Here is a 144,179-nt window from a genome sequence, read left to right on the forward strand (position 1 = left end):
TTTCTCAAGAAGCAGGCTCACGTTCCTGTCTACCATTACGTCGCGGTCGCATGGTGAGTCGCTTTCTACCGACGCCATAATGCTGAACCGTGGCGGGACCGTAACGTCAGCAGCTGTAAGGCGTAGGGCGGGTATTGATGAACCGTCGACGCTAGAGTCATGTGAGCAGAGTCATGTGTGAGTATTTTGCAGAGTGATGTGTGACGCTAGAAAGCGTTACACATGACTCTGCAAAATAAGTATGACACCATTAGCCTGTAAGAAGTCGAAGTCGAGTATGACGTCTCGCGAACAGGGGGAAAGAACAACAAAGTCGCGAACATAAACAAATCGGTCAGTTGAAATTCTCGCAACGCATATTCCAGCCGGGACAATAAGGTGCCCCCCAGTTTTGCGAATATGAGGCCCAGTCCACTCGGGTAAAACTTTCTTCGGTTTCTTGGATAGCCCAGTGCTCATAACTGAATCGTCCGCTCCCGTTTAAACTAATGCTGTGATGAGAAAATCGCCGATAGAAACCGGTATGTCTGAAGCTGCGCATCCAGGTTCATTGTTACATGACCCCGTCTGATAGCCGTTATCTTTTAAGAACCGTGATGAATGATGTTCGGCAGTTCGCTCGTCAACGGCCTGACCTCCGCAGGCCGCCGTTCCTAGATTTCCCGACGGCTCGGAGAACGGAGGCTCGGCGAGCGGCCAGTGCGGTATGTAGTGGAATGTGGAGTCGGGGAACAATAATGGGAAGAGGTAATGACGCGAGACCCGTAGTGTGGGACATGTGGGGGATCCGTATGCCCCGACAAGTATTCCTCGGTTTCGCGTCACCATTCACCACTCCGAGGACACCGTGCACGCAAATTAAAGCCACGCAGTCCGACGTGGCGGTACGGACAGAAATTCAGCATGTGACCAGCCTCACCACATTTGATAAGACGGAGTTCAAAGACAGACTTCTCCTGTACCATTACTGTATCACAGTGCTAACAAAGGGGCCGATGGTCAGGGGTGCGCCAGACGTATTTCGAAACCGTGCCTCGGCTAGAAGAGGACGGCGCGGGCTTGGATCAAGCGTAGGAGTGTCCACTCTAGCTCTGGAAGTTGTACTCTCTGTGGTGCTGGTTTGGATGAGACACAGTGGTGTTCGCTCTTGTAGAATCGCACAGGGTATCATGTCGTGAACGTTGTTCGCGAAAGGGCGGTCGTCCGCGCGGGGAACACTCGACCTACCACCCACGCTTTCGGACACTCGGGCTGTCTAATTTATGACCTCCTGGCCCCTTCGAAAAGTTCGCCGCTCGACCCCCTGGGTCGCGCCAGGCGCTCGGCATGCCTGGAAGGCGCCCCTCACTGATTTATTTATAGGAAGGGAAAGGTGCGGTAACTGTCTCACTTGTTTTTCTGTGGACACCGCAATCGCGCCTTAAGTGAAGGGGGTAAGGTGGGAGTGAAAGTGGAAAGGGAGTAAAGAGGGGCTTCGGGGCGAGGACGGGGAGAGCGGGGACAATGAAGAAGACGGGAGTGGGACACAGTGGTGAGTAGTCGCTAAACGAACTTGGTGCGAAACGAAGGCATTTGAATGTGCTCCCTTTTCTATTACCAGTAAATTCAGTTGTTGTTTGTTCCCGCCCGAAATGGCACAGGCATTTCACAGACACGCACTCACTGCACAAGCTCCACTGGGTACAGCACTTGTAGTGGACGACGCAGGGTGGTTCCTCCAGGAAGCCTTACGGTGCAGGATCGGATTCGCCCGTCGCGTCCGGGGAAGGTCGTACCGACTATCGCCATCTTCCAGAGCTGTCTGGGCTGTAGAGTCTCCTTGAGCAGCACAATGTCGCCTGCCTGTAGACTCCGGGTTGGGTTCCTTTGGTGCAGCTGCGTGGTTTGCAATTCTTTCAAGTACTCGTTCATCCATTGCCGCCAGAATCCGCGCAGGAGTCGTGCTCTGTTCGTGAACATTTGCCGTAGGGTCGCTCTAGTAATGGCATTCATTTCGACAAGCGGAACATCTGGCAGTGCGGTGAGCCTCCTGCCGATAAGAAACGAGGCCGGGCAAAGAGGATGAGGCTCGTTCGCTTCGGTGTGCACGTGCGTTAGTGGATGCGAATTGAGGATAGCTTCCACTTCCGCTAGCGTCGTGGTGAGCTGTTCAAAAGTGAGACAGCTTCTTCCGAGCACCTTTTTCAAGGTTTGCTTGGTAAAGCCGACAAGTCGTTCGTAACAGCCACCCCACCACGGTGCGCGTTCCACTATGAATTTCCACTCCACTCAGGTGTTTAAGAAGTAATTTTTGACTTCATCGCTTCTGATAATGTTCCAAAGGGTAGCCAGGTCCTTGCTGGTCTTTTTGAGAGTGAGTGCATTATCGCTGTATACGGTATGAGGTATACCTCGACGGGCGATAAATTGCCGGAAAGCCAAAAGAAAAAACGGTGTTGACATGTCACTCACCAATTCAAGGTGGAGTGCTCGGGTGACGCCACAAGTGAACAGAGCGATGTAACACTTGCAACCCCTTGACGCACCATTCTCTTTGATAAACAAAGGACCGGCGAAGTCAACCCCGGTAACTTGGAACGGATGGGCCTTGGTTATTCTTTCTCGTGGAAGTGGCCGCACACCTCGTTAGCTGGTTGCGCGTGGTAGCGCTGACATATAACGCACTCCTTGACTACCCTCTTCACCAGCTGTCTTGCACCAATCACCCAGAATTTCTCTCTGAGTTGAGTCAGAGTATCGCGGATGCCTCCATGCAGCACTTGTCGGTGGCACTGTTTGGCAATGAGCTTGGACAAATCGCTGTGCTTGGGCAGAATGATCAACATGTCCGTACTTGGCTCCCAAGTGAGTCCCAACACCTTAAACACACCTGACAGGTAGCCAAGAGGCTTTGCCCCATTTGAGTCCTGCTCAAAAATTCGGCAAAGCTGCGCGCTGTTAGATGCCCATTTGTGCAACTTCATCGAGGCGGCTCAGAAAATTGCGTTTGATTCGTTGTACAAATTCAGTGCGGCCTGTTCGTTTTCGGCTCCCATCAGTATGCCGTCGACATAACGACTGCGTTGTAGTCGGCTTGCAGTGATTGGGAACTGCTCCTCTGCGCTTTTTAGGTGATATTGAAGAGTGGCTGAGAGCAAGAACGGACTGGCAGTCTTTCCGAATGGGACTCTCTTCATACGCCATGTCAAGATTGGTGGAAGAGGGCCACCTGGCTCAGGCTTCTTTTCGAACCACAAGAAACGCAAAGCGTCTCTGTCGTCTGGTCTCACTGCAATTTGCAAAAAGGCCTGTTCGATGTCCGCCACTAGAGCTACTATGTGTCTGCGGAAGTTTAGCAGCATTGCCACGAGGTCAGCAGTTAAATTTGGTCACTTTCGAGATTGTCGTTTAGAGATTTTGCTGACCTATCGTGGGATGAGGCGTCGAAAACCACGCGCAGCTTGTGACCTCGCGGATGACAGCCTGATGCGGCATGTGGTATGCGGGGCTTGTGCCACTGTCATTTGTTTCAACCAACTCCGCCATATCAAGTGCGCTGTACTGCCTTATAGCCACGTCATACTCATCTAGTAGCTCTGGGGATCTTTGAAGACGTCTTGTGAGCTGATGTAGGTGCTTTAGGGCAACCTCCCTGTTATCTGCCAAAGCTGTCACAGGTTTCCATAGAAGGGCCACCTCATAATTACCCTCCTTCATTAGTACGGTGTCCTCAAAAAACTCCACGACAGCAGTGGTTACAGTTTTTGATTCATTTTCATTTATCCCAATTGATTCTAAGGTCCAGAATTTCGTTAGTATGTCCGTTGCGCTTCTTTCCATGACCGATGTTCGCAGGGCAACCGTTTGCATGCAATAGGGTCCTTCGTCCATGCCATGAACTGGTCCCTGAATGGCCCAACCTACAGCTGTCTCAACTGCTCTCAGTCTATTGCCGATCTTGGTGGATCGGCCGGTCGTTAGATCCCAAAAATGGCCGGATCCTATGAGAAGCCCAATATCTCCAGGCCCTCTGTCGTTGCAGAAATCGGCGGGCTCATAACCGAGCGTTCTCAGCCTGTCCATCAATGCCACGGGTGGTTTTGGGATCTGCTGATCGCAAATGGCGTCTGTCTCCAGAGCCTCTAGTTTGCATGTTTTTCTTTTTTTTTAGTTTTAATTTCGACCAATACTCTCCTGAACACTCGTTCTTCTTGGTGACCGCCAAGGACACCAACGGTTAGCATTTCTTCACCAAGAAATTTGCATCCCAGTCTCTTTGATGCTTCAGATGTCAGGTACGAGCGTTGGCTTCCGCCGTCAAAAAGGACTCGCAGTTGCGCCCAGGCCTTTAGGCCACCGCAATTAGCTGACGCCGTTTGAAGCAGGACAGTTTTCGCGGGAGCGGATTCTGTTCCTGTTGCAACTTCAAGGCTAACTTGCGCGTTGGTGACTCCGCTAGTGGCTTTCCTCTGGCGCGCTACCGCATAGGACGGATCACAAATTGCAGTCGCGTGCTTCTTCCCGCACTTCATGCATTTTAGGTGCACATTACAATTCCTTGATCGATGCCCTTTTTCGTGTGCATTTGAAGCATCTCCCTGCCGCTTGCAGACGCCGTTTCCTTTCCTCCACGCTTTGTTTGGCATCGCATTCCTGTGTCAGATGCTCCTAGGCGTTACAAAAGAAGCAACTTTCCTTGGTTGTGTTTTGATGCAAGGTTGCTGCGGTTGGTAAGGGCTTATGCGATTTCCAAGGTGGCTTCGCCTGATCTTTTCTGATTTCTTTAGAATTTTTGACCAAATCCATGCTTTTTAAGGCAGCCAAATTTTCTCGACTCTCGACCTTCATTTTGAGGAAAGAAATGAGTCGTGAAAAGGACGTCACCGTACCTTAGACACTTGCGTTTGAGCTTTCCGAAGCGCCGTCGGTTGATTCGGCGTTCCCGCCCATGGAACTAGTTGTCTCGATGATACATTTGCGGCTGTAGTCGAGTAAGATGTCCGTTGGCAGTGCTCGTTGCACAATCGGCATGAGAAGCGTGGTTTAGGAGTCCTGCTTTTGGCCCAGTGTCTCCAAACCCTTGATGTGTGCAGCCAGGGTGTCGTAGAGGCGGCGAAGTCCGCGTACATCGTCTGCGAAACGAACTGGCTGGACATCAGTAAGCTTCTTCATGTGCTCTTGAATTAGGAGCTCTTCGTTTCCAAAGCGTTTCTTGAGGAGCTCTACGGCGTCGCTGTAGCACCGTGCCCTCGATGGAAGTCCGGCGAGTGCAGCGGCGGCGTCCCCGGTGACAGATGCCTTGAGGTAGTGGAACTTGTCGACAGATGAAAGTTCTTCGTTTTTGTCGACAACTAGTTCGAATACCTTCCAGAAGGCCTGCCAGTCATTGCGCCGTCCGGTGAATTTTGTGAGCTCGGGCTTTGGCAGCTTGTGGTGGTCGTTGTCTGGGCGGCGTTATTCTCCCGCTGAATCGATGATCTTTCAGTCGGGTTTGAGATGCACTGTTGCAGCTTGGCCAAGACGGTTACGATTCGATCGTTGTACTCAAAAACTTGTTCGTACTCCGTCTCAGCCTGCTCATCATCCAGTGACTCCTCAAGCTGACTGTTCACAGCGTTTAGTTCAGCATGAAGAGACGCTAGTCGAGCGTGCATGACATTAGCATCGCTCTGCATTAGCTCATCGAGTCGCTCAAGGCATTCCTTTGTAACTTTGGTGACTTGAGTGCGCAATACCTTTCGTTTTTTGAAGAGGCGCTCCATCGTTGAACCAGCGTTGCTGAGGATCACGGAAATTCAGACAACCAGGGGATGAGAAGACTTCATGCGGCAGCGTTCGGTAGACTTCTTGTCCGTTGCGATGAAAGGCCACAATGAGGCGAATATCCACGGTTCGTTGATCTAAATTTCTTCTCCTCGCTTTCTTCCCGGGTTTCGGCACCAACTTTTGTCTGATATGTCTAATCATTCGTTAATACTTTGTCGTTAGGAAGAAAAGCAAACGATTGAACATATCAGACATATGGTGCTGAAGCACGGACACGTATGTTGGCACACTTGTTGGCGGTGGCTGCACACTAGGTATAAGGTAAGGTAAGTTGGAGTCCAAAGTCAGACTCCACCCACACCACTAATGTATCGCGAGAGAGAAAGTTCCACAATTCTAAAAATAAATGAATAGGTCAATAAGACAAACGTTTTTGGTTGGAAGTTATTAAATAAGAGGGGGAGGTTCTACTAAAGCGACCCACAGCCGAGGAAGCGGGCCCGGGGAGACCCCACGTATCTCCCCTGGGAAGTAGCAGAAGGGACGGGTTGTAGGGTAATAGGAAATAGGAATTAGGATAGGGTTATTGGAAGTTGGAGGGGAATGTGGGCAGCGTAGGATTTGAGTGTCAGACAATTCGAGTCGAGCTCCCATATGGGCCTCCTTAGAGGGCGAGCACTCGCTCCTAGCCGAATATGCGGCGCTTGGCCCTTGGATCATTCCACCACTGCGTGTCTCCGGCGTCTGAGACAGGTTCCCTACATGAAGCCGCTTTTGAGGTTCCCCGTCCCCCCAGCTCGGTTCCCCCACCCGACTCTAGTTCAAGTACTGAGAGACAGATTTTGCAACGTTCATGCCTACTTCAAGGTACTTAACAAGTGGCCAGCCGTTAATCTGGCGCACACTGATGGATACTCTTTCACGGTTTTCGCTCGGCAGTGCATGTTGGAAGGTACATTTCATCGGCGTCCTGGCAAGGGAAACGCTTTAATCCCGTCCATTGCATTTCATGCTTAAGTCCGCCTGGTGCTGGAGGTCCTTGTATTCTACAGAGGATACTTCCCACGTGAGCACTTGGCGATTTGTTCACCATCTACTAACCGTTTCCGAGGTCGGCTTTCACACCGTTCCTGCACCCTTCGGTTGTGTACTCAGCCTTTAGGCCTTTCCGTACTAGGCGCTTCCACCTGTGCTCCACCAGTCGTTTCCCAAGTTTCGGCATTACTAGCTTATAGCTACTCTCCATCTCCTTTCCACTCTTTCAAGCCAAAGGTGAATTCCCCATCCGCCAGGCGTCCGTCGAGGCCCCGTTCTCTTCGGCAACGGAAACCAACGCGTTTACGGCTGGGTAATACCTTTAGGCACGAGGGGAATGTTTGGTCCAACATACAGAGTCAGCTAGCTGTGTTTCCTAACCGTACCCCACAGCTACGCCACCGTTCCCTAGGCAGCGGGCAGGGCTTTACCTCGGCCTGCCAACCGCTCCGCATGTTGGTCTTTGTTCAGCATCCAAACTTAGCTAACTGCGTTTCCTAACCGTACTCCGCAGGTACGCCACCTTTCCCTCAGCAGCGGGCAGGGCTCTCCCTTGGCCTGCCGACTAACCTGGATGCTGAATGAGAGCCCAGCATGAACTCAGCTAGCCGCGTTTCTTAGCACTCCGCAGCTACGCCGCCGTTCCCTTGGCAGCGGGCAGGGCGTTCCCTCGACCTGCCAACCGACTCCAAACTGGACTCTTTCCGAATTACACGCGCCCCGCCCAGACCCACTCTGGACCTGTCACCGCTCCGGCAACGGGCTTACATGTGCATGGCATGCCAAGGCAATACGCTGCAAACTCCCCGGGGTTTTGCCACCCCTCAATATGGTCCCCGGCTGAACCCATACCGACCGCTGGCTGTCAGTAATTGAGCAAAGCCAGGCAGCCGAAACCACCTTGGCCCACTCAACGTGCAGGCGGACCACGAGCAGGTCGCCAGATCGGATTTACCCCCCCCCCCCCCCCCCGCATACTACGTACAGATGGTTCCAGGATGATTTGCATACCTTCCTAACGAATAACCTCCGCGAGTGACGGAAGCCTCGAGAACGACGTTAGACCCTCTCGCTGAATGTGTCTCAGCTCTCCTCTGACCACAGATCGAACAAGCTTTTTAAGGTATCAGTAGAGCCGTCGAAGCCGGAAGCATACGGCCGGTGACATGGCGGGCATGTCAAGGTTATAGTAGTACTGAGTCCTGCGTTGAAGGGTTGGTTTCATTGTGGTGGCCTCCACTAGAAAATCTGATGTCATGCCAGGTGGATTGCGCACAAGCCCAGCAAATAGTTCTTGTTTCACCCCGCGCATTAGGTGGCGCACTTTCTTTCCTCAGACATATTTTGATCAGCACGCCTGAAAAGGCGGATCATGTCCTCGTACTATATCCCAATACTTTCGTTCGGGGCTTGGCAGCGAGATTGCAGTGCCGACTTCGCACACCTCCTTTCGGTCTTTGGCGGTGTAAGTCGGCAACAGCTGGCCACGAAAGAGGTCCCAGGATGGTGGCATTGTTTCGTGGTTCACGAACCACGTTAACGCCGAATCGTCAAGAGCAAAGTACACATTATGCAGCTTCCTTTGCTCATCCCAGCCGTTGTAGATGGCGACTGTTCTAATTGGTCCTGCCAGTCTTCAGCGTCCTCATAAAGCTCGCCATGGAAGGAAGAAGGCGTTCGAGAGTGGAATATGACGAACTCAGGTGAACGTTCTGCGTTAGCCACAATGTTCTTGTTCGATCTATGCATCGTGGTGACAGGCGTCCAGGACAAAGGCCCGAATTCTGGCTACTGACCTCGGGGGCGACTGCTGGAACTGCGGCTGACCGGTGTCAAATCCGTGGTGACTCTCAGTTGTCCTTGAGGGGTGGAACTCAGCACAAGGGGAATCGTACCCGGCTGCTCCACCTGAAAATGTAACGAGTACAAGGCAGCGAAAACTAAACGGATCAGTTCCACACACTACACTCAGATCTTCCTCTTTTTTCCTCGGTTCAGAGAGGTACGCGGTAGTATGGTTGCGCAAATGTGAGGCATAATGCTCTGCATGTTGTCAGAACAGAGATGCTCTTGCTTTGCAAATACACGCTTTACATTTCGCAATGATAAAGTTCATTTGTTTTCCCTTTTGCATTCTCAAAGGCGCTTCGCAGCTGCCGAAGGCTGATGTCGTTTTTTGCTGCCGAAGAGTTTTCGTCAGACATCAGTCATACCACACGGAGCTCGGAAGGAGTCGGTATGTGCATTTTGTTTTCCATCTTTTATTTTACGAACAACGTTCTTGAAACATTTCATCCAACTCTCGTTCCCTGATGATTCCAGGGAGTGAAAAGTACTTAATGTTTGCTATATTAGTGACTCCCCGCCAGTATGCAAGGTGAAGAAGTAACCGCGAAGTGCTGTGCAGTGACCACAGGATGGTGAGATCCCGAATTAGCCGAAATCGGAAGGAACGCAACAGATTAGTAAGAAAGAAACTCATCAACGAATTAGCGGTGAGCGAGAGGGCAGGAGAGTTCAGTATCTCGCCACAGAATAGATATTCAGCTCTAACCGAGGATGGCGACATTACCCTAGAAGCAATGAACAATAATTTCAGAGATATCATTACTGAGTGTGCTGTAGACGTAGGCGGTAGGATAGTTAGAGAGGATACCGGTAAGCTGTCTAAGGAGACTAAAGATTTGATTAAAAACGCCAGAGTATGAAAGCTTCCAACCCAACAGACCAGATAAAATTGGCCGAGATATTAAAGCTAATCAATAAGCGCAAGGTGGCCGATATAAGGAAGTATGACGTGGAGAAAATTGAGCATGCTGTAAAGAATGGGGGAAGCCTTAAAGCAGTAAAGAAGAAATTGGGCATAGGCAAAAACCAGGTGTATGCGATAAGGGACAAGCCTGGAAACGTCATCACGAATATGGACAAGATAGTCAAAGTAGCCGAGGAGTTTTATACAGACCTCTACAGTAGCTAAAGTTTTCAGGACCGTAATGAGATTGACGGTAGGAAAAACAATCAGACGTTCCACCAGTGACAAAGGACGAGGTCAAAAAAGCATGAGAAACTATTAAAAATGGGAAATCATCTGGAGAGGATTAGATAACTACAGATTTGTGGAAGGACGGGGGGGGGGGGGGGTATCGTGCTAGAAAAACTAGCCACACTGTATACGCAGTGCCTGGTGTCATTGACGGTACCGGAACCATGGAAGAATGCAAACATTAACCTCATTCATAAGAAAGGCGACACTAAGGACTCTAAAAATTACAGAACAATCAGCTTACTGTTTGTTACGTATAAGGTATTTACTAAGGTAATCGCGAATAGAATAAATACAACCTTAGAGTGCAATCAAGCAAAGGATCAAGCAGGTTTTCGGAAACGGTACTCCACTATCGACCATATTGATACCATCAACCAGATGATATAAAAATGCTCGGTTGTTATTCCTTTTTCCTTCTTTTTCCTTTCTTGTTTAATCTTCTTGAGAAGAGCTTCAGCTCTTCTCAAGAAGATTAAACAAGAAAGGAATAAGAACCAGACAACGATTGCAGTTGCACAGAAGAAAGTGAAACCGGTAGTCATTCCATATCAGCATAAAGTGGCTCATAACCTCAAACGCGTGGCTAACAAGTTTAAGATACCCGTGGTTTTTTCGGCCCCAAGGAAACTCTCTTCTTTGTGTCGTCTGGTTCCACAAGATGGTAGCCGTAACTCAGACTGCAAAATCAAACATGTTAATAAGTTTGTGAAGTGTGAAAAAGGGGTGGTGTATAGGATTCCGTTGAAGTGTGGGAAGGTGTACATTGGGCAGTCGGGCCGATGTGTTAATGACCGGTTAAGGGAGCACAATTTGTCTTTGAGGAACGGTACCGGTTTGCACCTGCCGGCGCACATCAGTGAGTGTGGAAAAAATAATGACCGAAAAAAAAAGCAGAAAAACTGTGTGATGCAACGCTACAAGGCACCGGCATTTTGTGCAGGAGCACTGACACGCTTGCGCGAGAATTGGCTGAGGCCTACCATATTAGAAAAAGCGGAAGTTCATGTATTAGCGCACCATCTGTGACAATGTATGATAAAGAATTTGTCTTTTTAGATAAATTAGATAAGAGGTGAGTGACCTGTGCCCTTCCTTTGTGCTTTTCCTGGGTATTTGGCTCGCACGTGGCACTGATGATTATGCAATGATAATTTTTTGGTATAAATGTCGTATACATTTCCGAAATAAGAAAAGTTGAAAGTTGCGCTCCGTCCTGTCTCCCTTGTCTTTTTGTGTCGTCTTTTTGTGTGCATAAAACCTATCTGAGTATGAACCAACTAGCCCCACAACGCATATTACTGGAACGCCTTTATATTGTTCTGTGCCCTTTAATATAGACCATTTTTTAGTCAGCCTCGTATCCTGTTCTCTTCCTTGCATGCATGTTTTTCTGTTAGGCTGTAGTATCATCTTCGATAGACAAAGGCACGCACACACACATACACTCACACATGCACAAGCACTCACGTATGCTCACACATTAAATATCGCACAGAGGCACGCATACACGCACGTACATACTCAGGGAAAGCACCCAAATCAAACGTACGTAAACACACACACGCAGAGACATACTGTCACGACTCAAGCCACAGGCAACCCTGAAGATACACGGTACCGTGAAGGTAAGACCCTAGAGTCCGGTTTGCTTTTAGCTCCAATGACAGTGTCCAGCACCAGCGCGCCTCTGGAGCCAACAACCGCTTCGTCGTTGTCGGCACCAAGCACGGCGGCCGCGCGGCGTTATGCACGTGGCATTATTTCCCCCCGCGAAAGGGAAACATCGTCCCGATGGCATGGTGAGACGAGTCAAGGTCTTACTTGCAGCGTCAAAGTTAGAAAACGCGACGTTGACACAGCGCTCAGTCACGTGAAATGTACAACTTTAAGTGTACCACGTGCACAACTACAGGTCGCGTACGCCGAACACTGACGGTCACACTTTGATCTGGAACAACTTCGTAGTTAACATTGTTTAAGCGGCGCAGGACTTCACAGGGTCCGAAATACCGGTGTAGCAGTTTTTCGCACAAGCCTTTGTGGCGCACGGTGGTCCACACCAACACTTGGTCCCCTGGTTGAAAGTGGACTTCCCTGTTGTGAGGGTTATAGTATCGAGCGTCGGTGGCAGGCTGCTCCTTGATGTGTAAGCGGGCCAGCTGGCGGGCTTGCTCGGCCTGTTCCGCGAAATGGGCGGCATGAGAGGGACACATTAAGCTCAACAACCCAGAGGCCGTGATGTGGCTCGTCGCAGGTAACTCTGGCAGATGCTGGCGCGTGGTGGCACTGTGAGGATATCATCAGCGACTCGCAGCGTGGAGTGGGACCCACGGTACTCATGCTTTTCGATGGCTAGTTAAGCGAAAAACGTCACCAAGCGATTCGGGAGATCTATAGTGGCACCGTGCTCACGAAGGAAGTCGACGCCAAGAATAACACACGCGCGCGCATGCACACACTGCACGCACGCATACACCTGCAGACAAGCACGAATACAGACAGATTGGTAAGAGCCATTGGAGGTTATACTGCGGTATGGTGGCATAAAAGAGATCTTGCTGATTGTCGTCGTTTGCACATAGGTGGGATTTTGCCAGGTCACTTTGAGACATACGAATTTACCTCTTTTTGGATATGCTGAAATAGCATACCTGATAGCTGTATCAAGTCTTTCAGCTGTGCAGCCGTTGGGAAATGACCATGAAAGTGTTCTCAAAACTTGGCTGACGATTACAATAATTCGTAATGCGAATTTCGAGCGCAGTATTCCAGACATTTTTTTCAATACGCTGAGGCAAAGAATTTGAGCGGCATATTTTTAAGCATGACCAGTTGAGCATGACCAATGTGCTCACCACTAATGGCACATAAATTCAGGTCTGTAAACACTGCTGTGTGACACTAAACTTGAGTCTCTGTCAATAGTCTCAATGGAATTTTAATGTGCTCCCGTCCTCACGTATATCACCGCTGCAACCCTAGCTCACCATGCTGGCCTTGTAGACGTCATCTCACCGTCCTCTGGATTCGACACTTCACCTCTCGGTACGATGTCTTGAAGCGTGCGCAACTCATGATGCGGCTCCATCCTATGCTGCAGTTGCCGATCCTCCGTTCCACCCTTTACTCCTCGAATACCCGATGCTCACAGCGCCATCCGTATAAACTCTCTCTTTTCGCCATTACGTGCGCCAGCATCTATTCCCTACTGGACCGCCTGTCTTTTCCCGTGCACGCAGAATCTCCCCGGATATGCTCAAGGTCGCTCGTGCTGAAGTTGAGAATGCGCTCGAGCTGGGAATCATTCGATGACCTTCTAGCAATGGGGCCTCTTTATCATCCAAGGTACCCCCCCCCCCTCCCCCCGAAGAAAAAGAAGAAGGGTTTAACTCTGCTGAACCGAATATGAAGCGAAAGCATTAGCTGTGGGTTATAGAGCGTTCTTCGTTTTCTTCGCGGCTGTTCAAGGCCATTCGTGACTGCGGCCACGGACTATAAGACGGGCCGAAACCTGGCGTAGTATTGCTTTCGAAATAAAACCGCGGACTAGCGGCCATGTGAAAAATACCGTTCGCTGAACGCCCACGTCATAGCTGATTGCTACCCACTGTCCCAAAGGCAGGAATTCAACATAGTTGTGAAGGATATGACCCTCTCTTTAAAGATCGGTCTACTCAGCGCCTACCACTAAATTCCTATTAGTGAGGAAGATATCCCGAAGGCAGCTATCACAATTCATTACGGTCTTTTCGACTCCCTGCGGATGCCATTCGGACTGCGAAGCGCTGCGCAGGCATTTAAACATGCTACAGATACCATCCTTATGGGTCTGCCTTTCGGTTTCGTCTACGTGTACGACCTTCTTGTGGCCAGCCATTCGATAGACGAGCATCTGCATAACCTGCGCCTGAGGTTCACTCATCTCTGTAAACATGGCATTGTCAACAGTGGTGCTAAGAATTCATTCGGTGCAAATTTTCTCGATTTCCTTGGTCACCACGTTGACACAGGTGGCATTCGATGTCTTCCGTCCAAGGTGCAAGCGATCACTAAATTTCCTCCACCTACTTCTGCTGTTTCGCTTCGCCGATTCCTCGACATTGGGAACTACAACCCCTGTTTTTTGGCTACTGCGTCACTTCGGTGCAGTTTTAGATCGTCTGCTCACTGCGAAGCACTAGACACATTGCCTAAACTAGGCTGAACATCATCACAGCGTATTTCGCCGTCAAGTACCCCTTGCCCGAAAGAGCACTGCTAGCACTCCCTACACCCGGAAGTGTTCTCGTACTCGTAAAGAATGGGCGCTGTCCTTCAACACCACACTCATGGCGACTGGCAGCCTTTCACTAATCTCGCCAAGCGGATGACTCCTACTCAGATCCGTTATAGTGCGTTTGGTCAGGAGTTACTCGCCATGTACCTGGCTCTGAGAGAATTAAGTCTACATCTACGTAGTTCTAACGTCACGAATGATGTTAGCAATACTTCTTATTGCTGGTTTCTGTATTACCTGCATATGCACCCTGTTTAGAGTAGAGTCTGTAGTATTTCCACAGAGAGTAAAACAGAAGTTTTACTCTTAAATGGATGTATTTTAAAGTACGGTATTTGTAAAGACAGCAAGACAGCAGCTTTAAAGCAAAATAGTTAACTGCTTTAAAAAAATAAAACAAAACCACCTTTTAAAGAAAGGACAAAACATCTTTATATGGCTGTCACTTTATTATCAGCATCGTTATTTTCATTCAGTGGTATACGCCGGGTGTGATGTATTACACGAACGAAAGACAGGTGTGCGCCCTTTCGCAAATTCTCTGCCATCCAATGCGACTTCTCCATTATCAGTAATGTAGACAGCAGTGCTCTTGGTGCAAAACACGAGAAATAAACTACAGGGTATGTATCAGTGCCTCAGCCGTGCCAATAATGGCGTCCTTTACGGAAAACATTTCCTCAAAACCAATAATACCAGCTTCTGCGGCAATAGCTAACTTCAATACCTCACTACAAACGGGCGCGCGAGCTTAGGAAGCTTATGCAAAAAGACACATGCTCAATGGTAGTAAAACGACCCAGCAAAAACAGCGTTGTTAAACACTGCAAAACACGCAGCAAAAACAATGAAGGATAAGAGATGCCCTGTACGTGCGCCACTCTATCCGCCATTGGAAAGATAATTTTCTCACCAATGACTTGTTGCAAAATCTTGAAGCTTTTGGTGCGTTTTGAACGTGCAGTGTATCTGTCGTAGACATGCCTTCTTTATTCAGTTAGAGCATGAATTGGAGCCTCCATGACACGTGTTCTTGCCCGCGGTCTCACTTTCGTCTACAGTCTGCGTTTTCTCTGTTCGTGGGAGAGCGTTTTAGTGTGGTATTAGCCCGCCACGTGCAAAAATGTCTCCCAGTGCTATCATAGCTGTTTCTTTTATCAGTTGGTCCGATTTTACTAGAGCATGTGGTTAATTTGACAGTAAGTCTAGCTAAAAACAAGTGCTTGCGCCGAGACCTCGACAACTGGCACAGATTCTCAATGCCTATGGGACATACCCTATGTCATTTACATGGTGCCCCATCCGGTTTGTATAGAGTTATTCCGCCTGCCCTAACTATGAGATTTCTACAGCGCTTTTTGACACAGACAAAAGGAGGATACACAGTCCGGGCCGCTGACATGCAACTAAAGATTTATTATCTTGAACGTGGAAACAGATGAATCTCGAAAAAATCACAAAAAAACATAGATGAATCCTATCCATTCTTGCACACAGACACAGAGAAATGAACAAGTAAAACACCATCATCAGTTCTCTGCGGATAGAAGGCTTTTATTTTGGTTGAGAATGTTTTAATCAGAAAGTCTCTGTCGGCTCACAGGTATGGAAAGGATGTGGGATCACGAGATGCATTCGTGAGTAACGACGATAAGAACCAGGTAATTAGCAGAGAATCATTAACCATAATAAGTCAATGCAATGTTGTTTACAAACGGCAGTCATGATAATTATAGCTAGCTAGATGACATTAGTAACCCCAGTGAAAATTGCCGTACCACTCTAAATCGTTTTTACCGGTCCTATAGTAAACCGCATATAAATCTAATAACCGTGTGACCAGTGCTGTATAAATTAAACAGGATCATACTGGACAGGCCATATCTGGTTTGCAGGTCCGACAGGACAGATCATGTCCGAAATGAATGTCAGTAAGGACTCACCGGTCCGGATGGAGCCAAAACCGGAAGATAATTTGTGGTATGCAACTCAAACTGGACATCCCGTCCTGCTATAGACATGAAACCTCTCGGCCGACCCGGCATTGAGCTCATATACCACACATTGGAGTGGATTGCAGTCCAGAGTCAGACTCTTCAAGCACCACTAGTGTATCGCTGGTAGAGAAAGATTTGCCTACTAGCGACCTAAATGAAGAGGTCCATCCGAATAAATTTTTTTGGAACGGACGTTATTAAATAAATAAAGTTTCCCAGAGCGGGCACTGGGAAACTCTCCTAATTTCCCTTTCGAGGTGGTACAATGGGATGGAACAAAGGGAATGGGAAAAGGCAGTAAGAAATGGGTTAGGCTAATGAGGTGTGGATTGGGGACAGCGTAAGATTTGCCAAATGAGTTCTCTGTCGGGCCTCTTTATAGGGCGAACACTCGCATTTGCCAAATGTGCAGCCCTCGGCATTCTACCACAACATGGCGCTTGCCGGGTTTCTGATGTCAGATATAGGTTCCCTAACGTGAGGCCACTTTTGACGTTCCCCACCCCCAAGCCAGGTTCCCCCACACCGACTCTACTCAAGATAATAAAGAGGTGAATTTCGCTGTAATATGGAATTTTCATTCTTATTTCATGGTACTAGGCAAGTGGCCAGATTTTGGTCTCTCGCGCATACTGGGGAAGGATCTTTCCTGATTTTCACCCAACTTAATATGTGGGATGTTATACCATGCAGGGTGGACAATCCTGTAGTTCCATCCTTGTACACACTCATGTCCGCTGATATTCCTATAGGGGCATCCCACAGAGCATGCTTCACCCTTTAGGGTGTGCAGCAATTCACGAATTGTTCATCGGGCTACTAACCGCTTCTGAGGTCGGTGCTACCATGCTTTTTCCGCACTGCTACTCGTGCCCGTCGCGTTTAAAGTTGTATTAGGTGCTTTAACACTGTTCCTTGCTCCTACTAGCTCCCTGCACCCTTTCGGAGTTGTACTCATTCATCATATATTTCCGTACCAGGCGCTGGCGTTCCGAAAGTCTGTTCCCAAGTTTCGGTTTTACTAACTTCTCATTTGACTACTTTTCACCGACGTTATCTCTCTTTCGAAAATAAAGGCGAATTCCCGAGAACCCAGGCTACATTCACCTCAGCCGCCTGACCTAGGCGAGGAGTCATTCTCCTCGGCAACGGAAAGCAACGCGTTTGCGGCTGGGTAATGCCTTTTGTCGTGAGGGGCATTTTCTGTCAAGCATGTAGAGTGTAGCTAGGTGTGACTCCTTTAGTACTCCACAACTACGCCACCGTTCCATAGGCAGCTGGCAGGGCTTTCCCTTGGCCTGCACAACCACTCCATATACCGGTTTGAGTCCAGCATCCAAGGTAAGGAAGCTGATTTTATTTTAGTACTCCGCTGCTATGCCGTCGTTTCCTTGGCAGCGGGTAGGTCGTTTATTTGGTCAGCAAAACCGACCCGGATACTGGTTTCTCTATTTTGTCGAATTCCACGCACCCCATTCAGACCCACTCTAGACCAGTTACCGAAACCGGCAACGGGTAACGTGGGCATGGCACGCTCACAATGCCGCGGGAGCACTCTGACACTCCCCGGAGGTTTGCCACCCCTCAGTATGGGACCCGGCTGAATTTATACTGACCGCCGGCTTTTAGCGATTGAGCAAAGCCTGGCAGACGTAACCGCCCTCGCCAACTCACCCGGCAGAGGGGACGACGTGCACTTTACCGGAGCAGATTTAGCCCCCCCCCCCTCCTCCCGCCCCGTGCCCCCATTCCCATTACCGGACTGACCGTGTCCGGTTTAACCCAGACCGGGTGAATTCACCATTCATGAAACTTTTACCAGACTAAGTATTTCCGTTCCTCAACTCAAGCCTTGCCGATCAGTGTAGCTTGACAAGAGTGACCCTCCATAAGCATGGCTGCGCGCACTCAGCATACATCCATATATATTACACGTGACAACTTTTGTGCCTATGTGGAATACGTGTTGTTTCACAAATACCTCGACGGTATGAAGCCATCGAAACGTAAGCTAGCAAATACATACACGCATCGCATCGCTGTTATGCGTACAAGATTCGCTGAAGTTTGTACGATCTTGAAGTTAATCTTCATACCTGCCACTGAAGATCTGCTGCCTTCAAATCGAAAGTGTGGGGAAGAAGGCAGCGTTTTGTAAGCGACGGCAATAATGCTCTCTAAACTATATGAAACTTATTGCTGGTCATCAAAATATGCACAGATAGCTGCATATTGGGCGACGATTCCTCGTGTGTCTACATGTGCAAAAGACTTTGTCGGAGGTGTATTCATGGATGTCTCAGCTCCACTGGTACGGTCGGCATGCTAACACATGCAGTATTGCAAGTATCCCTGCACCGCATATACCTGTTTGTAGCAAAAATTACATGCGTTTGAAGACAACAACAAAACACATTGGCACTAGTAAAGTACAATATCTTGAGGTTTTCATGGATGAACCCCATGTGTTGTAAAGGTTCCAGACATTGGTGACCGCTCGTTATAGCCAAACAAATGATTCAGCATGTTTAAAGGCGATCGGTGAATTATGCCACTACTTATACATCGGAGAAAAATATGCAAAAAACGAATGAGCAAAGTGTGGTACAAAACGAGAGACAGAACCATCAGTTCTAGTAGTAGTGGTGCCTGTTTGTGGAGTGGTAAGACGAATCATGCTAATTGAGCGCGAAAAACAAACATGGAAGAGAAGACAGCCCAACACAAGCGCTCACTCGCAACTGAATGGTTTATTCGAAAAAAAGAGCTTATGAACACAAGAGAGGGGGAAAAACTGACAAAACCGAAACCCGCATCAGGGATCTAATCAGGGAATGAAAACATACGCATGATAAAACGTAAAGTAAAGCAGAAAATACTGGCACAGAACAATCACGCGAAAACCTATATTTGTCATCAAGAAATGCTTTTTCGGGTGTTGTTAGAATGACCAAAGGGGTGCTGACACATGTATCGATTGATTTTGCGATGTGGTAGGCTTCTTTAAGCTCTCGTGTGAATTTGTTAGGTAGTGCAAAAAAAAAGTAGTATTCTCAAATTTTGGAATGCATCGCGTACACTTTCCTCATCTTTTACAATCCCGGAAATGGTCAGTCAGGTTAGAGCGGTCTTGTCTGAATGAATTCTTGTGGTCCATGAGACGTATGTTAAGGCGTCGTCCAGGGTGGCTGTAAGCATGGCCACAGGACGTCAGAATTTTATATAAAACATTTTTGAAGCATTCCGCATATTTCTCACACGCTTGAAACCAGATGTTTTTCTTACAAGACGGGGTGCAACATCCGCCCGTTTTTGAACAGCCCCGCACAAGCAGGAGAGCTGAGTGGGCGCGGTAAAAACGACGTCCACGTATTACCAACCACCTACTTTTTGAGCCAGTAGGAAGTTTGATGAGAGTACGAAATTACCGCAACCTTTGTTGGCCCTCTGCGACGCTTGTTTCAGGGCATGTGGAATACGATAGAACTAATGAGCATGCTTGTTCTGTGCGGGTGTTCTCTGCTTCACACTTTATCATGCGCGTGTTTTCAGTCCCTGATTAAATCCCTGATGCGGGTTTCGGTTTAGTCAGTTTTTTCCCTCTCGTGTTCTTTAGCTGTTTTCCCCGAAATCACCATTCAGTTGCGAGTGAGCGTTTGTGTTGTGCTGTCTTCTCTTACATGTTTGTTCTTTCGCGCTCGTTTAGCAGGAATACCTACCAAGTCGCCCAACTCTCTCACATTAACATCAACGGTAAAGTTCGAATCCCGATTTATAGGCTCGAGTTTCTCCTTTTGTGTTTTGTAGCCAAAGCTACACTGTGCTAGGTGTTCATGCCATAGGCATAGCACCGTGCACCTGCCATGTGACCGTCGTCTAGCAATTGTCACGTTGCATAGACCGAGAGCTGGACCAGGAGTTAGAGGAGGGAAGACAAAGAAAAGGAGAACAAAAAAGAACAAGAAGAAAATCAAGATGTAAAAAAAGATAACAAAGAAAAAGGAAAAAAGAAGTATAGCAGACGAAGAAGAAAGATAACTTGGTAATTCGTAGATAAGAACGATAACAGCTAGTTGCTAGAAGAGAAGATTCGCTGGCCTGTTGTGACGGCGGCAAATTAAATCCAGGTGTCCGCAGAACAATTTGCTGTAAATCATAGCTTCCCCTCTATCACTAGGTTCAAGCCATGCTTCAATGCCCGCAATATTTTTTTTTTAATTTTCCCATACGGTTGTGTTATTTCCAAGCTCTGCATGTTTTTTCAAGAATACCGTCGTGCTTTTCTCCAGAAATCAGGACTACCGACCAACAGTGAATACCAGAAGGAGAGCTTCGCGCTGTTTTATGCGAGTTCAGCCTGTATAATTAACTATTATACTTAATCTGATATGAAATATATAGAGTAGTTTTCAGTATACAACGCGCTTGTATTACAATTAAGGCCACCACAAAAGGTAAACTTATGACATCATTAGACTGAATAATAATTGATGTGATGGTGATCATTATAGCAATAGCTCATGATATGTTTAATGCGATAAGATAGATAAGGCTCATATCGTAACTGAACGAAAATTTAGGCCATCAACAGTCAGCATTTTACGTCATCATATTAGATACATATTTACAGATAAAATAGTTATATTTAATAATACATATTGTTCGCATTTCGTGATGTCAACTTGTTCGCACACGAAGGTTTCAACCAACCACGATCTGATAACGTCATACCTACAGGCGACAAACATGTATAAAAAAGTTTATAGACGTCGGAATAGCATCGGCGTCGGAAAATACAGAACGAACCATAACGAAACTGAGTACGAAACTTCCAAAGTCTTTGGATTTGCGCCGGAAAGGAAGCTTATGCTTTTATCTGTGAAGCCTACATGACGAGCACAAGAGGAGACACAGATAATGCGCTGGACTTTCAGCTGGCATTTATTGAAGCTCTACCTCTGTTAAACTGCAACGGAGGACAGTCTCCAAAAAAGGGAAGAAAACACACACACACACGAAATAATATAAGAGGCATGACCAGAACTCTGCACGTGGCAGCGGTGGCACACTGTACGCTGTGAGCATTCCCTTATCAGTGGCTTAAAAACCGCCTTTATTTTGCGCAGATAGCAATATATGCGGTTTTTACGCATTGCTTTCGATGTTTTTTAATTTAATTGGCTTCAATGATTTCTCTAGTACTCTCTAGTACTCTTAGTACTCTAGTACCCAGGCTCCGCACTGGGTAAAGATGGAGAAATTTTGTTCTATCGTTTTCTTTAATTCTGTGCGGTCCCTGCAATGAATGCCAAAATAACCATAAATATTGTTTTCTACTTTCTTCTTGGGTTCTCGTATCCGGTAATTGATAAATCGGCCGGTTTGGCCCATGTAGTGCTTCCCACAGGAAAGCGGAAGCGTGTACATAACAACAAAATACATTGTCTACCCAACATGCGCGGTAATATCTAACCAACATGCCCAAGCGTCCACCTTGTCTGAAACTTATGAGTTCATCTATAAGTTTTGTTTTGGCCTTTTAGAGCCTGACATTTCATTTGCAAGCAATAAAACTTCATTTGCAACTCAGTGATCGTAAGTGTGAGTCATTCGTTTGTCTTTGTCAAAGTGGCGCTATTCTTTTTGAAGTGACCAACATCAATTCAAACTATAAGAACCGAAGTTTAAGATAAGGTTATTGGCAGTGCTCTGAAGTGTAATCTCAGGACATGCAGTTCTCACGTTTTCAGGGAATATTTCTTGGTTTCTGTGTTCAGGGTGGATGATATATTGTAAGAAGGCTCCTTGCGTGCGTAATGGAGTGGCCCACGAGACGTCAAAAGTAGCGCACGTCACCAAAGAGTCTGGTAGGCAGATATAAGCAAGATGTTTGGGGTTTAGGGTAGCCTCATTTGGCACAGCGCCGGAGTGGTTAAACGTGAACTCGAGTGGACCTTGTCCTACACAGCACGCAGTTGAATGGAAGTGTTAGCAAGCCTAAATGGTATTCTATAATGCAGGTGGAGAACTTACGATGAAAGACTGTTCATTTTCTTGGGCAAAGAGAGACAGTGAGCTTAGCAGCCCAATTCTCACTGGCATCAACTTACACATCGAGGTTGGTTCCGTGATCGGTGTTGTGGGTGCTGTAGGAAGCGGCAAGTCTTCACTACTGTCTGCAGTCGCCGGCGAAATGAGGTGTTTGGAGGGTGATGTCAGGTTAAACGTGAGTACCAAAATTAGGGATCATTATTCACAAGGCGAATACAGGGCCTGTCTTTAAGCCAAACTCTCACATTTCGATCTTTTATAGGGCTCCACCGCTGTTCTGCCGCAGACGCCCCGAGTGTTGAATATGACCTTAAGAGATAACATAACATTCGGAAGAAAATTCGACGAAGCCTGGTACAACAACGTTTTGGAAGCGTGCCAACTTGTCCCGGACATTAGAGGCTTTCCGGGTGGCGATCTGACTCAAGCCGGGGATCAGGTAACTATCGTGTGTTAAAAATAATACGAGCAAATTGGATTTTGCAGCCCGCACGATATCTCGTAGCGGGGCATTTTGTAAGATACCTTCAGCCACAAGATATAAACGGTACTGCTGAAGCCTCTTCTTTCGTAATGGTGTCAAACCTAAAGGCGATCGTAGTGCTGACAAAGTGTAAACTACCATTTCTCAACAAATTAGTGTGAAAATTATCGCGAAAAGTTAATCTAGTAATAACGGCAAAAATCTGCAAATGAAAAGAATCATGCTAGTAATGGCATGCTTTAAACTCAAACGTGAAATTCGGAGGTCAGGTACCCCACCAGCTGCATGTTGTATTTCTTCAGCTTAAAATTTGTTAATTACATAACTCTTCATGTCAACACCAGAAATTCAATAAAAAGGAGTCCCCTATGCTTTGCTTCCTTCTTTAGGTTGTGTATCCTAAAGAGCGCCTGATTTTCCTACGTATGCCTGCCTAAATATATACACCTGTTACATGAAAAAAAAAATGAAAGCTTTCTTTTCAAGAGGATCAGCAAACAAATAACAAAATGGACAAGATAGTAAATTTTGTGAACAAGGGATTTAGGGGAAATGTCGACGGATTTTTTTTATTTCTGTATAGAAACAAAAAAGTTCAGTAGAGACATTTGGGACCACCTCCTACAAGTGTGATGGCGAGAGCTCGTTCGTGTTATGCGCAACCACGCAACCGGGTACTCGACGCAGTCTAGTTTCTGCTTCCCTGGCGGCTCTCTCCTTACTGCTCGCGCCAATGTTGCCATGGAAACATGACGGGATTTCGCACCGCTTGCTGCTAACACTCCTTTTTCAAGCTACGAGTGAAGCAAGTACTTAGGTATTTCGCCTGAATAATGGGAGAGTTCTGTGGACACGCGGATAGTTCTCGAAGCGCTATCTTCAGGTTTTCAGACGTGGCCTGTATGGCGACTATTGCTCCTTTCTAGTCTGCCACTCCAGAAGCGTGATGCCAGAGTCGCTGGGCGCCTTTGCTAGCAGCGCGTTTTCCATGAGCCGCCGCAGACGGACTAAGTAGCATTCAATATTTGGTTTCTTCATAGGCTCCATCACAATTCTACTGTAATCCCCGCTCTCATGATTCTCCTGTCAGCCAACCTCCTGCTGTTAATTTGATTAATTCGCCAACCATGCTGCTTCCATGGCAAACACCCCCTCGATCATGCGGTAACCACCTCTGGGCAATTCTCATAGCAACCATATTCAAGTTGACTTTGTTACTTAGCTGTCCTGCTAAGTCAGAATCGTTTCCTTATGCCGATGATACTATTATATTAGCTACTGATAAATGAATCCATTCATTGACATCTATGCTCACTGCTGATCTCAATAATATTTTACACTGGTGTCATCGTAACTGCTTGCAGATCCACCCTTCTAAAACAACAGTCATGGTATTCAGCTCCAATCGCAAGGTTCCCGTATACGTCCTACCACTTGCTTTAAATTCCCATTGCATCGAACTTTCAGAACATTGCACATTTCTTGGCGTTACTCTGGACGCTAACCTTAAATACAATAAGCACATTTCTAACTTGAAACAAAAGTGTGGTTTTGGCATTAGAGCACTACTAAAACCGTGTCCTGTTTTCAATCCTGACCCGTTAATCTTTTTGCTACGCATTCATTCATAGCCGTATTAATTACTGCATCACCTCTTGGTGAAACACTTACCAAAACATTTCTATCCACTGCAGCATCTTCAAAATCAGGCCATACGTATAATAACCAACAGTTTATACCGCAGCGCTATCACTTCTTCGCGATCACAACATTTTACCGATCGCTTCACTGATTACCTCTAGTGTCGCAATTGTAGTTTATAAAGCTGTGCACAACATCATACCCTGAAATGTAATCATCAGGGAGGCCCTCACCAATAATAATCAAACAAGATTTGCAAAGGACAACAATTTTCTGTTACCAACCGTTCGAACAAACTACGGCAAGCACAAGACTCGTTTTGCTTCTTTACAAATTTGGAACAACATTCCTTCTCATGTCAAGCAATCCCCATCTCGGTCCGGTTTTAAACAACAAATGTTATCCGTATTATCGCAATAGTTTAACACAACTTTCATACACGTTTGGTACTTTGTATACAGGTTTGTTCAGATTTAATTCATGAGTGTTTTCATATGTCCGTTGGGAAGATTTACCACAATGTATAAAATTTTTAAGTACTTTAGTTTATCAATACCGGCCGCGCATGAACTTTTTGAACCTGTATTGCGTTCGTACTTGTTTTTCCTTTTACCATAATGTGTTCGCCGGTTTTGCTTCTTTCGACTAAATGCGTTTGCTGTACCAATAATATTTTTCATAAGTTTATAAATTCATCTATATAAGGTCCCGATACAGCCTTGAGCTCTGGGACCTGCTGCTTCACGATGTATGTAATACTACCTTTCTTTTTTTTTACGAATAGACATACTTTCTTTCAATGTCCGTGAAGAATATGAGCCCAATGCTTGCGATAATAATGCGAACTTCACCACTGTAGACCCACCTCAGTGGCTAAATACCTCGGGAACCCGGCTCGTGCTCAGTCCCCGCCTCGGTAGCTGTGTTTCGATGAAGGCGAAATGCCATGCGTGCGCGTGCTGTGCAATTTCAGTGCATTTAAAAGAACCACAGGAGATCAAAATTAACGACAGTCCTCTACGCCGGCACCTCTCACCGCCGGAGCCTAGGTTTTCTTAAAGGGTAATCATTCATTTCTTTCGGCACCCATAGCAATAGGTGTACAAATAAGTTACAAAAAGTGATGTGCCAGAACATTATTTTTTCCGAGATTTTGTTTTTGTGTTACTGTGCCGTAGCAATAGTGAATGTAGCATTGGTAGATAGTGTCGCAGAAATTTCGGAAGCCGCTTCAAAATCGCGTATGATTCAGAAACAACAAAGCGTAAAAAAAAACATCGATTACCACAGCACGTGCTCAAGAAATTTCTAACAATGTCTGGTGCATAGTGCTTGGCTGACAGTATCATCCCCTGTGGGTATTAGGTTTTGGATAACAAATTCAGTGTAGAGGTTCAGACTCTATTTCACCCACAGTCCTCCAGTGCTTACAGGATTCTGTCTGAAATTGCCCTACCATATTTATTTGATATTTTATTTTGTCGTTACGCGAGATGTATTCATGCCGGATACAACTCAAGTTTGCAGCGCAACGTCGCGGCAACTAATATGGGGTATTCATGTTTGATAATGACCTCCATTTTTTTCAACCGCATAGCTTCAATTGTGCAAATTCAATTAAATTTATTTTATTTTGCGCCACTGTTTGAACAGTTATTAAGCGTCATTTTCCACCCTGTTCTTGAGTTGTACCCGGTTTTAGCAATTTTCCGACATTTGCTGTCAACGGTTGATCGACCTAAAAGTGTGGAACTGGAATTACTCTAGGGTGAAATGCTAAGCGGTGGCCAGAAGCAGCGCGTCGCCCTCGCTCGAGCATTGTACTCCCGAAGTGACATCTACCTCTTGGACGACCCAACCAGTTCCCAAGACGCCGGAGTCAGGCAAAGGATTCTGCGGAACGTCCTTGGGCCAGGAGGAATTTTATCTGGGAAGGTGAGATAGTTCGCCACTATAGCGTAGAAGCACAAAGTAGTACGAAGATGTTTTAGGAACCATTAGTGTGTACAATGTAAATTGGCCGATTCCTAATAAAGTTTAGCTCCTAAGAAAGCGGCTAAAAGAAATAAAAACACGCAGAAACGGTAACGTGCGAGATATGCCGACAGGCCAATCGTTTGCAGGAATTCACGAACACATTAGAAGTGGAAGCGTTTGATGGAGTAGGAGTCGTCTCTTTTGGAACATCAAAATACATTACAAATAGTGCCATTCCACCTGCAAAGGGTATTTGCGGGTGGAATGGTACTATACGCAAACATATGGTTATATATTTGTAATAGCGGACAGACCTTATGTAATCTGTATCAATACCTTGACCTAAATGCATCGTAACTTAAGTTTTCTTGCAAGAATCCCGCACCTTGCGGGGACTTGACGCTCAGTAATTCCGATTCTGATGGCGTGATCCTAATACTCGAAGCAAAATGTGACTTACGGAATTAGGTAAAAAGCAGTAACCTCTGCTATTAATCCAAGATGGAATACCGTTTGAAGTGTTTTGGAAGCCAACAGAGGGAAGGGCGGGGGGTTGGGGTTGTTGTCAAATATGCTACATATGTTGGCATTAGGGCGGCGTACAGCTTCGAAAGACACAAGAGGAGGCCGGCAATAAAGCAAGGTGGTTGTGGGTGTACCTGCGTCCATAGGCGCAAATAATCATGGCATCTAATTTTCCGGCTTTGCAAGTATCATACGCGGTAAAACCGGACCGGCAGCTTTTACGTCGCAACACGCGAGGTATTGCTCATAGGATCCCAAACCTGTATTCCTTGACAAGTGCTTCTATAAGCTGGGAAGCCATTCAATGTCTCCTTGCACTTGCATTGGTTTATGTTAAGAGCGTTTTTTACATGAGTCGCCACGGACTGCTTTTCCAGCCTCAGTTTCAGCGAGTAGTTAAAGCTGTTTAGGAAAAGGTTATGACTTGCGTCTGCTCCCAGTTTGGCTCCTGCGTTTGTTCTGCATGTTATGAGCTGCTGTGGGCAAGTCACACCTGGCCTCTTTTGACGTTCATGCCGGGAAGTTGCCACGTCCGAAACCCCTGAAACGTTCATGCCCAACTTTGTTAGTAAAAAAAAAAAAAAAAAAGCTCACAATCTAAATTATGTGACCACAATTGATAAAGGATTTGCGACTGGTGTCTGTGATATCAATATGCGGCAGCATAAAAGTTATCCCCAATATTTTCAGACGTGCTTCCTAGTGACCAACAGCGCGCGACTACCATTCCATTTGAAGCGATGGATACTGATGCACAAGACTGCTCTACAATTTAATGACTTCAAAAAGCTGAGCGGTTACGCCGAGCTGACACAGGCATTGATGAAGCAAACTAAGCCTCAGCCAAACTTTCCGGAACCAGTTGCAAGGTACAGTATGACTTTCTTCCCAGATATACTTATGTTTCTACAACAGACGGGTAAACGTGGGCGCGTTCAGGCGAACAAATATGCACGCAATAGATATGTTGCGCTCAGCAATTCATGGGCCTCTTTAGAGTGTACAACCTAATAAACACATTTTTATCGTGATGTCTTCATACAGTGTAATGTTTAAAATGCTGAAGGCTTGCTTAAGTGTTACAGGATTAGTTTTTGCTTCTCCACGGTAGCTGAAAATTCTTTTTGAGGCATCAATTTAAAAATGTAATGCGGTTATAAACTGAAATTTCATAACTATCGAACTACATTTCACCGTATTGCATCTGTAGAAACCCCTTATCGACAGGCGCTAAAAGGCTCTACTCTCGCTGCATGTTTGAATGTCGTGTGCTGCTGATATAAAATAATAAAGAAATAAACCAATAAATCTTTGACTTTCGGTATACCGGAAAATTCTCTATACACCGTAAGGCAAGGGACAATATAAGAAACCTTGAGGGACACTTGAGCTACCCCGTTGAGAGCAGATCGCGATAGCGGTTGCGGGTTCCGTTTGCATTGCGTATACTAAACAGCCAACGACTCATTTCTCAACGTACCCACCTTACGGCACACAATAAATTGCGCCTCTTTCACATGTTCGTTTCGCACAATAACTCTCTCTTTTTCTCTTCTTTTGTTTTTCGCTCTGCACTGCCTCCTGCCGGTATCAACAAACATTTTAAACATTATGTTCCTCCCTAAAAGATGGGCTCGCACAGCGTTTGAGGAGTCCTTGTTGTAGTCAGATGTGAGAATGCTTGTGCCTGTGCTGTTTGTATCCTAAGGAAGTTTTCATTTCATTTCCTACGTCTATGGGTGGCATGAGGCGGCTCTTCTGGTCTTCAGGATGATGACATAAATAATAAATTTGTCCATCACCCTGTGATGCATTTGGGCTTTTTTGCTTTATAATTTTTTATTTCTTTGTATACTCAGAATCTAAGAAAATTTTTCTGTTTAGGAACCACAGCAAATTCTCTAGGTTCACACTCATTCAGCTCGAATCATCAAGCGGTTGTGTCCTTGAGACATCGTACGAGTCTTTCAAACCGGATGCCCTAGGTTCATAACCCACCCGAACCAAATGTTTTCAGTTCAATCACTTTAGACAGATTACATAAACGGCATGTAATTTGTGGCGGTAATCAGAAAACTCAATGGAACTTCCTGAATTGTATTTTTTCTTTTGACACCTTCGGGACGCTTTGCTCAAAGGCATGAAAGCCGAACCCAGTGGTGAGAAGGCTAGCTTTTCTGAGAGAAGAGGATTTAAAGGGATAGTCTGATGACGGAGACGAGTATAGAAATATTGACATATTCTGGTAGATCTTAGCACTTGATTTCAATACCGACGGAAATAGTTGTTGGTCAAGAAAGACAAGTTGTAGCAGATGGCGACGGGATACTGTGGCCTTTATTTGCTACTAAATGACATCGGTTCGAAGTGTCTGAAGTAAATATACTACGTTTTATGACTATGTCAGAGCTTCATATAGGAAGTTATAATTTACTCAAGGAAGACCACGTTTTTCTTTGCAATATATAAGTGCTACATTTTTTATTTATTGCTCCTTCATTTCCTTTCAAAATGCGTTAAAATAAAATGAGACGTTCTGCATGCGACTGAAGAGGTGCGGCTGTCGTGCTCATATCAGATGGAAACAATCATAACTTAATATCATGTTTACGACGTCCGTGTTTTCAGACACGGTAAATCCCTACAAAAACAAGGCTACGTACGGAAAAATTAATCATAAAACGGTTCTGCCGTGTTTCACTGCTCCAAAACCGGGTATTCATGATTTGGGGACGGAGATATAAAATGAAGCAAGAAACAAAAGGTTTGCAAAAGTCAGTGGGCTGTCCCTTTAGCGCGATCACGTTAATAAAATATCCATAGAAGAACGAATGTAAAAAATTGTAGTAATGTGCCGGACGCAGGACAGAACATTTGTTCAGATTGATATCTTTCGGTCGATTCGGCGGCTTCAAGGGAACAAAGTTCACTTTGTCGCTGTTCTATCTCTTGCATCGATGGTCTTGAAACGTTATTGATGCGCGCAGGTTTTAACACTTTCAGTAGCTAAAACTATTGTGGTTTGCAGGGAAGAAAATACTTTTATATTAAGTGTCCCAATTGATTGAAATAGAAAAAGGGGACAAGACTTATTGACTATATGCCAGAAGAAAATGGGAAAGACATTATTTTTGAGACGTCCATATTACAGCCGAATTTAAGGAAATGTCACATTAGATACTAGCGGCCAAACCTTCCTGCATAAGAATGGCAGACTTGTTTACTTTATTATATACTAATATTGTTTACTTCCTCCTTTTATGGCATACTGGATCGAATAATTTGCGATGTAAAAAAACAACAACATAAAATTCACCTCAGAAAACCAACGCACTGACTGTTCATCATCGGCTCAGAAAACGTTTGCGAGCTCACTTTGCGCACAAATTTGTGCATAGCAGGCCAAAGAGCTCGGTACCACGGTAGAGTGAATGAGAAAGTTCTTAGTATATCGCATACTTTTTCTGCTCGCCGCTGCCTTTGCAACGTACTGGCGGATGCAGGCCACGTGACTTCGCGTTGCCATATTCCTTCCAAGCGCACCCGCGGACTGCGCGCTTTGAACAAGAATTTCCCTTCTTTCCATTGGTGTGAAATGGTGATAACTAGAAATTCCAAGGCAGCATGCTTTTGTAGGCTTTTTTGTAAAGCGCCAGGACCGAAACAGGAAGCGCGTTTTTCTGCTTTTCTAAAGGAAAGCAAATGATTTGCAATGACGGTCAATGTGGGTTCACAGAATCTGACGGGAAAACTTCATACCATCAAAGAACACCACCCGCTTGAGCGGGTTTGATATTTTGTTCATTTATATAAAACAAGCGCCGGAAACACCCAATGTGCGGACACTGGAATGATAGGAACAGGTGTTCAAATTTCAATGCAATGTGCCGCACGCACACAGGAACACACGATGTCTATTTTGCACGCGGAAAATTACAAAAGAAAATATGCCCTCATTTAAGGGAAACAACTGGCCAGCTGGTAAAGTATACGTCTATAGGTTGAGGAAAAATGCTTATGTCTCAGTTCGTGCATGCGTGCCGGCGTTAAACCGCGTGTCTTCCTTGTTGAATTTTTATTCTGAATATGGATGTGGTACTTCACACTTACAGCGCAGATCATTATTTATTTTCAGTGAACTGCTGTATTTGATTCAATAGAACAATAATGCAGGTTAATATATTTCCTTACATCGACTAGGATAACGGGCCCAATAAATAGGTCCATATTCGCCACTTGCAACTTCTGGCTAGGGGTTCTTTGCAACCGTACATGAAAACAATATACTATGTCAATTTCGCATTATGTATGGCTTTATTTACATATTTATTTATTTATGCGGTCTTCGTTTAGGACCCTATCAGGGTCGGCAGATATGCACAACTGTACACAGTGAAAGGCAGAATAATATCGACGATTTATTTCAGGTGCTCTTCAAGTGATCTTAATTATTTCTGCGTGACTGCATCGTTAGTGAAGTTATTTAAGGCGATGAGAGATAACTACAGCGGTTCTAGAGGGTACACGGAGACAGTGAGGTCTAACAAATCAAAAGTGCGATATTCACAGTCGCTCTATGAAAGTTATGATGTAGCAAACCTCGTACTTTTTTTTTTCCTGATAAAAACGAGCGGCACCAGAACCTTCATTCCTTCGCACAACGAAAGCTGTGCAAACCAAATAAGTTCATCTTAGCAAATGCGCTTCAGGATGACAGACCTTTTAGCGATCTTGATGCAGGGATGGCGATGTAAATGATACTTTGAACGAATTTACTGCGCAGTATTTGGATTTCTCAGTTTACGCTGTCACGGCGAAACTAATGCTTCACTTTGTGCCGCTTATGTAAATCAAGTCCTCGTTTCGGAACGCAATCTCGATTCGCACATTTTCCGCTTCTGACGTAACGGCGCCGACGGTAGGCATTGTGAACGACTTTACAAAATATGCGCACGTTTGCTCTCACACCACTGTAGTGCGAATAAAACACGAGGTGATCGAAACGGCCGTGGATCTGCGAGTGTAGGCTCCCTGCAGCTTCTCCCGTACTGTTCACGCACTTTCTCATTTTCCGACTGATTACAGCGTAAAGTAACAAAAGTAGCGACAACACAATAACTGTTTGAACAGTTTTATATAAGCGTGCACAAATCGTCCAGTTTTCCTGAACTTAAAAATTTAGGACGAGGCTCAGCTTCGCCTCAAGCGTACGCTCGAAATGGAGCATATTTATCGGTGCAATTCTAATGCTCGTAGCCCTGAACCCCAAATTCGCTTCAACCATCTGGCTGCGTCATACCGAGCGTTCGCCTCCACCTGAATTCTTGGCACCCGTCTTATAAATTTTGCTGGTAGACGCGCACCACCATCACCAAACCCTGTAATCGAACCTCCGCACTATTGCACGCATGTGTTGAAGTTGCAGAAAACAATGCCGCACTAGTACAAGTAACAGATTCCATCACAAGTGTTCGAACTCAGCGACGCATCCAAAAGACTATTCGTCATTACCACGACGGCTGCAATCACTGATCGCAAGTCACTATTCCTTAACTCATCAGTCGACCAATGGCGCTATCAACCACCGCCCTATCAATGAACCAACAGTACTTATATCGTATGCGCTCAACCCAAGACGTCCATCTTTCGCGGTACATTTCCCAGCCCTAGAGGCGCAGTTTGTATAGCGTATTGCACATTTAGAGGCGCGATGTAGAATGCTTCTCCCAGCTAAACCGTAGAATCCTCGCAGTTCAAATTTTGCACAGAAATCTTATTTGGAAGCTAGTATTTTTTAATACCAAATTTGTTTGGGGTACTTGCCTGATTCGATCAGAAGAAGTGAGATGTTCCCCTCTATGCGGCGGCGACGACGCCAGACAAGCCGCTGCCCCAGCATTGGTACTGGTGGCGTCACCTCATGCTGCTTACAACTGTGTAGCAGAAGAAGAGAGGGCGAATGTTTTGGCAGAAGGTTTGAGTTGTTGTAAGCAGCATGAGGTGACACCACCAGTACCAATGCTGGGGCAGCGGCTCGTCTGGCGTCGTCGCCGCCGCATAGATGGGAACATCTGACTTCTTTTGATCGAATCAGGCAAGTGCCCAAACAAATTTAGTATTAAAACATACTAGCGACAAAATATCATTTCTGTGCAAAATTTGAACTGTATCCATATCCGCCATCCATATCCATGAGACCTGACACGCATTTCTATGCGTGTCAGGTCTCACGGTGGCCGCCGCCCTTGAATAGTCGGCGCCGCCCAGATGTTTTGCACTGCTCGATTTGGACCCGATTTTGAAAGCTCTCTCTCAAACTTTGTTATTGTAGCGGCTTTTCGGTATGGCGAAAGCAGTGCGCTCATGAGTAAAACATGTCCCAAGCAGACAACGCCAGTTGCTGACCGTTCAAACAGCGGTCGTGTCCGGGGGCGGAATTACAGAACTACGTTCAGTTTGCGTTCAGTATGGAACGCTTGTGATTGGTTGGAAGCACTTTCGCTCAAAGCCTGTACTGAACCAAAAACTGAACGCTTTTACGTCACGGCGCACCCTCTACTTTTCTGCAAAACTCCACACCGAAAGCGTGTATCAGGCGACGTAAAAGCGTTCAGTTTGCTTTCACTTTCTGTAATGCCGCCCCGGCAGTCTCGAAGGGGAATGGGACTGTGCGCTTCTTTGCAGTGCTTTGAAAATTTCCTGTAAATGCACAGCCCCTAAATTGAGCGCCGCATGTATGAAAATACAAATGTGAGCGTGCGAAAAGCATTCAGCAGGTTGTTTTCTGTAGAGAGGAACAGAGTTCGCTTAGTGCGCAAGCACTAATCTGAAGGGTGCTGCTCACTTGAGCAACTCTTGCCTTGCTTTCTTGCTTCCAAAGCAGCTGCATTGCAACAATTGTATAGCAACGTTGCTGTGCAACTATTGCACAAGCCAAGTAGGAGCAAAGCTAGTACCTATGTATAATGGGCCATGCGCTGATCAATGGTCACTGTCAAGGGTGACCCGGGCCGGCCTAGAACTTTGGCCTCGGTCACCTAAACATTGACGCGGGACTGATGTTCCAATATGGCCGGGCCCAGTTCATTAGTAGCGCCCATGTTTAGAATGGATCGCAAGAAAATTGACCAAGGTAATTGGTCCTACTGTCAGTGGTAATTGGTCAGTGGACCATGCTATCGCACGATTTACCGATGCAACCATTTTGGACCTCTCAGGTTTTTATTGAACTTTATCATTCATTTGCATCTTATCAGGAAATGCGAGCCACTTTCTCTGAAGAAAGAAGCAACATACGACATTGTGAAGGAGGAAGGAATGTTTTTACAGAAGGTAACCATTTTCTTGTCTCTTAACTCGATTTGATATGCTTTCTTTGTCAGTTCAAATTATAGGCAGCGTCATTTCACGCGTCTTCAAATAAAAGCGCTTGTTGCAAACACGCAAAGAAAGCTTGCGTTCACTTCTTGGCAGGCCATGTCAAACCATGCAGCCAAATGCAACACAGCCGGACGTTAACATAGCAGGGCTACCTATGTGAGATGTTTTGTTTTTATTTCTCTTTTGTCGTAACTTTCATTACGCAGGGAGAGTTCGAATGATTTAAATAAACAACTGCGCTACTTCTGCTGGCTACCTCTTCTTTCTTCTCTCCCCTGCCGGCTTCTTACTGCACTTCGACATGACGAATGTGCCGCCGGCCTATGTATAAAGCATTATGTATCGAATTGCTTATCACGGCTGCCTTACAGGTCGTGCTTCAGTTACTGTGATAGCTTCCGAACGTTAATCTATCTTGTCCGTCTTACTATTCTGCAGTAAACGTACCTGTTCTATCCAGGGTCTCATCGAAGTCACCCGGGCCTATTTTAGGTACTCCGGCGTCTCTATGGTTCTTTCCGTTTTGTGCTTTGCGGCAAGTGCGGCGTTTCTTGCCAGCCAGCTGATCTGCATCAAAACATGGGCTGCACTCATGATGAACCAAGCGGAGGACGCGCACGATGCGAGTCGAGTCATGACCTACTGGCTGGCGGCTTTCTGCTTAGGAGATGGTAAGTCTGGAAACATATTATTCCGATGTCAGTAACAAAACATCTGTGGGTCACAGATGTCCATGGCTTGTTTCTAGCACCTCTGCTTGCACTACTAGTGTCTTTACGGTAACTCATTTTATAGTGAGGTCATTCATGACAAAAGCCATCCTCTACTGCCTCGCTCATGAAGCACAGGAAAGTGGCGTCATGCGACGATCGCTCACCATCGGTGGCCAGAAGAGACAATAGCGGAATAAATGAAAAAATATTTCCGGTTACGTGACGTCACATCCTTGATATCATATTAATTCACTTCTTGGTTATCCATTTTAGTGTTCAGTACTTTCAAATTGCACGCCAATACCTTCCTATGCCCTTTTCTGGCTCGACTTCAGGTTGCGTGACATCACATCTTTGACGTCACCCTAATTGACTGATTCACTAACTATTTTAGTATTTGATAAATTCAAATGTGGCGCCAAGCCATTCGCTAATGAGACCATTTTCACCTTTACTTTTCATGTTTGGCCTTTAAATAATTACCTAATTAACCTATTAGACTAATTATTTTCTCGCACACAACATTACATAACCCTCTATCAATTGACACCACTCGTTAACCTCTACGACTTCTCAGTTAAACCTTACTGCAGACACAATTATCCAAATTGCGCGCCAGTCCCTTCCTATGCCCTTTTCCGGCTCTACTTCCGGTTGCGTGACGTCACATCTGTGACGTCACCCCAATTGACTGCCTTAACTACTTTACTCTTTGATAGTTTCAAATTGCGCACGATGCCTTTCCTATGCCCTTTTTTGGCTCGACTTCAAGTTGCATGACGTCCCATCTTTGCCGTCACCCTAATTGCCGCCACATTCAAATGTGGTGCCAAGCCATTCGCTAATGAGACTGTTTCCGCCTTTCTGTTTCTTTTTTTCCTGTAATTATTTACCTAATAACCTATTGGCCTATCAATTTTTCCGCACATTACGTCACCATTTATCGATTGACACCACTCATTAACCTCTACGACTGTTTAATTACTCACAACTGTTGCGGACACAGTTTTTCGTGCTTTGCCTCTAATTAATTACGTAATTAGGTTTTTGGCCTAATTATGTTTTCGCACACATTACGTAAACCTCTATCGATTGACACCACTCAATAACCTCTACGACTTCTCAATTGCCCACAACAGCTGCGGACACGATTTTGCGTGTTTTGCCTGTAATTAACTAATTACCTTATTGGCCAGATTATTATTTCGGTCACAACATTACGTCGCCCTATATCGATTGACACCACTCATTAACCTCTACCACTTCTCTACTCACAACTGCTGCGGACAACTTTTACACTTTTTGCCTGTAATTATTTACCTAAATAACTTATTGTTCTAATTAATTTTTCGACAGCAACGTTGTGTCAGCCTCCATCGATCATACTCATTAACCTCTACCGCTTCTTAATTACTCGCAACTGCTGCGGACAAGATTCTACGGACGCGTTCTGCGGACACAGTCTGTGCACAGAAATTTGTCAACATAGTGAAGTAACGTTTTCGCGTTATTAAAGTTGTTTGGGAGCGCTCAAGTCTAGCTTTAAGAGTAGACACAATATAGCGCCTTTACACCGCCTTTCAATTCCGCGAACGTTTTTTTTTGTTTCTTTTTGTAAATTATAGTTTAGTCTATAGAAAATGAAATGCGCAGTAGCTGGCACACTACTGAACCCGAACCGCAGAGTGAAGGAGGCGAGAGAGGAAGGAGTCAAAGAAAGATAAAATGAGGTGCCTTACTGGAAGGCTACAGAACAATTTCGACCACCTGGGGATCTTTAACGTGGGCCTACATTGCAGAGCAAACAACCGTATTTTCTTAATTGGTAGCCATACATCTCTTTCTACCGAAAAGTGGCCTTCGCCATAGACGGCGGCTGCACAAAATACTGTGGTGAGCGAATAGTTGCGGCTAAACGTTTTACACTGGTGCAAAAGAAAGTACCGGTGTCAAAGTGCAGGTCGTTGCCCCGTATCCGGAAATGTCAGCAGTGCAATCGAGATGGACCGCTATCACCGTGCATATCCTGGCAATTTTGTAGCGACAGCTACAAAGTTTGTGATCATAGTTTGTGTACAAAGTTTGTGAATTTTCTCCATTCACTATGCACCAATCTATATAAATTTTAATGATGTTGTGCGGAAATACTACAGCGCACAAAATGGTTCGCGGAAATTTGGAGAAATACGGGAAGTTGGCTCATAGAGCTGACCGTCCATCAGAGCAACTCACTGCTCTTCAAACAATCGACACCTAAGCTAAAAATATCTGGATTAACAAAACTCTGACAGTGTATGCAACAAAAAAAAAAAAAAACTGAATCTCAGTATCTGTTGAATGAGGTGAAGTGGCCTGGTGATAAAAGTAATGTGAAATGCAGAATTCTAACAGCCTGTGTCATCTTTCAGTCCCTTCTTTGAGTTCATGTTGCCGTCATTCACCTCTTTCCCTTCACCTAGCGGTTCCATAGATCCTTGTTCTGATGGGAACGTACGCATCATATAAAAACAAAAACAAAACGCGTAGCAGGGAATATATCCCATTGTTAAAAACGACAGAAAGTTAGAAAATAAATTAAAATATAACGAGTCTTATTTTTGTTGTCTCCAGTGGCCTCGAGGCTAGCGGCTGGTGTTCTGCTGGCCCAGGGAACAAAGCGGAGCTCCCTCCGCCTCCACGAAGACATGCTGGCGAGACTTTGCGGTAGTCCGCTTGCCTTCTTCGACGCGACGCCACGTGGGAGGATCCTGAATCGCTTCTCGGTCGACCTGGAAATGAACGATACCCGCATTTTTGTCGCGCAAAAGCAGCTTTTTCAGAACATCTTTGCTGTACTTGCGAGGATGGCTGTGATTGGATCTCAAGCGCTCGTCGTGTTTGTCCTGACATGCGTTGCAGGGGCTATCCTCATTGTGAGCTTGGTAAGCTGTATTTGTGTTGTATGCTCTAAGCTGTATTGTATGCTTGGTAAGCTGTATTGGTAACGTAGTTTCCGATCACAAATGCATCACCTGCAGTGGCTAGCCGCAGCAGCTATGACCCTCGAAAATAGATAGGTTGAGTAAAGGTGACAGTGCAGATATTTCGGAGCCCATGTACACTGGTTCCGTGTTTAAAAGACAGCCTTTCGGTACCCGGAACGTCAGTTTTATGTTCCATAACTTGGTAAACCAAGTCGCTTCTTTGCGTTCATCGCAATAATCGACCGTACGAAATTTCAACACACTTCATGGGATCGAATGCTTTTCGATGCCTTAGCATGCTAATCCCATTTCGTAGCGCCTATGGGGCTAATGATTATAATATGACGCAGTCTAATTACAAATAACCACTTCCCACTTTCGTCAGGGGATTAAAATGCATGTATCTAACAATTTTTTAGCATCCAGGCAACCTCGTTCCAGCATAAACGCAACTTCAGTTGCCTAAATTGGCTTTCTGGGATGTTGGACTGATCAGGCTGATTGACTTTGAAAGGTTATCGTCTTTAAGGCGCGAAAGAAAATTGACCGCATTGAAGTGCGCAGAAGAAAACGTACATCTCGACTTTTCTCACACTGTGAACATTTTGAGGTTGTGTGGTAGATTAAGCGAACATAAAAAGGTTTTGATGTAAAGTTTTTTAACTGACACAAAAAAGTCTGGTGATTTCAACTGTTCTATCATATTATCACGCGCCTTCGCAGAACGTCGGCGGAAGATTAACGGTCGGGTAGATCGGTGGAGAAGAAAGAAGAACAAGGGCAGAGGGACATTTGTACACTTCGCCGCAGTCCTGTTAGGACCGATTCCTGTAAATAAACCCTCGGTGTGTACAAAGCACGTAACGTCTTGGTGAGAGGTACTTGGGTAGCGACCAGGGATCGTTCTATCTACCGAAGAAGCCGAAGAGTCGCTGGCAAGTTACCACCAATGCCATCGAACATGACTGAAGACGGCACTACCGAGAAGCCAGGACCATCCATGACGAACAACATGCTCCATTATCGAGTGCCGCGTACATTCTTCGGAAAACCTGAGGTAGACGTTGATGAGTGGCTGAAACACTATAAAAGTGTGAGTAAGTACAATCGCTGGAACGCCGCTACTAAGCTGGCTAACAAGGTGCTCTTTCTTGTCGCCACTGTCTTCGACTGGTTGGATAATCACGAGGATATATTAAGCACATGGACTATCTTTACAAGCGAGATCAAGAAAAATTTTGGGAATGAACCTGCAAAGAAGAAGCGCGCTGAACAAACTTTGCTTCACCGGGCACAAGTACCAGGAGAAACTTGCACTGCATACATTGAAGCCATCTTAAAGCTATGCAAGCTGGACAATCCCACTATGCTCGAAGAAGACAAAGTCTGCCACCTCCTGAAAGAATAGCGGAAGACGTTTATAATTTTCTTATTAGCAAAAAGAGCCTGAGCACCACCGCTGATGTATAAAGTATTGTAGAACCTTTGAGGCTCTCAAGCTGCGACGAATTGCACCTAAATTCGGAAGAGTGGCCAATATCACCTCTGTAGCAGTGTTGAAGCCTGTCTTTCAGTTTCAATGGCTTATATCATACGAGAAATTGTACGCGAGGAATTGTCAAGATCCAGGGACACCATCTGTGGTGAAAAATATGTGCAGCAGAGTTGTGCACCGCAGGAAAATATTGCCGCCCTGTCCACCCCATGGGTTCAACCTAGCGGCGCTTCAGATATGAACGATTGGCGCAGCTCTACTCAACGTTATAACCACCAGCCGACGGAATGGAGGCCCGCCTACTCTGCAAAACGTGTTTCGTCAGCAGCGAGAGCCTGGGTACAACCAATGTCGCGACTTTATTAGCGAGGACTCTTATGCTGGTTGCTGGCGCCCTCGACCTGTGTGCTACAGGGGTGGCATTGCGGGGTATATCGCTAGATACTGCCGCCGCCATTTTCCAACTGCGCAAGACTACCGACCTCTCGTGAACATATACGGACGGCTGCACACCGAACAACAATGATCTCCGACTATGTCCACTTGGGACTCATACCATTCGACATATTTGCGGATTTCATCTTCTGCATCTATGCGTAGTGTGACGCCGCCGCCCCAGCGCCCGCGCTGGTCACCTGGCTCTCGACGTTGTTCTTCTCTTCCTCCTGAGGGAAACTAGGGGGCGCGGCCGATGGAGGTGAGGCCGCCGGCAAGTCAATGACGTCCATACATCTAGCCATGTTTATGTTAAACAAATTAGAAATGTTTGTTGATGGTGTGAAAACAATGGCTCTTCTGGACACTGGTGCTACAGTATCTGTTATGAGTTTGAGTTTTAAGAACTGTAGGTAGGAAAGTAATGTTCAGTGGTGACCGTGCAGCGTTATTCCGTGCTGTCGGTGGTGAACCTTTAGTTCCTCTTGGTGTGTATGCTTCGGATGTTGTTATTGGCGGCCTCACGTTTTGAGCAGAATTTACAGTGCTGCCTCGGTCAACGCATGATGTGATTCTTGGGATTGATTTTCTGTAAAAGTGTGGTGCAACTTTCAACTGTGGTACGGGAGACATTGCTTTGAATACTTCACTACTTTCGGTTCTTGTGGATGACTCGACACCTGATTTTGGAGCATTCGTTGTGGAAGAAGACAAAATTGTGCCAGCGTTATCTACAGCATTCGTGCGGGTTTTATCTATTCGCTACGACTGCGAATCTTTTGAAGCTATAGTAGAACCTAAGAGACTGCCCTGCTCTAAGAAGAGTATCTTTTGCCTCGTTGCGTTGTTATCATGACCAGAGGCCGCACTGAGCTGTAGACAGTAAACCACTCTCAAGAGCCAACGGTGTTGCCCCGGGGCCTAAAAGCTGCCCGTTTCGAGGAAGGCGTATCCGGTTCCGTCGCGGCGTTAAACAGCTTCTCACTGAGCAGCAGGTGCAACCAGGCATGGATACCAAAGTTACGGCTATAATTAATAAGTCTATTTCTACAACTGAGCACCGTATTCAAGCGGTTCTACAACTGAAATACGTTACAGTGTTCGACTTTGCCAAGGATGACTCATCGCCACTGCCCACCAGTCGTATTCATCACACGGTGAACACCGGGTCCGCACCTCCAATATGCCAGAAGCCCTATCGAGTCTTAGCAACTGAACGTAAGGTAACAGATGAGCAAGATCGAGACATGCTAAAGAGCGGCATTAATCAAGAATCCTGTAGTCCTTGGGCAACTCCAGTTATCCTTGTTAGAAAGAAAAATGGCACATGGAGGTTTTGTGTTGACTACAGCCGCTTAAACGCAGTAACCAAGAAAGATGTCCACCCGCTTCCACGTATAGATGACGCAATTGACTGTCTGCACTCAGCTTCATACTTTCCTTCTATTGACTTCAGATCTGGTTACTGGCAAATCCCCATGCTTCATTGCAGATGAAGAAAAAACGGCATTCGTAACACCAAACGGACTTTATGAATTTAACGTTATGCCTTTTGTATTATGTAATGCGCCTGCCACATTCCACCGGTTCATGAATACAATTCTCCGTGGATTTAAGTGGCATATTTGTTTATGTTATTTGGACGGCGTTGTAATTTTTGGCAAGACATTTAGTGAGCACAACAGCCGTCTGGATATCGTACGTGATTGCATGGAACGAGCTGGTCTTGTATATTGAATGCAGAGAAATGTCATTTTGGTGATCCTGAAACAACTGTCCTCGGTCACTTAGTTGATAAAGAGGTGTTCGGCCAGATCCAAAAAAAAATTAAAGCTGCCAACAGTTTTGCCGTGCCCAAATCAGTAAAGAGCTGCTCAGTTTTTGGAGCTATGCTCGTACTTTCGAGGCTTTCTACCGTGGTTTGCAGACATCGCTTACCCACTCTCGTGTCTAGTGCATAAAAATGCATCATTCAATTGGACCAGCGATTATGACTCAACTTTCCGTCATCTGATGTTTCTTTTGACCTCGGGCTCCATCCTGCGCCACTTCTGCCCATCAGCTCCAATTGAAGTACACACTGGCGCAAGCGGTATTGGTATCGGCGCTGTACTTATACAAAGCCATGAACGCTATCAGTACGTGATAATGTATGCCAGCCGCTCGCTGAGTAAACGCGTAAGAAATTACACGGTTACGGAGCAAGAATGTGTCGCCATTGTTTTCGCTGTACAGCGCTTTCGTTCCTATCTGTACGGAAATGCTTTCACCATCGTGACCGACCACCATTCCATTTGCTGGCTCGTTAGTCTTCGTGACCCCTGTGGGCGGCTCGCTCGATGGGCTTTACGCCTACAAGAGTTTAATTTTACTGTGGTGCATAAAAGCGGCCAAAAACACTCAGATGCTGATTCTCTTTCCGGTTTGCCTCTTCAAACAACGGATGACGACGGATGACGACGCAGACAACTTCGATGAATATTTAGCTCCAATTTCACAAACCTTTCCTGATCTCCGAGTTTTACAAAGCGAGCAACGCAAAGGCCACATATTACCCACTCTGCGTGATTCCGCCAACGGTCATATGAAGAGCCCATTTAGCACTCGCGAAGGAGTGCTTTACAAGAAGAATTTCGCCTCTCGGCGAGCACGCATGCTTCTTGTCGTTCTGGAAAGCCTACGCATCACAGTTCTAGAAATGCTGCATGATGACGCCACGTCTGGTCCCCTGGGAGTGGCTCGAACACTCCACCGCACGCAGCAGCGATTTTACTGGCCGAAGATGCGTTCAACGATCGCGCGATATGTAGCCAGCTGTGTGCTATGCCAGCGCTTTGACCTGTCGACTTCAAGTCCACATGAAAAACTGCGTCCAGTCACACCTCCAACAGCCCCGTTTGAGCAAGTTGGCATTGACCTTCTTGAACCTTTCCCACGGTCCTCTAAGGAACCCGATGAATTCTTGTGTGCGTGGATTATTTAACCCGCTATTGTGAGACAGCCGCGATACCACCCGCTACTGCATCTGAAGTGTACAATTTCTTACTTCTATTCGTTATGTTTCGGCACGGCCCCCCTGCAGTCGTCATTAGTGACCGTGGACGCTAATTCACGGCGGACATTGTCGAAGAACTTCGCCTTAGAGCCTGCAGTTTCGCCACTCCACTCCATATCATCCCCAAACGAACGGTGTGGTAGAACGAACTAATAGGACGCTCACCCCCATGTTGGCTATGTACGTCGCTGCGGATCATAAGGACTGGGATGACCTTATGATTGATAATATTCTACATGAGATGTAGAATATTATCAAGCAGCTACAAGAGGGGTTAGTTAACCAAGTGATGGTAAAGTTCCGAAGATATGAAGACGCTCTTGAACTGTGCTATAGTAACATGAACTCGTAATTTATTGCTTAGGCAAGACAGAAAAAATATTGTCATGCATTTATGCTCTTCTCAAAAGATAGAAATATTTTTTCTTGCATTAGCGAAACTACTACTTAGAAGAAATAAATGTGATATTCTTGTATCGAGGTAACATACGGAACTGCATATTAGCGTACACAAAATGAAAAGCACAGTATGGGTCACACGTGTCTCCGTGGGCTGACTGATTGATTGATTGATTGGTTTTATAGGAAGGGAAAAGCGCTGTAACTGTCTCACTTGTTTTATGTGGACACCTCAACCGCTCCGTAAGGGAAGGGAGGAAGGTGGGAGTGAAAGTGGAAAAAGGGAAGGAGGAGCCATAGTGGAGGGCTATGGAGTAATTTCGACTACCTGGGGATCTTTAACGTGCGCTGACATCGCACAGCACACGACGCTTCTGCGTTTCGTCTCCATCGAAACGCAGCCGCCGAGGTCGGGTTTCTCCGTGGACACCGGGACTGCCCTGTAAAGGAAGAAAGAAAGGCGGGATGGAAAGAGGAGAGTCAAAAAAAGAGGTGCTCTAGAGGAAGGCTCCAGAATACTTTTGACCACCAAAGGATCGTTGAGGCCCATGAAAAACTACGAAAATGAGTGGCGCACGTGCTATAGCTATCCCATCCATCGGTATTGCAACGGAAAAATATTTAAGCTACCTTTATTAGCACTGAAGGTATTGGCGATCGAAAATGATGCTCCTCTCTCTTCCCTGAACTCATGATTACGTGCATTATACTACTACCTCACGTAGCATTCAGGGGCCTTGTAACGTGCCCTGACATTGAACAACGCTCGCACGCGTTTGCGTTTCGCCTCTATGGAAACACGGCTTCGAAACCGGTTACTCCGGATCAGTAGCCGAGTGCCTCAACCCCTGAGCCCCCCCAGCGAGCCTTCTAACATGTCTGCCAGCCTATTCAGCCCATCTTGCCTCGTTTTTTTGTTTTCTTTTTTTTTTTTTTTGTGCAGAGCTACTGTGTGCATGCTGCAGTTCTTGGGCGTCTGTACGAAAGCACGAGGCTTTCACGGCTGCTACAACATTTGAGCGAAACTCTCGGATGTGTGGCCTTGATCCGTAGCTACGGCGTCGTGGAAAGCTTCTGCGCCCTGTTCCGGCGACTTTTGAACACCTACCATCGAGGATTCTATTTGTTCGTGTTGTGCTATTCCTTCAGCCGCCTCCTGATTGCCTTCTGTGGCATGCTCGTCATCCTTCTGACCGTGGTCATCGTCGTGACTCCATCGCACGGCGATCCGGCGTCCACGGCTAGCGTTGGCTTGTCCCTGCTCTCGTCGCTCACGGTACGTGTAGTAACGATTTATGCACTTTATCAGGGTGTCGAGGTTGTGGAGCCTCAGTTGCTCTGGGAGGCACACTACTGGTACAGAATAACGGTGAGTTAAATATAATAAAAACGAAATGTAGCGCCCTTTAGTACAAAATGACACTAAGAGGAGGCCGTGCATATTAAATACGTTTCAATAAATATTGCTCTTGTACAGCACCGTATTTGAAATGTTTTTGCGTAAGAAATAAACCTGTCCAGGGATGCCCGGGCCAGTCACAGCCTACGCTGCCTTCTAAACTCCGCACCGAATTTTATTAGTTGCCATTGTTGTATCCGTTTCGGACGATTAAGTATGTGTGTTCGGGCTTGGCGTCTCCTAAAATTCCACAAGGAGCATGGGACTGTTCTGCTCGCCAGATAAGTCCGAACTTCTGCTCATCCGCCCCAAGAACCACCATTCCCCCCACTCCCCTATTACTATTGAACTGAATGGGAGCCCAGTACCGGAGGTTGAAACCCTACGCGTATTGGGCCCACACATCCAGAGCAATGGTAACAACACCACCACCTTAACAAAACTCGGGCAGGTTACACACGCAATATCGCGCTTCATCCGCAGAGTTTCGGGCCACCATAGGGGCATGAAGGAGCGCGACCTTTGTCACCTCATCTATGCCTTCGTCCTCAGTCGTGTGCTTTATATTATTCTTTACCTACAACAGTCCGAACATGCTTTGGGTGTTCACCTTCCCCACAACACACCCACAGACAGAGGGCTAGGCCTGGATCTACACAACACGATTGGGGAGCTTGTGGAGGCCCGCCGACAGACCCAATACATCAGACTCACGCAAACATCCACTCGACGTCACATTCTAGACTCCCTTGGAATCAGGATACCGGCTAAGGACTCAACCTTTCTCTCCATCCTTCGACACATACACCAAGGACTACCTATCAAGCCACTCCCGAAAAATATGCATCCATCCTACTATGATCAACGCCACAGAGCCCGCGCAAAGGCGCTCCACTGGCATTATGGCGACGAGTCGGACGCCGCATTGGTGGACGCTGCATGCACGGGTGATGAAGCGACCGCAGCCGTGGTGGATTCCTCCTCATTCCCTCTCATTATATTACCTCTCCCTCCAGACACCTCTCCAGAAGCTGTAGAGGAAGCTGCTATTTGTTGCATTAGTCATAGCCCGCACGGAAGCCCGCCACAATTTTTTCAGATTCAAAAACAGCTATTCTAAATTTTCCACGAGGCCGAGTCGATGTCTCTGGTTTTAGCATACTGGACTCGCCCGATGCATCCCCGCCCCACCGCGTAATTCCGTCTCCTCAACGGTAGGGTCCCGCAACTTCTTTTTTGTCACTGGTTCCGCTATCTCTCGCCCAGGTGACGCTGCTCAAAGGACCCTATCGTTGAGAGAAAGGAATCATGCCTCCGGTAATCCCGGAAAAGAGGCTGCCAACCTTTTAGCTCGAGGTTCTTTAAACCGAGCTCAGGTGTCTTCTAATCCGGGATTTACGAAGGAACGCATGCACTTGTTCAGCGAGCTGACGTAGGCCTAAAAAGCCCCCCACCCCACCTCTTCCTAGACAATAAACACACAACACTATGGCGCAGACTGCAAACACGCACCCCTTCACCCCTTACTCTTTCCCACTATCATCCCTCATTCCGCATTCCTGCTTGTACCCTTTGCCCAGAACCCTTTGCCTCTTCCCTCCAAATCCGCTCCCTCTGCCCGGCGGACCATCCCCCGCGGTGCCTAGAGAAACTGAAGACCTGGGAGACTGGGAGACCCTGCTGCGTTCGGAGGACCCGGCCGTGCAGACCATCGCCACCTCTTTCTTTCTCTCTTTCCACTTTCACTCCCACCTTCCTCCCTTCCCTTAAGGCGCGGTTAAGGTGTCCACAGAAAATAAGTAAGACAGGTACCGCGCCTTTCCCTTCCTATAAAGCGATCACAGGAAGTGAAAGGCGCAATATCTGTCACTTGTTTCTGTGGACATCTGAACCGCGCCGTAAGGGAAGGGAGGAAGATGGGAGTGAAAGTGGAAAGTGGGAAAGGGAAGCCATAGTGGAGGGCTACGGAATAATTTCGACCACCTGGGGATCTTTAACGTGCGCGGAGGAGGAGGACAAAACATCTGTATTCATTTAGTCAGCGGGGGGACCCTAAGTCCAGGGTCCCGTTGGCCATGGCTGCAGTAACAGCGCGGCGAGCCAGCCATTGCTGGCGCTCCGGGCAGGGTTTCTGCATGGCGGCCTCCCGATCTTCCGTGCAGGGGTGGGGGAGTGGGCTTAAAGAAGGGGTAACCAGGCACGCCCAAACCATGTGATAGAGCGTTGCCCGCTCACCGCAATGTGGGCAGTCAGGGGCATCGCACATCACACAGACGTTTCTTCGTTTCGCCTGCATCGCCCAACTGGGGGAGGTGTTTGCTGACATCGCACAGCAAGGCGTCCGTGAGTTGTGCGATGTCAGCGCACGTTAAAGAACCCCAGGTGATCGAAATTTCTGGAGTCCTCCACTACGGCGTCTCTCATAGCCTGAGTTGCTTTGGGACGTTAAACCCCACAAACCAACCAACCAACCAACCAGCATCGAAATGCAGCCGCCGCGGTCTTGACGTCTTCGATGTGAGCTATGGTAGGTACCTAGTGACCTGGGTCACGATTAGGTAGAAAAATTGCGTTAGTGTGCAGCGAGGCCTATTACTAAGGTAGGCCTACATTCAGGTCTATTTGCTAGATTTGAAGAAACTAAACTTAAAAATTCTGTTTACTTAATTTTGCACGTAGCCATGAATCTATATTGTTTACAATAATTAAAGACGTTTCTTTTCAAATAATACGGGGCTAATAAATAATAAGAATTGGTTCACAGGAAGGGAAAGGCGCATTATCGGTCACACATGTTTCTGCTGTTGTGCCCGGCCAAAGCCGCCCAGAAATTCAGCCGGAAGCCAAACTTCTTCGGCGAACGCCTCCTTCAGAAAATCCGGATACTTCTCTGCAGTACATTAATGCACTGGAGGCGAGCCATGCCAAAGGGAAAGAAGCGACGTGTTTCAACATGAGCTGAGCGTCCAGACAGCACGGCGCCGTGGCCCTGACGTAGACCCCTGCTCGCCCCGCGGCATATTTGAAGCGAGAGCGCAGCAAGCTCTCCCATTGGCTCTGCGAAAGTGCTAACGTCGGATTGGACCATTTGAGCGTGAACGGCTTCTCAGTTACGGAGACTCTTCTTCCGTTCGAGACTCCGAGTGGAAGTTCGTCACTAGCGTCCATCGGGAGCAGTTCGCCCCGTGACAGAGCGGACGCGGTGGAATCTCTCCGGCCGTCGCTGCGCAAGAACAGTCGCGTATGGCTATATAATCTTTCGGCCCTAGAGCCGACCTCGTTGTCTATAAATGCCTGTAAATAGTGTATAAAGCCTTTTCTTCATCTCACCAGCGCCGAATCGGATTCATCGCTACCGCCCAGGGAGCTGACAGCCCTCATTCACGAAACGGGTGACGAGCGCTACGCAGCCAACTCCTTGGCACAACCCTGTTGACGGTGGGCTGCTGTGTGATAACCCCACCGGCACAACACTGTGGACTTCTGAACCGTGCTGTAAGGAAAGGGAGCAAGGTGGGAGTGAAAGTATAAAGAGAGAAAGAGGAGCCGTAGTGACGGGCTATGGAGTAATTTCGACCATCTGGGGCCTTTAACATGCGCTGACATCACACAGCTCACGGACGTCACTTCGTTTCGCCTCCATCGAAACGCAGCCGCCGTGGTCGGGATCAAACCCGTGTAGTCCGGTACAGTAGTCGGGCGTCTTACCACTGCACCACCGCGGCGGGGATAGCGCTTGCGATCTTTCGTTGCATGAATTCTCAAGAGGTTTCTTGTGATTAATGATGTGGTTCCTTCAGCCGCAAAGTTTCGCAAGTCAGAGTGGCCCAAATCGCTCAATTTATAAGGTTGTTTTCACTTTGATCGCATAAATAACTTGTTTTATACGTTATGTGGCAGGCGCCTGTATTCCGCCTTATATTGCTGCGGCAGGAATTAAGGTTGGTTGGATGGTGTGTGGGGTTTAACGTCCCAAAGCGACTCAGGCTATGAGAGGATTAAGTATTCCTTTATCTACGTTTCTCGCAACCCCCTCTTGGTCAGGGCAGCTTATATTGTTGCTTTCGTCCTCCTTCTGATATGCGATAAAATTACGCACAAGTAAATGCGGAGAAAGGTTTCGCCATGCGAGAATTTCCATTTATTGGTTTTTACCGCCCATGTAAAATTTTCACTTCAACATTGAAGAACCTGTGCCGAGCACTAACGCACGATGCGATTTTCTTGCAGGTACCTTTTGCCTTGACCGGAATTTTTATAGTCATATTCTGGAGTGTTCAGGGAAACGTTGCTTTGAAGCGTGTGCTGGAATATACGGAACTGCCTACCGAAAACGTAAGAAAGTATCTATTTTAAACTACCTCCGTTGAGACCGCTGGGGGAGTGAGCCGCAAAACGTGCCGCGTTTTATTCCTCCACACTAATTTTTCCAGATATTAAGATTTTTCTTGACAGTGTCCCTGACTTATAATATACGAATTTCATGTTTTTATTTTCTTTCAGAAGGTACCATCCTTTCAAGTGTTTTGGCGTAATGTGTGATGAATGTGGGGAACATAGAAACAATAATGGTTTGGTTTATGAGGTTTAACGTTCCAAAGCAACTCAGGCTACCAGAGACGCCGTAGTGGAGGACTCCGGAAATTTCGACCCCCTGGTGTTCTTTAACGTGCACTGACATCGCACAGCACACACGGGCGCCTTGCTTTTCACCTCCAACGCAAAGCGGCTGCCAAGGAACAATAACACACACACACACACACATATATATATATATATATATATATATATATATATATATATATATATATATATACACACACCGGTGTCCCAGCTAATTTGAACCAAGGGTTAAAAGATAATATATTTAAAATATATTTAAGGTATGCCGGGGAGCCGGGGAAAACAGTTGCATACAATGTCCAGCCGCCTTGCGCACCACAGGCAATTTTGGTTTTGCAATTGCTTAACTAGGCTAATTATAATTAATGTTTCTGATTTATTAAATATTGAATTTAGACCAAAAATGTGAATTGTAAATTTGTAGAGCCCCTTTAGAAACTCCCCTTCCAATAATTGCGGTACAGAAAGATCACCTGTATTTTTCTTTCCAGGCTCAAAAGAAATCCTATGGTAGAAGAACAAATGGTAGCGTAACTCCCATAGAAGCCTGCGTGTCGACTCTGAGCGAGGCTTTAGTTTCCCAGCGCCCCCTGCGAACTGTGAGGCACAACAAACACGTGACGTTGCTTGTGACGTCACAGTAACGTACTTTTGGCGGGGAATTTGATTGTCGTTTTACTTATGAACGAAAAACAAGGCCAACAACGACGGAGGCAGAACGATGCTCGGATAAGGCAGAAAAATGGACACCGTAACTGTTCAGCCAACTTTGCTTGACATGGATTTCTACTGTCAAGTTTTATGTTAACAGAAATGTTACGGCATCTTTAACCACCTTATCATAGCATCGTTCTGCCTCCGTCGTCGTTAGCCTAGTCTTTCGTCGCGCGTCATGTAAACGAATTCTGGGGCTTATTTCTTCGGGCACGTTTGTGAACAAGGGCCTTCAAGTGAATTCGGCAAGCACATGGATAGAATCACATGGCTTGAGGCATTTCACTAAGGGCATAAATGAGTGAAGCTGTGCTGCATAGAAAGTCAGGCTTTATTAATTCACGATTACTTACATAGACGCTTCACCACAATGAAATCTTTAAGTGTAGGAAAGCGACCACCGCTCATTCGTCACGGTCGTCATGAAATCCTCGTGACAACAAAATGACCTGAGCGTAGGTCTCCAAACGAGACGCGGTGAGATTATAAAAGGGTAAAAGATCTTGCTAACAAAGTACATATCAGCGTCAAAGAACAACAAAAACAAACGGAATAACTAACGATAGCGCTAGAACGCCAACCTGTAAGAGCTTAGGTAAGCAATTCAAATTGGGATTGCTAGTATTTAGAAGTTAATGCGTCTGAAAAGTGAAAATATCTACGATATAGCTTCGCTCCAATAAATCTCGCCCTGTTCATGATTCTCATAGTTTACTCGCACTTCATTTGCCAATGAAAGGAGTCAATGTGAGGTTACAAATTTACAACTTAAGCATTTAACATGTTCATGAGAAAGATCCCATTGACAATAGGAACATCACTGTAATAACAGCTAAAACACGTTCAGCGAATGTTGGTGCGGTAATACGACGCAGTAAGCAAAACATGCAGCAAAGGGAGCGGAACGGAAGACTGAGCAATGCGACACGCGTCTTGGGGGCAATAAAATATCACCTTCACCGCTCAAATAAAACATGCAGCGATACGCCGCTCATGCAGACGTGTATCCGTAAAACAAGCCACCACTTTTGCGACGTGCCTGGGAGGCCGAGCCGAGCCGCCGAGCTGTGACGCAGCATTGTCCCATCGTCCGGAAATGCGCACATGCAGCGGCACTCAGTTTCTCATCGAGCACAGACAGTCTTCGCCTTGCTGTAAAGCTCTACCACAACCAGCAGAATGAAATACTGACTGTTTGTTACAGATAACCCACAGTCTACGCAGCACGCAACGATGAACGTTGAACCGGGGCCGATGAAGCACCCATTCCGCGGATGAAAAAAGCTTTGGTCTGAGCCATATCTGAGCGTTGGGAACTACGCAGCGGATAATAAGTGGCCGAGAGAGGCCGTTAGAAACAAGTTAAAAAATTATTTAAAATGTGAGACGTTTTTTCTTACGGAAGAAACAAAAACTGCATTCATTCCTGAGCGCGAATATTATGTTTACTTTTTAATTCTTTGGAGTTCTGGCAGATCTTATTTTCTGTGCGCTAGTAATTTGCCTCACAGTTCGCAGGAGCCCTATCATCGAGTTGATGCCGCTGGCAGTAGGCAGCTGCACGCGTTTTCTTCCAAGTTGCGCGACCAGTTGTACATTGACCTTGGAAATCCCGCGAAATACAAATAATACCACGTTACTAGCGGATGTGAGCGCCTCGATTGTGGTGCTTTCAGTCGTGGTTTGAGCGAACGAAATCAGCTGGGGCCGTTACCCTATGCACCCGTTGCAGCGGCAGGCTGAAATGTTGGCGATGGTTGGAGCGAGCTCGAGCTCGCCCGTCGCCACCGAGATCTTGACAAGGCCTGCGCACCCCAACAGCCTACGTCACGTCGCCATCCGCCTGGCGAATATGAGTCGAGTCACATGATATCGTCGTCGTATACCCCTTTATCCAAGCCTGTACGCGATCCTTTATCGCTCATCCGCTTGTCGTGACGTTTGCTGATGGGAGAAAAGATGATGCAAGGCCTTGCCAGAATATCGGCCCGCCGCGCTCGCTGCTACTTGAACCGTCATGTGGGCCGGCTGGCTGATACGGCAAAGAAGGCATCGCAGGTATATCTTCCTGCCGCTTTAACGGGGCCGGGGAGACACGGCCGTCGCTGATTTCTTTCACTCACACCACGATTGACAGCACCACGATCGTGGCGCGCGAATGGGCTAGTCACGATTTTTTTTTTATTTGTATTTCACGAGTGTTCTTCTGAGCCCGAAAAAAAAAATATACGTGATGCTTTCGTTATCGCAATTACTGGAATGGGCGTTTCTGAAGGCACCCTCCAACTTTTCCATTCGCATTTTTCGTCTAAATGCAATGTTTATTAAATTTGAAAAATTAACATAATTTGCCAAATAAGAAATTTCAAAACAAAAATTGCCTGTTGTGCGCAAGGCAGCAGGAAGTAGTATGCAACTGGTTTCTCCGGCATACCTTAAATATACTATTTTTTAACCCTTGGTTCGAGTTAGCGGAGACACCCGGTATATATATTGGGGTATTTGAATAATTTGAATATATATCGTCCATTAATTGATATATTTCAAGCAATAGCTTATATAGCTCGATCGGCCGAAAAACCGCCGGCGTTGTAGTCGGAAACATGTGTCGAAGATAATCAGTTGCACTTTAAAAAATCCTTTCATGATACCATGTTGTTGTAGTGATTGATGACTCATTGTGTTTGATAGGCGAAGCTGAGGTAATGAAATAATAGTAATTGAAAAATTATAAGAGTGCAAAAACGAAACGAAAAGGAGCAGGGGGTTCAAAGGTGTCGAATGGTTCAGAGTGAAAAGCCAATGTTTGCAGATGATAAGCACTGACCTACAAAAATATGAAGAACAAAAAGTCAAAACTTTAAAACATCAAGATGTTCCGCTGTGTGAAACGCTATGGCGTCATACCCTTAACGGCGAAACTTGTACCGCTTAATTATGGACATCATCACTGTCGAGCTTTAGTGGAGCTGTTTCACAGGAAGAGAAAAACTACCAAAACTGGAAAACCATACTGTATTTTTCAAAGAGATAATTGACGGACAATAACACTCGGTAATGGGAAATTGAGCGTCTGAGTGTTATAGTTTGCAAAATGCTGAGGTAAAGAATTTGAGAGACATGCTCATACATGGTCAGTTCGAGCATAGTGTGTATTCATCCTTGAACTATCAGTCAATCTGTTGTCAGTAATTGGTTGCGATGAAGCAGCTGCTTTCGTGACACCAGCCAGTGCCGTGATCATGTTTCGACGAGCGAGCCTCTTCTCTGAGCAAGCATAGTTCAGTAGTACTTGCGAGCAGGCTATTTGGCTATACGACTCCGACAACCTCTGTTGCTGCTTTTTTATACACAAGCACAATACACACACAAGAGAAATAAACCAAGACGTTCACACAGATGATGCGCTCGCTACCATTGTCTGTTTTTGGTACGAAGAACAAGAATGCATCACAAAAAACGTAGGGTTACAATATTACTAAGATTTTTTTCTGAATCGTTTGTTTACTTCTTCTTATCGTAACCCTAAGTTTTTTGTGATGCATTCTTTTTCTTCGTACCATAGAAACAGGCAGTTGGTAGCGAGCGCATCATATGTGTGAACTACTGGGCTTAATTCTCTTGTGTGTGTATTGTGTTTGTGTATAGCCACGCAGCGCCAGAGGTCGTTGGAGAAGCATAGTTCACCGCGAATACTCTATAGCATTCCATATATAGAGATACGGGGCTAAAGGTTAAAATTTTGGACTGTTCGACCAATTTCGATAACATATTCAGAGATGGCTCATCTTCCTTTCATTAGACTATATTCTAAGTCTAATTACATTTTTATAAAAGGAAACCAAGTTGGAGCTATCATAATGAGAAATTAAGTTTGTCTGCTTAGGAAAACTATCATTTCAGAAATCAGGAAAATATACAAAAAGTTTGTGTCTAGATATCTTCTAGATAGGTGATTGTGCAGGATAAGGCAAATTGCGATTTCTTTATTACGTTCTTGTATCAATCTGTGTGCTTTAAAAATGAGCTTCATTTTTTCTGATGTCATTGCATTGCACATATTGGGCAATCTTTTTCTATGTAATTAGAAATATAAAAAGTATCTTATATTGTTTCCCACAAAAATTTCCTTTAGGGATCACCTTGAAAGAAGCATTTGGCGAAAAAGTTTAGAAACGGTAGCTTTCCTAGCGGTTCTGCACTTGTAAAAAGTTTGTAGCGGCGCGGTTCCATCTCGAAGTTCGGCTCCGCCATTTGAGCTGTGTGTGGCTGAACTATCCCATGACCGTGGCCATGCGCAGCGGGGCCAACAGCAGCGCTCGCGCTCGCGCGTCTTTCCTTCTATCTCTGCCCCTCGCAGTGGCGGCGTGGCAACCCCCCCCCCCTCTCAGCCGCTTCGCTCACACCGAGTCACTGGGACAACAAACAGAAGTGTACGCACGACGTCTCCGTTGTCTCGTCCCGTCTCAGGAATCGCACGGCGCCCACAATTGGTGGCCCGGCTTTTACGCACCTAAGTAACGTAGGTTGCCCATCTTTCCCCACTCTAACGACGATTGGACGCAAATCCATGCAGCTTTCATGGACAAGAATCAGGCACTGACTCCTAGCACCAGCCAGACAACGCCAGACGTTCCCAGCGGAGCTGTCTCCGCTGTAGCTGTTCGCCTCCCATCGTTATGGGAAGTAACCCGGCTGTGTGGTTCGTACAAGTGGAATAACAATTCCAAATCGGCAGTCACATCTCAGAAGCAGAAGTTCTATCACGTGCTGAGTGCACTGCCAGTAAAAGCTGTGGTGGCAGACGTTCTCACCTCGTTCAGCACCAGTCCCCCGGCAAATCCTTAAATAAGCTCAAGGCTTCCCTACTGCAAAGAGCAGCTGCATCGGAGAGGACCAGAATTCAGCAGAAAACCTCAGCGGAGGAGCTCGGCGACCAAAGGCCTAGTCAGTTATTGCGGTGGATGACGCAGTTTTTATTTATTTATTTATTTATTTATTTATTTATTTATTTGCAAGTACTGTTAGCCCTTCCGGGCTGTTACAGGGTGGGCATTGTACACTTAGGCGGCACAACAAATTTCCAACTCTTTCTCAAAAGTTTCTAAAGAACAAGTTTTTTCAAATACGCTTCGGTCAAGGTTGTTCCATTCAATGATTCTTTTAGGCAGAAACGAAAATTTAAATACATCAACTCTTGGCACATACGACATCACTGCAAAGGAATGATTAGTGCGAGATGACAGTCTCCCGGGCGGCCGCAAGTACAAGCCGGAATCCAAATTGAGTTTATTGTTATAAAGTTGATAAAGGAACTTGAGCCTAGCAATGTTTCTACGAGTAGCCAAGGTTTGTAGCTCAGCAAGTGAAATAAGTTTGGTTGCAGACTGTGTTCCTCAATAGTGACGCAGTTCATCCAAATCAGCGCGCAAACCATGGATAATGCTTTGTTGCGCGACCTTTTTCTACATCACATCCCATTCAACGTGCAAAAGGCCTGTCACTGCCGCAACCATGGACTTGACATCGTTGGCTGCGCTAGCTGACAAAGTGCTGCAGGTGGTCGCACCACGTCTCAACGTCGCCGCCGTCAACACGTCTACACAAGCGGCGATGTTGGCCACCCCTGTGACTGCTCTCCAGCGCCTCATCTTACCTCCACCCATTGCCACCGTCACTTCTGAAGTTGACCGCCTTTGTGCACGGCTCGCGACAACAGCAGTCTCAGAGCCGAATTGAGTTCAAAGTTTACCGAACATGCTATTCAAGTTTAGGGCCTAAATTAGCATGTCAGTGTAGCTCTTGGGCTGTATTTATGAACAGGACACTGCTGTGTATCATTTCTTTGAATTGCGTTTTGTTTTCGCAGCTTTAGAACTGTCAAGCGCCCTTATCGCCGCTCGCAGAATTCTTTGCTTGGTTGCTGGGCGTGCATTTTCTTCTAGGCACCTAATTTAGTCTCCAGCTTGTCGAGGACTTTGGTTAGCCTGACTCTTTGTGGTTTGAGAACGGTTTTCCAGAGTTACGCGCTCTATTTTAGAAAACGAAAGCTTCTATTTCGGTTTACCAGCCAATCTACTGCTGCCACGGCGCAAAATTTGCCTTTTTTCTGTTTTTTTTTTCTTTTCGGCTATCCGGTGTAACTCAATAGTGGGTCTTTATTTTGTTGCTAGAGAACTTGAAAAATAAGAATTCAGCCTAGGCTATACAATTTGCCTGGAGGTCACAAGTGATTGTGCATTCAAGGGTCGCGGGCTTAATCCCCTGCCCAACCGACAGCTGCCGACTTTGGCAGCTGCACACTCCGCTTGCAAAATATACAATGTCTATCCCGGCAACTAACCCAAATATACCATATCTCACCCATGTGAGCCTGTGCGCGTTTTTCGAGCAGACGGGTGTGGAGGCCCGTCTGTTTCACCTCGCCAGGTAGCGCGCGCCGTGACCGAACGCTCCGCGCGTGCTATCTCTGACGATAATGACCGGACGCCCCACTCCGGCCGTCAAGTGCAATGCACCGTGCGCGTGTGTTTCACCTCTTAGTGACAGAGACACAGCACGTGTGCGGCTGGAGTGTTTATTTTTACTTATTTACGTAATGCACATTGTGGAGGCTCGCCCACAGTGCCGAGTGCTCCAGCGTGTTAAGTCAATCGCGGGCTGGCCTCAAACAAACTCATACTGTGTGGAACGTACAATATTGTATTATACTCATTTACCTTTTCACCTAAACTGCCATTTCTCCCTGTCGCTCACCTATTTGATTTCTCCTACCTGCCTCCTTAATACCCCTTTATTTCCGCCGCCCCAGTTCAGGTGCTTCAGCTTATTTCGGTAGCAGATACCGGGACAGCAAAAATCTTTTCCTTCCTTTATTATTTTTATTTTATTTTAATGTAATAATAAAGAACCACTTGCTACATCCCGGCAACTCATATGACGCGCCAAATACCACTCGTGATTTTTGAAGCGAAGAGATTCACTAGGCTAGTCAACTTCGAGTTTCGCGTGTGCTCCGTCGTTAGAAACACATATAAAGCCCCGCTTTAACCACGCCGTATGAACGTGCCTTAGTGGTCTGTAGGGGTATGAACGTGCCTTAGTAGTCTGTAGGGGTATGAACGTGCCCCAGTGGTCTGTAGGGGTATGAATGTGCCTTAGCGGTCTGTAGGGGTATGAACGTGTCTTAGTGGTCTGTAGGGGTAACGTGAATGCAAGTGTCCTGGCAGGCTGTCTGACATAACCGTCTCATGTGAAACGAGATACCCAAGTTGGCAGCTCCTTCCAGGGGACCACGGTCATAGACATGGACACGGCACACAGCGACGAGCGGTTAGACCTGGCGTAGTATCGCTTTCGCAATAAAAGCAACAGCTGCGCATGCGCAAACCACGTGACGTCACAGGAGAGGCGCAGGTGGTCGGAGCCGCCGCTGCTGCCGCAACCGGCACCGCGACTGCGCTGGTTGACCTGAAGCCGGTGCCGCACGCTTTCACCGGGCTGTGTTTGTCTACACAGAAGTGTAACGATGATGATGCGCAATTGGAATAAAGTTTAATCTTAAGTGATATACGACTGTTATCAATGTTTCACCTTGATGATAAGCCATGAAATATCTATAAGGTGCAATCGTGAACAACGAGGGAAGCCACAACTATGCCAAGGAACCAGAAGCTAAGCCATGGCATTGATGAAGCTTTTCGCTTCTCATATTCAGGCTTATAACGAAGCTAAGCCATCACCAGTTGTTTTGCTCATAATCCCCCTCCATTCGATTGCTCACCTCGTCTACATTCCTGAATTAGAACGCCCAAACAGCGCCTACGCGGCGGAGTGGTGGTTTGTAATTTGGCATCCATGGTTGAGCGGGCGCCGCGGTCCATAGCGAATCATAGGTTTTGTATTATGCAATAAACTCAGAGTGGATAACCAGCTTTGCACGGCTTCTGAGTAAGAAAATTATTAAACGTGCCACATTTCTCATTTGTCTCCACGGTGTCGCAAGGTACCAAGGTATCGCAGTAAAACGTTTTCAACGCGGCAGCTCAATCATGCATGAATTTGTGGGAATGGTCTGAACGAATAGGCTACAGTGTACAGTGCGATGTCAATGCACGGTAAAACTACGAGGTGATTGAAATGTCCACAGCCTTCCCCTACGGCGTCCCTCGTAGACTTAACTGTTTTTGGGGCATTAAACACAGAAAGTGAACCGGGATTATTTTTGGAATGCCTCAAAATTCTCTCAGAAATGTTATTATAGAGTCTCTCCTTGATATAACAAACTCGAAGGGGCTTTAAAAATAGTTCAATATGTAAATCATGCCACCATATCAGCTCATCAAACGCAGAAGCGTCAATTCGCTGCACACACGAATACGATGCGTCCAGCCGGCGCACTGGTGCCACAACTCTCGCTTCGGGCGCGGCAACCCGAGAGGCGCACGAGCGCAGAGCGTGACTCCGTGCCAGGTGTCGCAAAGCGAGTTGCATTACACATCCCTCAACGCGATTCTTCATGGGAGCGTACGAGCGCTCAAAATATGTCTTCTTCACAGATCGGAAGGTCGGCGTTCGCGCGCTTGCGTCTCGCGTTGTATGACACAAATTTCCTTGGGTTAGGGTTCACATAAAAGCTGTGGCGGATGGTGCTTCAGAGAACGCCCCCGCTGATCATAAGATGTCTTCTTGTGCTCAAGTATGCGGAATAGAATCGTGGCCTCGGCGGCCGCTTTTCGCTGGAGTTGTCAAGCACAGCACCCGCGGAATGTGCGATGCCAGTGCGCCTTAAAAGAGCCCCAGGTGGTCGAACTTTCCGGAGATCTCTACCACGACATCTCTAATACCCTGAGTCATTTTGAGACTTTAAACACCATAAACCAAACCGAACCATATATTTCAAGCGTACAGCGAACACAATAATATTTGGTTTCTATGGGGAGAAGTGTAGTTATTCCTATCCTTCAGCAGCGAGACAAGCCACGCGAGGCCGTCGCATGTCTTTGGTCAGCAAAAATGCCGTCCCGAAGAACAACCAGTACTCTGTAAAGTGGCTTCCCAGTTTTTGCGTAGACGATAAGAACGCCTGTCCGAATGTTTACTTCAGGCGGACTCGACGTTAAACTGGTCAAATATTTTTACAACGTTAATGCTGCAAGTAGGTGCCCTGGCGTGCGCAGCCGATCCGGCTGCGCTTGCGGAGAGTGATCGTGAGGCGTCATTAGGACAACCGTTCCCTACAGAAACTTGGTGGGCAGCGCAATATGTCGAATGGTCCCTTTAAAGGCGCTTCGATAAACGCAAACTCCACTTCTATAATTTGCATTTGATTACCAAGGGGATATTTTTAGTGTTTCACAGAGGCAATATTTCGATATATCCATGGTAAGCGTATTCGTAATCGGCAGTGCTTTTAAAAACCAGAATTAGGTACGAGTTCCTTGACTGCGTATCTTCGGCCTGGAGGCGCTGTAGTTGCGGCATAGCCGGTCACCTTCAACCATGAAGGTTTACCAATGTGAAGTTCGATCTGCCGCGGCTAGCTAGTGCCATAGTGGGGAGAGGAAATTTGGTTCCATACATTTTGCAGCAGAGAGTGAAGAGGGACAGAGGGCTATAGGCACCGATTGCCATAGTTGGTTAAAGCGTACAGCAGAAGCGAAGAAAGCGCAACTGTAAAATGGCTGGTACGGGAAACATGCTGGTACAAGAAACATCCGGAGGGTAGTTACTTGAGATGAAGCTTGTACCGGAGAGGCGAAAGCTGTTTTACATAAGGGTGGCTTTGTGAAAAGATGCCATATAATGACTACCGATTCGGACTCAGCAGGTGTGTAGCAAATCTGCTCTGAACGTTCCCCTCTCTACATGCAGACAGCAGGTGACTTGTCCAGCAGAAACACCCCTCCAGAGCGAATTGCCCCCAGGTGTATCGCCGCATGTGGACGGCTAGGTTACTGGTCTTTATCAGCAGCCCTTGCTAGACGTGCTTCAGGAATCGCGCAGCTAGCATTATTTGTTGAAAACCCCCTTATGCTGATAAAAAAAAAAAACTAACTTAAAAGTGCACATTGTAGCAAGAGCGGCGGAATGTAAAACAGAAGGGCGAGCAGGAGAGGCCGATTAGGAGAATTCAGCTGGGAAATGAGGAGGGCAGTGTTGTGACCGGGGTTTGGCCCAGGTACGCGCAGACTTCAGCAGCTCAAAAGGGAGGCATACTTAGCGGACGCCGCCGAGCGACCGGCGGCTACGGCAGCGGAGTGACGCTTTGTTTCCGGCTCCGGCGACCAACCCTTCCCGCCTCTCTTCCTCCGGGATAGAAAGGAGCTGTCTTTCAGGCCTTAATCCCCTTGGCGCCACGACGGCGACAGCAGGGAACCTATCGCTGTGCTGAATGGGCCAGAGGCGCGCCACCGAGCAGCCTGGACGGTTGGCCCCGCTCGCCAAATTCTTGAAGAAGGCGGGCAGGGTGACCTTGAAATTACGCGGGGAAAATGACGGCCGCCAGCAGGTGACTTCGCGGGATGTTTAACCTTGCTGCAGAAACTCCATCGCCCGCACAAGATCGTCATCGACATCGGAAAGTTTGCCCTCGCCACCGAAAGATGTGAAAGGTGGTCCGAACACCACCCTCGGCAGTGCGTGGCACATCGAATGACTTCTTGGGCCCCAGTGATTGGACTGCACCGATTGAACCTTGTTTCCCCAGCTAGGGAAGTGGGGACAACCGACTGTATTTAAGCGGTGAAAATTGTCTCCACAGAGAGCTCCGTTTTCCTCTCTTGACCTGTAAATATCCCATCATATAAAAAGTTGTATAAAACGCTCTTCTCTTCCTCTCCTCCCTGGCTGCTTCTGCTCCTTCATCCCGGCTGCTGATGGTTCGACTGCGGTGAAGCCTGGGCCCCCGAACCCCGACCATATCAGCAGCCACGGAAGAAGTACACTTGAAAGTGGATGAATAGGGTGTGGGGGAGGGGTAGTGTAGAAGGGTCACTCAAAGCTTCCGCATGGTAATGCTTAATATGTTGTGGTGTCGCGCAGAAGAAAAAGTGAACGGATCAACATGTAATGAAAAAATTCATGAAATTATTGTTTTCTCCCCAACACTTACGTAGAGGTTCATCACGCAAATTATATAGAAATTAGGAGAAATGTGTGCTTTTGTAAGGTATATTTGTGCTGTGTTGAAGAGTACGTCGAGTCTTAGAAGAGAGTCTGATACGGACGAATTGATTCTAATTTTGCTTTTCTTTTTTGACAGCCGGACCAGTCAAAATTAGGTAGTCCAAAAAAGGGCCTAATTTCGGAAACTACTCATTTCGTCGTTGAACCGTATGACGATAGCTGGCCCAGCTGCGGTGTTGTAAAATTTGAACACTTCAGCGCCTCCTACCACATTGGGATCATCGATAATGCACTCAAGGATATTTCATTTGAAGCGCGTGCGGGAGAAAAGGTAATAACCAGCCTTCTGAATTTTCTAGATTGATTATACACCCGGTTATTTTGACGGGCTGTACATTAGGCGGCATGCACTGTGACGGCTTTGGTAACTGCATGGCTGATGTTTTTTAGTAAACCTACAACATTGATAATAACAAATAGGATAGTGACAAGAAAGGCGAATACTGCAGTGAGGCCAGTGATCCGGTTTGCAAACTGTATAAAAAATACTTTGTACACTCTCACCCGAAAGTACAGCTCGCTGTTAGCAATGATTTAATTAGAAAGCGTATAATGTGATACAAGGTAGAAGAATGCGATGAAAGATGATAATGGAAACAAAATGCATCGAAACAGTGACATAGCTAAGAATGTTCTTTATACTATAGCTTAAATAATCAGTCTAGAATAAGCAGGTGACTAATCACGAGAAAAAGAAAGAAACTATGATCTAAGCATGTCAAGTGGGCTACAATAAGCGAACCCTATTTTTGTTCCCCTCTTCAAATTTAGCGCTTCAGTTAGTGCATATAGGCAAGGAAAGTCCTTCCCTAGATCATTGGTTCCTAGATGGAAAGAAATACTGCTAGAATAAGGCTGAGGTTGAAAACGGCAAGATAGCATTACCGGCGTCCGCTGTCCTCTCAATAAGGTAACAGAGGAGAAGTCAAGAATATATAGAATTTATTGTGAACATGTCAACCCTAACGCGTTTTCTTTCAAGCAGTACGAGACAGGAGTGAGAATGTCTCGTACGAGTTGCCTCGTGAGAGACCGTTAAAAATTAAAAAAAGTGGAAACCTAAAACACGGAACACCCCATTAGTGTCAAATTTGGCCACAGAAACAAAAAGCTACGGAATACACCGATAAAATTTTCATGAGAATGCATACATACAAAAAGGATCGTGTTATTGTTTAAAAAAAGCTTCTCCAAAATTTGAAACAAGGACTTTATGAAACCTACAAAAATCAAACTCCTGCTGCGCACATTAACTCACTAAGTCACGTGCGACTGTTTAAAGAATTAAAACATATGAATTAAAATTTCCACAACGCACTGTAGACACCCGGTTATTATTGCCTGCTATCCGACAACGTCATAGCTCCGCGATACGGACTAGGGAGGCCGTATCACGCTGACGAAAAATGCCGGCATGCAGTTTCCGAGTGCTTTCACCAGACACCGTTCTTCAGAGTTACCGCGAAGCCTTTCACTACTTTGTGTTTTGACAGCGCCGTGCAGATTTGGCATGTGAAAAAGTTTGTTGTATGGACATCGTTAGGAGGAATGCAACACTTTTTTTCAGTAATCAAAACAAAATGTTACGCAAAGCGTAACACAATGTAACGAGGAAATTTACTTTCAGCATAAATTTCCGTTAAATAGTTTCTTGGAAGCATAGTGGTGCATAGGTGTCAATGTTTACTAGTTTTGCTTATTTTGCATGATATTATTTGAATTTCAGGTGGCCATCGTAGGCAGAACTGGAGCTGGGAAGTCGTCACTAGTGCTCGCTCTTTTGCGTATGATCCAGCGCTCGTCCGGCCGGATCACCATAGACGGAAGGGACATTCATCATGTGTCGCTAAAAAGGCTCCGCTCAGTAATCAGCGTCATACATCAGGTAGCGTGCGGTGCACTTGCAAGATTTAAATTGTCGTTTTGTTTCGTGTTAGCGGCTCTCTCACAAATATTTTGCTCCTTATGCAATTATTACTGAAATTACTCCTTCTCAAACAATCGCTCGTGGCAAGGAATCGATATTTCAGTTAAGAATTGAATATTTAGACTAGCAGCAGTAAAGGATGGCTCGTATTAAGGTAAATATTCAAATTTGATTCTAAACACACCATGAACAAATAAATCCCTCTCGGCTGTGATGTCGGGAGCACCTTTAAGTACGAAATTAATTTGAGTAAATACGTAATGCGTTCAAGGAAATCTTTCTGCTTCGACACGTGCCTCCCCCACGCCTCGCCCCCATGACATTGCATCTGAGGTGTTCACCGAAAGGTGTGAAACTTTTGCGCGTATTCAGTTAGGCATTACGAAACCAGCACAGCGTCTGTACACCCAATGGTGACACGCGAAACTTTACCTATTTTTGCCTTTGTGCTCTGGTTCGACTCGACTGCTTCTTGCTGGCGGCGCGCCGATGACGGGTCCTAAGAGCAATTCATTCTTACCTTCCCGTAAACCAGCAACGGAAGGCAGAGAGATTATTGACGAAGCACGACTAAAAAAGTCAATCGAATGACGTTTACAAATTATTTTGAAATTTAAGAAGCACTGGTCTTGCCTGCCGAAAGAAACGCGTGAGAAAAAGTGCTAAATGATGTGTGGATTAACATAGATGATTGAATGAATGAAGCATTTATCTGACCGGATGGGATAGCTCTCGACGCTCTTTTAGGAATCAAATATAGTTGGGCGTGAAGCTCATGCTCGTGTAGCCCGGTTCTTCACATATTGCAGTGCAGACCTTTGCACTCTTAGTCGTAATGGCAAGTTGTGTTGCGGTCCTTGATCGTACCTCGTGTTCTATGGCGGGCACGTAGTCATGTGGAATACGCTGAGTTTTGTGTCTTCTTCATCAAAAACATGTGCAGGGCCATGTAGAATGTGTAAGTGTTCTTGACAATTGCTGCATCTCTTGTCTTTGTGCGTTTTGTGTCTGCTGAGAAACCATTTCTAAAGAATACGTGGTGTGTAGGCTCCGTTTTCTGCTACTTTGTGCAGGTCTCTTGCTGTCGCGAGGCCTCTGTTACTACAAGACAGTGGAATTGGTTTTACTTCCGATAACATAATCCTCCTGTCGTGCTCTATCAGTGAAAAAAACCAGTTGGCACCTTCACAATTTGCGCCAGCATATGAGATCCTTATATAGGCTATGCTGCTGGGCTAGTTCATGATTGTCAAGAATTATAGTGTCGAAGCACTAGCAGACAAGGACAAAATGACGAGAGAGATACATAACTGCGGTGAACATTCAACTTTATTTTGGACGGTTGGGATCCGCGCATTTATATTTGACAGACGGATTCCACGCGCAAGCTCATCTACAATGCAAATATAACAATCTGAGTAGCCACATGTTATTTTACTTTTTTCTTTAATAAAATTTTTGCACACTTTTTTTCCGAAAAAGGGCAGGAGAAAAAGTGAAAACCGGGCCGTGAAACGAACGGCGCGCATCAGACTCTGATGGGGACTTTAAAGTAGCAAGTAAAAACAAAATGCAAGATGACAAGTGAAAAATAGCAATGAAGAGCCAATAATAAACAAGGCAAAAATAGGGAAAAGTTGAGGACGCGTGAAGAAAAAATAGGCTAAAAAATAACACGCCAAAATCTTCAGTGAGGCAAAAGATAAAAAGAGGTAAAAATTTCATAGACGATGCAACGATTAACAGCCAAAAGTTCATTGAAAGCTAAAAACAGGCGAAAGGATGAGGTCAGTTAGTTAAGAATTAACAAAATGAGGTAACAATTTACAGCCGTAAATTCAACGATTACCTAAAATCAGCTAAAAGATGGCGTGAGTGAGGCGACAATTAACATGCCGAGAACAAGAGCGAAATAAGAAAAAGTCTTTTACATGACTTGGGAGGCATAGCAATCATACTGACTGGGACAAGAAAGCGATCTCTTTTTCTAGGAAGGCTACTGAAGGCACGCTGACGCAGTCTGCTTTCAGTTTGTCAATGATGGCATCGAGAAAATGCTCATTGCCATGGTAAACAAAAAGGCCATGCCGTCGAAGGAAAATGATCGAAACAAAAAGTTCACCGTAATTCCGTTAACTCACCGGGTATCCCTCAATTTAAAAACAATTGCGAAAAAAAGGTAGTTTTTTCCGCTTCTCACCGCCTTTCTAGACTCTGTAAGCACGTTAACAAGCAAGCCGAATGAAGGAAATAATGCACAACAAAGCATAAAGAAAAGTTTGTCTCATGTGCCACAGGAGTTGTCTATTCTATTCCTCTTTCCTGCGGCAAAGTATAGGGTTAGCAGACCGGTCGCTGTGTAACTTGAACACCAGATTACAGGAGCATAACTTGAACGTAAAAGGCAAGCAATCAAGCAAAATCGCCTTCTAATGCTGAGAATTCTCACCCTGCAAGAGCCACCCTCCAAACTTCGCGAACATCAGAATCTTGCCAAAAAACAAAAAGGAGTTCACGCGGGAAATAACTGTAGCTGACATCATTGACAACCTGAAAGTAGACTGCGTCAGCGTGCCTTCAGTAGCCCTCCTGGAAAAGGAGATCGCTTCTTGTCCGGGTCAGTATGATTGCTCTGCATCCCGAGCCATATAAAAGACTTTTTCATACTTCTCTGCTCTTTTTGACCTGTTATTTGTCGCCTAACTCACGCCGTCTTTTTACCTGATTTTAGCTACTGGTTGAAATTACGGCTGTTAATTGTTACCTCATTTTGTTAATTCTCACCTCACTGACGTCATGATTTCACCTGTTTTTAGCTCTCAATGAATGCTTGGCTGTTAATCGTTGCCTTTTATATTTATTTTTACCTGTTTTTATCTTTTGTTTTATTGAATATTTTGGCGTGTTATTTGTCGGCCTATTCTTTTGTTGTTGTTTTTTCATCTGTCGTCTCCTTATCAAGATTTGCTTGTTTTTTGTCGGATCCTCATTGCCATTTTTAACTTGACCTCTTGCATTTTGCTTTTATTTGCTTCTATGAGTTGTTTTTAGCCCTTTCTGCGTTTTTTGCGCTGCTTTCGTTTCGTGGCCCGGCCTCTGAATTTTTCTTCCTGCATTTTTTCTGAAAAAAAAAAAGTATAAAAATAATAATGTTTCAAGAAAAAAAAAAGAGCACGTGGCTGCTGAGTTTACCATATCTTGGTTGTAGATGATATTGCGAGTTGATTCCTTTCTGTCAAATATAAATGCGCGGATCAAAACCGTCCAAAATAAAGTTGAAAGTGCAGCGCAGTTGTGTGCCTCTCTCGACATTTGTCCTTGTCTCCTTGCGCTGCGACATCATAATGCTCGAGTGGTATCCTCACTTCAAACAGCAGCAGCCATTCTCCCTGTAATCTAGCACCTGCTAAGGACGTAATGGTTCCCACACAACGACATAACTCGGAATTCTTTGTAAAAACGGGATTTTACGGCTATTGGGTTAAAACAATCTACGAGCCGTCTAGGAAATTCAAGCTCGTGGCTTCCGAAAGTGTCGTGGCTCCCTTTGTATATTCCAGTAATTCATGAGAGAAATGTATGCAACAAATGCTCTCTTGTATTTTCTTCTACACTCTCCACGGTTAAATTTAGAGCGCAGCTTGGGTGGCGCAGATTTACGGTGGGCCTTTATTATCTGATAAATTATAACAATAACCGTGAAATGTGTTTTCCGATGTCCTCGAGAATAATAACGACACCGCAGCCAGAAGATCGCACCACGCATTAACAGTTATCGCTTAAAAGGTTGCTTCAAATGCTCGACAAGTTCCCATGCAGTAATTAATTTGTGAGAAGCTGCCTGCTAATTGTAATGGAATAAATTAGCCGCAAATCAAGTCTACTTTCGAGACGTAGGAAACCACTGTTCGCAATGATTTTGCATGACTTGGCGTGGATTTGCTTAGCGGTTTAAAATGGAGTTTTCTCATTGTATTAAGCATTTTTATTGCATGGCATGAAATTTGGGGGTCATATGTAATGGGTTCCAATCCGTATCGCAAACACGGCTGCAACTTCAGCAGCAGATGCATGATAAATAAGAAGCGAAGTGGTATGACTGCACCCTGAACACCACATAAAAGTAGGTTGGTGGTGTATATTTATGGTGTATAACTACCGTTAACAGCGCGCCTCTTATTGTGTACGAAAAGCGCGACAGGTGCCTTTTTATTGCTAGGGTCAAGGAGACCGATTTTTGAATGCTTATTGTCATTTGCCACGTATTACATCATTCGATTATTTGTGGGAGGGAACCATTTAGCGACAGGTGATCTTCGTGGGTGTTGATTATCTGCAAAGAGTTTGATGCTACAGGTATTGTTCTTGCTTATGTCATTGATAGAAAGCAGAAATAACAGTGGTCAAAAAACTGATCCCTGGGGCACTCCCGACGTAACGGGTACTGTTTTTGATGGGACATGCTCAAAAACTACGAACTGGAAGCATTGTGACAGAAAGTATATGTTAACCAGGATAGTAATTCTCCGTCTGCGATGAAGGTTTCTAGTTTTCCTGTTAACTTACTGTATGATACACAGTCGAAAGCTTTCGAAAAGTCAAGCATCACAATGTCTGTCTGGCTACAGCTTATAATGCTAAGTACTAGGTCATGTACAGCCTCAGTTAGTTGCGTAACGGTTGAGAGCCCGCGTCTGAGTCCATGCTGATGAGGTGTCAACGGGCTATTGCTCTCGCGAAAAGTGGTTATGTGCTTTGAAATGATACGTTCGAGAAGCTTACATGATATGCTTGTAAGGGATACCGACCTATATTTTGCGGGCGAGGCTGTGTCCCGTTATTTGTGAACAGGTATTATTTCTTCAATTTTCCACTCTTTTGGCATTCTTGATGACGAAAGAGCTTAGTGAACAATAACTCCAAGGTATCTGCTACACCACTCCGCGTACATTTCTAACAACTCTTTCGGAATATTACCAGGGCTGATCGCTTTTTTAGGATCTAGTCAGAGAACAAGGTTAAAAATACCGTCATGTGCAATATTTAGAGGTTGAATATAGTTACTGGGCAATGTGCAAGGGTCTGGGCCGATTCCGTTATCTTTAGTGAAAACTGAGAAGAAAACATCGTTGTACATGTTAACAATTTTAGTGTTATCTTCTTGTGACAGTCCGGATTGTGTCTTTTCATGGTCACGAAAAGGGTTCTAAAACCTTTGAGGACTATTTTCAAAACGTTTGGGAAAGTCACGTTGAAATAATGGCTCTTCGCTTGCTTCGGAGCATGCCTGAGCGTTTCAGCAGCCTTTCCTAACTTAAACTTTTCAATTCACTTGCGCCTTTGATCTTGATCGATCTACGTATTCGCTTTACTCGACGCTGCGCATAGATGATAGCCCTTGTTATCCAAGGATTGTTTTTTTGAGACGCGTTTCCCCTTTCACGGAACAAAATTTATACTGTTATTTATTATGTTTTTGAAGACGAGCCAAACTGTATCTATTTCAGCAGATGTTTTTAATGCATTTTCGGAAAGACTGTCGAAGAAATGTGCGAGATTTGTTGGAAACCCGGAGTCATATGCCCTAGCAAGGTTGTTTATGGTAGTGGTTAAGGAGTGGTATTTTATGCTACATTCGAGAGGTAACCGAGAGACTGGTATTCTGCTGTCTGAGATACCTTCGATGATGTGAGTTACAACAGAATGTAGAGGGAAGGGATAACTGATTAGAATCAAATCAAGAAGGTTTGTTGCTGATCCCTGCACGCGTGCAAGATCGATGAAGATGAAAGTTCATCATCAAAATAATTATCGTGTCTTAGATAAGGGAAGAGGGCTGCATGATAGTACAATCAATATTTTGCAAGTTAAAATCACCCATGAGTATCTTTTGGGACGCCCAGAAATGGAGACAAGAGTAGATGACGTCGACGAAGAAGCTGCTCGTGATGGGACTGTGCTACTGTGCTAGTGTGCTGGTGTGCTGTTCTGCATTCTTCTCCTGACTTCTCGACCCTGTCTTGTCGGCAAGCCTGACCGTTCTCTCTGGTGAGGCCACTTCACGTCGGGGGATTGGCCAGTATTTGTTTTAAATCGAACCTAGGATTCATGTACAATTAGGCCTATAACGTCTCTAGCTTTCCCTGCTCTAGCATCCTGGTTTGCCAGTCTGCCGGCCCAAAGCTTGGACTTGGAATCTTTCGGACGAAATGGAATAAGTATAATACCGGTGGCATTTGTACCGATTGGGGATGGATTCCTGAAGTTGAAAAATCCAAAAATTTTCCAGGAGCCGCTAAAGGCTGCCACCCCCCACTACCTAGAAATCTCTGAGGTGCGTCCGTTTGGCAGGAGAGGTATCCTATGTAAGTCCTCGAATATACAGTGTGTGTGGGACTTGCTTCGATGCACATCGTTTGCATCACTGCCAGTAAAGCATTTTATACCTGAACAGCTGGCATGTGCAAAAGGTATTATACGCGGCGTGGATTCGTCGGCTTCTGTGCAAGAAATGATTGAAGAATTTAATGAGGCTGGCATTGACATCTTATCACTATTCCGTTGCAGCAGGGAAGCTGGTGGCTCTAGGGTGCCGACAGAATCGGTTATAGCGACGTTTGCCGGGGCTAACTGTCCAACAGAGATTAAGGTATGGCCCATTGTGTACCGTGTAGATCCCCTGCAGCCTCGCCCTTTGCAGTGCAAAAACTTGCTGGCGATTCGGACACAGCAGCAAGGCGTGCAAATCCGAATCACGCTGCAGGCTGTGCGGAGACAACCATTCATCTGACATGTGCACTTCTGCTGAGGTAATTTGCGAACTATGTCACGCAGATCACTCTGCTGATGATGGTACATGCCCAAAACGCGCAGATGAACAAACTGTTTTTACCATTATCCAGCATAAAAAGTGTTCTAGAGCAGATGCCTATGCACAGCTGGACCATAAGAGGAATTCGTATGCAGCTTGGGCAAAAACAATAGCTTCAGATGTGGAAACAGGCATGACAAAGTCGGTTGTCTCAGCTGTAGAGAAATCTCTTGAGGGTTTATTCGAGCCTATGTTAAGCACGTTTACAGAAGCTGTGTCACAGGTCATAGCTACAAAGATTGGTTCGACCGAAATTGCAGCTTTGCAAGTTGGCAACCCTGGTATAGCTGAATTCCATGCTCCTATGGTTGCTAGGGCATCTGTTGAGGGAGATTCAACCCAGACGACGCCTGCTCCTTTTTCGTCAATGAAAGTACAGGGTCAGGGTCCTGTGGATTCCCACGTGTCCACCGTTTACCCATTGGATGTAGAGATGACATGTTCATCTAAGAAGCGTCGCGCTTCTTCCTCTTTCTCAAAATCCGCCCATTCTAACACTAAAAGTAAAAAAGGTTCCCCTAATCTTCAGAATAACATTGATGTTTTAAAGGAGGCTGTTACAGCCTCACGGATTCTACAATAATTATGGAGGGGTTAAAAGTACTACAGTGGAATTGTCATTCAATTGCATCTTCGTTTCACGATTTACAGAATCTTGTCTCAAATTTCAACTCAGACATAGTTTTATTACAAGAAACTTGGCTTTTGCCAAATCGACCATTTTCTCTAAGGTATTTCAGAACTTTTAGATCAGATCGCACTAGCGGCCGGGGTGGCGGCTTGCTAACATTAATTTCGTCAAAAACAATTCATCGGGCGAAGGTGTCACACAAAATTCTACAAGACTGCGAACTGCTTGCAGTTGATATCGCAATTCCACAGTCTGCTCCTCTCACTATTCCAAATGTCTACTTCCCAAAAGGTGTCCGTACAGCAAACAGATGGTCTATGTTATCTTTTGAGTTCAAGCAACGGACTGATTATTGCTGGCGATTTTAATTCACACCATGTTATTTGGGGTTACCGTTCAGATATATGTGGGCAGCGACTTTGGAACTGGATGTCTGTAAATGATGTGCATTGCTGTAATAGTCCAGGCATAACCCGCATGCTAGCAGCTTCTAGGTCAGTAATTGATTTAACGTTAGCAGCAACTGGATTAGGGGCTCATCGTGGGCTACGGTGGATTGTGGTACATCTAGCGACCACTTTCCAGTTACGTTTAATATAGAATCTACTCCCCTTAGAGTAACTACTTGTGAACAAACATTTGTCAACCATAAACTCTTTAAAAAGTTTGTGAACTCCTCTTTTTCCTCCATAGCATCATCTCACCATTATGAACGTGCTCAACAAGCACTCTCTTCTCTGCTAGATGCCACTGAGCGTTCAGTGTTCACTGTGAAATCGTCTGTCCCTAACAAAATGTCATGCCAATGGTGGAACGAAGAACGTGGAAAGCATTCCGTCGTAGAAAAGCTGCGTGGAAGAGCCTTTCCCATAACCAGTGTCCCCAAAATTGGATAAATTATAAATTTTATGCGGCTTCATTTAAAAAGACTATTCGTATAGCAAAGGATGAGTATAATGCTAATATGAATGTTTATCTCTCTAATCCAATTAATCGGAAGGCATTGTATAGGTTCATGGAACGCAACCAAAGTTCTTCTCCACCCCATGTAACCGAGTCACAGGTGTTATTACCCAATGAAGCAAAAGAGAAACTTGAACAAATTGGGAACGGTCTTGCTATTCGCTTTCAAGCGCAAACGGTGGCTCCGTTACGTCGACCTACGCCACGTGCCGATTTCGTTGCAGTTGAGCCACCGGAATTGCATTGTATAGCGGCTGCTCTGAAAGCTGCAGCTCCTGGGTGTAACGGTATTACAGTGGCTATGCTGAAAGCTTTAGTGCAAGACCACAGCTCGGAAGTGTTGAATATTGTCAATTTTTCTCTGAAAAATACTTGGTTACCTGAAGACTGGAAAGTTGCAAAAATTATAATAAGCCTCAAAGATCTGAAAAAAGGCTTTGATTTGGATGATGTTCGGCCAATTTCTCTAACTTCAAATCTAGTGAAACTTATTGAACGCATAGTTCACCGGCGCCTCACAAACCATGTGATGACCCTGAATGCATTTAATGATGCACAAATTGGGTTTCGTCAAGGGTGCTCCATTTGGACGGCTCATACAGATTTGGAGAGTAGAATTAGGTTAGCAATGAAGAAGAAAGAAGTGTCGGAATTGGTCACTTTGGATATCGCCAAAGCATATGACAGTGTAGAACACTCTATTCTGTTGAATAAGATAAACGAAATTAGGTCACCTTTTTACATGTTTGCATGGTTAAAAAAATTCTTAAGCAATACAAAATTTTTCTGCACTAGAGGTTCTATAACTTCTGAAACTTATTACCAAACTATAGGCGTGCCTCAGGGATCGGTGCTGTCTCTATTGCTATTTAATATATTAATGAGAGATATTCTTTTTCATCCAAATATAAGTGTACGTGTATGCGGATGATATTGCCTTTTTCTCTTCTCCACGAGATGTTCATTCCTTATATCAGCTATTGCAAGCCGACTTGAATGCCTTTGAAGTTTGGCTCGATAAAGTAAATTTAATTCTCAACGTGAAGAAATCCTGAGTACTCGTTTTCCCACCGGCACACCCTCTTTATATCTCCCTTGCGTATTGCGGTTCACAAATCCCACAGGTTGAATCCTTAAAATACTTGGGTGTATTATACCATTCCCAATTAGACTGGCGGCCTCATATCAAAAGTAATTGCCTGAAAGGTAAGCGAGCCCTTGGTCGCATGATTCGAATTAGCCATAAGAAATTCGGTATGCGTAGAGATACTGTTTTGTTTCTCTATAAAACTTATTTGAGACCAATTCTGGAATTCGGCTGTATTCTTCTCTCGGGCAGTTCTAAATACAAACTACGACCTTTGTTGCTACTGGAGAGGCGCTCTTTACGACTATATTTGGTGTTGCAAAGAACAGTTTCAAATGCAGTCCTCTAAATAGGCCCGTGTACGTGACTTGAACTCTCGATTTGAGCTGCTCACTGTGCGAATCTTTTTGCGAGCACTGGAATCTCTCTCTGGAGTGGCTTCTCCCATTTTTATTACACACCAATCTCAGTTTCTAGATTATCATTGGCCGCAATATAAGCAACCACAATTTGCATTTACTCAGTCCTTGCTGTCCAAAATTGCAGTTTCGCTTATGTCAGTAAGACGTGTTGGCAATGTTCAAGCTACTTCCGCACTGTGCTTTTACCAGTCGTTGCCATCTAAAGCAAAACACTTGACTACCACGGTAATAAAGGGACACCTTGAAGATTATCTATTACAGTATCCACGACACGTAGCTATTTTCACAGATGCCTCACAACGAAATGAAAAAGCAGCAATAGGGATTTACTCCCAAGCACTTTGTTGGAGTTTTTCTGTACAGATCCCTAATTACACACCAATATTTACTGCTGACTTGCTTGCAATTGGTTTGGCCCTTTAAAAGGTTCCCGGTAATATCACTCACGTAATCATACTCTCTGACTGCCTGTCTGTCTTAGCAGCATTAGAAAACCCGAAAATGCGTATTTTGAAACTAACCCTCATGTTTTTCCTTCCGATACATTTGCAGGAAGTACGTTTTCAGTGGGTTCCGCGACACTGCGGCATCGCTTGTAATACAATGGCGGATTATTTAGCAAATTCAGCTCTCAGTGGGCCTGTTCCCGATGTTGTACCCAATATTATCTTGCTAAATATATCCCGTTTTGAACGATTTGAAACGTTAAACTCCTTGAGCCGTGAGTCACTCCTTGCGACTACGGATTTTAACCATTTAAATTTCCATTGGAATGTCCGATGTTGTACCTCGAGGAAATGTGAGGTTTCCATGACGCTCATGTGTTGTAGAATTCCTTCCCTCAATCTTTATTTATGTCGCTCTGGATTCACGCCGTTGAATCTTTGTGCGTCATGTAATGACGTGGAAACAATCGAACATTACATCCTCTCCTGCCACAGGTATGCTACTCAGAGAATAAATTATCTAGAAATATCTCTTACTAGCCTAGGATTGCCATTTACAGTTCCTGTCCTCCTCTCCTTTGGTACAACCGTCAAAGGGTATGCCCTAAAACCGGTGTGTGACTTACTTAATAATTATAATATTGCTACTGGAAGATTTGTGTGTTATCGCTGATCTGTCTGAATTGTATTTTTTCTTCTTATTTTAATTTTCAGTAATTTACAATTTTATTCCTTTTTTCATTGCTTTCTCTTACATCGCCTCAAAATTTCAAGTTATTTCAGCAACATGAGCTCCTAATTTTATGTTGTCTATATCATACAGTCAAATCGACATTATCAAAAATATTATGTCACCTACAAAGAATTGTGACCAATCCCCCACTGTAGGTATGTGCCATTGAAACGAGGGAGAAGAAGAAGAAGAAGAAGGACACAGCTGGCTCTTAAATGCTCGTCCTGCGTCAACTGAAACCTCACTTGTAAAATCTTGGTGAGAGGCGCTGGGGGCACGGTCACCAGAAACGCCGAAGACGGATTCTCAGCTTGAACCGCGCCGAAGTCGCTGTTGCCATCTGAGCCTACGATGTCTGTTCACAGCGACACTCCGAGGTTCGTGCTTAGCAGCTGATGGCAGCATCACCGGGAGCCGCGGTCGTTCACGGGCTCATGCGGCAAAGACGTGGATGACTGACTCAATCACTACCAGCGGGTGAGCCTTTACAATAAGTGAGACTCTTCCGCCCAGCTAGCTAACGTAGTCTTCGCGGTTAACGACATAGCCCTAACCGGGTACGACAACCACGAGGACACTTTCACCAAATGGGACCGTTTTGTGGAAGAGGTAAAAAAGTGCTTTGGATATTCTGACGCAAAGAAGCTAGCTGGACAAGAGCTCTCTCAAAGAGCTCTGCGTCCTGGGAAAACGTGCACCAAATACATCGAGGAAGTCTTGAAGCTGTGTGAGCTCGTCAATTCTCGCGTGACTGAAGATGAAAAAGTTGGCCTACTGCTGAAAGGGTTTGCCATAAATATACATAATTTCCTTATCGGCAAATCAATCCTTGATTCAGTGGCTGACGTGATCCAGCATTGCCGCACTTCGAGACGCTGAAAATGCGTCGAATAACACTCAAGTTCGGACGTTTGGCTGGCGTTACGTCGGTCGCCGCTCTTGACGCTGCTGATGTAACATGGTCTGGCAATCTGGCGTCCGCGATCCGTCAGATCGTTCGCGAAGAACTGAGCCAATCCCCAAAACTAGCTTGGGGTTCCTCAGAGCTTGTCCCGTCACATCCGCCGTGTCTGTCTCCTAAATGGCATTTAATGCAGCAGAATTCGGTAATTCAGCGGACTTCGATGAATACCGGGGACCGCAGCGGTTTCGGCAGAACAAAATACCGAGAACACCCCGAAGGCTACGGGCCCGCTACTATTAGCCGACAGATAACGGTATGAAAACAGTCGACGCGACACTCTCAGTGTCGACTACTTCCCTGTGCCACCTTTTCGCAAACCTCCTGTGTGTTATCGCTGCGGCCAACCTGGCCACGTCTCACGATCATGTTCCCGCCGTCAAGCATCGCGTTACGGCTACGACTCTATGAACTACCCTGAGCAACAGGGTTACAATCCTTGCTCTTCCCGTCGTTCGCGTTACCCTCCTGATTCCGGCGACCCATGGCAAGCACCTTTGCGGGATATTTCACCGGCATCGAACAGAATTTGACCCCACCTCCAGCTTTCCGCGCGCGCTGTTCTCCATCGCCCTGGCGCCGCTCACCGCCGCCGGAAAACTAGTCTACGCGACCGATAGGGGTGAAGTCGCTAGACTTCAGCTGTTACAAGAGATACCCTCGCCTGTGCTGATATTAAGGAACAAAGTCCACGTTTTAGTTGATGGTGTTCCTGTGATATCTTTAGTTGATACCGGGGCCAACATATGCGTAATGAGTGCTTCAGTTAAGCGTCGGCTCGGAAGAAAAGTGTTATTTAAGTGCGATAAGTGTTCAGTTTTGTGGTGTCAGTGGCGAACCATTGCTTGCTGTTGGTGTGTGCAGTGTTAAACTTTCTTTGTGTGATGAAGTGTTCCGCGCGTAAATGGCAGTACTCGCCCAGTCAACGCACAACGTCATCCTTGGGCTCGCCGTTTTGAAGAGGTTTGGTGCTAATGTCGACTGCCACACTGGCGAGCTTAGCGTCTGCCAGTGTGTTACCCCTGGTCTGGTAGAAGGCTCGTGTAGTGATGCGGGTGCGTTTTGTGTTTCTGAATATACCGCTGTGCCTCTATCGTCGGCTGTATGCGTACAAATTCCATGCCTCGAAGCCACCCTCGACATGTCTGAAGCGACTTTAGAACCAGTGCACCTCACCTGCATAAAGAAAAATTTTCTTGATTCCTCATGCCATGGTGTCTGTTGCCAAAGGCCGCACTGCACTCTGGGCAATGAATTGCTGTACGGAACCTGTCATTTTTCCCACAGGTTCGAAACTTGCATCCTGCAGTAATATCCCGCCAATATCTGTTGATTACCGACGCCATAGACAAAGCAGTGACTGACATCCAAGATGAATCGCGAATGCTTCGAATGATCCCTCGCTCGCAAAGAAGGAGCGCCGTGCACTGCTGGCCATTCTAGGGTGACACTCCTCCTTGTGTAACTTTTCCTAACCAGGCGGCCCACCTTTAATTCCTGGTTCATGAATCCTACACAGGATCGACACTGGCGCCTCGCATCCGATTCTACGAAAGCCCTAACGATTGTCACCGTCTGAATGAAGGGTGATAAATGAACAAGTGAACGGGATGTTAACGAAGGGCGTTATCAAAGAGTCGTCGAGTCCTTGGACTTGCCCAAGGATTCTTCTCAGGAAGAAGGATGGCACATGGTGTTTTTGCGCTGACTACCGTCGTCTAAATGCAGTAACTAGGAAAGACGTGTACCCTCTTCCCCGTATAGATGATGCCATTGACTGTCTTTTTTCTGCCTCCTACTTTTACGCCGTTGACCTCAGATGTGGCTATTGGCAAATACCTGTCCACCCGGTGGACAGAGAAAACTACATTTATCACATCCGATGGCCTTTGCGAATTCAATGCAATGCCATTCGGCCTCTGTAATGCACCCGCCACGTTCGAAAAGATTCATGGACACGATTCTTAGCGGCTTAGAATGGGAGGTGTATGTGTTACTTGGACGATGTCGTGATTTTCTGGAAGACGTTCAGCGAGCACAATGAACGTTTAGCTCTTGTGGTGGACTGTATGCGCAAAGCTGGCCTAGTGCTGCACTCAGAGATGTGTCCTTTTGGAGCATGCCAAGCGCTAGTTCTCGGACATGTTGATAAAGTCGGCGTCAGACCTGAACTCGCAAAGGCAGCAACGGTTGCCTCTTTCAAGCCACCCCAGTCCGCCAAAGAACTACGGACTTTTCTGGGTTTGCGTTCATATTTTCGCCGTCTTATTTACCGTTTTGCTGATATCGCACACCCCCTGAGAACACTTCTTTATAAAGATTTAGCGTTCGAGTGGATACTTGAGTGCGCTTCTGCCTTCCGCGACTTGCAATTTCTTCTTACATGGCAACATGTGCTCTGCCACTTCGATCCTTCAGCGCCCACAGAAGTGCATACTGACGCAAGTGGTGTTGGAATTAACACCGTTATTGCCCAGCGCTGAGACAGCAAGGAGCACGTCGTGGCATACGCGAGTCTCTCCCTTAGTGAGCCAGAGCGCAATTATACTGTCACGGAACATGAATGCCTCGTTGTCGTTTTTGCCATACAACGCTTTCCCTGGAATCTTTATGGACGCCCGTTGTCACAGATAACCATGCCCTTTGCTGGTTAGTTAATCTTAAGGACCCGTGAGGGGGGTGGGGCGCCTTCCACGACGAGCCCTACGGTTACAAGAGTATGACCTTACAGTCACATACAAAACTGGCCGTAAGCACGCTGACGCAGACTGTCTTTCGCGACTTCTCTTCCTACGACGGAGTCTGACGCCGATGATTCATCGCCTTATCATCCCCAAACCAACGGTCTAACAACGCACCAAGCGTACGATAACTGACATGCTGTCCATGTCCTGTGGCAAAGTATAGGGTTAGCAGACCGGTCGCTGTGTAACTTGAACACCCGATTACAGGAGCATAACTTGAACGTAAAAGGCAAACAATCAAGCAAACTCGCCATCCACTGCTGAGAATTCTAACCCCGCAAGAGCCACCCTCCAAACTTTGCGAACACCAGAATCTTGACAAACAACAAAAACGAGTTCAAGCAGGAAATAACTGTAGCTGCCATCATTGATAACCTGAAAGCAAACTGCGTCATCGCCCCTTCCGTATACCCTCTTAGAAAAGGAGATCGCTTTCTTGTCCGGGTCAGTATGATTGCTCTGCATCCCAAGCCATATAAAATACTTTTTCATACTTCTCTGTCCTTTTTGACCTGTTATTTGTAGCCTAACTCACGCCGTCCTTTTACCTGATTTTAGCTACTAGTTGAAATTACGGCTGTTAATTGTTACCTCATTTGATTAATTCTCACCTCACTGACGTCATGATTTCACCTGTTTTTAGCTCTCAATGAATTCTTGGCTGTTAATCGTTGCCTTTTATATTTATTTTTATCTGTTTTTATCTTTTGTTCTATTGAATATTTTGGCATGTTATTTGTTGGCCTATTCTTTTGTTATTTTTTTTTTTCATTTGTCGTCTCCTTATCAAGATTTGCTTGTTTTTTGTCGGATCCTCATTGCCATTTTCAACATGACGTCTTGCATTTTGTTTGTATTTGCTTGTATGAGTTGTTTTCAGCCCTTTCTGTGTTTGTTGCGCTGCTTTCATTTCGTGGCCCGGCCTCTTAATTTTTCTTCCTGCATTTTTCCTGAAAAAAGTATAAAAATAATAATGTTTCAAGAAAACATAAGAGCACGTGGCGGCTGAGATTGCCATATCTTCGCTGTAGATGATATTGCGAGTTAATTCCTTTCTGTCAAATATAAATGCGCGGATCAAAACCGTCCAAAATAAAGTTGAAAGTGCAGCGCAGTTTTGTGCCTCTCTCGACATTTGTCCTTGTCTCCTTGCTCTGCGACATCATAATGCTCGAGTGGTGTCCTCACTTCAAGCAGCAGGAGTCATTTTCCCTGTAATCTAGCACCTGCTAAGGACGTGATGTTTCCCACAAAACGCCATAACTCGGAATTCTCTGTAAAAACGGTATTTTACGGCTATTGGGTTAAAACAATCCACGAGCCATCTAGGAAATTCAAACTCATGGCTTCCGAAAGTGTCGTGGCTCCCTTTGTATATTTCAGTAATTCATGAGACAAATATCTGCAACAAATGCTCACTTGTATTTCCTCCTACGCTCTGCACGGTTAAGTTTAGGGCGCATCTTGGGTGGCTCAGATTTAAGGTGGGCCTTTATTATCTGATAAATTGTACCCCTAAACGTGAAATATGTTTTCCGATGTCCTAGAGAATAATAACGACACCGCGGCCAGACGTTCGCACTACGCACTAGCAGTTATCGCTTAAAAAGTTGCTTCAAATGCTCGACAAGTTCCTATGCAGTAATTAATTTGCGAGAAGCTGCCTGCTAATTGTAATAGAATAAATTAGCCGCGATTTAAGTCTACGTTCGATACGTAGGAAACCACTGTTCGCAATGATTTTGGATGACTTGGCGTGGATTTGCTTAGCGGTTTAAAATGGAGTTTTCTCATTATATTAAGCATTTTTATGCATGGCATGAAATTTAGGGGTCATATGTAATGGGTTCCAATCCGTATCGCGAACAAGGCTGCAACTTGAGCAGCAGATGCATGATAAATAAGAAGCGAAATGGTATGACTGCACCCTGAACACCACATAAAAGTAGGTTGCATAACATTTGAATAAGAAAGAGAAAAAATGAATCCGGCGCCGAATGCAGTTTCTTAAGTGATAACGTGAGAGGAAGTGGCCTGCCGCAGTTGATATAAGGGAGAGGCGTTGCCATATATGTATTTTCTGTATATAACGTCGTCCCAGTCACCGCTTCAGTGGATTCACAACAGCTGGCCACAAAGGGAAATTTTGATAACCTTTGACGATGGTATGTTTTGCCTTGGCACTATCACAAACGCTTAACTCGCTTACGCATTGACCGGACTAGGGTAGTAAAATTCGTTCCTAGGATATTTATTTATTTCTGTATTTACAATACAGCAGGCCTTCGTCCAAGGCCACATCAGGGGGCTTTTAGTACACAGTGCGCACAGAAAGCATACCTACGTATCTTTCATCGGCAGCACAACAGGACATAAACGTACACGTATGTGAAAAGAGAAAAAATACCAGTGCTGCCTGAATGTGTCATTGTGACAGATGTACTCGGTTAGTTTGTACGAGTGTTTGAGCCGAGATCACGATTCTGAGAAGGTTATATATTTTTCCCAGACTATTTTGTAATGGGTATGTAATAACGGAAACAGAAACCTCAGGCGCGCCTGTTTTGCCCTCGATGATAAGGTAGGAAGGCCGCATGAAGCTGCAAGCAAAGACGGAGAATCGGTGCGCTTTTATTTGTTATATGTTGTTCGTGATGCCATGCTCGGAAGAACTTGTTTTAATTTTTGTTACTGATTAAGAGAACCAGACAGTATTCGCGGATTCTAAAATTGGCCTGACGAAAGTTGTGTATGCTAGGCGTTGAGTGGCTACTGGTGTGAATCTTAGGCGTCTCCGTATAAAGAAAAGGTTTTGCAAAGCAGCTGATGCGATGTTAGCGATGGGAGTCCTAGCTCAGGTCAGATAACAACGTAATATCTAAATATTTATGGTGTATAACTACCGTTAACAGCGCGCCTTTTATTGTGTACGTAAAGCGCGACAGGTGCTTTTTTATTGCTAGGGTGATGTAGACCGATATTTGAATGCTTATTGTCATTTGCCACGTATTACACTATTCGATTATTTGTGGGAGGGAACCATCTAGCGAGAGGTGATCTTCGTGGGTGTTGATTATCTGCAAAGAGTTTGATGCTATAGGTAATGTTCTTTGCTTTTGTCATTGATAAAAAGCACAAAATAACCGTGGTCAAAGAACTGATCCCTGGGGCACTCCTGATGTAACGGGTATTGTTTTGGATGGGACATGCTCAAAAACTACGAACTGGAAGCATGACAGAAAGTATATGTTAACCAGGATAGTAATTCTCCGTCTCCGATGAAGGTTTGTAGTTTTCCTGTTAACTTACTGTATGATACACAGTCGAAAGCTTTCGAAAAGTCAAGCATCACAATGTCTGTCTGGCTACAGCTTATAATGCTAAGTACTAGGTCATGTACAGGCTCTGTTAGTTGCGTAACGGTTGAGAGCCCGCGTCTGAGTCCATGCTGATAAGCTGTCAACGTGCTATTGCTCTCGCGAAAAGTGGTTATGTGCTTTGAAATGATACGTTCGAGAAGCTTACATGTATAATGCTTTGTTTTCTTCTGTTGTTAAGTACTGCTTTTTGGTGTGGGGTATCACGACGTTTACTAATATTAACCGCTTATACCTCCTGCAAAAGAAAGCCGTTCGAAATTTATCAATGCTCCCCGACTTGGACACACTGAACCAATTTTCATTGAACTTAGAATTATCCGCTTGCCACATTTATACGAAACTTTACTCTTGCGGCGGTATGAAACCGGTGTTCACAATAACAACTGCCTGGTAATAAAGCTGTCAGGATTGCAACGCAAAGAGTCAATATACAGTACACGAACGACACCCAAATGGCTTGTACCTAAGATCCGAACAAAATATGGTTACCAAATGCTGAGCTAACTCTCCCGCATGAATTAAATAAACAGTCTGAACGAATGTATAGATAATGAAAAATCGATTGTTTTTATGTTTGTTCTTGTTTATAAAAGTGATGTTATGCTATGTACCACTGCAATGCCTCTGTAGGGTGCGTCGGCCTCGTCAAGCCTTTCTACTGGCTTTTTGCCGGCGCACCCAACATCCTCAGGAGGTTAAATAAACATTATTCTTATTCTTCTTATATACTTGTAAGGGATATTGACCTATAGTTTGCGGGCGAAGCTGTGTCTCGTGGTTTGTGGACAGGTATTATTTCTTCAATTTTCCACTCTGTTGGCATTCTTGATGACGACGGAGTTTGGCGAACAATAACTGCAAGGTATCTGCTACACCACTCCGCGTACGTTTTTAACAACTCTTTCGGAATATTACCAGGGTCGATCGCTTTTTCAGGATCTAGTCAGAGCACAAGGTTCAAAATACCGTCATGTGCAATTTTTAGAGGTTGAATATAGTTACTGGGCAATGTGCAAGGTTCTGGGCCGATTCTGTTATCTTTAGTGAAAACTGAGAAGAAAACATCGTTGTATATGTTAACAACTTTAGTGTTATCTTCTTGTGACAGTCCGGATTGTGTCTTTTCATGGTCACGAAAAGGGTTCTAAAACCTTGGAGGATTATTGTCAAAACGTTTGGGAAAGTCACGTTTAAATAATGGCTCTTCGCTTGCTTCGTATCATGCCTGAGCGTTTCAGCAGCCTTTCCTAACCTAAACTTTTCAATTAACTTGCGCCATTGATCTTGATCGATCTACTTATTCGCTTTACTCGACGCTGCGCGTGGATAATATCCCTTGTTATCCAAGGATTGTTTCTTTGAGACGCGTTTCCCCTTTCGCGGAATAAATTTTTTATACTGTTGTTTATTATGTTTTTGAAGGCGAGCCAAACTGTATCTATTTGAGTACATGTGTCTAATGCATTTTCGGAAAAACTGTCGAAGAAATGTGCGAGATTAGTTGGAAACCTGGTGTCATATGCCCTAGCATGGTTGTTTATGGTAGTGGTTAAGGAGTGGTATTTTATGCTACATTCGAGAGGTAACCGACAGACTGGTATTCTGTTGTCTGATATACCTTCGATGATGTGAGTTACAGCAGGATGTAGAGGGAAGGGATAACTGATTAGAATCAAATCAAGAAGGTTTGTTGCTGATCCCTGTACGCATGCAAGATCGATGAAGATGAAAGTTCATCATGAAATTAATTATCATGTCTGAGTTAAGGGAAGAGTGCTGCATGATAGTACAATCAATATCTGGCAAGTTGAAATCACCCATGAGTATCTATTGTGATGACAAGAAATGGAGACAAGAGAAGATGACGTCGACGAAGAAGCTGCTCGTGGTGGGACTCCTAAGTGGACACAGCTGACTCTTCGACGCTCGTCCTGCGTTAACTGAAACCTCGCTTGTAAAAACTTGGTGATAGGCGCTGGGGGCACGGTCACCAGAAACTCCGAAGACGGATTATCAGCTTGAACTGCGCCAAAGTCGCCGTCTTGCTGGCCTGCTGCCATCTGAGCCTACGATGTCTGTTCACAGCGACGCTCCGAGGTTCGTGCCTAGCAGCTCATGGCAGCATCACCGGGAGCCGCGATCGTTCACGGGCTCATCCGGCAAAGACGTGGATGGCTGACTGAATCACTAATAGCGGGTGAGCCTTTACATTAAGTGAGACTCTTCCGCCCAGCTAGCTAACGTAGTCTTCGCGCATAACGACACAGCCCTAACTGGGTACGACAACCACGAGGACATTTTCAGCAACTGGGACCGTTTGGTGGAAGAGGTAAAAACGCGATTTGGAGATTCTGACGCGAAGAAGCTAGCTGGACAAGCGCTCGCTCAAAGAACTCAGCTTCCTGGGTAAACGTGCACCAAATACATCGAGGAAGTCTTGAAGCTGTGTAAGCTTGTCGATGCTCGCGTGACTGCAGATGACAATGTTGGCCTACTGCTTAAAGGGTTTGCCATAAATATACATAATTTCCTTATCAGAAAATCAAGCCTTGATTCAGTGGCTTACGTAATCCGCACTGCCGCACATTCGAGACGCTGAAAATGCTTCGGATAACACCCAAGTTCGGACGTTTGGCTGACGTAAGTCGGTGGCCGCTGTTGACGCTGCTGATGTAACATGGTCTGGCAATCTGGCCTCCTCGATCCGTCAGATCGTTCGCGAAGAACTGAGAAGGTCCCGAGAACTAGGTTGGGGCTCCTCAGAGCTTGTCCCGTCACAGCCGCCGTGTCCGTCTCCTCAATCGCCTTTAATGCAGCAGACTTCGTTAATTCAGCGGACTTCGATGAATACCGGGGACCGCAGCGGCTATGGCAGAGCAATACCGAGAACACCCCCAAGGCAACAGACCCGCTACTACTAGCCGGCAGATAACGGTATGAAAACAGTTTACGTGACGCTCTCAGTGTCGAATACTTCCCTGCGCCACCTTTTCGGAGACATCCTGTGTGTTATCGCTGCGGCCAAACTAGCCACGTGTCAAGACCATGTTCTCGCCGTCAAGCATCGCGTTACGGCTACGACTCCATGAACTGCCCTGAGCAACAGGGTTACAATCCTTGCTCTTCTCGTCGTTCGCGTTACCCTCCTGATTCCAGCGACCCATGGCAAGCACCTTTGCGGGATATTTCACCGGCATCGAACAGAATTTGACACCACATCCAGCTTTCCGCTCGCGCCGTTCTCCATCACCCCGGCGCCGCTCACCGCCGCCGGAAAACTAGTCGGCGCGACCGATGGGGGTGAAGTCACTGGACGTTAGCTGTTACAAGAGATACCCTCGCCTGTGCTGATGTTACGGAACAAAGTCCACGTTTTAGTTGATGGTGTTCCTGTGATGGCTTTAGTTGATACCGGGGCCAACGTATCTGAAATGAGTGCTTCAACTAAGCGTCGGCTCGGAAGAAAAGTGTTATTTAAGTGCGATATAAGCGTTCTGTTTTGTGGTGTGAGTGGCGAACCATTGCTTGCGGTTGGAGTGTGCAGTGTTACTTTCTTTTTGTGATGAAGTGTTCCGCGCGTAAATGGCAGTACTCGCCCAGTCAACGCACAACGTCATCCTTGGGCTCGACGTTTTGGAGATGTTTGGTGCTAATGTCGACTGCCACGCTGGCGAGCTTAGCGTCTGCCAGTGTGCTACCCCTGGTCTGGTGGAAGGATCGTGTAGTGATGCGAGTGGGCTTTGTGTTTCTGAATATACCGCTGTGTCTCTATCGTCGGCTGTATGTCTGAAGCGACTTTAGAACCAGTGCACCTCACCTGCATCAAGAAACATTTTCTTGATTCCTCATGCCATGGTGTCTGTTGCCAAAGGCCGCACTGCACTCTGGGCCATGAAGTGCTGTACGGAACCTGTCATTCTTCCCACAGGTTTGAAACTTGCATCCTGCAGTAATATCCTGCCAATATCTGTTGACTTAGTTACCCACGCCATAGACAAAGCAGTGACTGATATCCAAGATGAATCGCGAAAGCTTCGAATGATCCCTCGCTCTCAACAAAGGCGCGCCGTGCACTGCTGGCCATTCTAGGGCGACACTCCTCCTTGTGTGACTTTTCCCAACCAAGCGGCCCACCTTTAATTCCTGGTTCACGAATCCTACACGGGATCGACACTGGCGCCTCGCATCCGATTCTACGAAAGCACTATCGATTGTCACCGTCTGAACGAAAGGTGATAAATGAACAAGTGAACTGGATGTTAACGAAGGGCGTTATCAAAGAGTCGTCGAGTCCTTGGAATTGCCCAAGGATTCTTCTCAGGAAGAAGGATGGCACATGGTGTTTTTGCGTTGACTACCGTCGTCTAAATGCAGTAACTAGGAAAGACGTGTACCCTCTTCCCCGCATAGATGATGCCATTGACTGTCTTTTTTCTGCCTCCTACTTTTCCACCGTTGACCTCAGATCGGGCTATTGGCAAATACCGGTCCACCCGGCGGACAAAGAGAAAACTACATTTTTCACACCCGATGGCCTTTGCGAATTCAATGTGATTCAATTCGGCCTCTGTAATGCACCCGCCACGTTCGGACTACTCATGGACACGATTCTGAGCGGCTTAGAATGGGAGGTGTGTATGGGTTACTTACAAGATGTCGTGATTTTCAGGAAGATGTCCAGCCAGCACAATGAACGTTTAGCTCCTGTGCTGGACTGTATGCGCAAAGCTGGCCTAGCGCTGAACTCAGAGATGTGTCCTTTTGGAGCACGCCAAGCGCTAGTTCTCGGACATGTTGTCAATAAAGTCGGCGTCAGACCTGAACTCGCAAAGGCAGCAACGGTTGCCTCTTTCGAGCCACCCCAGTCCGCCAAAGAACTACGGACTTTCCTGGGTTTGTGGTCGTATTTTCGCCGTCTTATTTACCGTTTTGCTGATATCGCACACCCCCTGAGAACACTCCTTCATAAAGATTTAGCTTTCGAGTGGATACTTGAGTGCGATTCTGCCTTCTGCGACTTGCAATTTCTTCTTACATCGCAACATGTGCTCTGCCACTTCGATCCTTCAGCGCCCACAGAAGTGCATACTGACGTAAGTGGTGTTGGAATTGGCGGCGGTCTTGCCCATCGCTGAGACAACAAGAAGCACGCATACGCGAGTCGCTCCCTTAGGGAGCCAGAGCGCAGTTATACTGTCACGGAGCATGAATGCCTCGCTGTCGTTTTTGCCATACAACGCTTTCCCTCGTATCTTTATGGGCGCCCGTTTACCGTTGTCGCAGATCACCATGCCCTCTGCTGGTTAGTTATTCTTAAGGACCCTTGTGTGTGGGGGGGGGGGGGGGGGGGGGTGCGCCTTGCACGATGAGCCCTACGGTTACAAGAGTATGACCTTACAGTCACATACAAAACTGGCCGTAAGCACGCTGACGCAGACTTTCTTTCGCGCCTTCTCTTCCTACGACGGAGTCTGACGCCGATGATTCATCGGTTTATCATCCCCAAATCAACGGTCTAACAACGCACCAAGCGTGCGATAGCTGACATGCTGTCCATGTACGTTGACACAGATCATAAAAATTGGGACAGTGTACTACCGTTCATTACCTAAGCTTTCAACACCGACCGTTATGAGACCACTGGCTTTATTCCTTTCTTCCTGCTCTATGCTCGCCAGCCATGGACACCATCCTCCCGTTTTCAGCCAGTAGTGATGAAGATACCTCAGTAGTCGAGACAATCTGCTTTGCCGAAGAAGCCCACCGGCTTGCACGCTTTGGCATCTTAGCATCCCAGGATCGCTCCAGAGCATGGCACGATGCCCAGCACCGTCACGTTATTTACCAGCTTATAGAGTTGGTCTTGCTATGGCGGCTCATCAGGAAGCGGGGTGTATCACAAAAACTGCCGTGCCAATACGATGGACCATTTGTCGTTCTTGCCCAAATTATCGAGCTCAATTATCGCATCGATCGCCTCACCAAAAGCGGCCGTCGATCTGTAAAAAGTGAAGTCGCCCACCTCGTTCGTTTAAAGCCTTATCGATCACGCGATGACGTTTAAGTCGCCCGGCGGGCTTCAGCTGCGGTGTGACACCCAGAAATGGAGACAAGAGAAGATGAAGTCGACGAAGAAGCGGCTCGTGCTGGGACTCGCAAGTGAACACAGCTGGGTATTCGACGCTCGTGCTGCGTCAACTGAAACCTCGCTTGTAACAATATGATTCGAGAGTTGCAACCATACTGCTGGAGAAAATCGCATACTGAGAACACACATTCTTTACCACAAGAGGGGCTTCTGTAGAAGCTGCTAACAATAATGTTAGTATTGCTGCCAAAAAATTAGCAAAAAACTGCTTCCGCGCCAGTTACTTCAGATAGGGTGACGAATGGAATGCATTTTTTTATAAGACGAGCTGTACTACTGCCATGGGAAGCACGACCTTTACAGATGACTTCGTAGTTTGGAGAAACTATATTTCACCATTGTTAGTGTCTGGTGAAATCCATGTTTCGTTAATCGCTATTACATCTGGTTCGTTTTTAAGAATAATGCTTTCAAGCGATTTGACTTTATTTATAATGCTTCTCGCATTTATGTTGATGATGTTTATGGACCGAGCTCCCCGTCGAGTCACTGCTGGGATTACATCTGTATTGTCTTCTTAGCGAGGCATTAGTCGTTCTTCCCGTCGATTATTTGTGTGAGGTACTCCGTAGTCCTTATCATAATCCCAGGTGTATGCGCGCCCATTGATAAACAACTTATTGAAGACAAAGGACATTTTATATTCTTTCGCGCTTGCCCAAAGATTCTTTCTGATTTCCCGAATCCTGCGGAAAAAAATGTTCACTAATGAAAATTCCTGTGCCTTTTAGCTTGCGGCCGTTTTTCAGTATAGATGTTTTTTGTCTCATCGCGAGCTGTTTTCATTGAAAGCCTGCTGAAGGGTTTCATTGGTCCCTCCGTCCATTTTGTCTAAGCCACATATTAGGAGATTCGATCTTCGGCTGCGATTTTCTAAATCGTCAATACGTTTTTCTAAGGTATTAAAGCTTTATTCATGCGAAAATATTCCTCGTGACAGGAGGCTATCTTCTTTTCCAGTACTGAAAGGGTGTCTAGCTTTTTGTCTATATCTATAAGCCGGCCGGTTTTCCTTTGTGTCCTTTTTGTCACATGCAATATACCTAAGTTGTTTCGTAATCTTTTTGAACTCCACCCTTCCCCCCAAAAAAAGTAACAACTTTACAAGAAATGCTGTGGTATGAAGATGAAGTGTATGCACTTTATATCATGATACATATTATATCATTATTGCACTCAAGAAACTGCGACAATGTGGAATCTGAAGGACAATACATATAATCCCGCTCCCATATACAAGTGTGCCTTACTTATCGAGGTACGAATGTACGAAAGTAAGGTTGTACAAAGTAAGAAAGCGATTTTTTTTTTTATTTTTCCATAGGAACCTTCTTTATGGGGTGGAACGCTTCGCGAAAATTTGGATCCTCGAGAAACAAGCACGGATGCGGAGTTGTGGAGAGTTGTACGCAGGGTACACTTACATGACATGGTCGAAAATAATCCTAAAGGTCTTTTTATGCCAATAGGTGAAAAAGGCGAAAATTTAAGGTAAGCGATCGTTACTTTCTTTGTCTATTCTCTGACAGTGGAAGACAATTAGCGATAAAGTAAAATGTTTGCTAATTTAATTATATAACCGCCGCGCTTGAAGCAACGGTTCGCCATTGTGAGCTCTGCTATATGTCATACGTCTTGCATTCTGTTTCGTACTAACAAACTTTCATGTATGTCGTTTTTGAAAAACAATTGCGGTACACCAAAGCTCCACATCAAAGATTGAATTTTGGTGTTGGCATGCTGGCTTCTATTTGGCTTCCGCATGGAGAAAGCACGTAGACACGCAGTTTGAAGTGGGAAAGTCACTTACTACGCGGAACGCGTACCGCCAATGACTTGGCAACGACATATTAGGCTCGATTGAGTTCCTATGAATGCCCCAAGCCAGCTGCAAGGGATATGTTGCTGCACGTATTTTACGCGATGCCTCAATTGTGGGCTTCGGCGGCGGTTTATGGCTGAACCAGCCCCGCACGATATCGCGTAAAACAGAAGACTGAATATTAGGAACGTTACAAATGTTTTTATCACGAGTACATTTCCCGCAAATATCACTTCGTACTATAAGCTTTTCAGCTAATCTGTCGCCAGGAGATCAGAGGCGTTGCGAGAGTTCTATGGCAGCATGACCGTTTTTCACTTTGTAGTGGGAACGCCGCAGGAAAAAGAGAAATAGCTACATTTTAAGTATGAAATCCTTTTAGCTCCCGCTGTAGACGCACCTCCGGCGACCTTAGTTTTAGAACTGTGACCAAGAAAGCGAAGCTTAACAAGGTATTAAATACTGCTAGAGTGTATTATATGTAGCCATACCTGTTTCTATTCAAATGCGCTATGAACACCTGCAGCATAAAAGTTTGAGCAACTTCCAATAAAACCGCACGCCACAGATTCAAAATCCCAAGGTTGATTGCTCTTAGCCATTCTGTCAGTAGAATGTTTCTCGGCCATTCGACGTGGAAGAAAGTTGAGAAGACCTAGAGATAAAATACAAAAATTCTTGGTCTTCACACCGCTCGCGCGTTTAGACTCGCTGTTGCCTTCAGCATTGAAATGCTCGACTACAACCCAGGTAGCGCCGAACATGAGAATAATGATATAAAATTGTTGTATAAGTTGCCTGAATGTTGCCTAACGTTCTCTCAAATAAAATAACGTTAGTAGGACATTCACTACAGACATTATAGTAATACTGGCGTTGGAATATGTTATTATAATGTTGCGCAATGTTTCATTCTGCATTTTAGACAATATTTTATTGTTGCACACAAATGTTTTAATATTGTCCCTAACGTTAAAGTATTTCAGTGACGTATATAGCAACATAGCATATGCATTTCAAGCACCATGTCCCAGCACTTTTGCCCCTTTTTCTTCCAGTAACACAGTTTTTTCAATAACTCTTTTTTTAACTAAAGCTTTGAGATGATGATGATGCCCGCCGTAAAAAGCAAACACAGCCCTAAAATTTTATTTCAAATGTTTGTTGTGTTACTGTATTGTGGGATTTGCAAGGTGTGCACGCTATGTATCATGACGAGCGATTGACCTATATTGTTGTGCAAGGTTGTTCTAATTATAACGAATGTTGTATGTATGTTGCATACATATTCACTTTGTTAAAATTTTTATCGAAACATAATATCAACCCTAATATGTAACATTGCTAAAACATTATTAAAAAGGACATCAACAACATTAAAATAACATTCGATTTTATCAAAAATAACATTTATCCAATATTTCGGTGCTACCTGGGGAATCCTGCAAATTGGAGCAAATTCTTGTGTTTTTAATCGACACGGCTCACAAAGGTTCCGGCATAGCATCATATTTCGCTGCCTACATTACTTTACCCAGCTGTGGACAACGCCAGCTTGTGTCCCTGGCTCGTGCTCTGCTGCGCGGCACGAAGATTCTAGTGCTGGACGAAGCCACGTCGCAGATGGACCCGGACACGGACCGCAAGGTGCAGCAAACTTTGCGGGACAACTTTTCACACTGCACGCTCATCACCATAGCTCATCGACTCGACACCATACTGGATTACGACAGGTTGGTGACGTCACAAAGTATTGCGCAAAGTTCTTCCTAGATTGCTAGCATCGAGCTGTGTGAACAATTGAACAGTCTTGTTTGATATTGCCATGTTGAACCTATGTTTTGAAATTTCCATCGGACTCGGATATGGAGGCGATTAACAGCTTCAAAGCTTACCGAAGATAGGTGATAAGAAATCAACAACTGTTACGCATATCAGCGTCAAAAATGAGCCATATTTTGCATTTGCTCGCGAATTGGGCCCCATCTCACTTCGTTATGCCACAGATCCTGATTTTTTTACTGATGAACTCAAGATCATTGAAAACGACCATCATCGCTACTGCTTGCAGGATACCGGTACCATGTGCTGTAATGTAATAGCACACACTTGCCCAGGTTGAAATAATGGGACAATGTTGCTCAGCGCACTTTGTAATCTTAGTCCCCACCCACGGAAACAAGTTACTCGCCTGAGACATAACTGTAGTGCAAGAAACGCACAGTATACACTAGGCAGAAAGACACATAGTGCCTAAGTGCTTTATCGTTTGTGTGTGTGTGTGTGTGAAAATGTGTGTGCGTGTTTGTAGATGTGTGTGTGTGTGTGTGTGTGTGTGTGTGTGTGTGTGTGTGCGTGCTAAAAATTCTTATGTAGTACTTGCTTTAAATGATGTGTCCAAATAGGGCTGATGCGACACAACGCTCATTTTACTGAAGTTACCGTATAATCCAAATGATAAGTTCTATTTAACAACGCCTGAATGTTTCGTTAACTCTCCCACGTTAACAGTTCGCTGACTGCAAGGTCGCAAATATGCCTGCAATTGTTCGCGAGGTTAGGATGCATCGGAAGAGCACTACACATAACGCATGCATGAATGAAAACCCGGTTTCCGACGGTTTGCGATGACGCGATGCCATGACCAGTAAGCTAAGCAGGTGCGAAGAGGAGGACAAGTAGAGTAAGTGAAATGGAGAAGGCATTACTATATAAAGCACGAACATAATAGGAAAGGAAGTCGTTGATTTGTAAAGTGTAATTCTTACTGGCATTTGAATTAAAATTACAACTACCGTAACAAATAAAATTTGAATTGTTCTTCGAATTGGAATAAGAGTTCTGTAATAGAAATTCAAATTGAAAAATGGAAATAAGAAAATGCAATTGAAATTGCTGTCAAGGAACTGAAACAGTTTTCTAAATGAGAACTGAAAATCTCATCGGTAGGAAGCAATTCAATTCACCACAGAACATTCACAAAATCAGTGCCTACAATGTAAACGCATTCTCCCCCTCCTCAATAGCATTTTTTGCGCGAGCACAGTATTCTGTCAAGACTGATTCATGAGGGTATTTCGGATAGTTTGTGAGTGTTTGATATTCATTATCATCTTCTTCAAACAGGTGTTTCTGTCACTCAAGAAACTTGTATATACATGCTTGAGTTATCCGCGTATTGGGCACAGATAACATCACAGGCGCGACTTCGCAATTTACCTTGGAATACATGTTTTGGAGCAAAATAAAATACGCACGGAAATCAAAGAAGAGACACTGTATGTTCCTCTTTTTCAGGGTGGTTGTAATGGGTGATGGCCGAGTTCTGGAGTCAGGGTCTGTTCATCAGCTGCTTGCCGACAAAAGCTCTGCTTTCTACAGCATGGTACTCGCTGCCGGCATGGATGCTGAACTCAAATGCCAAAAGATAAACGGGTCATTAAATAATCCTAGTCTGTTATAAGTATTTAGCATAATAAAGCGACATGTATTTCGGTACATTGCTTTTATTCTCAAGAGCTTCTGATCTAATGATGCCATAACCGCGCTGATGCTTTAAATTCAGCACAAACGTCCGTGCATCGCGGCAAGGATTCATGTGACTTCGCCTCCTCATCGAAGCTACGGTCCCATTTTCATTGCCAGCTTGTTTCCGGGTTCAGTTATTTCCCCGTCTGGTTTGCTAATTGGGCAGATACCGCAAATATGGGCATCAGACTACAAGCGTCTCTAAGTCCTCAGCAGGTAAAGCAAATATATACCGAATGCTACTATGATAAATGTGCGGATGTACGTATTCATCTGCGAAGAAGCCTAACCATAGTGCCAGAGCACAAGGCTACTTTGTGCGTATTATCTATCCGTGTCCGCAAGCAGAACCAGATGGTGGAGGAAGCAGTATGTTAAACTCAACTAGAAGCTCCACCCGGGGCGCAAAACATTAGTTGTGTTGAGGCAGCTGAACTTGCAACAGTGACCGATGAATAATTTCCTGATAATTATTCCTGTGAAAGCCTTCACTAGTTGGTGAAACTGCCACTCATTGTGTTCGGCGCTCTTTGGCCTGATATGCCATTGCGCCTTTTAAATCCACTGTCATCATCATCAAAACTGCCACACAGAAATAAAGATTGGTACATCTTGTTCTCGAAAAACATATCTGTTAAAAAGCACCCGAGGAGGCAGTTTGTTCGGAAGACATCTCTTTAAGAATACTCTACTGCCTCAGCTGTCAAGGAGGCGTTATGATTCACCAAAGCGGCTCATACTGGAACTACTTAGTCCACCGAAAATTTCCTGCCTTAGTCATAGATTGCAATTATTTACACGTATCTGTATGCAGAAGGTGATGACAGCGCCTGAATAAAAACCAATGAAGGAGTCATGACACAAAATAACAGCTTGAGGAGCGAGTTGGTGCTTCATTGTACCCAAAAACGTGGTGCAAAGAATACGATCCCATGAGAAGAAAACACAACACAGGCGCACTTGTGCTGTGTTTTCTTCTCATGTGATTGTGTTTGTGCGCCACATTTCTGAGTCATGAGACCAGTTTTAGATAATGAACTTTTATTGCATCTTATTGCCGTTGTGCCAAGCAATTAAACCTCAAAGTTGAAGCTCCATTGGAGCTGCATATATGTTTAAAACTGGTATTTCTTTTCCCTCGTGAACAGTTTGCTGATCTGGCCACCGGCGTAGCCGGTAACGACATCAGCCGACGCCATGTCGTCTGCTGCATGTTCTGGTTTGGTTTGTGGGGTTTAACGTCCCAAAGCAACTCAGGCTATGAGAGACGCCGTAGTGGAGGACTCCGGAAATTTCGACCACCTGGGGTTCTTTAACGTGCACTGACATCGCATAGCACATGGGTGCCTTGCTTTTCGCCTGCAGCGAAAAGCTGCCGCCGAGGCCGGGATTCAATCCCGCGCCCTTGGGAACAGTAGTCGAGTGCCGTAAGCACTGCGCCACCCTGGCGGGGTATGCTGCATTTTCTGTGCACGAGCTGGGTCAACCGCTTTTGCGCTATTCTAGGCACTATAGTTACGCGAAGCCGAGCCGATGTGGTGGACAAAACAGCAGTTATGCCGCGACCCACTTTTCGATCTCTGTTAGCGCCTTTAATCTAGGCAGTAGCCGCGCTTGTGGGCTGGATTCAGGATTACGTCGGCGGCCAAGTACGCAAGCCGCATGAGCTGGCCCGCACGAAAAGTGTCCACACTGTGCATATACTGAAACACGTCTCAAAAGCAATACATAAAATGCGCATAGAATGCCGTCCGACGGCGCTTTTGTACAATCTTCGAGTAGCACCCGACCAACCCCGTCCCGCCCTAGCAGCATCGTTTGTGCTGCTCGTTGTCAGGCCCAAGTCTGGCTCCAGCCGCGTCACGAAGGTATACGATAAGCTCATGAGGGTTACAGCACAGGATACCGCAAGCTTACAGCAATGGTGCGGCCCGCGAGCGCGACTGACGACGCCGCTCTGGCCGCATGCTTATCCTTAATCGTTGATAGGCCTCCATTTGCTAGCATCGAAACCACAGCTGACGCCAATTTGTAAGTGATCCGCGAACCGTTTATTAAAAGAGCCACTCGATCATGAAACGTCCTTCCAACACCATTGTTTTTTAGTGAAGGAAATGATTATTTTTGGCGACGCCTTAGCAGCGGACCTAGCGTACAAGAACAAGGGCACCACACCTTCAGATGCTGCTAAGCGCAGATCTAAGCAAAAGGCTCCCATCGTATGGGTCTGCATTTCTCAAAAAGAATTTATTTTTCAAGTTCTCTTTTCCGGGGCCTAAAATGTGACGAGAACAAATTGTAGAATGATTTCTGACACAGACGCAAGCGATGTGCCGTATCGCTGGCGCGGAGCGCTTGCGGAAGGTTCCAAGGACACGGCCGGCGTGGCGGTGTTTACGGCGGTGGGGGCAGTGCTGCCTTGGACAATGGCCGCAGTCGCTCTGAAGGCGGATGTGTGGGCAAGAACTAAATGGCGCTTCACTGCCGTCTGTGTTCTATTTTCAGAAACATGCTGAGTACATTCAATTGGAGTAAGGCTGGTAAGTGCGAACAAAATAGTGTATTGGCAGCTTGACGTCACCAATCGTCTCAACATGGCGATCGCTGTAGGTGAGAAGAGCTTCGCGGCGTCAATTTTAGCCACTTATTTAAAGTAAAAATGCGTATAAGGCCCTAAAATTGCGAAAATAAATAGTAAGGTACTATCTCCTATACTACAAAACTGCAATACTACACGTTGGGCTGCAACTAGACTCTTTTTACTTTTTAATGGCATATGCTTTTGTTCTTTTGCTCGTGTCATCGCATGTCTAGCATATGCGCCGTCCTGACAGTTCTTCTGAAAAATAAGTTTACGGCCTAGAAGAGCAGAAAGTTGGACAAGTTCGCTGACTTTCAAGGCTAAAAAAAGCGCGAACTGGGAACAAGGACTAAGAAAGAATGACAAGGACACGCCAGACAAGGACATCAAGGATTGCGCCTGAAGCTGAAGCTGATGAAGCTAGCGTACATTAAAGCAACGACTTCATATGTACGACTGCCACCTGCCTGCCCTCCTTATAGACTTAAGCTCGCTTTGCTAGTCGCATATCACCAATGTTTTTATTATGGGCCGCTATTAATCAACATTCTCTAAATAGTGTGAATTCTCAAGTTACTTGATGATATTGTTAAGGAAAACGTACACAGCGCTAAACGCTAGATAGCTGTCAGAAGAACACACCACCAGAGCTAACCCAGCTTAGTCTGAGTGTCGTCTTCTTCACAACACACCACACCAGCGCGTCGTCGTCATCTCGATATTGCGCACCGTAACAGTATTCCCCGCGCGGGAGAAGCACCGTCCCGGTGCTGCCTACATAGGAGAACTTGAATGGTACGGTTTCAGACGGGCGACGTGCGCGATGTCTCGACGAGGGGTTGTTGAAGGATACTTGGGCTGTAGAGAAGCGATCTCATAGGTCACATCGGTGACTTGTCGCAGGAAGTAGTAAGGACCCACGTAACGAGGCAGAAGTTTCTCGCACATGCCCACATGGCGGGCCGGAAGCCAAAGTACGAGGGAACCAGGAGGGCAGTGGACGACTCGGTGATGAAGGTCATAACGACGCTTTTGAGAGACCCGAGACGCGCCAAGCCGGTCTCGAGCAATGTGGCGGGCGGCATCAGCGCGGGCGATGGCATCCGAAGCGTAACTACAGGAAGAGCCATCAAGAGGCAGCAAGGTGTTGAATGGGAGTAAAGGGTCGCGGCCGAAAAGTAGATAGAAGGGAGAGTATCCGGCGGTATCATGGCGTGGGGAGTCATAGGCGAACGTGACGAAAAGTAAGTAGTTGTCCCAGTCACGATGGTGATCGGACACATATATAGATAGCATGTCGGTCAGTGTGCGATTAAGGCACTCAGTACAACCGTTGGCTTGCGGATGGTAGGCTGTGGTGAATTGGTGACGAGTAGCGCATGAGCGCAGAAGGTCATGAACCACTTTAGAAAGGAAACAACGGCCACGATCTGTGAGCAGTTGACGCGGAGTGCCATGAATCAAGATTACGTCATGCAAAAGAAAGTCGGCAACGTCGGAGGCGCAGCTGGTGGGGATGGTCCTGGTTACAGCATATCGGGTACTATAATCAGTCGCCACAGCAATCCATTTGTTTCCAGAAGTCGACGTCGGAAAAAGCCCATGGAGATCAAGGCCCACACGAGAAAACGGCTCAGTCGGTACTGAGATTGGTTGCAGGGGCCCACTATGTTCAAGCGAGGGTGTCTTACGGCGCTGACATAGCTCACAGCGGCGACGTAGCGACGGACAGAACGGTAGAGACCAGGCCAGAAAAATCGGCATCGCACACGGTCGTACGTGCGTGCTACACCCAAGTGTTCTGCTGTAGGGGCGTCGTGAAGTTGGTAGAGGACACTAGAGCGTAGATGAGCCGGAACAACCAGTAAAAGGTCCGCGCCATCTGGACGCATATTGCGACTGTATAATGTCTCATTATGCAGCACAAACACGCTGGCGGAAGAATCGGGGTTGTTGCGCAGCTAGTCTATAATTGGTTGCAGGGCAGGATCATGACGCTGTTCGGAGGCGATATTTATAAAGTCCGAGATGGACAAAATGTAGTCGTCAGCAGTACGGTCGGACAAATCGGGAGGATCTACGGGATGGCAGGGCAAGCAGTCAGCGTCTTGGTGTAAGTGGCCGGACCTGTTATACTACAGTAAATTCGTACTCTTGTATTCGCAAAGCCCAGCGACCTAAACGGCCAGTGGGGTCCTTAAGTGAGGACAGCCAAAACAAAGCATGATGGTCTGTCACTACACAGAAGGACCGCCCAAACAAATAAGGGCAGAATTTGGTCAGCGCCCAAACAAGTGCAAGGCATTCCCGCTCTGTAATTGAATAATTCCGCTCAGAGGACGAAAGCAGGCGGCTGGCATAAGCAATGACGCGGGAAGACCCATGCTGGGACTGGGCAAGGATAGCACCAATACCATGGCCGCTTGCATCGGTGCGTAGTTCGGTAGGTTCAGAAGGATCGAAGTGCGCCAGAACAGGTGGTGTAGTGAGGGCGGAATATAAGCGTCGTAAAGGCATAGGCTTGGTCACAACCCCATATGAAAGGTATGTTTTTTTTTTTCGAAAGAAAGGTAAGCGGACGAGCGATGTCTGCGAAGTTCCGAATGAATCGGCGGAAGTAGGAGCAAATGCTAAGGAAGCTTCGCACGTCACTTGAGCTACGCGGGGTAGGGAACTCGCGCACGGCTCGAACTTTGTCAGGGTCGGGCTGAGCACCATTTGCGTCAACCAAATGGCCCAGGACTCTGATTTGCCGCTGACCGAAGCTGCATTTTTTGGCGTTCAGCTGAAGACCGGCGCGGTGAAAAACGGCCAGGACTGTAGAAAGTAGATGAAGGTGGGTTGCGAACATGGAAGAGAAAAACGACGACGGCATCCAAGTAGTAAAAACATGTCCATTTGAAGCCACGGATGAACGAGTCCATCATGCACTCGAATGTCGCAGGAACGTTACAGAGACGAAATGGCATGACCTTGAATTGATAGAATCCGTCGGGGGTGACAAATGCGGTTTTTTCGCGACCACGTTCATCGACAACAATTTGCCAGTAGCCTGAACGCATTTCGATGGAAGAAAAATAGCTGGCACCATGCATGCAGTCAAGCGCGTCATAAATTCGCGGAAGAGGGTAAACATCTTTCTTTGTTATTTGATTAAGGTGGCGATAGTAGACACAAAATCTCCAACTTTCGTCTTTCTTTTTGACCAATACGACAGAGGACGCACAGGGACTGCAGGAAGGCTCAATAATGTTTTTCGCCAGCATCTTGTCAACTTCTTTCTATATATCATGCCGCTCAGTAAGGAAAACACGATAAGGCCGTCTGTGGATGGGGCTGGCGTCACCCGTATTGATTCGATGGGTCACGACGGATGTTTGGCCTAATTGTCGGTCCCCGAAATCAAATATATCAGTGTACGACAGCAAAAAGGTCGGAGAGAACTCTGGCTTGGTCATCTTACAGATCCGCAGATATCATGCTTGAAAAGTGGTTGGAATGGGAAGAAGCTGATATATGCTGCGCCGACAGATGCTGAGGCGTTAGAGCAGCAACTTCGCAGTCCGCCAAAGGAAACAGGAAAGACCCCACGAAGTATATATAACGCCATAGCCTAAATCATTCTTCAGAACAGGTCTTTGCGGCCTAAGAGTAGCGTGTGCAAGCTGGGGTCGAAGGATAATTTAGGGCTGCACTATGATCCCATCCTCTCCGCCCAAAGGTGAAACCGGAGATGGAAGCATAGAAAAGCAAGCTTATGTAAAGAGCGGACACTGGAGTTGTTTCGCGGCCGAGCGCGTTAGGGTCGCATCACCCGAGAGGCGACGAACTGATGTGCGCTTCCACTTCACCTCAAAGGTAGAAAGTTTATCATACATACACCGGATTGCATCTGAGCATCCCGTTTCCATATAAACATTGATGTAACCCGATCATATGCTACCGGGTACGCCCGCCTCACCGCGTTTTTCAACCCGTCGCCTCATTTTGCCGGTAACTTGTTTTCTTTTGTCTTCCGAAATAATGTTCGTGCTTGTTGAGCTGAGAACGCTTTTAGCAAGTCGTTTTTGTGCTACGTGAACGCATTTTGTCCGTGTAAGACAGAATATGAGGCACGATGCACTTTGGCCGTGCAGCCACTTTTTGTTTTTGGGTCTTGTTTTTCTGAAAAACGCGTGTATTCCTTCTAATTTCTAAGCGTCCGTCGTCGCACCTAGGGTTTAAAAAAAACTTTATCGGGGCCTCACACGTACCATAAACCAAAATTTTATTCGGCACAAAAACAGTGTAATGTGCATTTGGGATCGTTTCGGGAAGTATGTTTACCTCACTGTATATGCACGATGCGGTTCGTAAGCACCATTTTACCCGGCAGCGTTCCTTGTAATGGCTAAAACATTCTCGTTGTGGTCGCAAAAGTGCTGCTGTCTGTTCGTGGCCTGCATTTTTGAGGACGTCTCCTGCTATTAGTCGTGTACAATATAGCTCCCTGTAATAGTATTGTCACACTGGTAGCGAACAGGTTTGACCACGATCATAGTATTGTGATACTATTCAGTAAATTTAAAACAGCCTATTGCTGAAGGCTGATTTACGGATATTCCGCACGGACTGTACGCGCATTTTTTCCTTCTTTATTTGTGTCTGTTTGTTCACAACTATTTTTGTGTTGTTCTCACTGGTGATGTTTTACAGGAAAACCACGCAGCGGGTATGCGCAATATTTTACCTTTCTTCGTGACACCGTGCCACGTGGTTTGCATACCTTCTATCATGCTGCTCTTTGTAATATAATACATTTCATAAAGTGTGGAATCCAGTATTCTTTCTTTGAAATTGCAAATGTAAACAAGATACAGCTTCCTATGCAAAATAGGGATCGCACCCCATGGCGCAAAGATTTCTTTTCCCACCATCCATATCTTCCTGTGCGGAACTTCTATAAGCAATTTAAAAGAGAAATTTTTCAAAGCAGGCTGTACGGGTATTCGTTTAACGCGTTTCTGTATATTTTGTCCCAGCCCAAAAAGTGTATAGTTGCCAGCATACAGAAACCGGCAAGGTCATTTGAATAAGATCTTTGTACAGCCTTTTTCTGGTAACCGTGATTAAATATTCCACTGAGCAACGAGTACATAAAAACGCATTGCTTGAATAATTTAGCGAGAATAACTAGGCGTTCCACTAATGAGATGAAAAGCATTTGATATAAGGACAATTGGCAAAGCTGTTGCCAAGCTTAATTGACAAACGGTGCCTAGAAAAGGATCGTTTACAACTCGTAAGAATGCCAAACGGTTAACAACTTGACGCAAGAATAGGTGCGAAAAAAATAATACACCATTCCGTAATCGGCTAAAAAGGTTGCTTCTACTTGTTTTCTCATAAATAGAAGCCCAAAACGAAACTGCAGAGAACCTGTGTATATTTTGTATATATATCCGTGAACAGTGCAAAACCTGCATCCAATATCATACTTTGTAGTATGATGTATGCGACAACATGCCAGAAATAAATTGTATGCTGTCGCGCGAGCAAACATTCAAATTTGTTTGCCCCGCATTTGTAAGCCTTGTTCCGCAATTTATTTGTCTGCCATCGCCAGTATAGATCATTTTTCCTCTAGTTATCCAGTGGGATTCCGAGCTACTTTGTTGGAGTCGGTAATCACTGCATATAATATCAAATAGTGTAGGCTTTGTTTCCGCTTCTCCATGCTAAAACCTAAAACATTTATGCCAATTGACTGCGCTTCTACTAAGCTTGACCATATTCAGTGCTTGACTAACACTTTCCCTGAGCGCATTGTTTCCCTCCGAATAAAAGTGGACCTAATTAATACATTGCCTTATGACTGTAAGCTAATGTTTAGGTGCATTATGAGAAAGAAACTAATTACGGAAGAAAGATTTAATTTAGGATCAAATAACATCTCCGCGTTTTCTTACTTGCGATGAGGAGCTCACTACAAAACTGTTCCGATCGTGTTGCGCTGCCACAACAGATGGCTCGAGCAGCCACCCGATTCAAATCTTATACATTCATCCATCGTCTTCAGCATTGAAATTAAAGCCCAGCGGTGAAAACACCGAGTATAGGCTTCAGGTAGGATGAAAGAACCAAAAGGTGGTTATCTGATTCTGGGTAAAATCAATGCGGCAGGGAAATTCAACCTTGCAAAAAAAGGAGCGTTGTGTCAAGAGAAGTACCGGTGCGGACAAAAGTAAACGGTGCACCCTATTTCCTTCTAAAATTTTCACGCCTTTTACAATTGAAACTGGCCGTCATGGTATGCTCAAACCGGTAGTAGAAACCAGTGCCCTTTCACATAGGACAAACATTGTTTTCTTATCTTCAGTGCAGGAGGCATGATTTTAATTTGAACGAAGCGTGCTCCGTTTACTTATGTCCGCGCCTCTACGTTGTTGTGAGGCTAAAGAACATGAGAAGGCCATGCGAACGGGGCTCGATAACGCTATCGCGTTGAGTTCTTAAAGATGAAGCTTAGGCATCGTCCAATTCTTGTCATCTGGACCGCGCTGTAAAGGAAGAGAGGGACTGAACTTAAAAATAGATAAACCTAAGCTATTGTCGATGACAATGGGCTCAGTTGAACTACCTGGGTATCTTTAAACTGCACTGATATCACACAGCACACGAAATTCCAGGAAGTATCAAATTTTTACTGGAAATCCCAAACCCCACCACACAGGAAGCAAGGCGGGAGTGAAAAAAGTCAGAGCGCACCACCTATTCGCCGTTCGGTTGAAGAACATCAGCTCAGCTTTTTTTTTCAATCAAATCGTATATTACAAACACCCTATTAACCATATTCATCAACTTGTTATGACCGTCAGTTCACAGCCGCTGTTCACAATGCTACCCGAAACTATTCGACATTGAAACAACATTCGTTTCAACAACCAGTCAATATTTAGTTATTACATCATTCTCCTCCATGTTCTCCGTTTAACTCTCCTCTTCATGGTCAACACTACCCTTCTTCAGCACAAGAAAGTGACGTCCCTCTGGGACCAATAGTTCGGCCGCCACGGCCCACTAAAGCTCTGCGACGAAATGACGTCCTTCTGCGACCACTGGTGTCGCCGTCACGGTGCGCCGAAGGTCGCCCTCATTACGTTTTCCAAAAACAAAGAGAAGTGCTGCGAATCCCTATCAAACTTTGGGTCTTATCTCGGCTAGTTCATTAATACTCCATATTGTACCAAATCGTATGCCGGCACAAAAAACCCTCTCAGGCAAACGGGTGGCCCAAAATTTTGACAGCAATGGTAGCTCCAATTGGCTAACCTCGGTACCCGCTTATCTGGCATATAAACTTCAAGTTCAAAGCGTTCTTTATTTCTCTCAGAGAGAAAAAGGCTCCCGGGCAAAAAGCTACTTACAAAGTAACTTGACTGGACCCGGAGCCTTCTTTAGGGCAACATACAGCTTTCATACGTGCTGACGGATCATAAGTAAGAGACCTCACGGTCAATAAATACAAAAATTAAAACATGACAAATTTTCACCAACAGAAATAAATTGAAAGTGGGAAGAATAAAACAAGTAAACATTAAAGAGCAATGCAGAATCTGCATTGGAGTAACGTGAAAGCACGGATGCTGTTGTTGGTTGCTTCTGGTTGCTTCTAGTTGCTTAAATCCCTTCTTGTTTATTCATTTTTGTCTGATAATTTCAAATTGCGCGCCAATCCCTTCATATGCCCTTTTTAGGCTCTGCATCCGGTTACGCGACGTCACATCCTGTACGTCACATTAATTCACTTCTTGTTAATTAATTTTAGTCTTTGGTACTTTCAAATGGCGCGCCATTCCCTTATTATGCCTTTTTCGGCTCTAATTCTGGTTGCGTGACGTCACCTCCTTAAAGTGATCCTTAATGACTGTCTTAATTAACTACTTTAGTCTTTGGTACTTTCAAATAGCACGCCAATCCCTTCCTATACCCTTTTTTGGCTCGAATTCAGATTGCGTGATGTCACATCTTTGACGTCGTCGTAATTGACTGATTTAATTAGCTATTCCATTCCATACAATCAAATGCGGCGCCAAGCTAGTCGCTAATGATACCATTTTAGCCTTTTATTTTACTTTTTGGCCTCTAACCATTATTTAATTAACCAACTGGCCAAAATAGTTTTTCGCACACAATACATCACCCTCTATCGATTGACACCACTCATTAACCTCTACGACTTCTCAGTTACAACTGCTGCGGACACGATTTTTCAAATTGCGTGCCAATCCCTTCCTATGCTCTTTTCCGGCGCTACTTCCGGTTGCGTGACGTCACATCATCTACGTCACATTGATTCACTTCTTTATTCATTTTAGTCTTTGGTACTTTCAAATTGTGCGCCTATTCCTTCCTATGTCCTTTATCATTAATACTTTCGGTTGCTTGACGTCACATCCTTGATGTCACACTAATTGACTGATTTAATTAACTATTTTAGTATTTGATACATTCAAATGTGGAGCCAAGCCATTCGTTAATGAGACCATTTTCGGCTTTACTTTTTCATTTTTTGGCTCTAAGGAAATAACAAATTAAATTATTGGCCTAATTATCCTTTCGCACACATTATGTCACCCTCTATCGATTGATACCACTCGTTACCCTCTACTTTTAAATTACAACTGCTACGGACATGCTTTTGCGCGTTTTGTATCTAGTTAATTGCCTAATTACTTTATTGACCTAATTATTATTTCGAACACAGCATTACGTCACCCTCTATTCATTGACCTCACTCACTACCCTTATAACTTTTCAATTACTCACAACTGTTGCGAACAACGTTTACAATTTTTTGCCTGTAACTGCCTAATTAACTTAATGCCCTAATCAGTTATTTCTGCAGCAACATTACGTCAGCCTCTATCGATTGACATCACTCATTCTCAATCACTCGCAACTGCTACGGACACGATTTTGTGGACGCGGTCTGCGGACACAGTCTGCGGATGGAAATCTGTGAAAATAGCTAAGTAACGCTTTCGCGTGAAAAAACAGGAGCGACACATACAAACAGGCAAATATCAAATATAAAACTCCAGAACACACTACCACTCAGCTTTCGTAAAATCCATAAGGACGAAAACAAACTACACTTGTAAACATATATTATTTCTGAGATAACACAGAGAGAAAACGGAGGTACGTCAGGAAAACGAAACACTAGATACTGAAATAAAAAGCTATTATTATTCATCATATATATTAGAAAATTCCTCAGCAATATGTTCTTCTTGAGACCGGTATTTTCATGCCACCATTCATTTGCATTTAATGCTGCCGGTATCAAGAAATTCATAATTTGTTACCCATAATTAGTACGTTGCTGAGGTACTGTCCATTTGAGGTTTTGCCGTGTATGTCTAGGTTGTTCTGTTTGTTTTAAGGATGCTAATTAGCAGAGGAAGTTATTCCGGTGCGAAGCCTTAGATTTCATTGGAAGCAAAATGCTATATTTTAGCATTTTGTTCACTGCTGGAATATTATGTACAACTAATAACGGTGGTGTATGTGCTAGGTGGTCTGCAGATGAAATAATAAGAATCGCGTTTTTTTGCATACGAAGAAGTTTGTATGTGTACGGGCAGTGGCCCCCCGACGAAATGGCAATATTTGATTTGTGAGTGAAATATTGCATGGTATATCATTTTCTTCATTTCCATTGGCAGCATATCATGACATCTACACAGCACACCTACAGTTTTTGATAAATTACGAGCGATGTGTTGAATACTGTCAGACCACTTAAGATGCTTGTCAAAATTACTTCTAGAATTTTATGCCTCTTAACGACTCCGAGGGTTAGCAACAGAGGTGTGGGTGTTATACGGTTTACAGGGCGAAAAACTTGCTTTGGAATTTTTGGTTTTCACATATGTAAGGAGTTAAGATTGAACCAATGAAGCCACTTTTGTAAAATTGCATTTCCAGTAGCCAGTCTTTCATATGAAGAAGATCTACTGGAAAAAACAAGCTAGCGTCATCGGCGTAAATTTTAATTTCGCCACGCCTGTGACTTTCGTAAGGTCATTAATATATAAATTAAACAGAAAAGGGCCTAATATATTTCCTTGCGGAACACCACTGTATGTTCAAAGGAGCACAGGCCATCAATGCTAACATTGTTCGCGTTTATTGTGGTATGGTGCAATTAGCAGCAATGCATTTCGTCTGACTCCATATCTACCATATTTAGGAACACAGCGCGGAACAGGACGCAACACAAGAGAACGAAGGTAGACAGGACGGAGCGCTTAGCTGAAAACTTTCATTTTCGAAAGAAGGTGACCCGTATTTAAGCAGTGCCTATCAGAACACGTGATCAAGGCAAGCAGCAAACCACTGCTGAAAAAAACCTTTCTTGAAGAAAGAATTGGCAAAGACAACAAAAAAGTCATGAGGGATATAAGCTCTGATAAATAAATTCTGCTGCATGAAGGTTATCGGCAATGGCGATAACCTTCATGCCGATTGGTTATCACCGGGCACCCAATACGGATCTCGTGGAACCTCCTACCCCATTGCTAACCTAAATTGAAATACTGCAGCCCTTAAAATTATCTCGCAGGGTCTCCCCTCCACCGGCAAAAACACAAGAGGTACACCTCCGCAAGCTACAGACCAACACGTTTAACAACCTACGAAGACTACACGCAATAACTCAGAGTCATTTGACTCAGAATGCAAATTCTGAGGGGAGAAGGCGGACCTCTACAATATGGTGTGGGTATGCCAGCGAAATCAGACTGTCACTACTAATAACCAGCCAACGCAGGAGGCGTGAGAGGCAGCTCTGACCAGCTCGGACGCAAGGGGTTAAAAAGAACTCATCGAAAGAGCGTGGACAGCAGTCTACGACAATGGGGTTCCGGACTGAGGACTCCAATTTCCGCTACAACCTCCTAAATATTTTCATTAAAATATTTTTATCAACATCCAATTTTGAAATTAAATGTGGTGGCAAAATTGTACCAACAGTTCAGCAAAGCGGAAACCTCGAACCTTTTATTCAAGAGGACATTACGACGGAACTACAAAAAACCTCAGTAAATATGCGTGGCAACAACACGGATATTCAGCACGATCGCAATGAAAGGCAGAGGCCTCAAAGTGAGAAGCCTCTTGTGATTGATGCAGGAGTACATATTAAGCCGAATATGCTACGGCACACCATTCCTAACGGCAGGACAAGCGCAAAAAATAAGACGGACGCGCTCATAGGGCGTCGTGCCAAGAGGGCGCTGACGCTCTTGGAACTCAACAAGGTTGACGACTGGGCACGTTGGTAAGGGTTCATACTTAACCAGCCAAAGGACGAGACATAGGAGAGAAGAGGACAGGACAAGGCTGGACTAGCAACTGAATGCTTATTGATCAGAAAAAAAAACAACGAAGACTCTTTCCGAAAAACACACGCACAACCCAACCGGTGGAATGGCAGGAAATTGGGAAGAAGATGAAGAAGAATATTCAAAGCCAATTCAAAGTCAAGGCCTAACTAACGACTTTTCTAGTAGATCAAATTCCTTACAATGAAGGCTAATCGACGCCTTAGCCACACACTTGTCCTCGGCTTTAGAAATGTAAAATGCTTCAACCAACTGTCTGCAGAGTTGATTACCATGGCTGTAAACTATACCCGTATAATTGAAATCAGGCGCACAGAGGGACGGGCCATGCTCCGACTTACACTCTCGGGATTGCACATGTAGCGCCAGATTAGAACTCGCCTTCCCTCCCAGAGAATTAGAGTGCTCCGTCAGGCGCAATTGTGGCCGGTGCTACTACGGGCAGACAGACAGATGTCTAAATGTGCGTCTGACGGATCACTCTAATTAGGGTAAAGTGTGACCTACAAAAACAGGACTGTAAGGCCGCAGTGAAAAGCGACTCGCACGTGGAGTCGAGCTGGCGGTCGGACCCCAGACGCGCCGAGGCCAAGGAGCGAGCCCTGTTGTTGTTTTTTTTTTCTCTTTTTCTCCCCTCTTTTTGGGCGCCGGTGCGCGCGAGGCTTGGTTTGTTTCATTCCTTCGCCCCGAGGCGTCGCCAAGAAGCGAACGGCAGACGCATCCTTATCAGCCGGGAACAACAGCGGCACGCTTCTGCGAACCACTTTACGGCCGGCTCGTCCGGCGATCTCCCGCCGTGGCGCCAAGCATGGGTGCAGGGAGACGCCGTTAATGAAGCCTTTTGCACTGCCACAAGCGCTCACTAAATGTCCTGCAGAAGGCGACAATAGGCGCGATCTTTGGCCCTCCCAAGTAGGGAATCAGCCCAGCGGCCTCCCGCTGTGCCGCCAGACATCGGATACGAGCAACGGCGACTGTACACTGCTCTGGGAGAGTGCCCCCCCCCCCCCCTTTTTCTGGAACGGGACGGCTGGGTGGCCTAGTCTCCATATCCCCCGCGGCGTTCCTTTCACAAAGGCGTCAGCTGCAAGGTCGCGTCGCAAACACGCTGAGAAGGGGAGGGAAAGACAGGCGCCTTGTGAGAGGGTTTGGGGACCAACAAGTGGAGAGAGTGTGTGTTTTAAATGTTGTATTTTTATTTGGCATTATTAAGGACCTGGGTCCAAGATTATTCCCAACCCACGGGGGTTGTGGCAAGTTTTTCAATAATATGATTGACTGCTTTATTTTCGGGGCGGATCACCTAAGGTGACCGCCCTCGGGTCCTTGTTGATGTTTGTCATCAAAAAGCGGTCCTCGGACAATGTTTGGCAGTCAAGATCGAGGCTCCGTGCTTAGCACGTATTTACAGTCCCTAGGCTTTAACCGAAATGCTCGGTAGAAAAGTAAGGGCTTGTAGAGCGACTTCTCTGTGTGAGAGTCTATTTTGTTTTAAGTTACAGTTGTCTGTGTGATTCTTGTTACTGTAATTTACAGTTTGCCAATATATACTTTTTTCTTCTGTAAATATAATTCTCCTTTTGACCATCATCTGATCATCGTCTACTGCATCTTCACTGCCGAATGACCACGTTTGGAGAGGCTTCAGCCGCTCCGAAGATTGGCAACGAACGAGTATAAAATTACTAGGACGCTGAAAGATACAGGGGTGCCCGAGTTCAATCTCGTACAAATTGTGCTTTGCACTCTGAAACCCCTACGCGACAAGCTCTACTTGATGAGCACCGTAATGCTATGGCCAAATTGATACCGGAAGTGATGTCCAATGGCATCCTAGTAACGAAAACGTGTGATATCATCTCTGTGTTTGTGAGATATTACACGACTCTGTTCAGTGACGCTTCTGCTACTTCTAATTCGGATCTACTAGCTAATTTTAGAGCTCTTATAACGCCTTTATCAGATGAAGACTGTGCTATTATCAATGGTCCTTTCACGTTGGAAGAAATAGAACACGCAATTGACCAATTACACCTCTCTAAAACACCTGGCCCGGATGGCATATCGTGCGAGTTTTACAAAACTTTTTTACCTTTGGTGAGCCCTGTCTTGCTGCAGACCTTCGCTTTAAGTTTTGATGTGGGGGTGCTTCCTCAGTCCTTTACTAAGAATCACAGTCTTAATTCCAAAGAGTACGGATAAAGAAAACTTGCTCTCAGTGAATGGCTACAGGCCAATCAAGTTGGCAAATGTAGACTACAAAATTTTTGAGAAAGTGCTGTCAAATCGTTTACAGTGTGCCATGATGGTTCGCATTGGCCCTCATCAGACGTGTGGCTTGAGGGGACGCTCCATACAAAACAACATACATAGTGCGCGTACAATTCTCGAATCTTGCTCTGGCTCTTATAAGCAGCTTGCTCTACTCCAGATTGACCTTGCGAATGCATTTGATCGAGTCCGGCATTCGTTTCTACTTTCTCTTCTCGAGCATGCAAATGTTGGATCAACTGTACTCAAAGGGGTGCAACTTTGTTACGACAACTGTTCCACTCGCTTGATTGTTAACGGTCACCTCTCAGAGCCTGCGCCAATTCGATCATCCGTGAAGCAGGGCTGTCCTATGTCACCGCTACTCTTTGCCCTCTACCTAGAGCCACTTTGTTTGAGTGTGCTGCAAAACCACAGTATCCGTGGTTATGTTGCCTTCAGTAATGAAGTCAAAGCGCTTGCTTACGCCGACGATTTGGCGTTTTTCTGCACAGACAAACCCAGCATTGACAAAATTATAACCACCATTGAGCAGTTTGGCATTGCATCTGGCGCTGAAATGAATAAGGCTAAAAGTTCGGGTCTGTGGTTCGGTTCATTGGGAACAATGCCGACTCATTATGCTGGAATTTAATGGTCTCGTGTTCCCCTAAATACCTTGGAGTTCCCCTTCATGCATTCAAGTTTAGTGGGCGTTACTGGAAAGAGCGGGTCACGGCACTCAAAAGCTATGCTCAGACTTTTGTTCTGCACCGCCTATCAATTTTTGGCCGAGCACAGGCATGTAACATGTTTCTGGCTACAAAACATTATTATGTTTTACAAGTACTCCATTGCGCGAGGAATTAGATCCACAGTTTTCACCGAACGTCTCGTTCATATGGTCGTCCAGTTTAGAGCCTATGCGGCGCGATAACTTATTCAGGCCTGTTTCTGCTGGTATACTAGGTTTGACACATCTCTATGTCAGACAGCAGTTGCTCGTTTTTTCTTTTTCCGTAATAGCTCCCATCCAATTACTAGAGCATCCCTGCAAATTAACCTAGTGAACCTTCTTCCAAACTTAGTGGTCTCTTCCAATTTTACCGATCGGCCTTATTATTTGGTTTTATAAAACAAGTTTACGATTCAGTGCGTTTTCTGGCAGTTCGCTTCTCTTATGAGTACTTATTCTCTGTTTCACAGAAAAAGTTATGCCAAGATTTTATATCTATGTTGTTTCCGCCTCCCTTATATTGTTCACTCTATTCCAATTATATGGGGCATGATGTGTTAAAAAGGGTGCGCAAAATGCCGATCTCGCCTTCTACTAAAACGTTTTTCTCTAAACTTCATGCCGAGGTTTTGCCTGTTAAAGTGTGGCGTCAGGAAAAGATATTTTCGTTTCTTCTGTTAATTGCCGGTTATGTGATACACCTGAAACCATCGAACACTGTTTTATTTCCTGCAAAGTTGCAATATTATTTTGGGACGTTCTGCAAAGAACATATAAGTAAGACTTCATTTTGAATTCCCACAGTGTGCGTTACTTGATAACCACCGAACATGGCCACGAACCCTTTGCCATGATTTTCCTCCTTGAACAGAACAGCCTGTGGAAAACGCGTATGTTGAATCGGAATGCTGAACCTCTAGTCTCCCCCGATACTCATTTCGGCCAGATGGTACACCAGCTTAGAGATGCTTACGAAGACAGTGACTATCAACTTGACTGGCTGCCATTGTTGATGTGTCTTTCCTTGCCACCGTTTTAGTGAAGTTGTGCTAAGTCGTATTCTACTTGTGTGGGGTTGTATGTTCCAACAATACTTTTCGCCTACAGGCTGATTACTCTGTAAATAATGTAATAACTCTACGCTGAATCTAAAAGCATGTAATAAATACCATGCTGAAAAAAAAAGCCTCAGTGGAGGAAGAAGAAGAAGGGCGTTCTGGGCGGCTGAGCCTGAAAATGTTGCTTGCTGGAAACAGCGCATCGGCCGTTGGCCGAGGTCTTTCGACTCCTCAGGACACTACCGAAACGTACAAAGTTGTCCTTCCACGCCTGCCCGCCGGTAATGTTGTCCTTAATACCGTTTTCCTGCATGCCGACCTTAAGGGTCGCCCGTACCGAGCACCTGACTTTCGAGACGCACTTGCACAGATTTTGGACCTCCGGGAAATTTTGTGCATTGGTCAGTACCAAATGAGCCACGTGTGGATGGTTACCTGCGAGAGTAGTTCTTCAAAGCAGAAGCTAATTAACAAAGCAGAGTTCCCTGTGAAAGGACTTCGGTGCATGGTGTTCGACCCGGATACAAAGAATGTCAAGGTTAAGCTCCTTTGGCTTCCCCGCTATATGGAGCACCGGAGGATTGTGGAAGCTTTCGAGCCTTATGGAACGATTCAATCTGTGGAGCGTGAAAAGTGGCGGTGCCCAGGGATGGAGCACATGGAAACGGCGAACCGTGAAATCTCCCTCACGCTCAAGGACGGAGTGTCAGCAAGTACAATTCCTCACACTCTTAATGTTTATGGGGTGCAGGCATTAGTGCTTATCCCAGGGAGACCTCCACTGTGTCTTCGATGCAGCCGGGTAGGTCATGTACGGCGTCAGTGCCAAACGCCTCGATGCACCCAGTGCCGGCGCTTTGGCCATACTGTGGAGAACTGTGTATTAAGTTATGCCGATAGACTGCGTCAAGGCCAGTGGTCACGAGAAGATGATGTGGCGTCCGAACATATCATGGATGCGTCAGAGGTTGTTGATGTAACTGGTGAGTTAGGTCGTGAACATCAAATTGATGGGGACCAGAAGCCTTCTGCACTTCACACCAACTCAGAAGAATCTGCAGTGACTGGCCATCAAAAACCAGCGTCTCCAGAGCCAAAACCGCCGGACACGGGCCCGCCTGTGAGTGCCACTCAGAGTGCTGCGCTTGCTGCCCAAGAACCACCTGTCATTGAAGGACGTCTGCATATGCCTCCTGTGGAATCAATGGGGAAGATACTGCCAGTGGATGCTCGCCTATCCTCCTTCGTCATTGATTCTCCTTCGTCGCTGGAGGGTAATAGTGAGCCGTCTGTAGCGCCGATCTCTGGTGCGTCCGGTTCTCTGTCGGCTGTGTGGCAGCGAGCGATGTGCTCCAATCAGGTTCGTGGGCCGAAGCCTTGAGTGTCTCAGAGGAGGTCATGGACAACACAGTGCCTTTGAAGCGTCCCGCAGATGATGAGGTGTGTATCGATGGTGCTGGCCAGAAGGCACACTGTGTAGAGGCCACAGGAAGGGTGACTTTAAAGAGGAGGGCGATGTCTGCCCGAAAGGCCGCCAATTTGCAGGCGGGCCACCCCATGCCAGGGGACGATGTTTAAAAGGACTAGTACCAAAAATGGCTACAGTCGCAGCATATCAAGTCGCTACCCTTAACTTCAGGGGTATGCGTAATCGTCGGAGACAGCAGCAGTTAAGACATCTGTTAAAGAAATGGAGTGTGCCTGCAGCAGCAATTCAGGAAACAAAGTTGTCCTCCGATGAAGAGACAGAAGCTGCTCTTGAGCCGTTTTTGCCGGAATATAACATCATTGTTAGCCACGCTAGAGGCTTGTCCGGAGGGTGTATGCTATTCCTGGCCAAAACACTAGAGATGACAGCCATGTCTTCTTGCATAGATGGCGAGGGACGACTTATATGCTGTGACCTCACAATCTCAGGTGTGCAGTGGCGAATTATTTGTGTTTACGCCCCTGTAAAACAGCGAGACAGAAGGCATTTTTTTCTTTCATTAGTTAATCATTTGTGCACAGATCGCAAAATTATGTTGTTGGGAGATTTTAATTGTGTTTGTAGGGATGAGGACCGATCAGCAATATGTAAGAGATATGACCCTAGTGCTGCATTACTTAACGATTTGGCTTGTGAATATAACCTTGTGGATGTGGGGCAGGAAAAAGGCGACAGTATTCATTTCACTCATTTTCAGTTCTCCTCTAATGCCCGCCTTGACAGAATTTATGTTTCTGCAGACATGTTAGCAAATTTGTTTGGTTACTGGGTGCGGCCCATCTTCTTCAGTGACCATTGTATGGTGTCTCTTCAGGTAGGGAGGTACAGTCGGCAGATACTTCACCCTCGGTGGGAACTGTGGAAAATGAATAACTGTCTGCTCTCAGATGAAATCTTTAAGCGTGCTGTACCTACTTGTTTGAAAGACATATGGTCACGCCATGATCTGTCAGTTTTTCAAAAATGGGACTTGTTCAAACAGGAAACCAAAAACTTAGCAATTGAAGTCTCTGCAAGAATCGCGTTCCTAAAGAGACACCACCTTCGTGAGCTTGGGCGCACTCTAACTGAGCTACATGAGCTAGAGAGGGTTAGCCCGGGTGCCTATGTTGAAGAAATTAATAACGTAAAGGCAGAGCTTCAACAAATTGCGACGGAAAGATACAAGGGGGCCCTAATAAGATCTAGGACTCGAAGGTTTCTTGACGAGCAACCTTCACGTCGGGCCCTCAGTGATGAAAGGGAGAATGCTCTTACGAAGGAAATATTGGAAATTCAGTATGGTGGTTGCACATATAGTGATGCTCCTAGTATTCTTGCTGCTTTCTATGATTATTATCGAAAGCTGTTCGGCAGTTGTAAAGATCCAAATCAGGGTTTCGATTATAATTCCTTACTTGAGAACTTTCCTCGACTAGACGATGGGAAATGAGCTGTAGTAGAGGGACCCATCACATTGGAAGAAATTAAATCAGCCATTTCAGACCTTCAGAACCAGAAATCTCCTGGCCCAGATGGTATTACTAGCGAATTTTATAAAACATTTTCGCCTTGCCTAACGCCTGTTTTGATGGAAGTATTCCAAGCATCTTATGATGTGGGTTTCCTGCCTCCCACTTTCTATTCAGGCCACACAATATTAATACCCAAAAGCAAAGATATTAATCGGTTGAAAACTGTTGAAGGATATCGTCAAATTTCCCTCTGTAATGTTGATTACAAAATTTTTGCCAAGGTCCTTTGTTCTCGTTTGCAGATGGTTATCATGGACTTGATAGGTTCGCATCAGGTATGTGGTATCAGAGGGCGCAGTATTCAAACACACATCCATATTGCACGTTCAGTAATCGAGACAGTATCAGATGAGACAGGCCAAGTAGCCCTGATTCAAATTGACCTGGCGAAGGTGTTTGATAAAGTTCGGCACAATTTCTTGTTTGCGGTCTTGGAGAATGCAAACATTGGTGACGTTTTGCTCAAAGGCATAAGGCTGTGCTATATGAACTCGTATACGAGACTAATTGTTAATCAGGAGCTAACGAAACCAATACCACTGGAATCATCTGTTCGTCAAGGATGTCCACTGTCTCCACTGTTGTTTGGCTTATATCTGGAACCCCTCTGTCTCAGTATGATTAACAGTGCAGCCATCCGTGGTTTCTCTCTGGCTCAATGTGAAGTTAAGATTTTAGCTTACGCGGACGATATCGCCCTATTTTGTTCTGACAAAAAGAGTGTACTTGAGGCTTTACACTTGACTGAACAGTTCTGCGATGTATCAGGCGCGGCCCTTAATTTAGATAAATCCAAAGGTTTTTGGTTGGGACACTGGGGCACTAGACCAAGCCAGTTTGGAGGCATATGCTGGGACTGTAGTCCTCTTCAGTACCTAGGGGTTCCGCTGCACCAAGTTCGTAACAGCGCAGCCTACTGGGATTCACAAATCGTACCTGTGCGGCGACAAACGCAGGCTTGGATGGGTAGGGAACTCTCAGTGTTTGCTAGGGCACAGGTCTGTAACATATTTTTGTTTGCAAAGCTTGCGTATGTGCTTCAAGTCCTGCATTGTGCGAGGAGCAAAGTACAAGTTATACACAGAATATTTGCAACATTTGTGTGGCGCTCTCAATGGGAGCCCATGCGGCGTGACAACTTGTTTCTTCCCTTAGAGTCTGGTGGAGTGGGCCTTGTTCACTTGTTTGTGCATCAACTTGTCTCCCGCTTTTTCTTTTTCAAATCGGCAAACCATCCGTTTCTTGTAACTGTGGTCATTAGGCGCCTTAGTCCACATTTGCCTTACTTATTCGCACCAAATGGGCAGGCTCGTGAGGGGCGTTTATGGGGATTCCTTAAGGAGGTTGCTGACACTTTCAATTTTCTCACTGTGCGTTTCTCTGTAGATTACCTGTATAGCCTTTCGAGAAAGCAGATGACCCAGGCTCTCACTGAGTCTTTGTTCCCTACACCGTTGTATCGGCAGCCTTATCTGGGGTTTTTGGACACCACTGTTCTAAAGCGTGTTAGGCAAATGTGCATTCAGGCAGCTGCAAAAACGTTCTTTTTCAAATTACATACAGCGACGTTGCCTGTCAAGACATTTCTTCACAATAAGGAGATGTTCGTGCCCTGATCGGTAAATTGTCGTCTCTGTAACGTGCCTGAGATAATTGATCATTGCTTTATTCTGTGCCGTGATGCTATGTTCTTTTGGGACATACTACAAAGAACTCTTAAAAAGGACATTGAAATTACGCCTTATACAATTAGATTTTTGCCTCCTGACAAAAACTCTGTCGTGCCTTACGATCTATTTGTGTTGATGGGACTGTTCAGCCTTTGGAAAAGCCGCATGATCGACAGGCATGCAGAGCCACCAAGATCGTCGAAATCCGTGTTTCGGGAGCAGTGTGCTTTGGTGAGAAGTGTATATGCTGCACGTGAAGAACCTCCAAACTGGATGCCGTATCTAGACGCATGTGTATGTCTCCCAGACTTTTGATGTTCTGATGATTGTGCATTGTCGGGCTGAGGATATGACGGGCTCGTATTAAGCAGCCCGGTAACTTTAGACATGGACATGTTTAAGTAAGTGGAGTTGTTCCTTTTTACGGAAGTTTTTCCATGCAATAAAGAAAAAAAAAAGCCTCAGTGGCGCAATGGATTAGCATTACTTATCTCAGCACTTAGCGATTAAAATATATATTCGAATCCTGTGTTTGTAATTTTTTTTTCAAAATTTGTTTTTTAAATTGCAACGATAAAATAACCTACTAATACTTCCCTGGAGGGTGTTCTCCTTTAGGTTGCATCATGTGATGTTTTTAATTCTTAATAGCCGCAAAACCTGCCATGAACACAGCCCCGACACAACAAAATGAAAACGCTTACACTATTTCATTTGTTTCAACGTAATCATTTCCTTCCTTTATTGAGTGTATGTTACCTTTAGGTTGCGTTCAGACACACCTGTCGGTAGCAATATCTGTTTAACCCGCTGAGAGGCAACCAGTGATGAGAAAGAAGTTGCGGGACCCTACCGTTGAGAAGACGGAATTAAGCTCCAGGGATCCGTGCGGCGCCTTTCATTTGGTGCTTCATCGAACGCGGCACCATTCAACATACAGAAGCAGACGCAGTACAGCTGGTATCAGCAGCGTTTCAAATTGGTTATTTAATTAAAAAGTGTGATATCTGTCTCAATTCCCCGTGGACACCTTAACCGAGCCGAAAGGAGGAAGTAAACAAAATATAGAGGTGCCGTAGTGGAGGGCTTCGGCCCACCGCACGATAAAGGCCGTCGCCTCATCGCACTTTGTATGGTACAAAGTGCAGGGGTAGACGATGGGTGGCTGTTCCTGTTCCTGATGGGGCTGGGACAGATAGGTGACCGCCGCTTGCGACGGGGCCTAGCCTGTCCGACCACTGTGCCGGAGTACCCGGGTTCGAACCCGACCTCGGTGGCTGCGTTTCGATGGAGGCGAAATGAAGAGGCATCTCTGTGCTGTGCGATGTCAGCGCACGTTAAAGATCCCCAGGTGGTCGAAATTACTCCGTAGCACTCCACTACTGCTCTTCCCTCTCTCTTTCCACTTTCACTCCCACCTTCCTCCCTTCCCTTACGGCGCGGTTGCGATGTCCACAAAAAACAAGTGAGACAGTTACCGCGCTTTTCCCTTCCTGTAAATCAATCAGTTCTGCCACGGAATTGTCTGTTGTAGGCCGTCATTGCACTCGCCACCGCTTCGGTGGTGGACGACGGCTGTTGCGGCGCGCGTCTTTCACTCCCTCTTCTTTTTCTTTCTTCTCTATTTTTTCTTCTGTCCGAACCAGGCAGCGGCGTTGACTCAGATAGGGAGCCATTAGCAGGTCCGTGCAATTGATTTTCCTTCTAACTATGCTCTTCAAATGTTACATCATCGCTTACCACGCCTGTTAAACACCCTCACACGTGAAAACACTGATGTCATTTCTTGCCCTATCTCGCGTTTATATCAGTATTTCCTTTTGATACCAGCCTTTGTCAATGGCTGAAATGTGTCCTTTCTTTCCTCGCAGTGTTTACTTTGTAAATGGTTCTTTCACTGTTTTTGTTGCTCAAGTGTACACTCTGGATTGTGTGGCTTTACTTTGTTTTTGTAATATTTTCATAGAGTGCATTTTTTTTTGTTTGCTGGCATAATGTCTAAGCCAACATGTTCTTAATTTTTTTTTATGTATTGTTTCTTTCGTTTTTCCTGAATCAGTGCCTGTGTCCGTTGCCGGTGCCCTCAGACTGGGTTTAAGGCCCGTCAAGTTGCCGTGTGCAACTGTTTCCTTAAATCCCCCATAAATTGTATGTTTATGGAAATAAAGGCAATTCAATTCAATTCAATTCTTCCTACAGCCACACCAACAACAAAGTGCAGCATATAATTTTTATTCTTTTTTTTTGCTGTCTCTATATTTAGGATTACAATTTCAATCCCTAAATGAGTTTTCAGATTTAAAGAAGTATTAAGCAAGGTGTCGTTTCATTATACCCTACAAACGCTTGTTCACCGCAGGTCGGGGCAACCAAACCTGTTGCGCGCTTAGAGAAGCAATTCTTGGCTTGCATGAGTGCAGACACACAGGTGGAAACAAGGGGGCAACAAACTAGTATATTTTCCTTTAGGGGATTTTTATGTATATTGTAAGAGTGCACTTCACATTATGCCAATTTATCGCAGGCGGCTGTTCGGTAAGCCATTGACAACATCCGGCGGTAACAATAGGTTGACGTGAAAGTAGGCGACAATAAATATTTGTCACAAATACTGTGTTGACTGACCCCTGACCCAACACAGGTGCACGATAGATGTTTTTACAGAGGCTCTGAGAACAGCTGTGTACTCCTTCCATTCCTAGTATGCACAATTGTATGCTAAACTTATTGCTATTTGTTACACTTTTTCATTCAATAAGCAAAGGAGGCACCAAGGGAAAAGAGAACAAATTCAATGCACCAGTTAAGAGCATGAAATGATTTTTATAAGAGAAAAACACAATTAGTGCACTCCCCGCTGATTCATTGATCGATTATAACTAATTTCCACCGGTTTAGGAGGCCTCCTACACCGCTCCTGGCACTTAGGCCTCAGGAAGGGAAGCCGGTACTTCTTCGACTAAAAAAAATATAATAATAATCAATCTTTTTTCATTGTGCTCAGGAACAACCATGTGGTCTTCGTGCTGCAGCACAAAAAAAATGCACCCACAAGTTTTACACACACAGAGAGAACACAAAAAAAGAAACAAATAACACATGAAATGAAACTGAGACGAAAAGAGTCACGGAGAGAAAAAATCAGTGAGTAGCATGTATCGGTACATGGTGAGAGAATTGCAGAGGGCATTACAAAAAAATATATAGAGAGAAAAAGCAAATAACTGTCATTGACTTTAGTAATATAGAAATATACACAAAATAAACAACCACTTGATGCGCAACAATTTGTGGTATCTAAAACACAGGCTAGAAATACAAGGAAATAAATGAATAAATAGAATTGAACGCGGGACAGTAAGCTTCGAATATAAAGTTTAAAGTTAGACTATAGATAAGAAACGGATAAAAAGCACCTTTAGATACAAACAGCATTTAACAGGAGAAAAAGAAAAACATGAAGTAAATATAATATTTAGGCTAGAAAGTGGAAGTTATGTGCGATAAATTACTGTTTAGAATGCAACCTTACGAAAATTCAATATAAATGAAGAGAGCGAGTTTTCGAAGATGTCAAGCTGAAAACAAAGAGTTAAACAGCCTCTGAATTCTATCCATAGGGGAATGGGAATGAAGAAACAGAGAAACTTGAAACAATCTGAATTCCCTCACGCCCTTTCGCACAACGTGCAGTAACACGTACTCTAAGAGTTGAGAGCACATAATGTGGCCATGAAGGAGTTTGTACAGAAAATATACCTACTCTGGCACGACCTGCCGGGGTGGCGCAGTGGTTACGGCGCTCGACCACTGTTCCCAAGGACGCGGGATCGAATCCCGGCCTCGGCGGCAGCTTTTCGATGGAGGCGAAAAGCAAAGCGCCCATCTGCTGTGCGATGTCAGTGCACGTTAAAGAACCCCAGGTGGTCTAAATTTCCGGAGTCCTCCACTACGGCGCCTCTCATAGCCTGAGTTGCTTTGAGACGTTAAACCCCACAAACCAACCAACCAACCTACTCTGGCTCGACGGCAGTTAAGAGAAAGAAGATTTATCGTTGTACTCCTGGTGAAGGTAGAGGAGGAAGTTGTGCAAGGAAATCGAAATATCCGCAAACTTTTTTGCAGTAGTCTGTCAACCTTCTGTAAATAGTAGGATTTACGTCGTTCGGGCAGTTTCAAACCATGTGGAGGATGTAGGACGCCTCTCCACAGGCCGAACATGCATTTGTGGGGTATTGCATGGTTTGGAACTGCCCCGAACAACATAAATAATACGGTTTGCAGAAAATTAGCCATGACCAGTGGGAGGGGAACCGCCACCTGATCGGTCAGGCCTGGAGGCAGTATTCGCCAATAGTTTCTTGGATCTGGGTGAACCACCCACGTAATTACTTTGTATAAGTAAAGTTTATAATCAAGCTTGTAAATCAAGCTTGTTCAAGTTCTATTTCGAAGTGCCATTCCAAACAACCGAAGCGCACTCCAAAAGCGGCAAGCATAGACAAAGGTGCAGCTTTAAGAATAGAAGTGGAGTAGGGAACTCTCTCGAAAGTGTGCAGATGAATTAGAGTGTGCGCATAGCCCTCATAGCAATGTGTTTAGTACGAGGGAAGAAGCTCAGGGTGCGATCAAACAGTACACCAAGGTCATTAATTTCACCAACCCTGTCCCATCGCACAAAATTATCAGATTAATTGTAGAGAAAGCTGTGCATTTTACGAGTAAATAAGACAACCCTAGTTTTGAAAGAATCTACAATTAGTTCATTTTTCGCACACCAAACAGAAAAAGCAGATATCTCCGATTGCAACAACAAGCAATCTTGAAAAGAATGTATGACTATGGATATTTTTAAATCATCAGCATAAAGAAGAAACGAGGAGTTCTCGATCGCGGAGGAAACATCACAAATAAAAACGGAAAAAAGAAGCAGGCCTAATACCGAGCCTTGAGAAACTCCACTGGTTGAATGGTAAACGGAGGACACTGACAAAGCAGGAGCGATTAAAGACATAGTTACGCAGGAGGGCTACGATTGAGACTTCTACGTCATGAGAGTCGAAGCTTGTCAAGAATTAATGAGTGAGTAACAACGTCAAAACATTTGCTCAAATCACAGTACACAGTGTTAACCTGACCTCTCTGAAGGACTGCTGCAGAAGCATACGTCATAAACGCGAATAGGTTGGTTGAAGTAGAGCGACCAGATATGAAGGCATGTTATTTCGGTATGGTGACGTGTTGGAGATGGAAGGAAAGTAAGTTGTGCAAAGGTCATTAGAAAAGCTTAGAGGTTGCACATAGAAGAGAAATGGGAGGAAAATTGGAAACATCCAATTTGTTTCCTGACTTGAAGACAGAAAACACGCGTGCAATTTTCCACACGCGCGGAAAGGCAGCATTTTTCAAACAGTTATTGAATATAGCAGTCAGTATTGGCACAAGGATGCAACTGAAGGCTTTTATTATGGCGGCTGGAATGCTATCAGGTCTAGGAGACAAAGATGGTCTCAGACTCTTATGACTCGCAGTTATTAACTTCTCGTCATCGAGAACGGAATTCGTGCACCAGATGGGAGGCATTTTGGCATCTCATTGTGGAGGTTTGTATACAGAGAAAAAATGTTGGGCAGAATTTCCGACCCCTGAGATTCAACTAAGTTCATACTAGAATCCAATTGAACGGAACGCTAGCGAACGTATCGCCAGAACTGAATACAACGATTTGAGGGACTCCTTTCTAAAGACTCAAGATAAGAGTCGTGGTACCGCTTGTATAACCGTTTTCAAAGAGAATGCAAGTGGCGAAACTCATCCGCCCAAATGTCAAACACTGGGAGTTTCGCTTTGCGTTGAGCCCGTTCCTTAAGTTTTAACGCTTTTCTCAGCTCCCTTGGAAACCAGAAAGCAAACTTCCTACGAATAGGAGAATGGAGAGGTATGATGTACTGAGGCATACCATCAAGATCTATTTCAATGGAGCGATGACTTACCAGTCGGCATCGCTGATGTCCTTTAAAAAAGGGCCAGTCCACAGAAGAGAAGAAATTGAAGAGACCGACATTGTCGCCACGTGCAAACGTGAAACGGGGCTCATTCCCCGCCCGATCTGATTTAGTAGAAGGTGAGACAGAGGCAGAAGTACTGACTAGAAGTGGAGGGTGAACTTTATGAAATAATAATAATAATAACAATTCATTGACAGGAAGGTGATAGGCGCAGGATCTGCCACACTTATTCTGTGGACACCTGAACTGCGCCGTAACGAAGACAGAAGAAGGCGGAAATGAAGGCGGAAATAGAGAAAGAGTTGCCGTCGTTGTGAGCTCTGGAGTAATTACGACCACCTGGTGATCTTTACCGTGCACTGACATCGCACAGCGCATGACGTCCACATTGTTTCGCCTCCAGAGATTTAGGGCATTCCCAAATTATGTAGTCGAAGGTCCCCATCGAATCACAGGTTCTACATTTATCATCTTTCCTTTCATCTGTCTGGGTGTTAAACAACCAGAGAGGGTTGAGGAATATCCGGCTTGTAATCACCGCCAGGCTATGGCTGTTTTAATATTTAACCTGAGATCCGGTGGTGGAATTAGACGCCTTCCTAATTATTAATTTTCGAAGATTTCTTTATAGTTTTACAAATGCTCGCTCATATTCTGACAGCCGTGCGGCGGGCAGCATCGCGCTTGTCCGGTAGTAGAGATCTCGAGCGAAAGCTTAGGCCACCTTTTTTATTAAGAACGAACGTTTGTGCTGGGACACAAATTAGGGTCATTTTGCGGTAGCAGTTTAGCTGTATGGTTCGAATGCGGGTGGTTTCATGTGAGACCCGGCCTTTTTCAATATTCCAGATAGAAGTTTTACTACCGCAATGGATTAAGCTATAGAGTCTATGTGCCGACGCAAGCGAGCGCTATTGCGACCTGTTCAGCTGTATATACCGGGTGTCCCAGCTAACTTGAACCAAGGGTTACAAAATAATATATTTGAGGTAGGTCAGTGAAACCAGTTGCATACAACTACCAGCCTTCTTGCGCACTACAGGCAATTTTTTGTTTTGCAATTAGTTAATTGGCTAATTATGTTAATTTTTCTAATTTTATAAATATTCACCTCAGACCAACAATGTGAATTGGAAAGTTGTAGAGCACCTTCAGAAACCCCCATTCCAATAATTGCGATAAAGAAAGTCTCACGTGTATTTTTTTTCCGGGCTCAAAAGAAAGCCCGCGAAATACAAATAATACCATGTGACTAGCGCATTTGAGCGCAGCGATCGTGGTGCTCTCAGTCGTGGTTTGAGCGAACGAAATCAGCTGCGGCCGTGACTCGATGGTCCCGTCGCAGCGGCAGGCAGAAATGTTGGCGATGGTTGGAGCGAGCTCGAGCTCGGCCGTCGCCGCGATCTTGGCCAGGCCTGTGCACCGCAGCAGCCTATACATCACGACGGGCGGATGACTATAAAGAACCGGCAAATGAAGGTGCAGCGCTAATTTTAGTCGAGTCACATGTCATCTCGCCCCTTTACCCAAACCAAGCCTGTATGCGCAGATTCAGTGGCTGATACCTTATCGCTCATCCGTTTGCTGTAAAGTTCGCTGATTGGAGAGAAGGAGGGTTTGTTAGAATCCTGGTGCTGTCGGCTCGCCGCTCTCGGTGCTACTTGCACCATCACGTGGGCCGGCTGTCGGACGCGGGCGAAGAAGCCATCGCAGGCCTATCGGCCTGCCGCGTTAACGGGGCAAAGGAGACACGGCCGCAGCTAATTTCGTTCGCTCAAACCACGACTGAGAGCACCACAATCGCGGCGCACAAATGCACTAGTCACGTGGTATTATTTGTATTTCGCGGGCTTTCTTTTGAGCCCAGAAAAAAAGATACACGTGAGACTTTCTTTATCGCAATTAATGGAATGGGGGTTTCTGAAGGTGCTCTACAAGTTTCCAAATCACATGTTTGGTCTAAAGTCGATATTTAATCAATTAGAAAAATTAACATAATTAGCTGATTAAGTAATTGCAAAACAAAAAATCGCCTGTAGTGCGCAAGGAGGCTGGCAGTTGAATGCAGTTGGTTTCACTGACTTACCTCAAATGTATTATTTTGTATCTCCTAGTTCAAGTTAGTTGGGACACCCGGTATATATGTATGTGCTGCGAATGCAGTCGGAAGTGGCTTGTGCACAGAGACCATATCGACTACCACGGTGACTGCCGCCCCATTCGGCCGCTTCTAACGTTATCATAAGCAACCACTTTATCGTTAATTCATTTTCACTTTTAACCAGGGCTTCTACGCACGTTTCCTTTCTCTCGTTTTGTATTCTGGGTGTATGTTTTGGAGCAGGGGAGGACCTATGATGTTCTTGCGACACTGTAGCGATAGGGCGGCCTTGTCGCCTGTGCCCCTATCTGTTTTTCGGCCACCTGTACTAAAATGGTTCAACCCGTACTTGTCCTATTTATTCTTTCGTGTCAGGCGATTCTCCCCGTTTTAGCAGATTCAGACCAGCTGCTATACAGCCTATTTCAAGCTAGCTGTTCGTAGAGAAGGGCGGACGGACAGACGGACGGCGGACGGATAGATGGACGGCGGACAAACGGACGTATGCATGGATGGATGGATGGATGGATGGATGGATGGATGGATGGATGGATGGATGGATGGATGGATGGATGGATGGATGGATGGATGGATGGATGGATGGATGGACGGACGGACGGACGGACGGACGGACGGATGGGTGGATGGATGGATGGATGGACGGACGGACGGACGGACAGATGGATGGACGGACGGATGGGTCGATGGATGGATGGATGGATGGATGGATGGATGGATGGATGGATGGATGGACGGACGGACGGACGGATGGGTGGATGGATGGATGGATGGACGGACGGACGGACGGACAGATGGATGGACGGACGGATGGGTCGATGGATGGATGGATGGATGGATGGATGGATGGATGGATGGATGGACGGACGGACGGACGGACGGATGGGTGGATGGATGGATGGATGGACGGACGGACGGACGGACAGATGGATGGACGGACGGATGGGTCGATGGATGGATGGATGGATGGATGGATGGATGGATGGATGGATGGACGGACGGACGGACGGACGGACGGACGGACGGACGGACGGATGGGTGGATGGATGGATGGATGGACGGACGGACGGACGGACAGATGGATGGACGGACGGATGGGTCGATGGATGGATGGATGCATGGATGGATGGATGGATGGATGGATGGATGGATGGATGTTAGGAGCGTTCCCTTTGAAATGGCGTGGACATAGTGATCAGCGTGCTGAGCCTTTCATTTTTATTTTTTATTCAGATACTCCGTCAACGCTAACGAAGTTTCTTTTATTCCCAGGTTACCTTTAAATACCGGTGTTTAATTTCAATTTAGCATCTATGAGTCTCCTGCCGGCTATGTATCCCGCAACTTTCAAACATCACTTGATTGCCGATTCGTTGACGCTTAATACGTTTCCTCTAAACCCTAGGGCCTCGGTTAGAGTAACTATGTCCGCATCGACATCTGGACGAAAACTACAGCACTCCAGTATAAGGTTTTTCACTTGTTTCTAAGAATCTACCGGACCTAGCACGACTTTAATTTTCTTGATTATACTTCCTTCTGTAGCTTCGTGTTCTAAGATATCCTGATCCAGATTCAAAGAGAAGGCTTTTGCGTTTCGAGATGACATTGTTTTCCTTCTTAAACCGAGTATTCCTCTTTGTATATCTCTAGGGTCGGCTATTTTTCTTTGAAATATACCAGTATGAAACCTTTGTGTTCTTTATCTGTTGTTTAATGCTCTTTATTTCTGCGTCCAGCCTTCCTAAAAATTAACTCGTTAGTTTTCTGGTCCTTTTCCGCTAGTGTGGGTGAATTCCCTTTCGGTATAAGTATTTAAATATTCTAGCTGCCCACCTATTGTCGCATTTTCCTGTGGCGTTTTTAATTCAATGTTTTGCTCTTAGCATTTCTTGCCTTCAAGGACGCCTAACCAATGTCTCTATGTACTGTTCTCCTTTTGCAGTTTTGCCGTGGGCTCCAGATGCTAATCCCCCAGATATTTCATTTATTTCTAAACGTGACTAGAGTACTGCCCTTACGCACGAAATATTGTTCTCAAAGAAAGATGTTGGTACCATTAGGGCTTGCCAAATACATTGAAGTTCTTCATATTTGTTGTACCCCCATAATGCCCATTGGTTCATTATCGCGGCATACTTCCGTACCTTCTCCCTGGTGGCCTACTCAGGTTTCTCCATGTATACCTATCTTAAATTTATCCTTACCAGGAGATATGTATATTTCGCCAGTCTTTGTACCTCGCTTCCATCTATTGTTGGTTTATAATCAGTGAAATCGTTCAATACCATCAAAACGGACTTAGTTGCACTGGAAATTTTTTCCACTGCAACTCCCTCGTATCCACATATAATAACTAATGCTGGTAAATGTTCAGGCTATTTACTAATAGAACAATGCCGTCCGCGTACATTATTCCTGTAAGCGTTTGTTGTACGCCTGTCCCACCAAGATTATAAGAGAGATTAAAACAAGGGTTGCTTTCGTGAAGGGTCTTTTCCATATTATTCATATAAAATATGAACAATTGCGTTGATGGCGTACATTCTTGCCTTAGTCTTTCGCATACCTCGACAGTAGACATACTTCTTAACCCTTCCCTTGCAATCTCTACTTTATTATCGCTATATATTTCCTTTACTAATTCAAATACATCTTTACCGATGCCTCCAGACTGGAGTATGCTCCACAGATGTTCCCTGTTTAGAGCGTCGTATGCACCGCTTATGTCCAGAAAGGCTATAAGTACAGCGGTATGTCCACCCTGGCGATTTATATGCATTGAGTTATTACTAAAATGCTTTCCATTTAGGCGCCACCCACTCCTGAACCCATTCTGCGGTTTACCCAGTACATTATCATTTTTTATCCATGTCTGCATTTTTAGTTTCACTGACTGCATTTGCAGCCTGTACGTAACTAATGTTATAGCGATACGACTAAATTATTTAATGTTCTTTCTATCTTCTTCCTCATAGACTAAATTCATCCTACTCAGTCACCAGGCGCCCGGAAAGTATTTGTTATGACGAATTCAATGCATTTAACAATGCGTCCTTGCTTCTTAGACGAAAATCACTTATACACTTCAATAGAATTTCGTCAATCCCCATGACTGCACACACAGAAATATTTGTGTTCGCTTCTTCCAGTCAAGATTTGTGAATTGTAAGCCCCTTTGCTTTATGCTGCGTGGTACTGTTTCTTCATTTCCGGGGAGGTTACCATATCATCGGGCTTAAATAATACGGCAATAACTGTTGTATCATAACCTGTGGTTTTATCCCCATATTTACATTTTCCCTTGACGCCTTGAATCTGTTTCCCCTTTCCATTATTTCTCTTTCCCGGGCAGCTTATATGGCTCAGAATTCATTTGCCGCCTCTTTAGTCGAGACGAGCACTTCGGTCATTCAGCTATTGGTGTGCAGGTTTCGTTTACCTTATACATAGTATCTGCACTTTCGCTTTCTTTTGCTGGTTGAATTTCCATTTTCTCTTTATTTCCTCATGACATATCTGCGCTTTCTTAGCTTCTGTATGTTTTCTGGAAGGCTTTCATCTTCGCTCGGTGGCCTGATTAATGTCATTATTCTACCAGGTTCGAGGAGTCTTTTTACTTTTTCAACAATTTGACTCTTTTGTCAACGTTTACACGAATGAGTGATGCTAACGTATTATAATGCCACTCCTCCATGAGGTGTTTATCTATAGTTGCCTCAGTTCCTGATGTTATTGTCACGTAGTGGGGACAAGGCCGTCGGTAGCAAATGAGGAGACTTGACCTTCAGAGCAGTTAACTCTTTATTGGGCTTACTTGCGCTCGCAAAACAACTGAACAACGCGGCGGTGGCGACAGCAACAATCGTGCACAGTGGCCGTTGAAATACTAGCTTTGTCATACCGACAAACGAAACGCTCGATTTATAGGTGGCGAGGAAACATCTAGATAAAGCCGCAAACGGGGACTAGCACAACCTCAAACATTGCAGAAACATTAGCGAGTGGCCGGAATCTTCGAGACACATCTTGGCGCCTCTTGTGGGACAATGAATCTGATAAAGCTGCGTCTCGCGACCGCGAGCATGCTCAAACAAAGGACGCATAATTGATACGTCTACCACTATTACAGTCACAAGGCGCATGCTGGCGGCTGTCGAAAAAAAACAAAGTAATTTTTGCATGGTTTGCGGCTCTATTACTCTTGTTATTTGATGGTTCAATTTGCGCTCCTTTGTGCTTCCTGGTCTTTATGTTCGACCAAGTGTCCCATCTGCAGGCAAATATGTTCGTGATCACTTCACAGGCTGTACGCACCTTCTCACGTATTTGCATCGGCGCGATCTCATTGTAGATTCCTGGTTACATCAAGCAGAAACCAATGGCCGTCTGCTTGTTCCGGAACTCCCACGTGATCTGGCCTCCATATTTACTTTCTATATTCACAATAACTAGGTCAAACTGCTCACAGATTTCTAGCATTAACTTTCCGTTGCCTTCGGTGCATCTATCCAGATAATAAATGTGTTCGCTCATAGTACACAACAAAATTATCTGAGCCTATTAGACAAACTGTTTGATACCTTTACTGAGACTTTTAACTAGATCACTCTTTTCCTGTTTGCAATTGTCCTCTATTCACAAAAGAGCTACCCGTAGCGCTACCGTTTCATCGGCTATTGCTCCTGAAATTCAGACGTGTTCTTTGGAAGCTGGTTTTACCCTTTGTCAATTGGGGCATTTGATGTACCAGCATAACAACCCCATCATCCTTCTCCATTGTAGTTATTTTGCACCCGTCCGAAACATAGCCTTTACATCCAGTGGTTTTCCCAGTCCCGGAGGGATTTCTCGCATCTAGAATATGAACCGACCTGTTCCTCTCTTATCTGCTGTTCTCTTTCTAACCACTTTGCTCTCTTTCTGCCGCTTTGCATGCTTATGTAATGAATATTGAAGTTATATGTTACTTTTCTTAGCTTTCTTCACTACGTCGTCTTCTGGTCGGTTGATTGGAGTTTTTCTCCAGCCTTAGATTTTCTGCTTCACTCTGACGCCCAACGCTCGAAACTTTTGCGGACCCCTTAAAAACCTACCGCATGACATGCCAAGCGCCAGCCCATTTTGAACGTCCACCTTTTCCTTGAATTCTACCTCGATATGCTTTGACAGGGCCTGATGTACGTACTTCCTTGTAGATATCCGATACCTTGTATTTCTCGGCTTCCTTCTCTAATTTCTTGGCTGACCCTATCCACTTCCATTATATTGCCACGTGCCTAGCGCCGCGCGACAGCCGTGTTTGGTGCCGACGACGACGAAGCGGTTGTTGGCACGAGCGGCGCGCTGGTGCTGAACTCTGTGATCGGAACTAAAAGCCGACCTTATTCTCGGGTCCTCGGCTACGTGTACCTTCACGGCTCGCTGTGACTTGAGTCGTGACACTGGTGGAGGTGCCATCGATGATCCCTTCACCTGCGGACGATCCTACGCGGCCGCCTCTCGTTGTCACGACTGAAGTCACAGGGAGCCGTGAAGGTACATGTCGCCGAGGACCAGAGAATAAGGTCGGCTTGTCGTTCCGATCACAGAGTCCAGCACCAGCGCGCCGCTCGTGCAAACAACAACCGTTTCGTCGTCGTCGGCACCAAACACGGCTGTCGCGCGGCGCTAGGCACGTGGCAATATACTCTGGGTGCCCTCCGAGCACCTGTGGTACTGTGCATACTACAATCTGCAACCTTGGAACTGCTGTCCGCAAATCTCGCACTCCTTGAGCAAACTGCTTCACTACTCTCACCCCCTCACCGTTCATCTTGCTGCTACAATGATCAGTTGCGCTTACAGATATCTCTGACAGTTTGCCTCTCGTTTCGGCTCAAGTTCCTTCCCGGATAAACCGCGATTTCAACACGGCTACCTTCTTTCACCCATTCCCTGATAGCTGGGCTGTCCCTTTTCATGTTTGAGTCACCCCTGACTAACAGCCGCTGGCTTCGCTTACTCTCCCTCTCTTCTGCCGGAACCTCTTCGCGGCCCCCTGTCTGGCGCTTTTTACACGCCTCCTCCATAACTCCCTCCACAACATATTTCCAGGGATCCGCCCTGGCGCTGTGCATGTCGCCCACAGATAACCTAGCCTCCTCTGTGCATTTCTGCACTCTGTTCCTATCCTGCCTTATCAGTAGGCCCTTATCCGTACCGAACCGATCCTCATCACGTGCAGCACGGTATCCATTTTCGAAGAGGAGGTCCGCCACTTTTTTCTTCATAGCTTCCACTTGCCTCTTCAGCCTACCATTTTGCGCTCTTGCAAACTCCAGATGCCTTTCTCGGCTAATAAAACGCGACACCAATGAGGCATTCTCCGCGTCTACTCTTTCTAGGCGTTCGCAAAGCATGCAACATCTGCACCTGAACTGGTTATCCGCCCCTTCTGCCGATTTGCACCGTGTGCATCAAAAATCACTCATACCTCGCGTTCCGTGCACTTAACCTGTTTCTTTTAACCATTTAACCACGTTAAAGCAAAAAACTAGACCGCAACTTATAAACTGCAAATTAAAAACAATTTAAACCCAAACCTTCCCAGCAATGCCGAGCGACCAGTACAAGTAACGTAGCTGCTAGGACGCACTCATCCATATGTTGCTGTCGCGTCGCTCCGCCGTCTCCAGCCCCCCTGTTACTTACATGGTGTTCCAAGAGCGCCAGCGCCCTCTTGGCAGGACGCCCTATGAGTGCGTCTGTCTTCATTTTTACGCTTGTCTTGCTGTTAGGAATGGTATGCCGTAGCATATTTGGCTTAATATGTACTCCTGTATCAATCACAAGAGGCTTCTCCTTTTGAGGCCTCTGCCTTCCATTGCGATCGTGCTGAATATTCCTGTTGTTGCCACGCATATTTACTGAGGTTTTTTGTAGTTCTGTTGTTATGTCCTCTTGAATAAAAGGTTCGAGGATTCTGCTTTGCTGAACTGTTGGTACAAGTTTGACATCACGTTTAATTTCGGAATTGGATGATGATAAAAATATTTTAATGAAAATAATTAGGAGGTTGTAGCGGCAAATGGAGTCCTCAGTCCGGAACCCCATTGGCGTAGGCTGCTGTCCACGCTCTTTCATGAGTTCTTTTTGACCCCTTGCGTCCGAGCTGGTCAGAGCTGCCTCCCACCCCTCCTGCGTTGGCTGGTTATTAATAGTGACAGTCTGATTTAGCTGGCGTGCCCACACCATATGGTACAGGTCCGCCTTCTTCCCGCAGAATTTGCATTGTGAGTCAAATGACTGATTTATTGCGTGTAGTCTTCGTGGTTTGGTAAAAGTGTTGGTCTGTAGCTTGCGGAGGTGTACATCTAGTGTTTTTGCCGGTGGAGGGTAGACCCTGCGAGATAATTTTAAGTGCCGCAGTATTTCCATGTAGGTTAGCCATGGGGTAGGAGGTTCCACGAGATCCGTATTGGGTGCCCGGTGGAGAAATGCTCGCACTGATGCGTGTGCGCTCTCGTTCCCTGGGATGCCTTGGTGACCTGGTACCCATAATAAGTGTTTATGCGTGTGTTGCTAGCCACGGGTGTAACTATCTTGCAGGATTTTAGCTGCTAGCGGTGCAATACTGCCCTTGAAGTAATTGCGATATGCTGTCTGTGAATCTGTAAGAATGTATTCTGAGATAGTGTGTGTTGCAGCTAGGACAATTGCCACTTCTTCCTCAGCCAGTGTGTATTGGCTGGGCAGTATTATTCAATCCACTGTTTGATTTTGGTGCACTACCTCAACGGCCGCCATTCCCTGTTCAGAACCCGCAGCACCGACATTGAACACGCCCTCGCGCCCGCCGTGGTGCCTTTTTATAGCTTCCGATCGTGCTTGTCTTGGCTGGTGAAAAACGGGGTGCATGTTCCTCGGCAATGGGGGTCTCTTGAATTGTCCTCTCCATGAGGCTGGAATGTCGCTTTAGGGTCTAGCTGTTGGGGGGCATTGATGTTCAAGTCGTTCAAGACTTGTCGGCCAGTCAGATTCGTGGATAGTCGTACCACCTGTACCGTGAGGTGTGCCTCTATTAGCTTGTCTACCGTGTTGTGGACACCCAGTCGTAAAAGCCGGTCCGTCGATGTCGTAAGAGGGAGGCCCAGGGCCTTCTTGTGGGCGGTTCTGATTATGACGTTGAGGTTCTTGATGTCAAACTTCTTGAGATGGAGGTAGGATGCTGCATAGACAATGCAGCTTACGACGAAGGCCTGCACCAGTCGGAGGGTATCTTCTATTCGCATCCCTGATTTCCGCGTCGTTATTCTGGCGATCATCCTGGCGACTTGCTCGCTCACGAGGCGGAGTTTCTGGATGGCGAGGTGGTTGTTGCCCTTGTTATTGATGCACAGACCCAGTATTCTGACGGTCTGAACTTCCTTTATGGGTGAGTTGTCAACGTGTAGGTCGATCGTGGCCTGATTTTTGTGCTGGCGGAAGACTAGGAGTTCACATTTTTCGAGTGAGCAGGTTAGTCCACACTCGTGCATAATTCTGAACTCTTGTTGCCGCTGTTTGTAGTTTTTTTTTTCAATCATTAGCATACTACCCGTGGTTGTCCAGATGGTTATATCGTCCACGTACAGGGCGTGTCGTATGCCCTGTATCTGATTTAGAAAAGGTGGAAGATTTCGGAGTGCAATATTGAACAGAAGTGGGGATAATACTGCCCCTTGGGAAGTGCCTCCCGTGCCCATCTTCACTTGCGTTGTTTGTTTAGTGCCGATGCTGATGTTGACCGTTCTGTCTTTAAGGAAATCATAGATGTATGAGTAGACTCGCTAGCAACAGTTCATGGTCTGGAGGTTCTGGAGGATTGTGGAGTGCTTGACATTGTCAAACGCTCCTTTGAGGTCGAGGGATAGAAGTGCTCGGTCACTGTTTCTGCGTGTTCGGTCAGGTACTTCGCGTTTTAGTTGCAGAAGCACATCATGGGTGGACAGATGTGCTCTCCATCGAAACATCGTGTGTTAGCGTAGCTCATTGTTATCTATATAGTTGGAGAGACGCGCGTGGACTGCCTTTTCCATGAGTTTGCCTGCGCACGACGTGAGGGATATGGGGCATAGGTTTTCAATGCTGATTTTCTTGCCGGGTTTGGGGATAAAGTGTACATCGGCTGTTTTTCATGCCTGTTGAATAATGCCGATGCACCAGCAGTCGTTAATGTAATCCGTACGTCGCTGCATCGCCTCCGTGCCGAGGTTGGCTAGAAGTCCGACCCTAATTTTGTCTTGTCCCGGGGCTGTACCTCGGCGCATATATGCGAGTGCTGCTATGATTTCTTCTAAAGTGAAGTCTTTATCTAGGTCTTCGTTCGGTTCCCGCCGGTATTCTGCATTTGAGGGTTCTGCGTCTCTCGAAGTGTAGATATCCCGACGCGTGAGTTCATCCACGAGTTCGTCATCTGAGCCTTGAAAGTTGTGTAAGGCTCGATGCAAACGTCTACGTTGTTCACTCTTCGATTTCGGTGGATCAATTAGGCATCGGAGAAGGTTCCACGTAGCCTTGCTGTCTAGGCGACCTTTGAGGGATTCGCACCTTTTAAGCCAATTGATGCGAGCGTATTGGTCTGCTTCAGTAGTTAGCTTCGCTATTCGAATTCTGAGTTTTCAATTGTGCCTTTGTTTATTCCACCGTTTTATGAGACTACGCCTAGCTTTCCAAAAGTGTAGGAGATGGTTGTTAACAGCTGGGTGGTCCTCCGTGGTGCAAGGTTTTTGCGAGGTTTGCTTTAAAGTCGAGAATGAATGCCGCCTACTCCTCGTAACTAGTTATTTGTTCCGATGTAACTAGTTGAGTGTCCTTCCTGAATTTCTCCCAGTCTGTCACTGGTTCCGCTCTGCCCTGATGGGGCTGGTGCAGGTGGGTCACCGCTGCTTGTGGCGGGGGCTGGCCTGGCACCGAATTTTTATCTGTTGTAGGCCGTCATTGCACACGCCACCGCTGGTGGTGGACGACGGTTGTTGTTGCGGCGCGCGTCTTTCTTTCCCTCTTGCTTTTCTTTCTTCTCTATATTCTCTTCTATCTGCACGAGGCAGCGGAGGTGGCTCAGCTACAGAGCCAGTAGCAGGCCCGTGAATTTTCTTTTCCTTCTTCCTACAGCCACAACAACAACTGGCTTGCCACGTGGTTTGCCGTGCTTGTTGCTTTCAAAGATGGTATGCAGCACGTAGTGATCGCTGCCTAAGGTCTCTCCTGTATTAAGCCACTTATAGGGGCGGGCGTTGCGGACGAGCATGAGGTTGGGGGAGGTGTCACGACTTATGTTGGTATCAACTCGAGTCAGACGCTGCGGGTCAGTAAGTAAGGTAAGTGCCATGTCAGCGATGGCGGAAGCTATTTTCCTGCCTTCAGTGTCTTCCTTTGGATATCCCCATAATATGCTAGAAGCGTTAAATTCGCCCACTATAGTTAGGGGAGCTGTATGAGCTTCTCTAGTGCTTTCATAAAGACAGCGTCAAAGGCTACGCGGCGCTGTTTGGGGCGACTATATATATTGAGTATATAGGTTCCCTTGCTGTTACGGTGTTATGGTAGCAACATTATGAAACTATATTCAATGTCGCTGTGTAGCTCTAGGTCTGCAGTGGTTCCTATGCATGATTTGTGGCCAAAAATGCATGCCGAGGGGTTTGTTTGATGTCCTGAGTATCCTCTGATCTTACCTCCATATTGTCACGTAGTGGTGACGACGTCGACGGCACAAATGAAGGGTCGATGATTGCACTAAAGAAACTCTTTATTTGGGCTGCCTTGCGCCCGCAAATGAACTAAGCAACTCGGCGGCGGCGATAGAAACAAACGTGCTCATCGATCGTCGAACAAAGAATGCCCGTCACACTTGGCAACGCTCAATTTAAAGGCTGCACAGAACAATCTAGATAACGTCGCAAACAGCTACCAGCACGGGTTGGAACATTGTGGAAAGACACCAGAGTGGCCGGAACCTTCGAGATAGATCTCGGTGCACCTTGCGCTACAACAAAACTGATAAAGGTGTGACTCGCGACATCGAGCATTAACAAACAAATTTTACGGAACTGATACGCGGTCCAGAATCAGGGTGATAAGCCTGTATGCCGGCGGCTGTTAAAAAAAAAAACAAATACAGTTTTGAAGGTTTCGCGGCATTACTCCCCTCTTAAAAAAACATCGCCTCGATGTTCCAAAACAAAGAAACCTAAACATAAACACTGCAAAGTTAAACACCACAGATTCTTTAACGCGCGTATTATGGCTTCAGTCGTACAACATGTACAATTTCTGGCCGTGCATGTCGCCGTTGTTATACTGACGTTCCGTCGGGAATGACTTCTTAGTCCAGTGGTCCGACGCGGCGAATGATTTTTTACGGCCCAAGGTCACTTATTCGCGTCCGCGCATTGCACTTGGGCCTTGGTGTCCGATCTCGGCTCCGTCGTTTCTTCAGGTCATGGCCGGGGCATACCGTTATTATTTCGCTGGGCGGCGGTGTCGGCTCGCACTCTCGTCGGGTGGTCGTCGATGTCGTCGTGTGGAGCGGCAATGAAATAGCGGTGTCGTCGTTAGTGGTCGTCGTCGGCGGAGGATCTTCGTCTTTTCGCCGTTGAGCAACCTCACCTCCAAAGGTTGCTGCCTTTAGTTTCCCCTGCGCGGGCTTGGGGACCTTCCGCGCATACTCTCATCAGAGTTACGGCCTGGCGACGCAGAGCGGGCCTTGTACGGCGATGGAGATCTGAACCGACGGCTTGGTGGCGTAATCTCACCGCCACGCAGATAGTTGTCGATTTCTTGTGGTCGTTCACCCGGGCGTGGTCGTGGAGCGTCGACAGCGAAACCACGGAGGCCGATCCGCCTGTACGGGCAGTGACGGAGGATGTGTCCTGCCTCACCACAATGAAGCAGAGCGGTCGGTTGTTTGCTGTCCTTCAGGCGTCGCACTTTCTGGGGCTTGGGGGTCGTTGGTAGGCTTGGCGGGCGGGGACCAAGGGGCGGCTTTCGGAAGCAGGATGGTAGCGACGAGGGCTAGGGAGGTCGCGTCGGTGTGCAGGACGACATAATGCAGCTGCATAGTCCATCGCTGCTGATTCATGCACTGGAGCCGTCGGAGTTGTCGCTTTAGGAACGCCCAGCGCCTGCTGAACTTCTTCACGGACGACGTCCGCGAGCGTCGCCACCTGGGGTTGTTGTGATGATGACAGCATTCGGCGGAGATCCTCTCGCACGATCTCTCGGATGAGGTCCTGAAGGTTCTCTCCGCTTGCAGATGCGCTGGGGTAGTGGCATGAGTAGTCTGGTTGAAGTGGTCGCTCGTAGTGGCGCATCCGGGTGTGCAACGTCTTCTCGATTTTCGATGCTTCACTTTCAAATTCTTCCACAGTTTTCGGCGGGTCCCGGACAATCCCCGCAAGAAGCGACTCTAACTCCTCGCATTAGGAATTTCATTCTCTCACCTTCGGTCATGTTAGGGTCGGCGCGGCAAAAGAGGCGCTTCATCTCCTCTACGTAGACCAGGACGGGCTCGTTTGGTAGTTGAATTCTTGATTGGAGGAGGGCCTGAGCTCTTCCTTTAAGGACAGAACATGTGAAGGCCATCAAGAACTGTGCTTTGAATATCACCCAACCCTTGAAAGAAGACTCGTGATTTTCAAGCCAAATTCGGGCATGTCCTTGAAGAACAAAGTAGACCAGCCTGAGTTTCGCAGCGTCATTCCAGCCGTTGAATTCTGCCACACGGTCGGAAAGGTCCATTCAATCTCCCGCATCTTCATCCGGTCGTCCATGGAAGTAGGGAGGTTCACGGGGTGGGACGAAAACAACCGGTGCTGTAGGCTGGGCCATTGTCAGCGTCGATGCCTTCCAAGATCGAATGGGGTCAGGCAGCAGACCGTGTTCGGGTTGTAGGCCTTTGAAGTCGGCGGCTGGCTCGGTGACTGTAGGCTGGTTTTCCAGGGCGACAGGAATAAGGTTGAGGTCTTCGCTTGAAGGATCAAGGACAGCACCTCCACCAGATGTCACGTAGTGGTGACGACGTCGACGACACAAATGAAGGGTCGATGATTGCACTAAAGAAACTCTTTATTTGGGCTGCCTTGCGCCCGCAAATGAACTAAGCAACTCGGCGGCGGCGATAGAAACAAACGTGCTCATCGATCGTCGAACAAAGAATGCCCGTCACACTTGGCAACGCTCAATTTAAAGGCTGCACAGAACAATCTAGATAACGTCGCAAACAGCTACCAGCACGGGTTGGAACATTGTGGAAAGACACCAGAGTGGCCGGAACCTTCGAGATAGATCTCGGTGCACCTTGCGCTACAACAAAACTGATAAAGGTGTGACTCGCGACATCGAGCATTAACACACAAATTTTACGGAAGTGATACGTGGTCCAGAATCAGGGTGATAAGCCTGTATGCCGGCGGCTGTTAAAAAAAAAACAAATACAGTTTTGAAGGTTTCGCGGCAATATTCAATTCTTGCGAGACTATTTGCGGCGCATGAGATTAAGAGCCTATGTATTGTTGTAATGTTTCCCTCTTACGAAGTTGGAGTCGCGCTTGGTTCGCATCAATCTTGGGCTATATATAAAAATATAGATTTTTTTTCTCGGGAGCACGCGAGGCCCTTTGCGGCCGCATAGAACACTACGAAGTCTGCCGCCGCCTTTAGGCGTTCTTCTATGCTACCATCACTACCACTGCTCGCTCATCCAGAGGTTGTCCACATGCTTGAAGAATTTTACATCTTTTATGACTCTAATAAGGGCGGAAATGCCACTCATCTAAACATTAAAGAGGAAGGAGGAAAGCACGGAACCTTGTGGCGTGCCCTTATTTTCCAGGTAGGCCGTGGACGATTCTTTGCCATAAAATTTTAGTTACAACGTCCTGTTTGTCAGGAAATTCATTATGTAAATATCTTCCCCCTCAACGCTTCTCCTAAGTCCTGCAGCCCCGTGAGAAATGCCTCGTTTTTTACGTGATCAAAGCATTTTTTTGGTTTTGTTGTAAAATCTCCTTTTCGCCTCTGTATTTTGAGTCTTGCCCCGCCGGGGTGGTGCAGTGGTAAGACGCCCGACTACTGTGCCGGAGTACCCGGGTTCTAACCCGACCCCGGTGGCTGCGTTTCGATGGAAGCGAAACGAAAAGGAGTCCGTGTGCTCTGCGATGTCAGCGCACGTTTAAGATCCCCAGGTGGTCGAAATTACCCCGTAGCCCTCCATTACGGCTCCTCTATCTTTCTCTCTTTCTACTTTAACTCCCACCTTCCTCCCTTTCCTTACGGCGCAGTTCAGGTGTCCACAAAAACAAGTGTGACAGATACTGCGTCTTTCCTTTCCACTGAACCAATTATTTTTATTACTATTATTTTGAGTCCACTATTTCGTGTTGAAGGTGAAGCATCATCTGTTACGTGCACAATCCCGGTCCGAACTCGACCATCTCGTGCGGACACAAGTCATTTTTCTCCATGAAAAAAAAAAAGTGATGAAACTGATACAGGCCTACATCTTCAGCCGAGTGAGCTACGCAACGCCGTATCTAGATTTGAAAGCGGTGGAAAAAGAAAGTATTGAGTCTCTAATGAGAAAATGCGTAAAACGAGCGCTGGGACTGCCCATATGCACATCCACAGAGAGAGTGATGGCTGTAGGGGTACACAACACATGGGCAGAACTGGCGGAAGCGGTGCGAACCTCTCAAATTGAGAGACTTAGCACCACGAAGACAGGAAGAGTCATTTTGACGAAAGTTGGAATAAATCCCGATAGGGGTACCACGGTCAAGGTGGAGGTAGCTAGAGAAGTCAGACAAAATTTGGCGATTCCCCCGCTGCCAAAAAACATGCACCCGGAATATAACAAAGATAAGAGGAAAAAACGAGCCGAAGCATTAGAAATTAGATTCGGCGAAATTTCGGAACATGAAGTGGCCTATGTAGACGCGGCGGGAGGTGGTGGCAGTTTCACGGTAGCAACGGTCGTCAGTGGCCGGGGCAATCCCGTGACAGCTGCCACTTTGCGCGGGCGGAGCATAGAAATAGCCGAGGAAACTGCGATCGTATTAGATTGCATCGGAACAGAAGCGAAGTTTGTCATCAGTGACAGCAAAACTGCCATACAAAATTTTAGCAAGGGCAGGATCTCGCCCTTAGCAGCCAGAATCCTAGGCCAGAAAAAGTTGGATAGGAAAATTCAAATAATTTGGACTCCTGCGCACGAAGCCGTCCCCGGCAACGAGGCGGCCCACAAGCTGGCTCGAGATCTCTACCGCCGAGCCGCTACAGGGCCACTTGGTGACCGAGGAAGCGGAGAGCGCTTGCTAAAATATGGGGAGATCACGCAGCACTACAGATTGGATCGCAGACTGGTACCCCCCCCCCCCCCCCCCAGACCCGAAATTAAGCAGCAGACAAGCAGTGGCGTGGAGGCAACTGCAAACTTATACATATCCGCTACCGGTTATGGCGAACCACATGTTCCCTGAGGCTAGGAGTGACAAGTGCAATCTTTGTGGGGCGAAAGGGACCCTCGACCACATAATATGGGAATGCCAGTATCCTACCAGGAGGACGAACTATAATGTATATTGCTGTAGAGACACCTGGGAGATCCTGCTGCGCAGCTCGGACCCTGAGCTCCAGCTCCTACTCGTCCAACTGGCTGAAGAGGCTGCTGGGACCCAAGACCTCCCGGCCTGCCTCTGAGGCGGCGGCACCCGCACCTTGACCTGCGTGTCGGGGGTAGGTAGACAACCTTATCTGTTGGACATTAAAGTTTAATCCATCCATCCATCCATGAAGCTCGTTATCGGTGTTTTGGATCACGCGTTCCATAAGCTTTTCTATGCATGAGATTAGGAGAATCGGTCTGAGGATTTCTTATTTCGGTGGTTTCCCACGTTTGGCAATTAGCACGATGTTTTGCAGGTTTCCACTGCTGCGGGAGATCACCGCTACTCCATACTTGCTTTTACTTGTAGGGTGCCGTTATGGAGGCTTCATTTAGCGTTCTTAGCATCGGGGCCGGGGATGATCGCAGCTTTGATTGACTGATATATAGGAAGGGAAAGGCGCGTTATCTGCCTCACTTGTTTTCTGTGGAAACCTCAACCGCACCGTAAGGGAAGCAAAAAAGGTGGCAGTGAAAGTGGAAAGAGAGAAAGAGGTGCCGTAGTGGAGAGCTACGGAGTAATTTCGACCACCTGGGGATCTTAACGTGCGCTGACATCGCACAGCACACGACGCCTCTTCGTTTCGCCTCCATCGAAACGCAGCCGCCGAGGTCGGGTTCGAACCAGACAGAAGAGAAAATAGAGAAGAAAAAGAAGAGGGAGAGAAAGAAGCGCGCCTCAACAACAGCCGTCGTCCACCACCGAAGCGGGGGTGGGTGCAATGACGGCCTAAGACAGAAAAAATGATGTGGCTGTCTAGCCCCCGCCGCAAGCGGCGTTTACCTGCCGTCCCAGTCCCTTAGAGCCCGGAACAGCTACCCTTCACCACTTCAGTTGTCATGACTAGGGTGCCTCGATGCCTTTCGCCTCCGCTTCCAGGGTGGAGACACCCTTTGTACCACTCCGCGCCACCGTTTGGGGCCCACTCGTGCGTGCGGTGCGGCGTTATTACATGGCGATGGCGGCGTTTCTGCGCTGCGTGGCTTTGCAACGTGCCGCTTTAGTGCGGCCTTCCAGCGCGGCGTTCCGGCTCGTTGTCCAGGCTCAGAGTTGCCGCCACGTCGTGCCCTCCAAGCCCTAATCGGACGCTTTCAAAGCGTAGACTTCGCTGTAGGGTGCCCTCGCTCGGTCGACATTACACCAGCAGCACACACAAAACTGCTCCGCTAATGGCGGGGGCCTACCATTTCCAGCCCCATAGAACCAGAAGCACATTCCACCTCCGTGATGTCAGTGCACGTTCAGACCCACGAGGGGTCGAAATCAAATGCTTTCGAACGGGCGAGTGGGACCCAATATGCCGCTGGTGTCTTCACCCTGGCAGCAGAGGCGAAAGGTATCGAGGCACCCTAGCCATGACCTACAGTTCCAGCGGACCTTGACTGCCAGAGTGCGAGCGGCGTTAGACGCCATTGGAGCTCCGGAATAGAAGCTCCACCTAGATTTGTGAGGGTTTGGGCCCATAAGGTATCGGTCCAAATATATCCTTGTACCAAGAGTAAATAAATGTTTGTCACCACCACCACCGGAAGTTTCTTTTGCGGTACACGTCGCTCCTGTCGCGTAACCTTCCTATAGCCACGTGGCTATATAAGGAAACCTGACTGTCAGGTGACCATGCCTCGTGATACTTTTATAGTAATGTAACATTTCCATGGAACGTGGCTTTGACGTTATAACGCAAGGCCCCAATGCGAGATTTAAAAAAAAATAGTTTTTGATTCAATTCTTTGATCACAGTATGTTCTTTTAAAACATTTTCATTCGTTGAGGATTCCTAATTCAGAATTTACACGCGATGCACTATACAAAATAGCGAATTGCTGATTCTTTGTGTCTGTACTCTGGCCGACTCCTTGCTCCTATGCAAAAAACGAAAGCATGGCGGAGGTCGGGAACTCCTCTTTCCGAACAAAGGTGAATAATCGGAGACTACTTTCGAATAATTCCTTCATTGTCCAAAGGGAAGAAAGATAGACAGAATAAAGTTTATTTATATAAAGTAATTACGCAGGTGGTTCAACCAGGTCCGCGAAACCACTTGCTAATACGGCCTTCCAAGCCTGACCGATCAGCTGGCGCTGAAAAGTCTGTGTGAGCCAGTTTCATCTCCGACTGTTCATGGCTCAGGCCGTTTCTCGGATCGAAGTAATCATCTTTGTTTGTCATACTATTATCGCCAAAGGAAAATTACCTGGACGCAGACATAGAGCGCCGCGTAGATATGTTTTGCATTTAGAGTTCGTAGAAGCTCTGACAAATCATGAGCGCTTTTCTTACTGCTAGAGGTTTTTTTGGTGTGAACATCATTGATGCGTGGTAATCAATGTCCTTGAGGATGTGATCAGTTGTCCGCTTCGCTCATGGCTGAGTAAACGCGTTTTCACAGGTGAAAAACGACATTGGTGCAGTTGGCTCGATGGATTACTGTATAACACAATTGTTGTTTGCTGCACAATTTTTTTTATATACACATTAAATGGACAGTTCAGCATGAAGTGTCTAAAACAAAACTTGTGTTATTTTTCTGTGATAAAATGGGATACTGCTTAGTTAAAAGAGAGCCCCGCTTGGAGCTGCTCACGCACTCGTATGACGACAGCCAATATTCTTCATTATTGTCAGCTTGAACTGAAAACACACGTCTTGAATTGCCGTAGGCAACGAGAATCAAAATTGGAGTTTGCTCGAAGAAAGCGCAGACTTTGAGGTTATCAGATTCCTTGTTTTATTGCGAAAGCAATAATGACATATGCCATTCATAGACGACGAAGATTTGAACTGGCGATTCGGAAAAGACGACGAAGCAATACGGTGCTGCGCTTTTGTGCTGCCTTGACTAGCTGTTGGTGTTCTTCGGTGCCCATGAATAGCCTTCCCATGAATATTCACATGAATAGCCTTTCAAGTAATCCCGGACTTTGCAACGTTTGACTTCGAAGAGTCAACCGTGGATGACCTACGATGCCATACCAGCTGCGAGATATGGGCTACCAAGTCTAGTCATCGGGTGATCCCGGATCGTGCCACGCCGGCCGGCGGTTCTCCCGCTGGAGGCCCCGCGCTCGCAATGACGTCATACCAGCTGCGAGAGATGAGCTACCAATTCGCGTCGTCGGCCAATCCCGGATCATGCCATGCCAGCCGGCGTTTCTCCCGCTAGAGGCGCTGCGTTTCCACTATGAGTGACAGTATAAAAGAGGCGCGCTATCCGTCAGTCACTCCCCTGATGGGGCTGGGGGAAGTAGGTAACCACCGCTTGCGGCGGGGGCTAGCCTGCCACCGAATTTTTATCTGTTGTAGGCTGTCATTGCACCCGCCACTGCTTCGGTGGTGGACGGCGGCTGCTGTTGCGGCGCGCGTCTTTCTTTCCCTCTTCCTTTTCTTTCTTCTCTAGTTTCTCTTCTGTCTGCACGAGGCAGCGGAGGTGGCTCAGCTAGAGAGCCAGTAGCAGGCCCGTGTATTTTCTTTTCCTTCTTCCTACAGCCACAACAACAACTTTAGACCGACGTTTCCCCGCCGGGGTGGTGCAGTGGTAAGACGCCCGACTACGGTGCCGGAATACCCGGGTTCGCACCCGACCTCGGCGGCTGCGTTTCGATGGAGGCGAAACGTAGAGGCGTCGTGTGTTGTGCGATGTCAGCGCACGTTAAAGATCCCCAGGTGGTCGAAATTACTCCGTAGCCCTCCACTACGGTTCCTCTTTCTCTCTATCCACTTTCACTCTCATCTTCCTCCCTTCCCTTACGGCGTGGTTGCGTGCCTACAGAAATCAAGTGAGACAGTCCGCGCCTTTCCCTTCCTATAAATAAATCAGCTTAGACAGACGTTATGGACAAGGAGAAAAAAAGATTGCACCAAGTTACCGCATTGCTTTCGCAACCTACATTGCTTTCGCAACCTATTTCGGCAGTTATCGTTACAAAAAGCTAAGTAAATTGTTTCATATTGGTGTTCATCGCGAAATCGATGAATATCGGTAGCAGTAACGGCTGCTTTTGGCATACTCCACTACATATTTTTGGTAGTGTGGACAAACTTTTCTTGCCTTCAAGCATATTTCATATCTTAGAACAGTGAAGTTCGAAGCAGAATTTGCGCTTGCAGACGATGATTTCGTTGGAGCAAAAGTCAAATACTGCATAAGCGTTTGGTATGGCTTGCAGGTATGAAATAATTGTGAATTTCGAATTTCCACGCATTGTTTCTGGACATTTATATCTGCCTTACACGAATGGCTCCGCCTACTGGTGCGGTATATGTGTCGATTATCGCTGTTCTGCAACATCGTCGCTTTCATAATCGTGTCCAGGCATGAGAACACTATGCGGTCGCCCAGCCGACCCAGCCTCGGCTAAAATGCAGCAAACGCTCGCGCTGCAAAATAAACCTCGTCTTCATCGAATTTCAACAGCAATTCCCTCTCGTGCTGTATCATAAGCACCATCAGCGTTAATTTCAATGTGCGACACTGACGATATTTCTCTAAAGACTGACAGTACTGCGTTGCCAGATCGGCTGTTGAGACCATCGAACAACGAGAAGCGAGACTAGCCAGTTGGCGAGACTAGTCAATTGGCGAGAATTATGCCTTGGGCGTTAGAGATCCAAGATACAAGCGACCGCTGGCTCGCTTGTATCGTGAATGTTTCACTCGTGAATGTTTCAAGGGTAGTTGAACCTCTCTGATAACAATATAATTTTTTTTTGCAGAGAAAGACGTGAACAACCGCTAAAACGCTGCTTCACAGCAGCTTGACGGGGCGGCTGCCCCCATATATCACAGCATTCGACAGCAGAAACGTCACGCCTAAATAAATATACAAATTATGGAAGGAACAATAGACGGAGTAAAAAAGGTCAAGGTAATTCAGA

The 144,179-nt window shown here is 46.0% G+C and overlaps 2 protein-coding genes across 2 annotated transcripts; one reads left to right on the forward strand and one right to left on the reverse strand.

Moving 5' to 3' along the window:
• Nucleotides 1-5,022: 5,022 nt before the first annotated feature.
• Nucleotides 5,023-6,967, reverse strand: LOC146209662 (uncharacterized). The gene is made up of 2 exons (XM_084580821.1): nucleotides 6,847-6,967; nucleotides 5,023-5,423 (listed from the first exon to the last, which is right to left on the reverse strand). Exons 1-2 carry the CDS (start codon nucleotides 6,965-6,967, stop codon nucleotides 5,023-5,025), a joined length of 522 nt encoding a protein of 173 aa, XP_084436947.1.
• Nucleotides 6,968-7,548: 581 nt separating this feature from the next.
• On the forward strand, nucleotides 7,549-92,751 carry LOC146209663 (multidrug resistance protein mrp-7-like). Its single transcript, XM_084580830.1, has 14 exons — nucleotides 7,549-7,644; nucleotides 8,923-9,016; nucleotides 22,120-22,325; nucleotides 22,413-22,589; nucleotides 26,043-26,210; nucleotides 27,468-27,646; nucleotides 34,034-34,109; nucleotides 34,618-34,828; nucleotides 37,481-37,791; nucleotides 44,161-44,493; nucleotides 62,831-63,025; nucleotides 88,778-88,944; nucleotides 90,814-91,008; nucleotides 92,573-92,751. The coding sequence occupies exons 1-14, from the start codon at nucleotides 7,549-7,551 to the stop codon at nucleotides 92,736-92,738; spliced, it is 2,574 nt and encodes an 857-aa protein (XP_084436956.1). The 3' UTR covers nucleotides 92,739-92,751.
• The last annotated feature ends 51,428 nt before the right edge of the window (nucleotides 92,752-144,179 follow it).

Source organism: Amblyomma maculatum, chromosome 1 (assembly GCF_055883805.1).
Source record: "Amblyomma maculatum isolate TAMU_Amacu chromosome 1, ASM5588380v1, whole genome shotgun sequence".
Taxonomy (NCBI): domain Eukaryota; kingdom Metazoa; phylum Arthropoda; class Arachnida; order Ixodida; family Ixodidae; genus Amblyomma; species Amblyomma maculatum.

Bases quoted from the DNA above. Each gene is read 5' to 3' on its own strand.
- LOC146209662 (XM_084580821.1), bottom strand. From the start codon at position 6,967: ATGCCGAAACTTGGGAAACGACTGGTGGAGCACAGGTGGAAGCGCCTA. The intron at 5,424-6,846 runs GTTAGTAGATGG...AACGCCGCCCAG, and splicing joins GAAAGCCGACCTCGGAAACG to ACAACGACCACCACAAGCTG.
- LOC146209663 (XM_084580830.1), top strand. From the start codon at position 7,549: ATGTGCATGGCATGCCAAGGCAATACGCTGCAAACTCCCCGGGGTTTT. The intron at 34,110-34,617 runs GTAACCATTTTC...TGTTCTATCCAG, and splicing joins AAGGAATGTTTTTACAGAAG to GGTCTCATCGAAGTCACCCG. The intron at 37,792-44,160 runs GTAAGCTGTATT...TTTTTTGTGCAG, and splicing joins CTATCCTCATTGTGAGCTTG to AGCTACTGTGTGCATGCTGC.